A 144,179-nucleotide genomic window follows, 5' to 3' on the forward strand; every position below is an offset into this window, starting at 1 on the left:
TCCCCGCCTGCTCTTGTCTCTCTCTCAAAATAAACTTAAAAAAAATCTTTTTTTAATTAAATAAGAACAGGCCCACTAAAACCACGTTTTTGAGGGTTGTCACAATCTAGAATCATCTCAAGTACCAGTGTCCGTGCCACACATTAGGCAACGCTGTCCACACACATTCATTCATCTTCCAGTTGTTCTCATCAAGGCTTTAGATGGCATTTATCATGTGGGTGGAGAGTCAGTGGATTACATAGATGAAGCAGCATTTTCCTGATCTCCACTGAGCGATCAACTCCACGGGCAGGGGAGATGAGAACAGTGACCATGCTGTGTACGTGGAGGAGAACATTTCATCATGGTATGGCCCTCTTGTTCCAACGTACAAGCCAGTTCCCTCAGGAGACAGTGTGACGTGGAGAAAAGAACCAAGGATTATTCCAAACTATTCCAAATTCTAAGACAACTTGGCCCGTCACCCAGATTCTACCCCTGTGAAACCCTAGGCTTCTTTCTTAAGTTCTGTCAGGATGATTTCTCCTCTGTAAAGGGGACATACCATCTACCTCAGGGCGTGGGTGGGGGATTCAATTTGATGAGATGGCAGGTAGGGAATGGGAGCTCTCCTCAGATTATTGACATACAGGCCGCGGAGCATGTGCCCAGGTCTCTTCAGTGGTGTTAATGCTCTCTAGGGTCTACCTCAAAATCTACCTCATTGGGAAAGCAGCCGTTGGCCTACTAAACCAATTTAGTATTGGCCAGTATGCACTGCAGGCTTTCCAAGTTCAAGACACAACTCCAAAAGCTTTTGCGTGTATTCCTATCACAATGGTATATTGTATAGGATGAGGTCTGAAAAATCCTATTTTACATATAATGAAGCTGAAGCATGAAGCATATAATTATGCAGGTCACAAAGCTGATAAATGGAGGAGCAGATAACCACTAAAATTGTCGAGCTACTAGTTAACATAGGACGATAACTCATGCCCACAGAACTATAGGACCACATCATCTAGTTCAGTGATTCCGAGAGTGATTTTGTTCCCTAGGGGACATTTGGCAATGTTTGGCAACATTTTTCGTTGTCACAGCTGGGAGGTGGGGGCAAGGGATGCTGTCTACAATGCACAGGACAGGCCCACTCCCCAAAGAACTATCTGATCAAAACATCAGTAGTGCTGAGGTTTAGAAACCCAACGTAGGGGGCAGGCAGCTGGGTAGCCCTGTCAGTTGAGCAACTGACTCCGACTTAGGTCATGATCTCGCGGTTCATGGGTTCGAGCCCCACATTGGGCCATCTGCTGACAGCTCAGAGCCTGGAGCCTGCTTTTGGTTCTGTGTCTCCCTCTCTCTGTGCCCCTCCCCTGCTCATACTCTCTCTCTCTCTCAAAAATAAACATTAAAAAAATAAAGCCCAATATTTAGAACTGTAACTATTTAGAACTCAGTTAATAACTTAGAAAAGGCCATTGAATCTCTGAGATTCCAAAACTGGAAGGCCAAAGGTTGGGCGGCAAATCACAGACATTGTTACCAGAAATCCTTCCAGCAAGGACCTGGAGCCAATTGTCTAAGGCATAGTCATCTGGTGATGAAGATAAACTGATTAAAAGCCCTAAGTAAGATGCTGTGGATGAGTAGAAAGGAAGAGGGAGGAAGCGTAAGTGACAATAGTCAAAAAGATAGTCAAGGGCCTGCTATGCGAGGGAAGGAGCCTAGAAGACAAAGTCATGTGAATGGAGGCAGTTTCTGGGACAGGCAAGATGGCAGCCAGGAGACGTAGTGACTTCACGTCCCGGTCACCAATGACATTTGGTGCATCTCTTGTGATGGAACTTTTGTGATTGCTTTTTTAAAAAAAGGACTTGAGACTGCCACTTGAAGAAGACGACAAATTGGAAAACTTGTGACTTTTCCCACAATAACCGAGTGTGGTTAAATGGCTTAATCACGATGAACAGGATCAAAAGGTAGGAAGCTGACCTGAGTATTTTTGCTTTATTCCATCTAATAAACATTTTATTTATATAAAAGACAAACGATGCATAGAATGAAAATAAGTGCTTGAGACATTTGATATAAAGAGTATATAGCATTCACATTCCTATTTTAATACATGAGTACTGAAGTGTTCCATAAAAGAATAAAACTTTCCCTTTATGTATAGTAGTAAAAAAAAAAAAATCAGTATTTTTAGGAACTACAGAATGTTATTCCTTGGTCTTTTTCTTGACAAGGAAAAAAAAAAAAAGCCACAGTATCATCTGACACTACATTCCAGTTTATGCTGATGACCACCCAGAAGTGATAAAGCTCTTTTGAATCTTGGAAAATCCCATTAATGGACCAGTATTCTAGAAATTCACCACTAGAGGTCAATGAGCAACAGCTATTGGGACAGCATCTAAGCCCTAAGGTGCAAAGGAATTTCCGGGCACTTCCAAAGTACTGCAGACAGACTGTCCCGAGCTCTCTCAGCCCACCCCCACTGAGAAGGGTGCCTACAAGGTTCATCTAATCCCAAATCTCAGCCTATCTGCTAAAACTTCAATGAGAGGAGACCTTCCAAAATCCAGATGGAACTGATTTGCTCACTGCCAGTCCTAATATTCCTATTTGGCTGAAAATAGGTAGCTTCAACAACATTAAAAAAGAGATTATTTGCAGCATTAACATTTGTGGATTAACAAATTCCTATGGAGTATTAAAGCTCATTCTTTGTTCTTGCCCATTCGGACACAGACTTCCTAAATGCAAAAGGGACTGTGTCCCACATTCAAGTCCTTGCTAGCAAATCCTGCAAAGGGCGGGGAAGGCTGGTATGGTGGAGAGACTGATAACCCTGGCAAAAGCTTCTAGGTAAGAGCTCCCCTCCGTAATGCGCAGGGGAAAGCTCTTAACATATAGGCAAAATAGATTTGGCTTAACTGGGACCACTTGAGGGGGTCCCCTTCAGTCCAGAAAAACCCACCAACTTAAAATCTTAACACCAGACCAGGAAGAGAGAGGCAATCAAACTCATATGATCTAACCAGAGAATGGCTGACATAACGCACATTTCTTACAAGGGGCCTTGGTTACGGGCAGGTTGAATTCCTAGCCTGGGATGGGGTGGGCAGTGAAAAATGCCAACGTTTACAGCGAGAAGTAAAGCAGCTTTAAAAGTGTGTCCACACCTTTGTCTTGTGAATAATGTGGACTGGGGAGAACTGGAAACCATCTGCTATCTGTCTTCACTTGGGAGGATCCAGATTTTCTGTTTTGCAAAATCTCCAAATATTTAAAAAGTGGCTCAATTTTGTTCAACGCTGTGCTGGCCAAGCAAAACACATGTTCAGAGTGCCTGAGGAAACAGCTCTGACCATGGCAGTGTCATGCAGCTCGAATCCTTCTGACTAGGCCAACATGTACTGAAGCATCCAGGAGCCCAGAGAGATGGAAACTCTTGGCGTTTGCACAGAAAGCTGGAGACTCAAACCGAGCCTGATGAGAAAATGAACACAACGAACCCTCGACAGGAGACGTATTCCCTTTAAGGAAAGGGAATCTGGGTGGGAGGAGAGAAGAGTAACATAGATATGGCAGGGGGATTAACAAACAGAAAGAACGATCTGTCATTAGTAGAATATGCGGCCACTTCCTAAGTGGGGAAATCTGTTCTGATTTTTATGCCCGTGAAGCCTGGGAAGCTAAAAGCTCTTGGAGATGGGACAGGGTTTCTGTGCTGGTCGAGAAAGGTGACTCACAAACCGATCGTGGGCTTGAAGCTCAAGTGAGAAGTCCAGGAGACCCAGTCTCCCAGGATCTGGTCCCCAAACAGCGTGACTCTAATTAGCTCCATGGGCAGAAAAGGAGCTAATTCCACGTGCACGGAGTTATTAGTTTGCAAAAGCAAGTGCAGCGTGGCCACGGCTGGCTCGGAGCCTCGGAGCCCCTCTCCTGATGCAGAGCCCCCACCTTGTGTAGTCAGAGAACCAGCGCACGTGTGATTGTCAAATGCTAATGCTGTCACGGATCCCTTCCTTCTGTGCCTGGTTCCGGAGCGCTCCAAACAAACCAATTTCCTGGGATGTTTGATCTTTTTTCCTTGTCTCTTTCCAGAGTATGGCTGTATATATATATATAGATATAGACATATATAGATATATATAAAACATAGCTATTCCATATTTATATACAGGCATTAATAAAGTGCACGTTATTGGCTATTGTAAAAATCAATCTCATTTCCTGAGGAAGTGCTAACACAGCTTATCCTATGACAATGTCAAAGGCGTAGAATGCTTCATGATACCCCCTCCCTGCTGCTGGTGTTTCTGCTCACGCCCACAGCTCACGGGGAGGGGAGTGGCCCCCGGGGCCTCCAGGAAGCATTGGTTCAGGGTCAGGGGCAGCTTCCCGCTGCCTCTGTTCTTTGGTGACAAGGGCAGCCTCTTTAGATCAGCGCAGCCTGCCCCGAGAGAGCTATTTGGTAGTGTTCAACGAGCCATCTTCGGGAATCTTCTCCTCGGAGCAGCTCCTCCCCGAGAGCCTGTCCAGGTGCTGCAGTTCACTGAAGCGCTCTGCCACGCACTGGGCCGTGAGCCGGGCCTCCGGGTCATGGTCCCAGCACTCGGTCAGAGTCTCGCACACCATCTGGATGCCCTGCGGTGGGAGAGAAGTCACAGAAGTCACAGTCACGCGGAGCTGCTGGTCTGGGGGGGCTCCTGCTGACCTCGCCCCTGCGGTGCTGGCTGGGTGCCAGCCCCACGTCCCGATTGAGCACCCACGAGGCGGGGCCGGCCACTCGCCTGTGGAACAAAGGGGCGTGCGCTGTCCTGGAAGCCTGCTCTACCCATCCGCTCCTGCGCCATGGCATCACGACAGGTCGTGAGATGGAGAGCCAGCACGTCTGATCGCGACAAGGACTCTCCAGGAGGCCTCTGAGGTGCAGTAGCATCCCCGGTACCGGAAAATTCCCATGAAGTGGCCCCTGACACCCTGTCACGCCTTCCTATTTCTTTAGAGCAGTTTTTGGCCTTATTGTTCAGGGTGGTCTTAGGTTCATAGCAAAACTAAGTGGAAAGCACAGAGGGTTTCCGAACACCTCCTCCCCTGACACGTATAGCGTCCCCCACTACGGACATCTCACATCGTGTGGTACGTTTATTCCAGTCAAGGAACCAACACGGACACATCACTACCAAGCGAAGTCCGTGGTTTATAGCGGGGGACGTGCTGGGGGTTCTGCTGAATGTACAACGGCATGGAGGCACATGGTCATAGCCCACCGAGTAAGTTCCCTGCCCTAAAAGTCCTCTGGACCCCACCACCCCTCCTTCCTCTTTCCCTGAGCCCCTGGAGACCACTGATCTTCCTGCGTCTATGGTTTTGCCTTTTGAGAGCACCTTATAGTTGGAATCACAGACACCTTTCTATTTAAACAGGGTTAACTACCCCAGTCAGAGTGAAGTCCAAACCTTGGGCTGGTTTCCTCCTGTGAAGTCCCACGTTCTCTGGACAGCTTCCGGCAGCTGCCAAGGATGACCCCTCGTGCCCCGCTCCTGCCAGCGACATCAGGCTGCACCCTAGGAAGCAGCTGTCTTTTTAAGTCAGCCGTGCTAGACTCCAGGCTCTGTCAGGGGTTTCGTCCAGCCCCATAAACACGCCGTTCAAAAGGGCCATTTGGGGGCGCCTGGGTGGCTCAGCTGGCTAAGCGTCCGACTTGGGCTCAGATCATGATCTCACGGTCCGTGAGTTCAAGCCCCGCGTCGGGCTCTGTGCGGACAGCTCGGAGCCCGCTTCAGATTCGGTGTCTCCCTCTCTCTCTGTCCCCCCCCCCCCCACTCGCACTCTGTCTGTATCAAAAACTAAAAAAAGGAGGGGGTGGCATTCAGGAAATGCTGCCCAGTACGGTGGCAAGGGTCTTCTCTCACGGGTGTAATTTTTATTTTGCAGTGCAAACACGTTCATCATTTCAAGTCCTTTTTGGCAACCAAGCAGGCAGGGGTTAAACAGAGAGGCAGACGTAGAGGGTGCGTCCGACAGTTAGAGGCTCCCCATGGTCACTGGTGATCTTTGATACAAGTGGCCCGGGTGGGACGGATATACCCCAGCACCTGCCCCGAGAACCAGCACGTTGCTGTTGAGCATCTACCACAGGTAACTTTCCCAACACACCTAGGAGCCTCTCCTTCCCTTCCTGCCCTGTGAGTGAATTCATGATGTTGAATTAATTGTAAAATTCACCTAATTGACGGTATTGATTGATGACCTGTTAAGAGTGCAGTGGTACTGTTGGTACACAAGTAACATTTATTTTATTCTGGCCCTGTAATTACAGGCAGTAAATTAAATTAAATATTAAGCATGAACGTGAAATCAATAGGGCAACAAATCTCATTAAAAGAAAAAATGTATTATGCAAATTCTTTCCAGAATTTTATCATCGTGAATAATGGCTGCATTACAAGAACCATACAGCAGAGGAGGCAACGGGGTTTGAAAGAAATAACCCCAGTGCCTGCTGACTTCGGAAGGAACACAAAACGGCCTTGCATTTTCAGCCAAAGAGGGTTTGCCCGAAACCCCGGGGAAGCCCTGGGCTACCATGGCCTGGTTCAAGCTCTACCCCGACTTTATTAGGGACTGTCTGCTGAAGTGGCTCCGGGCCAGGATTGGCACCGACCAGGCTTCCGGCTCCATCTGTCTTCCTGATTGTGCGTGATTTGTTGTTTCTGTTGCTTATCTCAATTTGCCTTGCCCTTTGGAAAACCTACGACTTAGCCCAGCCTTCACTGGATAAGGGAATTCTTCCAAAGGAGGCCATCAGAGGGTCTACCCAGGAGAAAGATCAGCTCTGTCCGTGAGACAGGAGCACACGGCTCCCTCTCGTCCTTCCTTCACGCTCTCTCCCGAGTATGTCGCACAGCTCTCTTGCCCTGGCAACCTATCACTCACTTTCTTCTTCTTCTCTGATCTCCGCTCTCGTCAAAATGCCCCCAGAGAATTTGGATAGTTCACCCCAAAAGTCCAGAACCGCTGCCCTTCCACAGATGCCCTTGCCTACCATCTCTTGGAAAAAGAAAAGAAAAAGCAGCAGCCCTGAGGATGCTCCCCACAGACAGATTTCCTATTTGTTCACTTGGACCTTCCTACGTCTCCCGGCTTTCTTTTATTGCAGAGCTGGTGTCCTTCCAAACCCAGTGTGCGCGGCCTGCACACGGCCATGAGCACACGGCACCCGCCCCCCAGTCCCACTGGGGGACAGACTCTGCTTACTTCTCACTCTTAGAGCAGAAGATTCCCAGGAGACGATATTTGGAACCCAGAAGGGAACAAAACATAAACACGCTATGTAAAGGCTTGGGGGGTGAGGGGCAGAGGCTGCAAACAAAATATTTTAACGCCAGACCCAAGCGGGCTTGCGTAATGGGACGATGGCCTGCAAATGATTACTGGAGAGCCCTCTTTGAGTGGCGTGTCTGCCGTGTGAATCCACTTTGGTCACATTTTCTCTAGAAACAAAACCTAGCAGGATCGTGGAGCACCAAGCGACCCGCCCTCCGACTGAAGCCCAATATCCTAAAATTCTCTCCTCTACTAGAGGCTGCTTCAGACAAATCTGCTTCTCCCTTCAAAACAGCAACTCCTTACCTGGTGGTTGAGCCAGGAGCTGGGAATTTCTGGTCGTCCTCGGTCTCTCAGCACATTGTCCTTCATGCTCTCAACACAGGGATGCTCCCGCACCTTGGAACCAAATGGAGGCTCGTACTCTTTCACCTCTGTTAAAGAGAGCAGGTGAACAAGGCCGCTGAGAAGGGCGTGGGCAGCTTGGGGACAAGAACAAGGTGAGCGGCCTGGCTGAGTACCCTGAGCCACCGAGCATCAAAATATACCTGTGATTCCTCTGAGAGCAATGCTTGAAGAAGAGTGGATTAAAATAAGAAAGGAGGAGTAGTTGTGGAAAGAGCCAGAGAAATAATGGATAATTGTTGAGCTCTTGCTATGTGCCAGGGACTGTGCTAATGGCTGCGGACAGTGAAGAATGGGACCAACAAGGTCCCTCAGCTTACATTTTCAAGCAGGCATTCTCAGGGGGATGATGTTGCCCCAAGAAGGCAACGCTGGTTCTTGGAGGTGGAGAAATCTTACACATTACGATGGTTTGTAGCCCTACAAAGGTCCCTAGGACACACACAGGTTTAATAGGTGGTGGCAAACTTCATGGGGATACCCAGCCTAAAAATGAATGAAATTCTGACACAAGTTACAACCTGGATGAACCTCAAGCATATTATGTTAAGTGAAAGAAGGCAATCACAAAAGGAGAAATATCATCTGATTCCATTTACATGAGGCACCTAAAATGGACTAATTCATAGAGACAGAAGGTAGACTGGTGGTTGCTGGGGACTGGGAGGGTGCGTGTGTGTGGGAGAGAGATGGAGGGTTGTTGTTTAATGGGTACAGAGTTTCAGTTGGGGAAGATGAGAAAGTTCTGGAAATAGGTAAGGGGGATGGTTAAACATCACTGTGAATGTACTTAATGCTAGTGAATTCTACACTTAAAAATGATTGAGACAGTGAATTTTAGATTATGTATGTTCTTCCAGGAAGGAAAATCACTGATGCAGAGTAAGGATTAAGAAAAAAAAACTGTTGGGGCGCCTGGCTGGCCCAGTCGGTAAAGCATGCGACTCCTGATATGAGGGTCATAGTTCAAACCCCACCTTAAGTGTGGAGCCTACTTAAAATTAAAACACACACACACACACACACAAAAGAGAAGAAAAGAAAAAAAATGTTTATAAAGACTCCTAAGGCCAGCAATGATGACAAAAACATGGAGCAATGCTGTTTAGTGGGATCGCAGAGGAGAGAGATTGACAACACATCAACAAACAAAATTTAAAAAGGTAATTTTCCTTTAGTGGTACATGTGACAAAGATGATCAGAGAGGATGCTGTACTCCTTCCCTAGGGCTTCAGATTTCAACTAAAGTGAATCTCTTTATAGAAACTTCCTTGAATATCCTTCAAGACATTCCTGGCTAGATGTCCTGGGCAGAGCTCTATGTTAGCATGTATCATATTTTGCTGTAGTCAAATTTATTGGTCTCATCTAACAAGATTGTGTGCATCTGAGAGTAGGTTCAGACTCCCTTTGGTCATCCTTGTATTCCCAGCACCCCTGGTAGGGCCTCCTCTACAAGAGGCTCTCAATTAATACTTTGTTGAGGGATGGATGGATGGATGGATGGATGGATGAATCTTAGATCCCATCCAAAGTGGCAATGCCTAAACTCTAAGTGAATACTAAACGCAGTAAGTGGGTGGGGATCCCCTACATGTCAGTATGGCACAGGACAGCCTAAAAGACTGAAAACACTCCAGTACTAAAACATATCTGGGGGCACCTGGGTGGCTCAGTGGGTTAAGCATCTGACTTCAGCTCAGGTCATGATCTCGTGGCCTGTGAGTTCGAGCCCTGCGTTGGGCTCTTTGCTGACAGCTCGGAGCCTGGAGGAGCCTGCTTTTGGTTCTGTGTCTCCCCCTCTCTCTGCCCCTCCCCCACTCGTACTCTCTCTCAAAAAAATGAATAAATGTCAAAAAATAAAAATAAGTAAAACATGTCTGTGCTGGAAATGGAGGATGGGCTGGATCCAACATTTTCCCTACAGAAAGCATGACCTTGGGCTTTTAGCAAAATAATCTTGTTTAATGAGTAAAACTTTCAATAAGTTGCCCTTCCAGGCTAAGAACTGAAGAAGCTTTTGAGGCAAATGCCATTTTGAAAATGGATTGCCTGTTCTTATTTGTTTTCTCCCCTTTCCCAGAACACCACTTGCAGATTCACCTTCTGTGGCACCTCCTCTAGCCCCCAAATAGAAGATCTTTTTTCAGGAAATTTGTGATGAAGGCTTCCCATCACATTGAGGTGAGCACAGACCATCCTTTGGTGTGTCCACTTTTGCCCTTCCAGTGCCACAGCACTAAACCCTTACCCTTACTGCTCTCGAGGTGAGACCTGAATTTTGATCTGCATAATATTTCTTTCTTCCATTCCCTCATCTTCTTCTACAGACTGTACATTCCTAAGGCCTAAGGCAGAGGCTGAGTCTAGTGTCCTCTGATTCTCTGCTCAGTGCTAAAAATTGTGCCATATACATAGCAGGCATTCGACAGATAGGAGCTGGGTCGAATTCTAGAAGCCGAGGACTGGTAATCAGAGCGGGTTCTCAGTACAGTTTACTCTGATCTAAATATTGTCTTCTATAAAAGGAAGGGGCTGAAGTGGATGACCTCCCTGTCGCCCTCCGGATTATCTTGTAATCCAACCTAGTCAAATAATATGATGCTCTCTTACTTCCATGTCTTGAGGTATGCATATTCTAATACAATATAATGGGATAGGATTTGTATATGATATAAAGTATTCCTTAGAAAATGTATCAGTCCACACACTCTCCATTTCCAACTGTTTTGGCTGCCATAGCTGGCATTGTTGGCTCCCTGGCTCTATACCTTAACCAAGCCAAGAGCACCAGCCCCCAGCTGCCACAGGTGTTGAGTCCTAAGAGGCCACAACTTCACCCTCCTCTGGAGGATTGCCCATCGCTGATGAGAGCTGCCTGGCCTAGACTTTTCCAGAAAGCCTCACCCTGAGAGACAGCCGGCAGCCAATGATAAATTAACGTGGGAGTATTAATAGTCTAACCCTCTTGCCTCTGCAGGGAGATAACCATGGTACAGTTCATACTCTAGAGTTCCCCATGCGATGAGGCTGAGGCTAGACCTCTCCTGAAACTACAGGCTTACAGAGGTTCTCCCCTTCCCTTCCTCCCTTCTCCTGAGACCTCATCCTCAGTAAACCACTGCACAGAACTCTTTGTTTTAGATTAGTTCTAGGAAAGCCAGCCTAAGACAGCAGTCAAAGAACTGTTTTCTCTTCAGGTCAATCTCTCAGCTAAACTGCACCACCGGACCCTGGTTGCAAAGCCACCCTGAGGAAGCCTGGACAGGGCTTCTTCTTTAGAAAGTGAATGTACTAACCCATCAACAATTCCCACAGCACAGTGCTCAGAAAGGGGCGGGGGATGACTGCAGTCAGGGAAGGAAAATGGTGGGATCAGAATCAATCCCAGGTGTTGAGCTCATGGCTAAGATTCCTAGAGAACAAAGAAAAAAAATCTCCAGAGTTGAGGTCATTATAACCCAGGGCCAATTTATTTAATTTCCAGTTCTAATCTTCAAAGTTCCACAAACCACAGTGTCTAATTTTGTAAGTTCTGTGGGGACTAACGCAGGTTTCCATGGGGAATGGGGGCGAGCTGACGATGGCAGAGGGCATTAGGCACGGGCTTGTTTTCTGCTTAAAGAAAACGTAATGAATGCCCCTTTGGAAAAGAAGACAAAGGCGACAGTCCTTTCCCAGAGTGAAGAGAATTTTAACTGGATTACTTCCTACTTTTCCTAAAGCCTTGGGAAGCTGGGAGATTTGTCAGATTCCCTGGTATCCCTGAGGGGTAGGAGTCTGTGACTTGTGGGAGGTAACGTAGGCAGGTGAGGTCAAGGGCAGTCTGAAGATGGCTGGCCAAGGAATGGATTCTCTGAGCTGAACTGGGAGAGTGTGGATCTATGAGTCTCCTTTTCAGTTTAAATTAGACAAGTCTGGGGGCGCCTGGGTGGCTCAGTCGGTTGAGCGTCCGACTTCAGCTCAGGTCATGATCTCACAGTCCATGAATTTGAGCCCGCGTCGGACTCTGTGCTGACAGCTCAGAGCCTGGAGCCTGTTTCAGATTCTGTGTCTCTGTCTCTGTCTCTCTCTCTCCGTCTCTCCCCCACTCATGCTCTGTCTCTGTCTCAAAAATAAATAAAAACATTTTAGATAAATAAATAAATAAATAAATAAATAAATAAATAAATAAGACAAGTCTGGGGCACCTGGGTGGCTTAGTTAAGCGTCTGACTTAGCTCTGGTCATGATCTCACAGTTTGTGAGTTCGAGCCCCACACTAGGCTCGCTGCTGTCAGCGCAGAGTCGGCTTCGTGTCCTCTGTCCCCCTCTCTCTCTGCCCCTCCCCCACTTGCACGTTCTCTCTCAAAAATAAACACTAAAAAAAAAAAATTAGACAAGTCTGGGTGACCATGCTGTGACCCACACTGGCACACCCCCATCCCTTAATAACGAGGTAGTCTTTCCAGTGAGGAAACGGGATGGAGACTTCAAGTATATGCATGTTAAAAAAAAAACTAAAGTGTATGCATATTTTCAGCTGACTTTTCTTCAACTCCCGGTGAATGTCATATTTACATAACATATATTTTTCAAAACAGCTAAGTGGGCTTTTTGTCTTGAGGATTTTTGCAATTCCTCTTTCTTTGCTTTTCGCCCTCAGTTTAAACGTACGCACTCCCACCCAGTTTTTTAAATCATGCCCTATAACATGTAAAGATGACCTGTGCTTGGCAGCATGTGTCCCTCTGCTTCTCAGTCACCGGCTTGAATCTCTGATTGTGGAGACCACTGTCTGCCAACATTCTTTTCCTTTTTTTCCCTTCTGTGGCTGTGAAGGCAATGCCTTCTCAGGTCTCTAATCAGGTTGTGGAGGATGACCGCGGACAGACACTGTAAGAGAGGCTGTTTCTTTCTTCCTGGAGGCCAGGTGCTAACTGCTCCTCGGGTCTGCTCAGAGGCCCTCAGGATACCGTGCATATTTTCTTTGCTTCAGCAGGAGGAGGCGGCCACAGAGACCGAGGTGGAGGCCTAAGCCCTGGGGCAGGTGGTTGAGGGCAGGAAGCCTCTGTCAGCCAGTTGGGCACCGATGGTCCTTCCTGGGATGAAACCTCGAGCACCGAAACCCAAACGGTCCGGGGACTCGAGCAGACGTGGTGACTGGCCAAACCAGAGGTTGGTTTTCAGCTCCAACTTTCTCCCATGGTTTCAGGCAAGTAGGGGCTGAGATGCTTCATCCACTCTGGCAAAATTGCTCGGTCCAGGTTACATGTCTTTTATCCCCGTCTATTTATCTTTTGTCCTTATCTGTTTTTCGTGTTGGTGCTTAAAATGCTTTTATTTTAGAAAATGCATGTGTTTAAAACCCCAAAATTACTAAGTAGATAGATATAGGCAAAAGCAAATCTTTGTCCCACTCCTCATCCTTAGTCTCACAAAAGTGGCTTAGGTGCAATGCTGGGATTAAAAGTGATTAAGGGCATCTGGGTGGCTCCGTCGGTTAAGCATGTGACTCTCGATCTCGGCTCAGGTCATGACCTCACGGTGGGTGAGTTCAGGCCCTGAGTCTGGCTCCATGCTGACAGCACAGACCTGCTTGGGATTCTCTCTCTCCCTCTCTGCCCCTCCCTGCTCACGCAAATGCTCTCTCTCTCAAAAACAAACTTCCCAAAAAAGTGATTTAAATTTGCCCCTTACTGTTTATGATGAGTGCGTCTCAATCTATCTCTTTTTGATAAAAGACTAGATAGATGTTTTGCACCCCCCCCCCCCCCCAATTCACTGGGGACTGAAGCTTGGGTAAAACACTGTAGAAAATTACAGGAAGAAGGAATGCCATTTGGGTGTCCTGGGCAACCCCAGACTGCTATCAGAGTCACCGCACCCCCGCTCTGTCCTCATCATGTAGCAAATCTGAAACAACCCGTCCGGGGGCCAGCACCCTCTGCAGCCCATGCTCTCAGCAGGACTGTTGTACGTGTTTTGCAAGGAATGGGAGTCGCGTCTTGACACAGGAACTGAATGCAAGTTATTAAACATACTTTCAACATTTCAAATGAGTCAGAGAATGCTGAAGAAGAGTCTTGAGAGATGTGATCCAACAGTTCATTTTTCAGTTGCGAAAACCGAGGCCAGAGAGCACGCTGGATTCTGGGAAGAACCCTCAGAACCGTGGGCTGTATTACTGTTCCTCTGATGAACTGGCTTTGCCTTTTTAGGAAGCCTGCATGCTTTCTCCTCTCTACTAAGCGTTTCGGTGAGTTCTTTCTCCCCCCTGGCCAGAACAAGCCCAGCTGGGGCAGCCCCAGGTGGGAACATGCCTGTCACAAATGTGACAAACGTGTCCCTCCCTGCCTTGGCCGGCCCCTCCGCACCGCATGGCTCCAAGAAGGGGAACCTTCTGGAAATCTGTCGGTCGGTTACGGTGTGTAATTGCTAAACGAGTTACACAAAAAAACAAAAGAGCCAACGAGAAAACCCCTCACTGATGGCAACGAGCGGCCTTCTCCCTGCTTTTATTGACCAGCATGAAACCCAAACGCTGGTCCATTCTGGGTTTTGGCGAAACAGGTGGGCTGGTGGCGGTAGAGGTGGGGGAAGAGGACCCCATCACAACCTGTGCCGCGAGCACCAGATCAGGGCAGTGTTGGCCGCGGCGTTAATGCGTGATTTTCTGGAGGTGCCGTCTGTGCATCTGAACGAACGATGCCACGGCTCAGGCCTCCCTCCTGCGAGGAACTGTCATCACGCCAGTCAAGGGGGGACCGTTGCTCCATATACTCCCAGAAGGCCGCCGGCCACGCGGCTGTCCATGCCCGCTGGCCCAACACAGGGGGAACGCGCTGGGCAGGTTGTGTTCGCCCTTCCGACTCGCCCCGGGAGCGACCTCGAACCCACGATGGATGGGGTTTGGGAGGAAAACGGCCAGCTTGCCCGTGGGTCGGATGGCGTGCTCCCAGGGCGTGTGTGTGTGTGTGTGTGTGTGTCTGCTCCCGGCGTCCCCAGCAGGACTCTGTTCCAGCTGCCCGCAGCGATGGCCTGCTTGATGACCTGCCATTTCCCGGCTTCCTCCCCTTTCCTGACTCGCTTCTGCCTTCGCTTACTGGCATTTCCTGGGATCTCTTCCCAAATAAACCACTCAGGCTCAATTCCTGTTCCAGGCTCTGAGGCAACCAACCCCAGGCAGACGTCCGCACGACAGAACTATTCCCTCGGACCCAGTCTCTGTCCCACCCTCAGGCTGCTTCCCACGCCAGGCGCACCAGGGCCCGACACGACACCTCGGGATCTGCCCGCTGCCTCAAACAACATCTTGTCTGCGCAACTTCTTTATCGCGTACGGCTTGCTCTCCTTTCTGGCTCCCCTCTCCCAGGCTTTCCCCAGAGTCTTTCCACTGATGGAAGCCATCCCTCCCAGACCCTGGCAGCTTCCTTTCATGTCTCTCAGGAGGCTCTTAAGAGAAACCACCCTTGCCTCCCCCCCCCCCCCCCCCCCGGATTTTGCGCACGCAGAGGGCAAGTCTCTGGGACACGATGCTCTTCCTCTGGAAGTCGGCATCTGGAACACAGCTGTTGTTCTGATGCAGTTCCAACTTCACAGAGCAGGCTGACTGGTCCTCGAGGCAGCACCCCTGAGTTTTGTATCTGCTTCTAAATGATGCTCCCCTGAAACCCAGGAAAACTTCGAGCGCCTCGCCTCTTATCCTCTCTTCAGCCCTCCTCCCCCACCCCTCTTCCTCGTTGTTGTTGTTTTTCTCTTTTGCCTTTCTTTTTGACTCATGTGACTTTCTGTCTTCCAGGCCTGTGGCGGGCAGACAGGATGCTTAAGAGCTATGTCTCTTCCCTTGTTAAACGCCCGCTCCGCAGGCTGCCGTGTGTCAGTTTCTATTCAAAGACCTCAGTGGCCAGGGATTTATTTGGAAGTCGGTTTTCTGGTGGGTCCGTTTTGGCTGGGGGTGATGTGCATATTGTGTCTGCTGTGCTCGCCAGAAGGGGGCCCCGAAAGGGTCCCCGCCATCCTCCGCCTCCCACGCACCGCAAACGCTTGCATGAACACCAAATAAACCAAAAGCCGGACAGAGATTTCTTTGTAAAGCAGGGCCCGTCTCCGGGTCTGTCCTTGCTGAAGGACGATTTCACGACTTCCCTCCTTTCTAAGACAGTCACAGACCAATCACCTCCTGCGATCTGGCTCCTTCTTCAAACAACTCTGAAAGACCTGTTTTCCTGACTTCCGTGTTCTTTCAGGTGATCCTAGTGTCCGAGATGATGCGCTCTGTCATGATCTGTCCCTGACTCTTTATTTTGCTTTCTAAATTCATATCTGCCTACTCCCACCCCAGTGCTGTAATCACATATCTGTTTGTTCATTACCCCTCTTTCGACAATATTAGTTCTTCACAGACTCCTTGTCTCTGGAGGACAGAGACGGCATTTTTTCTGTTTTTTTTTTTTGCCCCCCACTGCTGTGTCCTTAGCATTTGAATAATGCCTGCCCTACAACTGGTACTCAATAAATATTTGTTAAGAGAAGGAATGAACGAATAAACGGATCTTCAGAGAAATAAGGATAAAGAAGTTATCTCAGACTTTAAGGCACTGAGTCTGTAACATGCTCAGAAATTAAGAGCTTTAGGAATCTGTTAATAGAGATGCACCCAGAGGAGACGGGAAAGTCCATCCCTGGAGACTTTCACGAGTGAGGCCATCACTGAGCGTTTCTCAAGTGTGACAGTCCTGCTGGCTACTTCCAGAAAGACACTGAATTAGAGGCCAGGATGCACAAGGTAGCACTGGCTGCCCAATCCGTGATGTCCTTTCTTTACGATGTCCTCCACTGGTCAGGCCAGCAGTGTCGTGGCCACACGGCTTTCCCACTTCCCGAAGCCTCAGTTTTCCCATCTGTAAAATGCAGCATTTAATACCAGTGCCTGAGAGTGCTCGGTAGGCTGGACGAGCTGACCCATGAAGCAGGTGCCCAGGGAATGGTGGCTACTACTTCTTCGTGGCTTTCTTCATGACCAGAGCTGCTTCCACCAGGACGCCTTTCCACTTGGACCACCCTCTTCAATGACTGCAGCCCACCTCTCGAGCTCCTCCGTGTGAAGGGGGCTGTACCAGTTGGCTTCGGAAGAGTGCTGTGATCAACTGTTGCCATTCTGTCATCTGATAAGAAAGACTTGACTGGTCCAGTGGGGTGGTAGTGCTTTTTCTCTGTTCCCCTCGAGCAGAGAGAGGCTGATAAAGAAGCAACTCAAGAGGACGGTCCTAAGTCTTACGCATCCTTCCAGAGCCCTCCCTGCCCGACCCTACTGTCTCGCTCCCCTCAGCTGACGTGGGCTTTTGGGGCCCCGTGTCCTTGCCTTACCTTCGTGCAGCACTGGTCACAACTGACCTGCACTTGCGTGTTTAGAAGTCTACTTCGGTCCCAGTCAATAGCACGGGACAAAGCCTACGGTTGAGACCTAAAAGGCATTCATAGAAGACGTGCCGTGTGGAATGACAGTGCTATGGGGAGATGAGGCTAGAAAGGCGAGCGAGGGCCAGGCTTAGCATTCACGTGAAGAGTCTGGGCTCAGCAGTAAGAACAGAATGGCAACCCTTAACGGCAGGACAGCTGGGGTTTCACATTCCCTACAAGACTGTCCCCTAATGGTTAGCATCCTCCCGCATACAGTTAGATGCCTGCTACTCAGAATAAAACTGGATGGAATGGAATATTAGTTGACCTATGTGGCAAAATACAATCTCAATCTCGAATTCGCCATACCAAGTTAAGCTTCAGATTCCACATTTCCTTTTTTGAAATCAGATGGTCAATAAAAGATACTAATTACACACATTGCATTTCACGTGAGAGAAGAGAAGGTTTAAGCTTAAGGAAAGCTTTTTCTACATCCCACCCTCTTTCTTAGACCTTCAAAATTAAAGCCTAACATCAACTGGGGGGAATTATAATTGATTTTATTTCTAAGGCAAGAAATTGATGAATTTGTAAATTTTTTTTAAAGTAAGGAAGAAAAAAAAAAGTCTGTCTCATCAGTCAAGCTTCCTGAGGGCAAGACCTGTCCTTCTCCCTGTGTCTCTACAACAGCTGGGAGGGAATGTGTCTATCTGCCGACCCTATGTTCTTCCCATGGGACTCCTGAAATACAGAAGAAAAGTCTCTGAGAAGCACCTGGGTGGCTCAGTCAGTTGAGCATCCGACTTTGGCTCAGGTCATCATGATCTCATGGTTTGTGAGTTCAAGCCCCGCATCGGGCTCTGTGCTGACATCACAGATCCCGCTTGAAATTCTCTCTCCCTCTCTCTGTGCCCCTCCCCTGCTCGTGCTCTCATGTTCCCTCTTTCTCTCTCTCAAAATAAGAAAACTTAAAAAATATTAAAAAAAGGAAAAGTCTCTGAGATTAAGATGAAGCGAAGAATCTGTCTTTAATGTTTTTAAGATACATTCCACCCCCTTCGAAAAAAACAAAAAACAAAAAACCTCTATAAACCAAAAAAAACCCAAAAAAATCCACAATGCTTTCCAAAAGAAGGTAAAGAAAAGGGCTTAATACGTGAGTTCACACACTAAATCAAGTGAAGGGCTTTCAGCTGGATCCAAGTGAGGAGAGATAAATAACTTGAGTTTCTGCAGCCTGAGCGGAGATGAGAGACGCAGGACTGTGGGCTTAAGATCAAACAAAATGAGAACCGGGATGGCCTCTTTCCGGTTCCCCAAAACCCATCCGTTCTTATCCTAAAGGTTATGAAAGGTTTTCTGAGACTAGCTGAGCAAATGAGATCCTGTTCCTTCCTTGGGAAAACTTGTTTATACTGTATCCATTTTTAGACCTCGTAAAAGTTGGTGAACTCAGTTCTTCCCCATTAGCCCGAATTCTTCCACACTCAGCAAATATCAACAGGAAAGCGCTTCAGTCATTGATAACCATGAAAGCAGAGAGTTCACATAGGGCCTTAATAAGCTGGCTGCGCTGACAGAGGGAAAGACAGAGACACAATCTCCAGCTCATGTTTATAGAATAACGGGTTTGAAAGGATAGAAAAGATACCGAAATCTAGGTAAATTTATTCTGACGGTGACAACAGCACCGTCTCTTATACAACTCATACTGGTCGAAGGATTCGTTTTGGAACTGTCAAAGCTTTCAAGCAGAAAATTATTCTCAGTGGCTGAAACTTGGTTAAACAAATTTCACCGTGCAAGGAAAAACCAAGTTAGTTTTGGATGTGCCACGGGGGGAAGGCAGGCAGGCAAGCAGCAGAAAATAACGGGGCCGGCCAGACAGGAAGTGCCGTCCCCACACAGGGACCCAGGCAAATAGGTGATGGGTTTAAAAACCTTCAAATATAAAAACAAACAAAAATCCGATATTTTTCCTAACAACATGATCTATTTGACAAACAGGAGGAATTCTTATAAATATTACTAGTGTTCATCTCTTGCCAGATATTTAAATATCCGTGGAGAGATGTGTCGAGAGAAAAGTAATTATACTGTAAAGAAGGGGATAGAAAGCCTTCTGCTCCAAACATGGTTTTCAGCTGAAAAATCTAGGCTTTTTAGCACAATTCTCAGTCATTCTGGAACGGCTGTGTACTAACCGATCTCAGCTAGCTCTCACTGTGGGGTTACCTCTGTCGTACCCCTGGAATCACGCTTGAAGCGAACAATGTGACATCATTTTGAAGACACGTCTACCCCCACAGTATGAGAGTGGTCCATACATACCTCCCACCGCATTACAGCGAGATGTCATTTCCCAGAGGACCAGAGCCATGGAGTAGACGTCCGTCTGCTTAAAGGACTCAACATTCTCCAAATTCATCCTGGACTCTAGGACTTCTGGAGCCATGTATCTTGCAGTTCCCACCTAAAGCAAAAATAGACATTGAGGCCCATCGTGTAATCCAGCTGCATTTTTATTCTAAAAATATAACTGATGTTTGTTCTCTACACATGAAGATGATCTTGGAAAAGCACACTGCTCTTTTAAATAATGAGACTGGTACAGAAAGGGACAGCCTCTGAAATTGTTTTTAAAAATAGTTTTTCTCTCCCTGAACACACTTTTAAAAATATAAACAAAGCACGCCAAAATAAGGAAATGTCAAACCCCAGGGCTGCTTTCTCTCACTTCATGATATATGTCATTGTATTATACAATAACATCCTCACAGATAACTGGGGAGACGACATCTGTGATATGTTAGAACTTTATTTTTGCTTTTGCAAATAACTATTTTCTCATTCCTGAAACACCGAGATTTATGGTGAAAGTAAGAATAATTGCCATTAGTTTCTGTCACTTAAGGACGGCCTCAATATCTTTTGTTTACTCCGTGGTACATTCTAGTGTGCCAAGAATGTAGTGTACCTTCATAAAATCTCTACTAAACTAAGCTGCGTGAAAGTATTTCTATAGTAGAAGGCCAAATCTAGATCACTGTAGAATTGTGATGAGCATGCTATGCAGTTTTCTTTGGACAATGGCTGATAATGCAAAAACAGTGGTATACACAGGAAAAAAGGAGAAAGATATTTCTAGGGAAGCAATCACTTAAATGTCTGATTTTGCAGTATCTATAGCTTAATTAAATAACAATGAAGTCCTTACCTTTTCAAGAATCTAGGGCAGGTCATGTGAATTGATATTACTATCCCAAGGAATGTTTCTTAATTGTATGTATCAGAGGGAATTCTTCTTTTCAATAGGTCATTGCATGACTCACTACCCTGCCATATTAATCTGTCCATGTTGCATTCCATATGTTTACCTCAACAATGCCTGTGCAGCTATGGACCCAAGAGGCCAGACCAAGGAGTAACTGAATGCTTCAGAAGCACATACCCCCACTTTCTTAGAGGAAACAACGGTGCTTTCCAGACTCTACTATAATCCACATCAAGCTTCCAGTGTGTGAAAACACGGAGCGCCGTCATTCGTGAAGGATGGCTTGGTAATTTCTAGTGACTTTCCAATACCTCCTTACCCAAAAAGGTTTCTATTTTCATCTATGAGATGCTTCAAAAAAACTGTAGAACTGTATATTCACTCAGTCTGTCAACTCACTCAATAAGTATCTATTGGTCACTTTCACCGTTCAAGGCTTTGTGCTAGATAGGACCAAATGGATGTGCATTTGGGCTTCAAGGAGGTTGCCTTCTAGAATGGTAAAAAGAAAACAACGTGGCCACCAACAGTACCGAGTAGGAAGTGCTCAGTAGAAGAGTGAGAGCGGGGGAAAAATAGAGGCAAAGCACTAATGGCGTTAGAAGCAATGAAATGTACTCTGCAAACGGGAGAAAAATGAAGACCGACTCAAGGAGAAGAATGTCTGTCTTGAATTGGAAGAGGTCTGCAGAAACAGGAGGAGAAATGCTGTCCATTAGTAACGACACCCTGGCAGAAGACAGTGGGGCATTCCCAGGGCCAACTCCCGACCTCGGCTACATTCCCTTGACAGGTGTGCAGAGCACAGGGCCGTTGGAGACAAAAGACACGGGAGATGGATGGAGAGGTAGGGCGGGGCCCCCTACAAGTAAGGGGATCCAGGTCTAACTTACCTGCCCGCTGTTGGCCAGGTCATCCACAGACAGGGTCGGGTCCAGACGCAGGGAAAGCCCAAAGTCACACAGGCAGCAGGTCAGATCATTCTTGACGAGGATATTGGAGCTCTTGAGGTCCCTGTGCACGATGGGCATCTTGGGCCTCCCGCACAGGGTGTGGTCGCTGTGCAGGTGGGCAATGCCCCGGGCGAGGGAGCTGCCCAGCGTGCGCAGGTCCTCCCAGCTGATGACGTGCCGCGTCAGGTACTCCTGCAGGTTGCCCTTGGCGTGGAAGGCCGTGATCAGCCAGTACTGCTTCCCCAGCTCCGTCTTGCGCTCCTCGGCTGTCAGGAACTGCAGTATGTTCTCGTGCTTCAGGTTGATGTCTGAGAAAATGTCCTTCTCCGTCTTCCAGGAGGCGTACTCCTCGTAAGGGAAGATCTTGACCGCCACGGTCTCGAACTGTTCAGAAGTGTTCTGCTTCAGCTTGGCCTTGTAGACCTCGGCGAAGCGGCCTTTCCCCACCAGGGTGTCCAGCTCAATGGGCAGCAGCTCTGTGTTGTGGTTGATGTTGTTGGCGCAGGTAGAGCTGATGTCAGAGCGGTCGTCTTCCAGAATGATGGCAAGGTGCTCGCTGAACTCCATGAGCTTTCGTGGCTTGCTGGTATCCCAGGATGGGCTCAGCTTCTGCTGCCGGTGAACACGGTAGCAGTAGAAGATGATGATGACGGCTATGGCGATCCCCAGGGGGGGCAGGAGGCTGACGCCTGTCACTTGGAATATGACTAACAACAGGTCAGGGTTGTTGGTGGCGTATTCTGATGTGGAAACAAAACAAGGGAGAGAAAAAGTTGGGTTCAGTGGGTATACACGGTCAGGGAGCGGGTCCACGCCTTAGGCATCTACAGGGTTGGACACCTGCATTATTTTTGTGGTTAATACATCGTGACTTTTTGTTCCAGGGATGGGTGCGCCTGCACAGTCTTCCCCGCCTCTGGCCACCTATTCAATGTCTCCCATTCATCCCTCAAACTTCAGCTTCGATGTCACTCTCTAAAGGAAATCTAGGAAAATGTGGGAAAACGTTTTGTTTTATATATTCTCATGACGCTCTACATTTTTCCTATGCGACAACTTAGCACAATTTGAATTAAATAGCTATAACTTTGGTTACTGGCTTCACATCTGCCTTTCTCTACTTCCCCCACCCTCAGCGGACTGAGAACTCCATGCCGGCAGGGGCCGTGTCTTTCTCCGGCACTATTGTAAACAGTGCCTAGCACACGTCAGGTCCTCGGCAAGTGCTCACTAAACGGACAAAGCATTTACTGAGGGTTAACTAAGCCCAAGGCTGAGCAGGAGGCTTCGGTAATATAGAAAGAATGACCTTTGTTCTTTTCTAAACTCTAGCTTGTCCTGTTCTGACCGACACCCAGGCCACCCTTAAACATAGGTGGTGGGGAGAGGAATCGATGCAGAGGGTCTTTTTGGAAGGCAGGTACCTTATACCCACCCAACATCCCTCTTTTGAACGTGCATGTGATGTGCAGTTTCCTAGAATAGGAATTCTTACTAGCAACAGTGGAAATAGTCTTTTTTAAAAAAAAAAAATTAATGTTTATTTTGAGAGAGAAAGAGAGAGCAGGGAAAGGGCAGAGAGGGAGGGAGAGAGAAGACCCCAAGCAGACTGGTGCTGTCATTACAGAGCCCGATGCGGGGCTCAAACTCACGGACTGTGAGATCACGACCTGAGCCAAAATCGAGAGTTGGACCCAGGCGCCCCACAACAGTGGAAATATTACTACAAAGCTGAGAAGAGTAAAAAGAAAGGCAGCCATTTTTCTAGCTTGGACCACTGAAGCATGCCTGGGGATTGATGGAGGGGAGTCCTTAGCACCAGCTATCTGACCACATACAATGTCTTGTATGTCAAACTCTGGGTCATGTGCTAGCCTGGCCTGGCTCTGGGAAGAAGAGCATGGATGGAAACAGTGGCAGAAGACAGAGAAAGGCAGTCATGGTTCAGCGAGACCTTTGTGTCAGCTTGTCTCCACTGGACGAGAATGCCAGAATTCTACTGGTTTTATACGTCGTTCATTTCCCCTCACAGGTACCTGTGAAGAAGCGGTCCTCATGATCAGAGACTAGATTCACTCATTGAACACAGCACTGTTGGATGCCACTGTGGGCATGGCATTGCCCTCAAAGAGGTTATAACCCAGGAGAGGATTAGGGCACGTGTACAAATGCATACAGATAATGCAGCAAGCAGGGATGGGGCTAAATGTGTGCTACAGTCTATGTGTTGGCAGAATATAGAAAACCTTGGAGAAACAGGGAACCGCGGTGGCAAGGACTACCTCTGAACTGGCCAACGAACAATGGGAAAAAGTGAGTGGTGACCAGAAGAAATGTTCTGTTAAAAAGTAAGAATATATGATTTGAGGAAGAGTAGTTTTCCCAAACCAATAGCTTCACACAAGGAAACAGAAAGAAAAAAGGTTGGGTAGGTGACATGGAACCGGAGAGCACGTCAGAGAGAGTACGTATCGTTGTTCAAATGGCAGTCTTCACCTACTATAGGCGTTTGATGAGAATACAGTGATGAGAGTACAGTCCAGGTACGAGGGAGAGAACCATTACCTTTCAAAGAGAATCTGTCACCTAAATCATGTCTGGTATCGTCAGTCAACAAAGCTCAGTGAGAAAGGAAGCTTGTAGCAAGCCAGTTTGGAGTGGTTAGGTTTCACATGATGTACCGCTGAGTCTTGAGGTCAGTTCTGAGTGGGAACACCAACTTCAACTGCCTGTATGTTCTAGATGAAAACTTTAGATCTTAAGGAGATGCCACAAAACGCTGGAAGAGCAACCCCCACACATCCGAATTTCAGCAACCAAGAGGGGAAAAAAAAAGTCACTCTTTTGGGGAAAGGTCTCTTGGTGCATTTAAAACAAAAATTTTTTTTAACATTTATTTATTTTTGAGACAATGCGACACAGTGCAAGCAGCGGAGGGGCAGACAGAGGGAGACAGAGAATCTGAAGCGGGCTCCAGGCTCTGAGCTATCAGCCCAGAGTCCGACGCGGGGCTCGAACTCATGAACTGTGAGATCATGACCTGAGCTGAAGTTGGACGCTTAACCGAGCGAGCCACGCAGGCGACCCTAGTGCATTTTTAAAAAAAGAATAGGAAAAGGGAAACAATATGGCAATTGACTCTTGCAAACCCAAATTCTTGCTCACACTGGAAGGCATGAATAGGACAAAGGACAGGTGAGACACCGTAAGTGACAATGGCACAAGGCAGTGGCAGAGAGGGCTGGAACTGCAAACGAAGAGAGTTCCTGTGGAGTAATTACAGACTGTCCCCATCTTTCAACAAAGTATGAGCCTGGAGAGCAAGGTTAAGGAGGGGGGGCAGATGAAGGAATAGAGCGGAAAACAACATTCCGTCCTGGTAACTCTGCCTCTATTATCTGAAGTATCCCATGAATGTGTCTGCTTCAAGCACCCACTTGTCTGTAACTACACGATGCCTTATGATCGTAGATCGGTTTGATCCCTGCATCGCTGGTTTCCCCCAAGAGAAAGTAAGCTCTTTATGGGTAAATCTATGTATCGATCATCGTCCTTATACCCAGTGCCAGGCTGAGGAAGGGGCACTTACACTACTCAGCAAGTGTTCGCTATAGAAGCTGGATGGATGACGACTTCACAGGACAACAGCCCTCACACGTTTTCCGTTCTGCAGCAGGGGCTGGCAAACCACAGCCCAAGGCTTATTTTTGTACAGCCCTGTGGGCTACAAACATTTGTTGCTTTATTTGTTTGTGAAAGAGTTGCTTAGAAAAAGAAAGAGACTAACAAGTACATGCAGCGGAGATGATATCTGGCCCAGAAAGCCTAAAATACTTCCTACCTCGCTCTATATAGAGCTCGAAGTTTGCAGGCCATCTTGTGTGGGTGGTTTTTTTTTTTTTTTAACAACCTGTAACACATTGGCAGAATTTGGGGAGAGTTCACTTTGGTCCAAGGTGAATATATTCTGTTTCACATATGGGGCAGCAATACAATTATAAAATATATAAATATAAACTAATATATAAATTATAAAATATATGATTATATATATAAATATATTAAAAATATAAATATAAAATTTTTAGAATATTTTAGAAAATATTTTAAAATATTTTATTTTATTAAATATTTTATTAAAATATTTTAGAAAATGTAAAATATTACAAAAACAATTTTTTTTAAATGTTTATTGTAGGAGAGAGATAGAGAGCAAGTGGGCACGAGCAGGGGAGGAGCAGAGAGAGAGGGAGACACAGAATCCGAAGCGGGTTCCAGGCTCTGAACTGTCAGCACACAGCCCAATGCAGGGCTCATGAACAGAGAGATCATGACCTGAGCTGAAGTCGGCGCTTAACTGACTGAGCCACCCAGGTGCCCCTAAGATACTTTTTATAAAATATAAAAATATAAATACTGCATATTTACTTGGCTGTGTCTTCAATTCATCAAAGTGTGCAAAACATTCAAATGAACTGTTTATCTACTGCTGATGATTTTTTAGAATTCCTGGCTATAGATGAAAAGGATCTTCCTTGCTAATTTCTATTCTTTTCCAGGCTAAGGGAAACACAAAAACAGAAATCCCCTGAAATTTATGTGTGAAGAAGATTCTAGAAATCCCCAACCGCGCCCCCCCCCCCGCCCCCCAGTTCAGTGTCAGAAACCAAAAGTTTTACTTTCCCCTCAAATTTCCTGTGATTTCTTTTTGAAAACCTACATGTAAAAATTTGATGGGGCGGGAATTACTGAATAACATCTGTCAATCTTGAAACTTCAAAGAGGTGGTGGAAAACCCTAACAATAGCAAACAGGGTTAAAAGGGAGCTCTGGGATGTGGTTTTATCTAAATAGGAGCCACCCACACCCTCTCGGTATTAACTCTTGGGCTGCTACAAAAGCAGATTCAGGTATAGGCACAAGCTGGCATTTCCTTTACTCAGAGACTACCAGGAGATGGTATTTCTTTTCACCAACCCTCAATTACACAAGAACTAAGATATTGAATACTTAGTATGAGCCTGGCTATGTGCTAACTTTTATTTATATATATATGTATATATATATAATGTATGTACATAATATATATGTATATATATAATAAAAATATATAATATAAAATATATTACATATATAATATATATGATTTATATATTATATATAAATTTTTTTTAATGTTTATTTTTTGAGAGACAGAGGGTGAATGGGGGAGGCGGAGAAAGAGAGACACAGAATCTGAGGCAGGCTCCAGGCTCTGAGCTGTCAGCACAGAGCCCAACGCGGGGCTCGAACCCACGAACCATGAGACCATGACCTGAGCCGAAGTCGGACGCTCAACCAACTGAGCTACCCAGGCGCCCCAATTTTATATCATATTTTTTTTAATCTACAGAAAAACCCTAGGAGGTAGATATTACTATTATTATAAGCCCCATTATACAGATAGGGAAGCTAAGGGTTATATGGATTAAATGATTTCCCAAGATCATAAATTGAGGCAGCAGCAAAGCTACTATGTGAAACGAACGGTCTGATTGGAGCCCCGCCATGTTGTCTGTACACTTCACATTGGTGAAAGCCAATGAAGAATGAATTTATAAAACCCCTTAGCTTGATAAACTGGTTGCCTTCATTGGGCACTAGGCGATTTTAGAAACATCTATTAAGTGATATTGGCAGTTCTTAGATAACACATCCCAAACGGCATGTTCTAGGTGTGCAGGTGATTCTCTTTGGTTTTTAACTAAGAACCACAGTTGAGTAGTGTCCCCATGAATATGTGTCTTTTCCCTGCCTGGGAAGAAAAGTCTCACATGAGGGAGAACCTAAAATCTCTTTTGTCAGAGTCTACCCCAGGGCCTTTGACAACATAGAGGACGCTCAAGATGTAACTGCCGAACCACTGGAATTTCTACATAATAAATTGTTGCCTGGATGTCAGGTAACTAGTGCCCAAGACCTGACAATCACATTACGCTCCCTTGTCACGTACCATCCAGTTAGACACAGGTGTTCTCTACTTCTTAAACGTTCCTGTTAAGTCACTGGCTTTTTACACAAGATCTACACTAGTACCTGTTTATGCTAACTGAAAGAAATCCAGAGAGCATTCTGACTTCTATGAAAGAAGGCAAAAAGAGAAAACGGCATCCAGTGTTTGTTTTGCAGTGAGCTGTTGTAGAGGAGGCACCCCCCCCCAACCCCCACCCCAGCAGCGAGACCAGCCCTGCCAAGCCCCTTCCCTGGGAACCACACTCAGCAGCTCAGCATCAGGCTGCCATAGCTTCGAACTCTGTGAACATCTGTGCTTTATCTCAATTTATTTTGTGCATCCGTTAGCAAGATGTGTCCCACAGTATCAGAAAAGCCTAAAAAGTGATTATTTGGGGGAATGTGGGAATGCTCAAAAATGTTTCCAAATAAATTAATGGTAATTGCTTCTTTGCTTTACGTCATTTTGGCTTACGAAAGGTTTCATTGGAATGCTCTGCTTTTGGGTGGTGGAGGAAACCATATACTTCTGGGAGGGGAGGAGTACAAATAAGAGAATTTCTTTAAGATTCATAAAAAATAAGTCTCTACACTCTAATAGAAAAGTTATCAGCCTGGGCTCCATGGATAGAATTCAGTAGATCTGCGAATTTAAATGGGCAGAAATCACATCTTTTTATTTTCTCCAACTATTGGCTAAAGTAACATTTCCTACAAGTAGCTGTAGCTATGACTTTGTTACCAATAGAAACCACAGGTATTTTCATGCCATGTTGCATTTATCACAAGATGTCTTTGTATATCATTTATACTCATCACTTAATATACTTCAGTGTCTTAGATCTGATGCTGGATCTTGTTAAAGCATTATTACAGAAGCACATATTACTGTATCCCAAATGTAGTTTTTAAAACATTTGATAATTATATTTCAATATCATTAATTTTCCTTGGAATCCTGCATATTATATTTTATGCATTTAAAAACATCCTTTTGAGAAGGGGTCCACTGGGTTCACCGGACTTCCAGGAAGTCTATGGACTTTTGTCCGTGGCACATGCACAAAAAAAGCGAGGAGCCCATGGCAGAGGGAAGTCACTGGAGCACCAGTATCTGCCAGGATTTCCTAGAGCAGTGATTCTGAGATTGGGCTGTTTCTCCAGGAAGTTACTAAGGGAGGAAGCTGGTGCCAGTGATAGATCCTAACTCTGAATTCCATCAGAGCTGCTGTCTCCCTTGCCCCGCATGAAGGGAGGTCTGCAATGGGTAATGGTGGGAAGCCCTCCACTGAAATCCCAACAATAATAAAGAAAATGATCATAAAATGTGCTTTATTGAACTAGGCACTGAGCAATTCACTTTATAAGCACCATTTCACTTTATTTCTCCAACAACCAAGTCAGGTTCCCTTAATAGCCCTGTTTTACAGACGAGGTTATTGAGCCTCGGTTGGTTCTACAACATTCTTTTAGCTTACCTAGAAAACTAAGTAAAAGTTGTCCCTAGTATCAAGTTTCCTGCCAATTTTCTCTGGCACAGCCAAAGCTGGAGTATAGTTATTAACGAGACACGTTTTTTGCTCACCATCATCACGCTCACAGCCAGACACAAAGATAAGGAGACAAGTCAAGTTTGTTGAGTGAATGAATGAATGTATCTGATGAATCAACCTGATGAGGAATACTTCTGCAAAGCTGACTGCCTCTTCTCCAGAGGCCAAATTCCATGAGTGAGCCAGACCTGACTCTGCTCACATACAGTCTCCCTGTAATTTGTGCATGGCATGTGGGGACTGTTAGCTTGAGTACCTGGAATGTGGTGTGAAAGGAGCACTAGATTAGAGATCAGGAGACTGAGATTATATTCCTGTATCTGTCATTAATCACCCATGAAATCCGAGGCAAGTCATTTCACCTCACAAGGACTCAGTTTCCTAGGAAAGCTATGGTTCTTGGTTCCCACTTGAGGAAAAAAGAAATGCCCCATCAAGGCTTCCAACAGAAGACATCTTGGCTTCTTGGCAAAATGGCCAATTCTAGGTCTGGGACTGGAAATAAGAAGTTTGGAATATTTTGTTATACCACATAACAAGGAGGTGATCAAAGACTACTCAGGTCATGACCAAAGGACCCAGAAGCCATCATGAAGAGACTCTCTGACCAAGACAGGATAATGAAGATTTTTAAAAAGCAACACACTTGGGACTCAATTAAGTACGTTTCAACTTATGATATAAGAATGATTGACAAATAAATTTATCAACTTCTGAGGGCAACAGAACGTCAACTCATTATACTGAAAACTAGAACAGGAAGAGAAACATCAAGCATGCATCTTGCCATTTCCATCAGACCACAGCACTGGATAACCAAAGAGTTGAATAAAGCATCTCCTTGTTAAATTATTCTAGCGAATAAGTGCAAATGAGTTGGAAGAAACAGATTATCCTTTTTTTAACCCTTTATAAATTAAATGGATCTAGGCAACAAGCATCCACGCCAACCAATGTAACAAAATCAGAGATGGTCGGACATCATCACCCCTGATGGAGTACCTATAGACTTGCCAAAGAGATCTAAGTGGGGTCTGATGAAACCTCCAGATCCAGCTGCCAATTTTCAAACAATACAGCGAATCGAGAAATGCCGTGGATTGCACCATGAATGCCACCAGCAAAATCCGGACTGTAAAATAGTACAGGTCAACGTGGTTCTTCAATAGATATGATGTAGGGGAAAAAGGAACTGGGGAGAGCAGATTTAAAAAAAAGAACCTGTAGGTATATCAAATTACCAAAATAATAGTAATAATAATAATAAGAATAAGAATAGGTAGGACTATGCTAGTGTTTGCCAGATGCAAACGTGGATGATAAAGCTATTTAAGAAAACGCAAGTAAGTGATAATTATAGAAGAAAAATAGCGGTTACTTTGGAGGGAAGGAGGGATCTATGATTGAGTTGAAGAACACATAGAACTCGTAGGATATCTGGCGAAATTATTCATTTTTGGCCTGGGCAGGGGTTATAAGAATGTTAGCCCCATTTGCTAAGCAGGACATTTGTTTTATGTGCTTTTCTGTGTTTGTATTTTATTTTATTTTATTTTATTTTGCAAGATTCTTTCTCTTTTCAAAAGAGAGAAATCAGAAGAATAATTGTGGATGCCACACCTTGCTCCTGGGCTAAGTAAATTATTTTGGATGCTATTAGGGGAAAAGAAAAGGGAAGATAAAATTCTTTTTTTTTTTTGAGCGCTTACTACGGTGCCAAAAATTTCAGATATGTAATCTCATTTGATATTCAGAACACCCCTTCAAGTATTCACCCCATCTTAGGGGTGAAGAAATTAAATTCCTTGTCCAAATATACCATAATATATTTATCCATTCTACCACTATTGGTCCTTTTGAGCTATGACCGATGTTGCCAGAAACATTCTTGTAATGTGGAGGGAGAGAGGGAAGGGAGGAAGGAAGGGAACTTGAGAGTTATGATGAATCACTCAAGGGCAAATAGGGGGGCTGTTTCTCTCAACTTTGAGTGACCCTAAAGCCTTTGTTCTTTCCATGCCACCAAACTGTCTCCCTAGAAATGAACCCAGAGGTCTCTTTAATAATTCTGAAAATTTCCAACCAAATGTGCCCCACATACAGAGCCCAGACTTAGTTGCAAATAAGGAACCATTTGTAAATGTCAGAGCCTTGATGATAAATATTTTTTAAAGACAAATGTCAAAGATAAATGTTAGTATGCCATAAAAAAATACAAACTGGCAGAAAACCTCAAGGGGAAATTTCATGGTATACATTCCTTTGGAGTGATTTAAAAGTAAACAAGTTGCCTAGTAACACACACACACACACACACACACCCAATGAAAACAGGTTGTCCCAGCCTCTTTCAAGTCCTTTGTTATGCCCCAATCGAACACTGGTTACTAAAAGGAACTTAAAAGTAAACTTCTATAATTCACAGTTTCAAAAGAAAAATCAAACCGTAACAGAGACAATAAATAAGACCAATATAGTAAAAAAGCCACAGGTGGGTCAGTTAATGTGTCTTGAGAAAAGCCAAATCACCATAGATGAATTTGAGAGATGGGCTCCTATTTTAATACTTTAAGTAGTTTTGGCAATTCCTCCACTTAATGAGGGAGTTTCAGGCACAACTTTACCAAGAAACTAATTTATCCAAGCAATACAAAGGGACAAGGATGATTGTTCCACACACTCCTTGTTGCATGGGCTTACGAATGAACACCGCAGGACAACCCTGAGATTCTTGAAGCTGGTGGTAGCAGTCTAACCGCTAAGCTTTCACAAGCCAATACCGTCTAAAGCAACAGGATATACATGCAACTGGCCCAGATCCAAAGAAGGAAACTGCTAGAGAGAGAGAGGCCTGTGGGGGGAGGGAGAACTTCCTGTCTTAAGTCATTCTGTTCACTATAATGGTGACAAGCCCAGCACTCGTTTACTAAGCTTCTACTTAATGCCAAACACTATGTTTTATACCACAAATTATGTTGAATCCTGCAGCCACACAGCTAGTTATGTATTATTTATTTCCATTTCGCAGAAGTGGGAACTGGGAAAATGTACAGGAAGTGAGCTGGGATCAAAGCAGAGGAGCTCTGATGGCAGGTAGTGGTGCACATGGAGGGGTGGGCTTCCCGAAGAGGGATGCTCCTGGCAGCTCTGGGGACCTTCAGCCAACACAGGGTTCAACACAGAGAAGAGGACACGAGCCCTAGGAAGAGCCTAGAAACAGCATGATGTTAGAGAACCGAAGGAAAGAATAGTGAACATAACGACTGAAATCGTGAAGCAGGAATAAAGACACAAGGGGCAGGGATCAACAACACCCTAAATTGGTTGTGGATACTGACTAATACAGTACGCAAGCCTCTGTGCAGCTGTTAAGGCAATAAGGCAAAGGCACAGAGGGGGTGTAATTACAAGCACAGCAAAGATTCAAAGGATCATGAGACCTTTTTGCTAATAAATTTAAACACTTAGACAACAATGGTCATAAGTCTTGAAAATAATATATGTGTAATTTACCAAAACCGACCCAAGAAAAACTATGAGACTTGGATAATCTCATAAATATTAAAGAAACTGAATGAGTAATTCAAAATTTTCCCAATTTCTGAATTTTTTTCTCTCTCTTCTTTTGTAGCCTTTTGCTATCAAATTAGCTTCTTGGTATTAACATGTCTGAATACACATCTCAGAATTCGATTTTTCCAGAACTGTCAACCCCCTCCCCACCCCAAACTTTCCTACAATAAAAACACCAGTAGAATCCTTACAGAAATGTTTGGTTTGAATCTAATCCATCTCAAGGAAATGAAACACTATCTCTAAGAGACAGATGCACCCCAGTGTTTACTGCAACATTATGTACATTATTTAATGTTCCAAGACGTGGAAACAACCGAAGTGTCCATCAGTGGATGAATTTATAAAGAAAACACGATATATCTATATAAATATATAAATACACACTCAGTAGGATACTATTAAGCCATAAAAAGAAGGACATCTTGCCATTTATGGCAACATGAATGGCCCCTAAGTGCATTGTGCTCGGTGAAAGAAGCCTGACAGAGAACAACTCGTACTTTATCGTTTCAGTTACATGTGGAATTAAAGAAACAAAACAAAACTAAACCCACAGATGCAGAGAACATACTGGTGGTTGCCAGAAGTGGGAGGTATGAGGTAGGATAAATGAGCCAAGGTGGTCAAGAGGTACAAAGTTGCAGTTGTAAAATATGTCTGGAGGATAAAATGTACACCCTAGCGACTCTACTTACAAATACTGACTGCATATCTGAAAGCTGCTAAGAGAGTAAATCTTAAAGCTCTCATCACAAGAAAAATATGCTTGTAACCACGTGCCGCCGTGAGGAATGTTAACTAGACTTACTGTCATGATCACTTTGCAATATATACATACAATGAATCATTATGTTGTACACCTGAAACTAATATAATGTCAAGTGTCAATTATATCTCGATCAGCAAAAAGAATCTCATTAAGCAGGAACCATCAGACAAATCCAGAATAAAACAAACGGGTTGGCCTGTCCCAAGTCAATGTCGTGAAAAACAAGAAACAGGTGGATGAGGTAAAACAACTACATACAATGTGTGGTCCTTGCCTGGATCCGGAATTTAAGCAACAGCAGCAACACCACAGCTTTGGGGAAACTTGAATATTGACTACGATATACCCATACGCACGCAAGCGCACACAGGCACACAGAAACGAGGAAGTAGTAAACTGTTAACACAGGGTAAATACTGAGGAAGGGACAGGGTATACAAGTGTACATTATGCCATCCTTTCAACTTTCCTACAAGTTTAAATTTTGTTTAAATAAGAGGTGGGGGGAAGGGTGCCTGGGTGACCCTGTCAGTTAAGCGTCTGACTTTGGCTCAGGTCATGATCTCACGGTTGGTGAGTTCGAAGCCCGCATCAGGCTGTCTGGTGGCAGCACAGAGCCCGTTTCAGATCCTCTGTCTCCCTCTCTGTCTGCCTCTCTCTCTCTCAAAAATAAATAAAACGGGGCGCCTGGGTGGCGCAGTTGGTTAAGCGTCCGACTTCAGCCAGGTCACGATCTCGCACTCCGTGAGTTCGAGCCCCGCGTCAGGCTCTGGGCTGATGGCTCAGAGCCTGGAGCCTGTTTCCGATTCTGTGTCTCCCTCTCTCTCTGCCCCTCCCCCGTTCATGCTCTGTCTCTCTCTGTCCCAAAAATAAATAAACGTTGGAAAAAAAAAATTAAAAAAAAAAAAATAAAATAAATAAATAAAACATTTTTTAAAAAAAGGAAAAATATGAAGTAGGGGAAAAAAGTAACCGAAAATATTTGAGCAACAGTGTTCCCCCCCCCCCAAAGCCCCAAACTCATACCAGTCCCAGCTGAACCAAACTTGTGAGGAACAAACCCATTCAATATCACATAAACGCTTGCAGAGAACAGAAAAGATTGTACCATGGTTCGATCATTCCATGAAAATAGAACAACGAAAAACAAACAAGGAGAGTATGAGAAAAGAGAATTACAGAACAATCTCACTCACGTACTATGATTTAAACAAGTAATTCTAACAGCAAGCCAAACCCATTAAAGGATATAAAAAGATAAGAGGGGCACCTGGGTGGCTAAGACAACTGAGCATCTGATTCTTGGTGTTGGTTCAGGTCATGATCCCAAGGTCATGGGATCGAGTCCCACGTTGGGCTTTGTAAGCTGCTTAAGATTCTCCCTCTCTCTCCCTCTGCCCCTCTCCCCTGCTTGGGCTTGCTCTCTCTCTCTCTAAACTGAAATAAAAATAAATAGAAAGATAAGACAGCAGGACCAGGTTGCCAGGCGAGCATGTTTTAGCAGGAGAAACAAACAAAACCACCTACTGTCATTTACCACATTAATCAATTACAGCAGAAAAACTACATGATCAATTCAGTGGACACAGAGGAAGTATATGATGACGCTGAACACCTCGATAAGGAAAACATACCAATGGTCTTCAGCAAACTTGATTCTAATGGGGAAATGGTAGATGCATTTCTTTTAAAAACAGGAACAGGATGCCAACCACAGCTCTCTCTACTGAGCATGAACTGGAGATCTGAACCAGCACAGTGAAACAAAATGGAGGAATCTGTGTTACAAGATAAAGAATTTTTATAAATCTACAGGCTCATCTAGCTCAGTCCTTTACACCTGGGCTCAGTGACTCTTGGTGTCCAGGTGTCCCCATGCTAGTTCAATCTGCTCTACAACCAGACACACGGACACGTGGCTTCTTTTCTCATGAAATAATATACACGCAAACAATGCTGTAGGTATCGGGAAGGACGAGCGGTTCATGGTATGAAAAGGACTCTTTCTTCCAGTCAAGAAACTATTATTTCCAAACAGACCCACACAAAGTACATTTTGTTGAAACAGCTTATTTGGGGATTTTTATCCCAAGTCTCCCAATGTAACCCAGAATCACCTTTCTTTGCCACGCCCTTTGCTGCCTGGGATTTAAGGTCCCTTTTCTTCCCTTAAAAAAAAATTTTTTTTTTCAACGTTTTTTATTTTATTTTTGGGACAGAGAGAGACAGAGCATGAACGGGGGAGGGGCAGAGAGAGAGGGAGACACAGAATCGGAAACAGGCTCCAGGCTCTGAGCCATCAGCCCAGAGCCCGACGCGGGGCTCGAACTCATGGACCGCGAGATCGTGACCTGGCTGAAGTCGGACGCTTAACCGACTGCGCCACCCAGGCGCCCCCCCTTTTCTTCCCTTAAACTATTTAGCAGTATCTCCTACAGCAGCCGCCACATGTAAAATCCTGAAGTCCCTGCTGCTTTGGGAAGGGGAGTTCTTGGAGTGTTCCAGGATGAAGCGATGGACTAGTAGCTTTAACGCTACTTTACCTTCTAGACATCACACTGACCTGGGATCCAGTGCCGTGACTTTTTGGATGCACATTGAAAAGCTGACTTTGTTTGCAATCTGCAGGGGGTGTGGGGGGTGGGGCGGAAACTAGCTCTAGATTCAAACTAGTAACACTTCACCGGGCAACAGAAAGCTCCCAAAACAAAGTAGATCCGGAGCCTGAAAAATTTACATGAAAAGCAGCATAACTGGGTTTTTAAAAACTCTGGAACCTGATTTTATGGCCAGCTTTGTTTCTTTCTGCCTCCTCACCTGCAGAATGAAGACAACCCAGAAATAACCCCACTAGGTTCTTTATAAGACTCACAAGAGATTTCTGGCAATCTCATAAGTATCTGTCAAGCTCTTTAAGTTAGGTAAAAAAAAAAAAAAAAAAAAAAAAAAAAAAAAAAAAAAATTCGATAAATATGTTTGTTATTATTTTGTGATAAACTCTAGCAGAAAAGTAATAGTTCTCATTAGTAACATATTTCATAGGTTTCCAACCAGAAAAAAAAAATCCCCATCTGGTAAAGAAGCATTAAAATTTCACTAGGTTTGTGGTTTGACTGCAGTTTTGCCTGGCTTCTTTTTGTATCATGTCCTATGATAATGCTGCTTTTAGAGAACCCATTTCCCCCACGACTATCTGAGCTGTAAGATTCTCTTTCTTGAGAAAGTGAAGCAATATACCCTTGTCAGAAATAAGTTTAAGAGAGTGTATGCTGACGAGTTTGAAGTGCAATAGCAAAAAGAAGGTGGAAGGCTTATTTAGGGAAGTCAGAAGATAGTCTGGCTGTACTGGGAAAAGGGAGGCATGTGCATTTTGGTTTGGATGTTGTCCTCCCAGGGACATAACTCGGTTGAACCATATGTCTAAGGAAGTTGGACCCGGTTACGATAAAGAAAAGGATGAAAGTGAACCAAAAATACGGATGTCTCCTCTTCATTCACTGAAAACGTTTCGTGCATGTTCATTCAATATGCAAAGGAAGCATTACTGAACCACAGCACTCTCCAGGCACAGACACGCCAGGGTCCCCAGAGAACAAGATAAGAGACTGCATAAGAAGCAAAACAGATATCATCTCTTTATTTGTTACATTGCATATCCGTACAGCTTTCCTCTGTTTTGCCCCATCACACACACCAAGCCACCATATTTTACACACACACACACACACACACACACACACACACACACACACACTTCCTAATTGAGGAGTTCTAATATCTTACCAGCATTTTCTGTATCAAAAAAAAAAAAAAATCTGGTGGCATGATACAGAAAGACTCTCTTGGCTCTCTGCTGCTCAAAGGGTGTTCCAGTTGTACACCTGAAACTAACATAACACTGTATGTCAACCATACTCAAATAAAACAATGACGACAACAAAGTGTGTCCCCCAGACTAGCAGCCAGGGCAGGCGTCACCTGGGGACGTATCTGAAATGCAGAATCTCAGGCCTGTCCTAAATTCCTGAATCAGAACCTGCATCTTACAAAGTTCCCTCCTGCTTCATTTACACAGTAGACTTTAAGAAGTGGGGCTTCAGCAAACATGGAATAAGTTCCTTGGTCCTCTGCCACAGAGAGGTTTCCCTCTCCCATAGCAAATTCGTAAAGGACCTGTTTGCAAAGCCCTCGTAGAACTGTATTCAGTGCTAGCCAGTGAGAAAAGGGTCTCTGAGAATTCACTAGTGAAATCAGCTGCTGCAGGAGATAGGATTCTTCATTCATTGTCTCAGTAAAAAGCAAACAACTAGATTCAGGCAAACAAAAAGAAATCATTCTAATTAAACAAAAGAAGGACAGTGAGCTCACTGGGCATAGACGATTGAATTTAACTTCTAGAATATTGACCGGACTGTTTGACATTCTGGACAGACTCTGAGGATAATTCTTCCTAAAATAATGGAAGATGCCTTCCCTCCAGGCCACGTGGTTGTTTTATTCCAATTACACAGATTTCAAAACTAAGCCATTCCCTAGCCCTTGCACCCCTTCTGTGGTCTCCCTTACATTGTTTCCTTCCACCTCTCTCCCCAACAAAAGGGCCTTATTGGTAGTCTAGTTGGGTATGACCACCTCTTCTGGAATATTCTCGAGAGGTAGAGATAAAACCTCTAGTCAAAATGTTACAACAGAGAGACCCCACTCTTCTGTAAATCATTCCATAATCTAATGCCAATAGACCCAGCTGTAGATCTATCAGGATAAAGTCTGAACACTGGGATAGTTTATTATTTATTCTTTATATTAAGCTTATTCTTTGTATTAAATCAAATGTGGCCATCTATTTACTGGTTTTCATGCTGTTCTCTAGAGTAAAAGACAACAGAATGGCTTCTTCTATGGGACAGATGACAGCTCTTAAACTCTTGGTAAGTATGTCACCCACTTCCCTAAATCATTTTTTTCAGGTTGAACATCTCTGCTTCCTTCAACTGCTCTTCAAAAGATCTATGTGTCAGACTCTAAAGTCGGCCTGCCGAACATATGGCAGGCACCCAAGAAATGCCAGGTCCTTTTTCTAAGTGTGAAGTGATGCATTCTCTGAAATCATTCTTGTTATTCATGATTCTCCATGTTTCTCTAGACCCAGCCACAATACTTGGAATGTTACCTGTGTCGCAAAGTTTAACTGGGACTCTCATGCCCCTTCCTATGAGCACAGTTGAAGACTCGTTGGTTAGTTGGTACTATGGTTTTGTTTTGATGCTCTCGGTCAGATCAGCCTGAATTTAATGTGACCTTAACTCACCTGTAAACCCTGGGGTCTTTATCACATGAACAGATGCCAAGCCAGCTTTTGGTAAGCTACTTTTCTGCAATCAATCACCTGGACCTATATGCCTGATTTTACATGGATCTGTTAAGTTTCATTATTACTGGCCATCCCAGGCAACTAAAACCCTGATTCTGTTTCTGCGACGGTAGAGAACACTGCTTCCACCATGCTCATCGTCCTTCACGTTCCTCCTTGGGATACAGATTCCTGCTACTTCTGTTGCTGTGGCTTTAGGAGGGCAACCAACATTAACAGAGAGCCTAAGTCATGCCAGGCTTTGCCCAAGAAATGATCACCTATCGTATGAATGCCTATTTCTCCCCGGGCAGAGCCTCAACCTGACCTATGTGGCCTATGGGGCCACATTTTTCTTCGTGTTAGTCTTGCGACCACTTTGGAAAAGCATGTTAATTATTCACGCTATCAATCCCCCTTCGGTCACTTGAAACACAACTTGCCTCTTTTTCTGGCTTTTTCCACGTGAACCACAGCTTGTTGCAGTTCCTCCCACCTGAGGGTCTCCACCTCCTCCAACTGTGCACACCTCCCCACCTCCCAACCCACCTTGTCTTTGCCGGGGCAGTGGTACCCCAGTTTTCCATCCTACCTTCCAGTCACACTTTGAGGTTTCAAATGAATGCTGTACAAGTTCACCAGTTCTAACACCTCGGATGCCTCCACCCAGTAACATGCTTGGCCTTGTTCGAGAGTAGCTGCTTGTAAGTTACAGAGAGCACGGTATTACCCTGTGTTAGAGAACCCTCCTGTTCCTCAGGGATGTGGTAAGACAGGTATTTTGTTTGGTTGTTTTCCTCCTCCTCTAACCTACAAGGCTGCATTTTAGCTACTTCCTGTGGTGGTTGCCATTGTCTAATTGTTGCCATTCTTTTCCAGGTTATACGAGGTACATGATGAAAAACAGAAAAATATTTGGCAGAACAAACTGTCTTGAGTTCAGTGGTTCCCAACACTGGCTGCATATTAGAATATCTTAGGGAGGTGTGTTTTTTTTTTTTTTTTTTTAATCCTGATACCAGGACTCAGACCAATTAAGTCTGAAACTACAGGGCTAAGACCCAGTTAATGAGTGGTTTTTAAAGCCTCTCAGGTGTTTCCAAAGTGCAGCCAAAGCAGAGAACGACTTCAGCTGGATGGGAGAAATAGGTATTCTGAATAGAATGGGACCTGGAAAAAGAAGGAATGGAAGGAGTTTTAATGCCTACATTTAGGATCAATTCGATTTTTTTAAACTATATTTTTTAAATTTATGTTGAGAGAGACAGAGAACAAGCAGGGGAGGGGCAGAGAGAGAGAGGGAGAGAAAGAATCCCAAGCAGGTTCAGTGCTGTCAGCATGGAGTCTGATGTGGGGCTTGAACTTACAAACCGTGAGATCATCATGTGAGCCAAAGTCAAGAGTTGAACCCTTAAGCAACCAAGCCACCCAGGTGCTCCGGATCAATCGTTCTTGACAATGGAACATGCTATATCCTAATGAGGCAATACAAGGTACATTTTTTTTTTTAAGTAAAAACATGAGTTATGTCCTTAAAATGATGAAATGTTACAATGGATGGACCCCACTCCTCTGTAAATCATTCCACAATCTAATCCCAATAGATCTAGCTGTAGATCTAGGATAAGGTCTAAACACTGGGATATTTAAAAATTTATTCCTTACATGAAGTCAAAGTGGACTTCCTGTACATCCACGTATTGGTTTTCATACCGTTCTCTAAAGCAAAAGATAAAAAAAAAAGGTTCCTTCTTAATGAATGTATAATGATTGCTGGTAAATTTGATATTTACATAATTAGCACCATGCAGGAGTGATTTCAGGATCAGAAAAGATTTTACAAAATCTTGTCAGCCAGATGTCCAACTGGTGGTAAATACAGCCTCTGGAGTTTAGTATGAGCGGAAATGAAAGTCAATTTCATGGTGGTTAGCTAGCTTCCTGGTGTTTTTCCACTGGTGGGGCGCTGAGACACTTGTAAAATAGCCAAAGGGTCTCTGTGGACCCTTTTCACAGTCACCCATCCATGTGTTGTTTGTACAGCACAAGGAGGTGGTCATGGGGGTGATGAGAGACTACAGATGTCCCACCTTATTGGACCAAATGTTTAACTGGTCACTCACATCCAAGTGGATGGGATTCGAGATTCCACTCTGCCATGATTCACAGTGGAATGAGGTTCCAGTGTAGACAGATTCACAACCAGCAACCACATCTAACCTCAGAGCATCTTTGTTTACTTTGCTGCTTAGGGAAAAAAAAAAAAAAAAAAAAAAAAATCTACAAAGGCGAGTTGCTTTGCCCGGAGACGCCACAAATACATTCTAAGCTGCACTTGACTGAGTCACAATGCCCTCTGGCATGTACGATCTTTATTATTTCCTTGGCCAGACATAGGCCGTATTCACAGATTCAGAGGATGCTTTCTAACCTAGCTCATTCATAACCAAAGGCTCCTTCAGCACTGAATCATCACCTCAAATAACTGACTCCTCTTCCCAGGAATGAAACCAGCAAGTTTAATCCATAATTTTCCTCCTCTTCTAACAACTCTTCACAACCATATTTCCACACTTAACTTTTTTCTCCTACATTGAGACCAAAAAGTAAATCTGGTTTGCTTCTCCTGCAACAAAAACGCACAGCTGGCGGGCCAGCTATTTTGAGTAGCGACTGCACAGTTCAAAGGCAGCACACCCAGAACTCACGGAGCTGCCAAAGCCCCTTTATTCTTCTCATTTCTTCCACGTGAGAACGAAGAGTTTCCCCAAGAAGCCAGCCCCGTGATTCTGGGACAGAACAAACACAAAGTGGGATTTAAGGGAAAGGGGGCGGTGCTCCCAGGTCCTCTCCAACTCAGAAACAGATACGAGTCAATAAAGTGCACGAGGCATGGGATCGATACACGGAGTGCGTGTGCTGGATGGCGCGAGGCCATGTTATTAAGGTCACAATAGGTCCGGGGGGAACCAGCTGGCTGAGATGTTCTGCTAGCAAGTTAAACACAGACAGGAAACCGCGTGTCTGATACTGTAAAAAAATCATTTGTCTTCCTGCCAGAGTTAGGCTTGCAAACCGAAGAGGCTGTTTTCATTTAAAAGAAATTCTACAATGAGAGAGGAAGGAATGGAACTCTGTGGCTACCGGGAGCCCTGGTCCCTCTTCTCTCAGCCTCTCAGGTTCAAGGGCATGCTAACTGCAAAAGTCTGCACGTAGCTGGCACTTCAGCAATGAGACAACACATTGGGTGGCAGCCTGTATCGGACGGTCTGTTTCTCTGTTTAACCACATCGGTTGAACTCTGAGTCAGAAGTGGTTTCTAGAGTCCTCGTTTCTAAGTTGATGACAAATAATTGATGTGTTTACTGATAGTCCCATCCTGTTTAACAACAACAACAACAACAAAAATCTCATGTCACCTACAGATAGAGACAGTAGGGAAAGAAGACAACAAAAGTAAAAGACGGGTTGTGGAATGAAGGTAAACAGAAGATAAATGTGGAATACAGGCAGGCAGGGGTGGTGTCAGTAGCCACATTACTTGCTAGATGCTCAAGTCAGTTGGTACTGAAGGGGGGTGTACGAAAAACACGCTCTCCATCAGGGGTTGAAGTCTGTTTCTGTAAATGAAGTGTTACTGGAACACAGCTGCATCCACTTGTTTACAGGCTGTCTCTAGCTGCTTCCACGGCAGGGCTGAGCAGCCGCAGGAGGCAGACTCTGTGGCCCAGAAAGCCAAAAACTATTTCCCAACTGGTCCTTTAGCAAAAAAGTTTGCTGACCTCTGTTCTATATGCTTCAAAGTGTCCATAAGATCAGACACAAACGGGGCCCCAGAGGGGAACGGTCTTTCTAAGGCAGAGAGCTGAGAGAAATTTCTCCCGGCTTCCTCCTGAAGATACCACCACCATGCAGGGAACAGTTTCCCCAACAGCATTCCTTACCGTGAACATACCACCCTGATTTCAGTGCACAAAGCTCCTTGATCATCTGGCTGAATCCAACGATAAGTAATAGTCAATATTTACAGACAACGTTTATTGAAGACTTGCTCTGATCCAATTACTATTCTCAGTCCCCTAAGTGAATGAAGTCATTTATCCTCACACTTATCCTGGTCATAGGAAACACTATTTCTATCCCTATTTTTCAGAGGGGAACGCCGAGGCGAAGTAGTCCACTCAAGGGACAGTTTATAAGTCGCTTAGTTGGGATGTAAACTCGGATCATCTTACTGGGGGGAACCATGAGCTTCTCAAGAGATGGGCATCCTGCTGGCCATTCTTTACGTGATAAACGTTTCTCACAAACCCATGAACAGTGGAAGCCTGAGGTTGTACTTCTTGCCAAGGACTTGCTGAATGGTGACTGTGTATTGCGGTTCAGTGACCAGTCATGTGCCCACAGAACAGGCAGCCCCTTATGTGAAGGGTGCAAACTTCCACGGGTGTAAGCCTGATTTAAAAAGCATACACGGCCCACCCCACCCCCAACCAGACCTGACTGTGGAAGGGTGAGGGCACTCCCTGAAGAAGAGACGAGATTCTCTGATTCTCTGTGGGTAAAAGCTGGAGAACCAACGGTGGGATCTTGGCAAATGCATGCTACTCTCTGGAGACCCATTTCTTTGGGAGTAGAATGAAAAGTGTAGATAAGCTTCTTTCATGGGACTCATTTCAGCCTAAAAAAAAATGTGACTCAAAAAAAATAGGAGAGGACAAGCACTGGCAAGGAAGGAGAGAAAAGGAAAATGTTGGGGCTGCTGGTGGGAAGGTAGCAGCCATTATGGAAAACAGTACGGTGGTTCCTCAAAAAATTAAAAATAGAAATACCATACTATCCAGCAACCTGACTTTGGGGTAAATAACCCAAGGAAATAAAAACAGGCTCTCAAAGACATACCTATACTCCCGTATTCACTGCAGGATAAATCCATAATGGCTGAGATATAGAAATAACCTGAGTGTTCATTAATGGGTGACTCAATAAAGAAGATGTGGAATATATCCATATACAGCCATAAGAAGAGAATTCTGCCATTCACAACAACATGGATGGACCTTGAAGGCATTAAGCTAAGTAAAAAAAAAAAAGAAAGAAAAGTCAGGCACAGAAAGACAAATAGCGCATGTTATCACTTCTTATGTGGACTCTTAAAAAAAAAAAAAGTCCAGGGGCGCCTGGGTGGCGCAGTCGGTTGGCGTCTGACTTCAGCCAGGTCACGATCTCGCGGTCCGTGAGTTCGAGCCCCGCGTCGGGCTCTGGGCTGATGGCTCAGAGCCTGGAGCCTGTTTCCGATTCTGTGTCTCCCTCTCTCTCTGCCCCTCCCCCGTTCATGCTCTGTCTCTCTCTGTCCCAAAAATAAATAAACGTTGGAAAAAAAAAAAAATTAAAAAAAAAGTCCAACTCATAAAGAGTAGAAAAGTGGTTGCCAGGGCCTGGAGGGTCAGAGAAATGGAGAGAGGTTGATAAAAGGGTGCACATTTTCAGCTACAAAGTGAGTAAGGTCAGAGGATCTAATGTAAAACACAGTGAGTAGAGTTGAAAATGCTGTCTTGAATAATCGGAACTTGCAAGCAGCGTTTAAATGTTCTCACATACACACAAATAGGTGGGGTGACGGATGTGTTTAACTAGATGAGAGGAATCTTTCCTAACGTATGTGTCTATTCTAAATGTCTTACAATTGTATTTGTCTATTATGCCTCAATAAAGCTGAAAGAAAATGATGGCAGGAAAAAAAAAATAGGACTCTGGGAAACAAGACAACATCCCTGCAAGTGGACAAGTTAGCCCACGTGGCCAACCGACAGTAGACTCTCAACCCGAGGCAGTGATCACGGCTGCTATTGTTCTAACTGTTCTATGAATTACCACGGACTGGGCCTCGGACAAGGCTTCAGCTTTCTGGCTCTTCAGTTAAGGAAGGCGTTGGGTCTCCGGCCTTAAAACCAAACTTTTCAAAGTTCACGACTTGAGTTTAATGCTAATTCCCTTTCCTGCAGAGCTCATTTCTAGAATGAGCAGCTCAGCTCCAAGTCAGGAGGAAAGGTGGGATGGCCAGGAGCCCAGTCACCTGAGAGCAAGAAGTTCCTATAAGTCACTTTCTTGTTTTTCACGTACCCAACTCTGGCAGATGACCATAACAAACAACTGAAGGACAAACTGATTCAGGCAAACTCTTTGTAAGGTTACTCTATTACTTGTCCAGGGCTCCCTACATCTCCTCTGTAGACCCAATTGAGAACAACGTCTTAAAAGCATTCCTAAATGTCTTCTTGCTTTGGGAAGTATTAGGGGACAAACCCCGCAGACAAATTAGCATAAACATGATCATGGAAACGAAAGAAATGTTACCTAAAACGGGCCTGATATCTACATGCAGACACTAGCACAAAGTCTGTGGAGTGAACAAGACATCAGGTGTATCAAGAAATGAACTTTACCATCACTGTTGACAAACACTCACATTTCCCTGGGGAGTTCCATTACGCGATTCATGAATGGACCGAGTACAGTATATTTAGCTCATTTCCAAAGAACCAGGTTTAAGACCAAATGCACTCCTCTTGGGCTGATCAGCTCAGCAAGTTGCCAGCATGAACTTAACGAGACCCATCTCTGGTGCCGTGCCTAGCTGGGTGAGTTCACACCAGTGCTTTTCACACTTCAGCGTGCAAACAAATCACCAAGGACACGGTTACAGGGCAGATGCTGATGCAATAGGTCCCGCAGGCTCTGTACATCTAGCAAGCTCCCTGGTAATGCTGGTGTGCCAAGACTCCGTGTATGAAAGGTTTCCACCATGCAGGAGAGCTGTGCTCCTTGGCACGGGGTTCTCCTTCCCCAGGGAGGAAGGAGGAAAACAGAAGGTACCTACTGTGCGCTGGCTACTGAGCTGGGCCCTCCCGGCACCACCTGTAACTCCCAGCCACCCCAGGCCACAGGCCCCCCACTATCAGCACTAGGCGGTCAACAGTGGCAGGCCATTCAGTGAGACGGGCACGTGGCCCCAAGCAAGCGTTCGGCTGGAAAAAAGAAGAGGGGGTGAATCCCTCTAGCAAGGACAGAGTGCGATTACCCTCCTCACTAATCTGAAAGGCACTTGTGAGTCTTCCTAGTTTTATTTAGCTGCCTCCTGCTGTGATTCTGAGTCAAAACAGGAACAACGTGCCTAATTTGTAATATTATCCTGCGATGTCAGGGCTGTGGTTAGCTTTGATTAGAAATCCTAGACCCAATACGCTCCCCTTCCTCTGTGAAGGCATGCGGACGATGAGGCTCAGAGTCCAGCAAAGCAAGCCCCTCCGTGTATGCGAGAGGGGTCTCAATGCTCTGCTGGCATGCCATGGTCAAAACCCGACCGCACGACCTCAGTGCCGGAGGAGACCTAGGCACCGCACAGTCCTGGCCCAGGTCTTAACCAAAAGTGCCAAACCTGTACAAAAAGCCCAACGAACTCCAGCAGCGAGGAGTGACTCCCCACGCTGTACTGGACACTGACATAAGGGCTCCGCACGCATGCATCTATTCAATTCTGACAACATCACAACACCGCCCCAGCCCCCAACCCTGCCCTTTAATTTCCATTTCATACCCAAGAGGACTGAAGCAGGGAGACATCAGGTAACTGGCCCAAGGTGGCAAAGCTCATAAGTAGTAGAACAGGCCATCGATGCAGGGAACCCACCTCGGGCTCCCACTCTTAACCAATTACACTACACCGTTTCTCTTTCCTAAAACAGCAAAAAAAATCATCTCCTTGCTCTGAGCGCTGCAAATTGAGTGTCTTCACTGCACTTGGAAACCGTTTATGGAATGAATAAAGCCGAGTGGTTGCATTTGATTCTTAAAGGTTCAGTGGGAGATCGATCCCCACATAATGTCTCTGCAAAGTGGATGTGTCATCTGCAAGTAAACAGGACAGCTGTTTGCTCAGGGTTCCCTCCTCCCACATTCTATGCTCGGTCCCGGAGCCTCACAGGTCTCCTCTGACTAGCAGCTGTCACGAGGCCATCAAGAAGGACTAACACAACCACCCGCTCTTCTAGCTGGAATCTTCAGTCTGGGGGAGTCCAGGGGCGGACTGGGACTTCTCAGAATTCTACACAACACCTTTTAGCAAGAGAGAATCTTTCAGAGACAGGATTCATTCTCGCTGAATGTCAGCTATCGTGGCTAATAGCCCTGGAAATAAGATCTACATTTAAAAGGAAAACCATGTGGCTTACCTTTTGCCCTTAAATACTTAAGAACAATGGAAGATGTAATTATCACTCACAGCGTTTGCAGATCAGAAATCTGGCAACAAGAACAGAGCACCGTACGAATAAAAATACAGCATAAAACACTTTATAGTGTTTGTGTTTGACATCTTATTTGACATGGAATGGAGAAATAAAAATTGCTTCAAGACATTTCATTCCTCAGCATAAGAAAGAGATGGTGGCAGTAAGAAGGGATGTGGATCCCCAAATGTTGCTAATTATGTGGCGTTTTACATGGAGGAATTATCCCACTGCAGAGAAGGGAGATGTCTAAAAGGCAAACACTCCCTGGAGCATTTTAAGAAACTTTGAAGTCATCCAGACAATCCAGTCATCAGCTGTGCTGGATTTCCTGCGTTGTAAATGAGAAACTGCCTTTATGCTCATTATCTTACCTCATAAGGAAAGAAATAGTCTGATAATGAATAAGAGGGAAAGTACAGACATGGGCCCATGATGATCACCTGAGTTGAAATATACTGCAAACGGAAGTCATTAATATCTTCTTCTTCTTTTTTTTTTTTTTTTTTTTAATTTTTTTTTCAACGTTTTTATTTTATTTTTGGGACAGAGAGAGACAGAGCATGAACGGGGAGGGGCAGAGAGAGAGGGAGACACAGAATCGGAAACAGGCTCCAGGCTCTGAGCCATCAGCCCAGAGCCTGACGCGGGGCTTGAACTCACGGACCGTGAGATCGTGACCTGGCTGAAGTCGGACACTTAACCGACTGCGCCACCCAGGCGCCCCTTCTTTTTTTTTTTTTTTAAGAATTTTGGCCCCTCTTTTTTTTAATGTTTATTTATTTTTGAGAGAGAGAGAGAGAGAGAGAGAGAGAGAGAGAGAGAATGAGAACACAGGCTGGGGTGGGGCAGAGACAGAGAGGGAGACAGAGGATCCAAAGCAGCCTCTGGGCTGTCAGTGCAGAGTCGGATGTGGGGCTCCAACCCATGAACTGTGAGATCATGACCTGGGCCAAAGTTAGACACCTAACTGACTGAGCCACCTAGGTGCCCCTGAAGTCATTAATACCTTAAAAGCTTATAGTAATACAACTATATATTCAACTTTGAGGCCATTTACTAACTTTTGTCCCTTCTGGACAGAATAAACTCTTCCACTGTGGATAAACCAGTTTGCAAAAGGAGAGAAAAGTTTCATCGATGGCAATAAACCTGTTTGGATAGTCTACTATTAGAGATTAATCCCTTAACCTTAGACTGGGAGTTCTTTGAAAAGGTGAACTACTTGGGGAAGGTTCATGTGTTAAGTCAGTATAGCAGGTGTTACCATGCTTTAGTGTGATTTAACACAGTTATATCTTCCCACCTAACTCAAATTACACAAGAAAAATGAGACAAATGGATCATGGGATGAGAAAATAGGAGGGAGGGGGGATTTTCGACAGTGTTGTGCTGACAAGATGAACGTGTCTGACTCTGTACAGAGAATCTGGAACAGGTAAGGGGTTAGACAAGAAGAGGGGAATGGGAGTTGGCGAAAGACACAGAGAGAGAAAAAGGTGGGTCAGCAGTGCTCATGAGCACCATACACAAAGCATGAGACCTCGTTTTCCATCGCTGCGATACACAGAGCAGCAGGGATGCTGCGTAAACCCAGAACTTGTGTTCTAAAAGGATTTTTTACTGAATCAGACCTCCTTGGGGCTGAAATCTCTCTTACAGAAATATTAGCACAAATGTACAAGACATTTTTGCAACGATATTCAATGTAGGATTAAGTGGAAAAATGGAGACAACTAAATAATCTACCAACAGGGAGTGGTTAAATCCCTGTTGGGATGGTTAATGTGGATTAACCATCCACATTATGGAACTTCTAGACAATAATTAAAAGGCAGGCAGTATATCCATATGTATTGTCTTATTTAAAAGGAGAAGTAAGGGGGCTGGGTGAAAAAATACTGTCAAACAATATTTATAGTATGATCAACTATTTGCACTGAAAGGTGAATGAGGGTATGGGATGGATAGATGGATGGATGGATGGATGGATGGATGGATGGACGGACGGACAGATGCATGGATTGAAGGAAGGAAGGAAGAGAGAGGGGGAGGAAATAGGGAAACAGAGGAGATAAGGAAGGATAATATGAATGGATGACAGAGACAAGTATGCATCCAACAAACTATTCATATTGATTATCTACTGGGTTGGGAGTGAGGAGAGGAAACTTACGTACTTCCATTTAAAATTTTTACAGGCTGTGGATTGTCTGAATTTTTGATAAGGAACGCATACTATTTTTGTGGTTAAAAATCACTGAACAGTGGTTTAAACTGAAGGAATAGTGTGTGCTCTCTTTTTAAGCTGAGTGAATGTTGAACTTCAAAGATGGAGGCAAGACTCTAATCTCATCTTTCCCTATAAATCCTGGGTCGTTATTTTCTGTCTGCATTTCAGCTCTCCTCAGAGACGGGGCATTAATAAGTACCCTTCAGACAAATCCTGAGAACAGGTACACAAAACTTCTTGACTTAATTCAAAGTTAAGTCTTCAAAGTAAGACAGCCTCCTCCAATCTCTAGACCAGTAGTTCTCATATTTCAGCGGCATCAGAATCACCTGGGGGGCTTATTCAAACACAGATTTCGGGGCCTGCACCCAGCGTTTCTACTTCCATAGTCTGGGGTGGGGACCCGGAATCTGCGTTGCTGACAAGTTTTCAGGTGATGCCGCCGCGGCTGCTCCAGGGACCGCACGGAGAGCCACTGCTGTCGGGGAAGAAACTGGTTGCAGGCCAAGAAGAACGTGGGCCCTATGAGCCAGATTGGCTCTGGGCCAGGACCAGCCCTGTTACTCCTTAAGCACCTCGTCCCGCCAGGTGCCTGGTTCCTAATCCACAGAGCGTAAGCTCCCTGTCTAGTCCCAGAAGGATGGAGCCTGAGACTCTGGACACAGAGGAAGCGGGGCTCCAGACACTTAGGGGAAGAAGACTCACCTTCTGAGAAGATGATGTAGTCATTGCATTCATCGGTGCTACAGGAACACATAAAGAAAGTCTCGCCCAACACCTTTTTTTCCTTCATAATACACTTGGGAGAAGCAGAGTCTTCAAGAGCAATTCCATGGTAGGTAACCTTGGGGTCATGGCAAAGCGTCTCTAGGGTTATGTTCTCATCGTTCTTTCTCCTAGGGTGCAAAGGAGAGAAAAAAGAGGACGGATAAATACGGTCTTCTGGGCAGAAAAGCAATCTGGCCTGTGTTGCCTTCACAAAGTTGTTCTAACAATGGCAGCTGGTCCCTGTTCTCCAGCATTAACAGGCTGTCCTCCAGTCCCCTGTGCTTTTTCTACTCATTTTGGTTTTTCCATTGCGTAGTCTCAAAACCCATTTATGTCCGTAAACACGAAGGCTTTCCTTGGAGGCTGTCCTGCTGGAGAATAGTACACATTATGTCTTAATTAAATCAGTAGAAAGGAAGGCACGGTAAACGGAAGATTGCTAGGGACTCAGGATTAAACCTTCCATCCTGAACGCACCACCGGGCTCATGCCGTATCCCCAGTTTATCTGGCAGGATGAGGGTCATGTCTAGCTTCTACAATGTTCTCACTGGGCCCCAGAGCACTATGAGCGAGGGCGTGTTCCGTGTCAGCTTATTGCTGGGCTGAGCAAACGGAACAAACTTCCCAGAGGAAGGACTGGCAGTTTCCAGACTCATAGAAAGGGAAAGAAGAGGAAAAAAAAAAAAAAAAAAGAAAACACACGGGAAAGAATTGCAAGGTGTTCTTCATGTACAGTTCGGTGAAATAGTTTATGCTGTCTTAAACAAATTACTTCTACATTTAGTATCCCTTCACATCACATATTTGAAGCCTAACTCAGCGAAGGGCTCAGAGAATCTCCCACGTGGCATTTTACTTAGGCCCTAGAAAATGCTCAGCTGGCTGTATGTGTACATTACATTTAAAAGTGACATGATTAGGGGCGCCTGGGTGGCTTGGTCGGTTGGGCGTCCGACTTCGGCTCAGGTCATGATCTCATGGTCCGTGAGTTCGAGCCCCGCGTCGGGCTCTGTGCTGACAGCTCAGAGCCTGGAGCCTGCTTCCGATTCTGTGTCTCCCTCTCTCTCTGTGCCTCCCCAGTTCATGCTCTGTCTCTCTCTGTCTCAAAAATAAATAAACGTTAAAAAAAATAAAAAAATAAAAATAAAAAAAAAATAAAAGTGACATGATTAATGTCCACTGTTATAATTGCAAAAGCCAAAATAAAACTCTGGCATCCTTGAAAATGTGCATCATTCTCTGCCTGTTTCAATCTGCTCCTCATAAAGTTGCCATCTTGGAGGACTGTGTCCAACACCAAGGTTGGTTTGACCTCTTTCCTCGCATCTCTGACCTCTTCAGATGCAAAATACGTGTGGTCTTGAAAGGTAGTCTCTATGTCTGGAGCGGGGGTTGTCTAGGGAAGGGTCAATAAGGCCTCAATGACCATCAATTTGCAAATATAATCTCCCGTGGGAAGGATTCTGAATGCGTGCAATTGAGTGCACATGCGTGCCCACATGCCCACACACACTCACCAGCTGCTCCCCTCCCGGCAACAAGCTAACTGCCTGCAGCAAGGCAAATGGGAGGCAGGTTGGAAGCAAGAAGCAGCTGAGGTACAGGCCTCACCTGGAAAACAGGTAGGTCATGTCCACAGGGGAAGAGCAACTTTAACAGTACCACCGCTAGGGTATTAAATTCCAGGACACTAATGGGCAATATGTCAACAAGGATAAGAAGAGCAGAAGTAAAGGGTACAGATAGAACGGTCCAACCAGGAATACAGACAGCATGTCTGGCATCCACGCAACCTAGGGTTGGCTCCCGCAAAGGCAAACGGGCCCTTGGCGAGAGAGCTCAAGGGTTCTGGAACTAACACTCCAGCAGGCACAAGGGAAGCACGCCCTTGCTGAGCAGGTCCCTCCTGGTAAAGGAAATGCCACAATCAGAATCCTTACTCTAGGGTGGCTAGCAGGGAACAAAGTGAAACCCAACTTGGCATGATCACACAATGAACCATGCCTATTTAAAAAACCCACTTATCGGGGCGCCTGGGTGGCGCAGTCGGTTAAGCGTCCCACTTCAGCCAGGTCACGATCTCGCGGTCCGTGAGTTCGAGCCCCGCGTCGGGCTCTGGGCTGATGGCTCAGAGCCTGGAGCCTGTTTCCGATTCTGTGTCTCCCTCTCTCTCTGCCCCTCGCCCATTCATGCTCTGTCTCTCTCTGTCCCAAAAATAAATAAACGTTGGAAAAAAAAAAAAATTAAAAAAAAAAAAAAAAAAAAAACAAAAAAAAAACCCACTTATCCTTCACCCCAAAGCTACTGAAAGTCTTGGCAAAAATGGCAGGCATGAAGCAAGAGCACCTCCCTCCCTGCCCCCACCGCGAGGGGGTGTGTGTGTCGTGTGCGTGCCCAGAGATGGTTGCTTTTTGGTTCGGGTAACAAACTGAAGGCTGAGTCTTCTGTGCCCCCCAAGTAAAAGTATGGTGTCTCTTCCTTGTGAAGCTTCTAGAGCCCAACGAATGGAAGGAGGAAGGAACCGTGGGCCGTGAAGGAAAGCTGCTGTATAATCCCTGGGCAGCTCCCGAGCCTCTTGCCTGCCATCTCCTCGCTGCTTAGAGAACTAAAATTGCAGAGAGGAAATTCAATTAGAATACTTGAGTCTGGGGAAAGTCCTGAACTGCTTTCTCCACTCACTCCTGTAACAGTGCTCCCTGGCAGGCAAAGCCAACTCTGAAAAACATCTTCAGATACAGTTGAGCACAGGAAGGGAGAATACGATGGAATAAATACAGACTTCTTTGTGCTGAAACATTTGCTCTGAGCCATTAAAGGGGTTTGTCAACATCCACTCAAAAACAGAAACACAATAATGAAATTAACTTTGGGTCCAAATTATTTTTATCCTTGGCAAGAACGTACGCGTCTGACACGGTATGGGGGCGCAGCTGACATCAGCTAAATGAACAAATGAGTCAATGAATGAATGAAAAGAACACCACGACGATAAAGGCACTGGCATGCAGGAGCAGGGGTCGAGCCTTTCCATTTCCGCATCTGGCTGTTAGCTGGGCTTCCCTGGAAACGGACCTTAAGGCGAGATTTCTGCGGCGAGTTTCTGGAGAGGCACCTGTAAGGGATGAAGGAAGGGGCACTTCCTACAGCAGGAGCCGAGCCACAATGCAGGTCACAGCAAATGACTCCCTGATCCCTCAGAAGATGTAAAGCTAAGATGGCCAGTCAGGGCGGTCCCAAAGGAGGCAACGTGGCCTGGCATTTTGGACCCTGGAGTCAATCAGTCACGGGAGGCTGGCTCCCCATGGGGAGGGGCAAATTTGAGCAGAGGCCACGTGAGGGCAGCAGCGCCAGTCAGTGGAGGGAGGGAAATTAGCTGGAGGGACTCGGGTGATCCCTCAGCGGCGACTGGTGCCAGCAGCTGAGGGGGTGAGGGCTTCAGTGCGGAGGAGGGTGGGCAAGATGTGCGACAGCACGCCTCACGTCCCTTTCTCTTTACCGACACTCCACCCCCACGGGAGGATTTGTCTTTGCTGAGACACGTAGAAAAACAACACTGGCTGTATTAACTCTTCATGGTGGGCACGCCAAGGAAACAGGGAGGTCTCCTCCCCGCTACATGCTCGCATCCTCTGAGACAGCGAGCAACGCCTCGTTCCAGAGATTGGAATTTCACAGCGACTCGATTCACGTGCCATCAGTGCGGCCTGGGCCACAGGTCAAAATATCTATCGGATGAGCCTGTCTGGGGTCGCAGAAGTAAACTCTCACGTCACGGTGGAGATTTAAGTAAAGGTGATCAGCAGAGACCAGACGCCAAGGAGGAAGCTTTGAGGCCATAACAATCTGGTGCCTCAATCTTTCCTGCATTCGACTCGATGGGTGCTCCCCCAGCCTCCCCTGCACTTTGACTCCTCAGACGAGGAAGCCTGTTCTGCTGGCAGGAAACCACAAGTGTGAAAATGTTCACACTTATACTGCAGGCCGATCCCTTGTTCATTTGACGGATCCTCTTTCTGCCCTTCAGAATGATGGAGAACGAGTTTATTATAGTTTCCCCTTGAGCGGCCATCCAACGTCTCTCAACAGAGCCCATGTCTTCTCTTTACTGGGCTCACCACGTCTGATTGTGAGGAACAGCTGACACATCACAAGCTTCCTAAGCCTGCAAGCGTACCGGCCCCTCTTCCTCTGAGCACGATCTTTGTCAAAACCCCTTTCGCAAAGACGGTGCTCAGAACTGGACCTGATGAGGTTGGCAGGTAGAGCAAGCCGTCACGACAGCTACTGGCTGTTAACATTCTTGGAGTTCTTAAGAAACTCGTTCATCCCCTGGTATGTATCGAAATTTGCAAGCTTTTCAGATCTATCATCAAGGCTAACTGTATGTGGTCTGGAGAAAGTCTCAAAAGACTTTTTCTCCAAAAGGCGGTGGGGTGGGTGGTGGGGGGCGGTGCAGGGAGACATTTGGGTTTATCTTCTCATTCGCCGGGGTGGCTCAGTCGGTTAAGCGGCCAGCTTCGGCTCAGGTCATGATCTCACACGGTCTGTGAGTGCGAGCCCCGCGTCGGGCTCTGTGCTGACGGCTCAGGGCCTGGAGCCTGCTTTGGATTCTGTGTCCCCCACTGCTCTCTGCCCCTCCCCCACTCGTGCTCTGTTTCGCTCTCTCAAAAATAAATAAATGTTAAAAAAAACTAAGAAAATAGATAGATAGATAGATAGATAGATAGATAGATAGATAGATAGATAAGATATTCTCATTTGCCAACTGGCTAGGAAACGCATAGGTTACTTAAGAAAAAATTGGCTGACAAATTTAAAACATCAGAGTAAGTCTGCAAATGCTGCATTTCATTAATGAATTTATACATTTTATAAAAGAGGACTCTTTTAATCTCGATTTTCCTTTTATCTCTGGCTCTTACTCCCAATCCCAAACTATGAATGAATCAAAGGATTTATGAGCACCGTGTGTGTGTGTGTGTGTGTGTGTGTGTGTGTGTGTGCATGTGTTGAAGGGGGAATGAGAGAGAGAGAAAGAGAGAGAGAGAGAGAATATGAAGGGAATGTGATCTAAGAAACAAGCAGTTCTGATCCCAGAGCAAGATGGAGTATGTAGCCCAGTGGTGCTGTGAGTAACATGGCCAGGACTTCTGACTAATGAATGGGCTGTTTTTCTGGTTCTCCTAAGAACTTCCCTGTTTTTGAGAAGGTCTTTCCTCTTTACACAGCCACCTTTCATCCCCTCTCCTCCCATAAAACAAGACTGACATTGCCTCAGAGAAACAAAGCTCCTGGTATCACTCTGGGGTACAGAGCGGGAGGTTGTCAGTTAAAACGACAAGTGGCAAATGTCTCTCCTTCATACAAGGAAGGGGTCCCAGACTTACTGTAAATATTTAAGGCCATCTTATACACTGTCACACCCACATGTAAACAGAGCCACAGGGGTGTGTGTGTATCTGAAAACATACAGAATATCTCCGGAAGAGAGGCTGCCTGAGGGAAAGGGACAAGTCAGGGGGCCAGGGGACACCCTGACTTTACGCACGGCAGCGCGCATCACTTAGAAAAGAGAGAAAAGGCAGATTTTTAGAGGCCACCTTACCAGACGGCCAGACAGACTTCGTGTGGCCTCTCGCAGATAGACGTGATGCTGCAGTTGCTCAGGCAGGATTTCTGGCTGTCACAGGTGGAAGATCTCACATCACAAAATTTGCACAATTGCGGAAACTTGATGATACCATTGTTGTCGGTGACCATCATGCCATTGTTAACTGGGGAGGGAAAAGCAGGACACATGAAGTGAGTATCTAACTGCTAGGCAGCAGCCTGCCAGCGAACCCCTGATGATGTGTTGCAATTTCGAACGAAATAAAATAATGCCTTTTTGTCAGATCAGAATTTCCTTCACACAGGCGATTCGTAATGAAAGCCACTTCAGGGTGGTGGTGGCCAGGGCGGGGGGACGTCTGAGTAACTTCTTGATTTTGTCAGTGGTAAGTTACCTAAGGCACTCTATCTACAAACAATCATGCCATCCAGAAACAGCGAACTGATCGGTCTACTGCATAGTTCTGGGTGCTGGAAGCACAGAGAACACTACCTTAAGGAAACCATCATTTAGCTGAGTAGACAGACAAGGAAACAAATGAGGGTAGGGTAACCCAAAATAGAAACACAGAAGATACAGGATCCTAACGAGGGCCACCACTTAGATGGGCAGAGAGAGGTCACAATGGAGCAGAGTTGTGCGGTACAAAAGCGTGTTGGCCAACTCAGAGGAGACACTGTAGGTGAGGCAGGACACTGCCGTCAGTCTCCTCACCTGCATGGGAAAAGCTACAAGGGCGTTCTTGGCCAGAGACTGGTTCTAACTTCTCCCCATTGCCTTGAAGGAAATCAGTTAATCAACCAACACTGACTGTCTCTGAGATAGAATCCCCCAAATTGGCAAGGCTCCAGGAGCCGGAGTCCCGCAGGTGAGTGAAAGGTGAGTTCTACCTCGAGAATCTACCACCTGCTACGTCTCTGACTTTATCCACTGCCACACCCCCACCAGCTCCTTCCGGCCTTCCCCGGAAGAAGCCAAGTTCCTTCCTCCCCAGAGCCTTTCACTTGCTATTCCCTTTGTCTGGCTTTTTGGCACCTTCCTGGTCTCCAGTTAATGTGACCTCTTCATCCTAAAGCAACCCACAAGTAACTACCACAGAATTCTGTTGTATCTCCTGCACAACTATCTCAGTCACTTACTTGCTTACAATCTATCCACCAAGATGCAAGCTCCGTGAGCTTTCATCTGCCCTGTTGACACACTGTATCTCTAGTGCCAAGAAGACGACCTGCTACAGAGAAGGTATCCAAAGTACTTGTCAGATGACTACGTGAAGAATGAATACACAAAGGACTAACTATAAGGAGTTCACGTTTGGCTCTTTGTATCAAGTGGGAAAGGATACATAACTTCTTCCTTCAGATTGGGGGGTGGCGGGTGTGATTATACATGCAATATTCATTCACAGTCATCAATAACATATTGAAGACAGACTGTTCTTTGCAAGACACATGCTGCATGTTAACAGGCATGCAGCATGTGTCTTGCAAAGAACACTACCTTCCCCTTATTTTTCCTGCATGAGATCCATTTCTACTGGCAAAAGTGGAAGTTCAATGGATGAGTTTGAGAGTCGAGAGAAGTAAAACAAGGCTACTGTGGGTTGCGGGGGGAGGGCGCCTGGGTGGCTCAGTCGGTTAAGCGTCTGACTTCAGCTCAGGTCATGATCTCACAGTTTGTGAGTTCGAGCCCCACATCCGGCTCTGTGCTGAGAGCCTGGAGCTTGGAGCCTGCTTCAGATTCTGTGTCTCCCTCTCTCTCTGCCCCTTCCCCACTTGTTCTCCCTCCCTCTTTCTCTCTGTCTCTCAAAAATAAATAACATGAAAAAAAAATAAAAAATAAAGACAAGGCTACTAGGCATTTGGTCAACAAACATGAACTCAGAGACACTTACCAACTGGACTAAGAAAGATTAGGTGCCTAGACCACCTGTAGCACCATAACAGTCACTGGCCATTAGGAAGCTGGGAGGTACGTTTCTCCCAGGAATCGCCCTTGGAAAAGCCTGAGGAGAGCGTCCCCATCTCCTCCCTGTGTCAAGCATGCTCCTGCCTAAAGCCAAAGGAACGACTTCATCACCCACCCCGTCTCTCCCTGTCCCGTGAATTTCAGATTTCTGTCATCCACACTTTGCCACGAAACCCTCTTCATCACTTGGGCATAGCACCTGTTTCCTGGGTCTCTAAAAATACAAACATACATAAATTTAAGATTTGCTTTCTTGTGGTAACATTAAATATAGAAGAAGAAGAAGAAGAAGAAGAAAAAAAAAACCAAACCCATTCATCCCTCTCAGGCCTCAAGTTCATTTCAGGAAGTATATTTTTAGGCAACAAACTATTTTGAAATTTGTCTCCCAGACCCAGAGCTCTATGCTAAGCTAAAAATACAGGCTAAAATGCTTTCTGAACCTTGTGTTCAATTTGGGACTAACACGACAATGAATATATATATATACATATATATATATATATATATATATATATATATATATATATATATATATATGTGTATATATATATATTTGCAATAGTTAGATTTGGATCTATTTATGAAATAACTAACTTAACCCTTTAGATTTCCCTATAAGATATTTGTAAAACAACAAAAAGCTGGAGCATGTTGTATTTATGTGAATTTTTTTTTTTTTTTTTTTGGTATAGAGTATGTTTCAGACAGACAAACATGCATTTGCCAGAAGCTTTGTTCTTTTTAAATATAAAATGAAGCCTCCATGAAATGGAATTAAGCCTTCTAGCATTTTAGGATTTTAGCCTGTATTAGCGGTTACCGACTTTGAGGGCATGTTAGAATCAATCGCCTACGGAGCTTTTAAAAGATAATGAGGCCCAGGTCCCACCTCCAGATACACTGATTTAATTATGCTGGAAGGCAGCCTGATTATCAGGATTTTAAGAAGCTGCCTGGATGATTCTAACGTGCACCCAAGGCAGAGAATCCTGACCTAGAATTAACTGAAAACAACATGACCGGCGCAAAACAAAACAAACAACCCTCCCACCACACACGCACACACACTTGCGCGCACACACACACACAACTTCTGTGACCGTAATGGAGCAGCCCCTCCATAAAGCCAGGAGTACCAGCCCCTAAAAGTAGTCCTTCTCAGGGATGGCTAGTGCTCTTCTAACACAAGCTAAGAAGTGTGAGAAAAGTCAGGAGAGGGGTGCAAACAGTGAGTCCACTGTTGGAAGCCACCAGGGCAGCCGCAGACCTGTTGACAAGTAGAAGGGCTTTAGATCTGATGCCTACAAAGCACAATCAACAGTGAAGACACCAAAGAGGGCCATCAAAGAAGAGAAAGGCTAGAGAAGGGCCGCCAAGCCACACCGCGCTGGGGGTGGCATTCCGACCGCAGTCTGTGCAAACGGGGCCCCTGGAGACATGCAGGTCTACAAAGCCGGCTGCCTACGGCAAGACCCAGAAAGGGAAGGCCTTTGCAATGAACCCTGGGAAAAAGGCAAACAGCCAACTTCACTCCCTACTTGGAGGTACAGGTGTGTGTGTGTCGGGGGGGAAGGGACAGTTTACAGTGGGGATTCATACACATCAAACACCTACTGTGCACCAAAGGATGTTATCACGTATCGTGTCGTAAGTACCCAGTGAAGAGGCCTCATCTTTCTCTTTATTATTGTAAAAGCGACCACTGCTAAGGTGAACAGACTTTTTAAGGTTGAGCAGCTGTTTTTTATGTTTTTGTTTTTCTGAAAAATTTGAAAGCCTTTACCGGGGCATATTCACTATCATTTCTTGCCCTCCCTTCTACAGCCAGCCACTCCCCATTCACTGACCTCAGGAGGCTCCCTACCTTGACAACTCCAGCCAGCCAGCAAACATCAGCCTCTGCTTTAAGCCAGTGTTCTCCCTTGTGAATACGTGTGTTGGTGGCATAGAGTGAAATGTAAGGGGCAAAGCTTCTCTTAAGCTTTGTTGGAGGTCATCTAGTTTTGCTAAAAACTTTATGAAGTCACTCTGAAGAGATGGGGGAGACATACTTAGGAAGTTTTGGCTATCATTTCAGAGGGCTGACTTACAGACTCCCTGAAGACCCACAAGCCCCCCACCGCCGAAGATTCCAAGGACTAGCTCAGAGTCCTCAAGAATCACCGATAGCACCCTAAGTAGCACACCGGTATTCAGAGTTGGGGGGGGGGTTGCTGGGGGGGGGGGGTGCAGGAAGGGCCCTAGTGGCTATTCACCGCGTGCATGATTCCATCTGTGCATTCCAATCAACAGAAGAAGTTACCATTGCAACCTCAGGTATCAAACATCTTAGGTTTGTGAATACGTGTTTGTGAAGCCAAAGTAATGAAAGGTGAGTGGATATATGTGAATCGCCAGGGACAAAGATATTACCCTAAACACCACAACAAAAGCCACCTAATTAACCCCACAGTAGACCCTAACCAACTTCCAAATTACTTCCAATTCGGGTTAAATTACCCTCCTGCATCTTTAGTTAATATGTTCTCATATTAGTGAACATTTTTAGTGTCTCTATGCCCTCTGTGCACAGCTGACCATCTTCAGGGAATTTTCTACCCATACCAGGCAAATCAGCTATTCATAATGTCCCCCAGAAAGAGGCTCCAATAAGAACATCTCTCACCTAGAAAGTCATTCGCTAAAGGAAGTGAGCCTGGGTAGCCTCCTTCAGCATATGATGGGGTCACATGGCACACCGCATTTCACTTCTCTTCAAACAAACCCATGAGTAATACCAAGACCTTCAGTCTAGGTCATACTGCCTTCCTCATTTTAGGGCACATTTTCCCCAAACTCATTGCCTGGAGACACAAGTTCCAGGTCTTGAGAATATGAATTGAGTAAAAGCTTAGCTGTGTCTATTTCTGGAACAACCCTGTTGTCTTTGGAGGTTAGTGATGAGCAGCCTAATAAGGCTTAGACTTATTCCAGATAAATATTAGATATGACTATCGGATAGGAATTCTTAGTCCGTTATCTTTGGAATGGTGGCAACTGTTAACTGAAGTACTAGGTGAAATCTCAAGATTCTACACATAATCTTAAACACTTCGCCAGAAATGCACTCCCGTGTGTTTGAATTCATGCATCTATCTCTTGTTGCCTAGTGATGCGTTTTGGGGGGCACCAAAGAATGAATTCGTTCTACAAACACCTGTGGAGGTCTTGTTTAGTGCTATTTATTTCAGAGCAGGACCACTAAAATTGATACAATTACCTGCAGCATCTCAAAGAATAATCCATGGCAACTGGTGAACAGAACTCCACATGCTTCTGAGAAGTGCTTCTCAGATGTTACGAGGGGCACAAAGATTTGGGGAATATGTTTAAACCCCCAGGTGTGGGCTACTGTATTGGCTCATGCAATTGTGGGGCTTGCAAGTCCAAAATTTAGAGGGCAGGCCAGGGCTTGGAAACCCAGGCAAGAATGAATGCTACAGCACTCAGACAGAATTTCTTCTCGGGGAAAGCTCTTCTGCTCCCAAGGCCTTCCAACTGGTTGGATGAGGCCCAATCACATTACCCCGGGTAATGTGACTTGACTTAGAGTCAACTGATTACAGTTGTTAATCACATCTGCAAAGTACCTCCACAGCAACACCCGGGTTAATGTTTGATTGAAGAGCTGGGCCCTGTAACCTAGCCAAGTACTCATTAAACTGAGCATTACAGGTAGAAACGGAGACCGTTCCCAGATTCTGCTGATGCCGCTGGTTCACATGTTGAGGAGGAAGGCTAGGGGGAACCCAGTTTTTGCCTGGCCATTATTTCCCCTTCTCCACTCACACTGGATCCAGCAAAATTAAATACCGTTCCTCACCTTTTTTACAGGCGTGTCTCATCTTACAGTTCTTTCCATCTGCTTTTCTCTTGAGTCTGGCCTCTTAAACGATCACAGGCCCAGAGGCTCTGATCACCATATGGGCCCAGAATTGAAAGACTTGTTCTCTGAAAGAAGGTTTTTAATTGCAGTTGGCATTTCGGAGTCAGACACTGAGGCGACCATCTGGCAGACAGCCGCCATGGTCTGTGATGCTGGCAACAAATGCCCCACGGCCCCCGAGACCAGGTGGGACAAGTGTATTGGCCCGTCACACACATCCTCCCTCCAGAACAAAGCAGCAAGTCAAGCAGCCTCAGAGCAGGCCCTTCATAACTCTTCACGGAAGAAAGACATTTCCAAGGGAATAAAATACTTCAGCCTATGACTATAAACAAACAAATAACACCTCGTGATTAAGTCGAAGATATTTTAGGAATATTTTTCTTCTCTACAGCATAGCTGGAAATCGTAACACAACACAATACCTTCTATTTTAGTTTTAAAAGTATTTTAACTGCCATTCCCTAAGTAATTGTAAATATCTGGAGAGCAGGGGAGGTGGGCTCTTCTTCAAGTGATAGTCCCGCACGGTCTCTGAAGGACCAGGATGAGTCCTAGAGAAACCATCACTTAGTTAACTTGGAGACCAGAGTATGGGCAGGAAAGAAACAGAGACAAGTGGCCTGAATACATCAATTCTTTTCGTGCAAATGTTCTATGATAATACTTTTAAAAAACCTTCCAAGGATGACCGAAACAACACTCAAAAATCTCTCTGAAATGGTGGAAAAATCATTCTAGTCAAAAACCTAATAAGAAAAGATGTATCCTTTCACATTGAAATTGCCTACCACATGGCCAACCTTTAAGGATCTGTCAAGCGTCTGTGATATTCTCCACGTCCCAAGAGATTTAAAACAAACATCTGCCCTCCTGGGGCTTACCTTCTAGTTGGAGAAGCAAAATTATCAAATGTAACTGACTTGTCTTTAAATGCAGGCATGAGGTCAAAAAAAGGAGAGAGACTGGCACAGGAATACCCAGTTTTATGGGGGGTGGGGGGTGGGGATCGGTCCCTGAAGAATGGGTGGCTTTGGCAAGGGAAGGACAAAAAGGCACTCTGTGGGGTGCCTGGGGGGCTCAGTCGGTTAAGCGTCTGACTTCGGCTCAGGTCATGATCTCATGGTCCGTGAGGTCGAGCCCTGTGTTGGGCTCTGTGCTGACAGCTCGGAGCCTGGAGCCTGCTTTGGATTCTGTGTCTCCCTCTTTCTCTCTCCTCCCCTGCTCATGCTCTGTCTCTCTCTTCTCAAAAATAAATAAACGTTAAAAAAAATTTTTAATTTAAATAAAGGCACTCTGGGCTGAGCAAACAGCTCAGACCAGGAGAGTCTGAGCAGAGATGAGATCTCTGAAGACAGAGAATCATTCATCAAATAGGCATCCTGCATTTGAGTGGCACATGCATGTTCTGGTGTGTATGCTATTCACAGGACTGGCTCGGTAAGTGAGATTTACAAAAGGCAAGGAGAGTTGGGAAGGCAGAGCAAAAGCCCCAGGAGCAGAAGCACAGGAGGCAAGAACTGAATCTCAGACATAGTCTGCCTCCTCTCATAGTAGAAATATTCTAATCTAGAAATGAACTGAAGAAACTCCAGGCCTGGTTTAAAAACTTAAAAGTCAGGGTCTGGCAAGTAAACTAATGAATCTGGACAGTTGTCAACCATCCTAATAAAACTCCAGCCTAAATTCACTAAAAAGTAGGTAACTGTGAATAAATCGGAGAGGAGGTGTGTGTGTGTGTGTGTGTGTGTGTGTGTGTGTGTGTGCACGCGCGCGCGCGTGCGTGCGTGTGTTCCCTCCCTTTTTGACTTGTTCAGTGGAGGAAGTTAGCTTTGAAGGTTTGGGTTTCTTTATTATTTTTTTTTTCTTTAGCCTTTTTGGCTAAAATGAGTCGAATTGTTCACTATGGATTGTTTCAAGGAAACTGCATAAACCAATGTAGGGACTTGTATTCACCAAACAAATAAATGAAGGGATTAAGCTATGTTTCAAAGGGATTAATCCAATAGGGCATTTTACATTGAAAACTTGACTGTACCTTTAAAGGAGGATTTTAAAATTCTGATTTACAGGGAGATTTTTTAAAGCCATATATAGACTAAAACAAGTTGCAGCTGAATGGAAAAGTAATTGGCATTTTCTAGTGACAAACATAAAATAACTGAGCTAGAGTTTGATTGCAAACTTCTCAACTGAACACTCCCCAACCCCTATAGTTCCAAATAGCTCCCAATATGCACACTCTGTTTTCTTGCTTAGCCCTGAATTTCTTGGATCACTGAGGATGAAGTGCAGCTTGAGTTCTCCGAAAACACTTGCTGCATTTGCTTTTGGGGGGGGGGGGGTGGCGGGTATATGTCCCAGAATCAGGCCACATATCAGGTGACAAAACCCACACATTTTAAATGACTCTTGCAGATGGAAATATCTATATTACTGCCAAAGGCAGTATTTCCGAATACTAGAATTTTTGCCACAAAGAGCTGAAAAACTCTTAGCTCTCTCAATCATCTTCTTTAATGTTTAACAGGGATCTAGTAGAAAAACAGCCCTCAGAAAGCTGGGCAGGGGTGAGCAGTTGGCAACAAATGCCCCTGTCCACACATGGCAATTTTAGTTTACCATTAAGAAAGCTGACTTTCACAGTGTGTTTATCTGGCAAAATCTTAACTCTAGAGACTTTGAAATGAGCCAACACCAGGAGAATGCAGGGGCTGGGGTTGAGGAAAAGAGGAAACCAGTTGAATAAATTAAGCCACAACAATGCAAATGGGATACTATACCAAGTGAAGGAGTACAATTTGACACTATTTCACATACTGTCAAAATAACTATTCTGCTGGGAAATGCTTTAAAGTTAGTTGGTGCTTTAAGTAAAGTAATAGTAACTGAGAAAACAATTCTCCCTCAGTTGATGTGACTTGGATGGTATACCGTGACAACAAGCAAAAGCACCCAGAGATTACTGCAAATAAATATGATTAACTCTCTTGGTGACAGTCAAAACAGCATTGGTAAATAGCCTGGCAGAGGCACCATAATGAGCACACGATTTATGGAGTGCTATAGCATTCCAACTCAACTCAAATAATTACCAGAAAAATTAGCCGACATAAGCAAACATGCATTACCTATCTGCTTTGTGAGCGGATATTAAAGCCTTATGGGGGTGCCTGGGTGGCTCAGTTGGTTAAGCGGCCGACTTCGGCTCAGGTCATGATCTCACGGTTTGTGAGTTCGAGCCCCGTGTCAGGCTCAGTGATGACAGCTCAGAGCCTGGAGCCTGCTTCAGATTCTGTGTCTCCCTCTCTCTGACCCTCCCCTGTTCATGCTCTGTCTCTCCCTGTCTCAAAAATAAATAAACATTAAAAAAAATTTTTAAAAAGAACTCTTATGGAAAGGGTGGACATTATGAGACATAACCCTTTCTTTTCAAGATGCTTACAGTCCTGTAGGGAACCAAAAAAAAACAAAAAAAAAACAAAAACAAACAAAAACAAACAGTACTTGTATGATTTTTATCAAAAAACTTTGGAAATGAGGGCGCCTGGGTGGCGCAGTCGGTTAAGCGTCCGACTTCAGCCAGGTCACGATCTCGCGGTCCGTGAGTTCGAGCCCCGCGTCAGGCTCTGGGCTGATGGCTCAGAGCCTGGAGCCTGTTTCCGATTCTGTGTCTCCCTCTCTCTCTCTGCCCCTCCCCTGTTCATGCTCTGTCTCTCTCTGTCCCAAAAATAAAATAAAACGTTGAAAAAAAGAAAAAAAAAAAACTTTGGATATGGAAAGGCTCTTCAGTTTTGTGAAGTATGTGAAAATACTGGTCAAAGCAGATGATTCAGAGGCTCATGCTCTGGAAAAGGGCTGGAAATATGATAGCACTCAGGTGAAGTACTTCTTTAAGGGGTGAGGTTCGAGATGCTTGGTTTCTGACACCCAAATAAGCTGGGAATAGACCAGACTGAGAGACGTTAAAGAAGGGATTGCATGAGCCACAGAGAGTCCACAGATGTGTTCTGTTTGGCCTAAACTATTTTCTTTTTAAAATGTGAACCAAGTGAGGCTCTTGGGTAGCTCAGTAGGTTAAGTGTCTGACTCTTGATTTCAGCTCAGGTTACAATCTCACGGTTCACGGGTTCAAGTCCATGCTGTGCTTGACAGCGTGGAGCCTGCCTGGGATTCTCTCTCTCCCTCTTTCTCTGTCCCTTCCTCACTCTCTGTCTCTCTCAAAAGAAACAAATAAATGTAAAAAAAATGTGAACCAAGTTTTCTTTTAAAAAAAAATTTTTTTAACGTTTATTTATTTTTGAGACAGAGAGAGACAGAGCATGAACGGGAGAGGGTCAGAGAGAGAGAGGGAGACACAGAATCTGAAACAGGCTCCAGGCTCTGAGCTGTCAGCACAGAGCCCGATGCGGGGCTCGAACCCATGGACCACGAGATCATGACCTGAGCCGAAGTCGGCCGCTTAACCGACTGAGCCACCCAGGTGCCCCCCAGGTTTTCAAATTAGGATATTTCACATCAAAAGCTGGATTTCCAACTCCAACTAAGACAATTAAAAGATGGCGTGCCTGGGTGGCTCAGCTGGTTGAACATCCTACTCTTGGTTTCAGCTCAGGTCATGATCCCAGGGTCATGGGATCGAGCCCCCACATCCAGCTCAGCGCTGAGCATGGAGGCTGCTTAAGATTCTCTCTCTCTCTCTCTCTCTCTCTCTCTCTCTCTCCACCTCTGCTCCTCTCCCTCACTTGTTCTCTCTCAAATAAATAAAATGAAAAAACAAAAAAGAAAATTAAAAAGATGTGGCAACAGTGGACCTACAGAGTTGCCATGACAACAGTCAGACGTTAGCTAGCGAGGGGTGGCAGGCCCTTGAGGTGGTTCGAGTACCCACTGGCTGGCTTGCCATTCACTGCTGCTCCCTCATGACTCCTACCCCCTGCCCGGCCCCTGCGGCCACCTGAAGCTTTACTATTAATGATTTTTTTAACATATCTGTTCAACTCTCTATTCCAACATTAGAGGTTTAACTGGAACGCCAAAAACTCACGTGTAACTCTCTAATATGGTCATTTTCCAATATGTATTTGATTCACTAACGTGGACACTCACATTTCAAGAAAAGGAAAATTTTGGGGCGCCTGGGTGGCGCAGTCGGTTAAGCATCCGACTTCAGCCAGGTCACGATCTCGCGCTCCGTGAGTTCGAGCCCCGCGTCGGGCTCTGGGCTGATGGCTCGGAACCTGGAGCCTGTTTCCGATTCTGTGTCTCCCTCTCTCTCTGCCCCTCCCCCGTTCATGCTCTGTCTCTCTCTGTCCCAAAAATAAATAAACGTTGAAAAAAAAAAAAAGAAAAGGAAAATTTTCTACTTTAGAAATCGGAACTGTATGGGAGAATAATAATAATACTGGTTATTTCTACACCATTTATTGAACGCAGACCAAATGCCTAGTCCAGTACCAAGAGTGAGGATTATTTAGTTTGCTCATCACAACCACCATGGCATTTTGTCATCACCATTTCACAGATGGGGAAATTAAGGGTCAAAGAGGTGAGATGACTATTCAAGGTCAATGAGACACAGCTAATGAGAAACAAAGCCACAAGTCACATGAAAACCCTCAGCCTCCCTGACACTAGCAGTGTGACAGATGTCCCCATTGTAAAGGTTCCTGAGAAGCACTTAACAGTCCCTCCAGCAGAAGGCAAAGATACTGAGTGTGGCCAGAAGTAGTAGAGGGGATCATGTAGGGCCAGGGGAGCAGCACGTTTCTTAGAAAAGAGCTTTGGTTCTTTGTAATTCCTTTGCTTATTTTAGGAGACATATAGAATCACAGTCAGCTTGTGAAGTCCAAGGATTTTAAGGTCAAAGACTTCAGAGTTCAGGATCTGCCACTATTAAGGCTGTAGGACCAAGGCAAGCCACTTCTTGAAACCCCCTTCTCTTGATCAATGAAATGGTACTCTCTAGGGTCAGGATGAAGTAAAAACATGCTTGAAGTACATGAGAAAATCATCTGGACAATAAAAAGTGCCACACAAGCACTCTGGTTAGAAAAGTAACACGGCATGCAAACACTCCCTCACAAATGAAAATTACAGGAAAGGCACAAGATAATTAAAAGTCTGGTAAATCTATGCCTCCTCATCACCAGAATGCAGCAGTCTGATGACCTCTACAAAATATTTCAGGAAATTTGAGCCAATAGACAAATTGAAATACGGTAACTTTTTGTTACCAGCGACCTGGAGCCAAAGCTTTCAAAGAGATCTAACGGAATCAATCACTGTTTGATAACAAAGCTCCCAAGAGTGCTTTGGATCTTTAAACACCCTTCTAGAGCCAAACCATCTGGTTTTAAAATACTGTTCAGAACCCGCTTAGGTCTGGCATCTAGGTAGTAACTGGAGGATCGAGTTCGATTTTCAAATCCTCTGCTGACCCTTGCACCACATTCAACATGAAGAGCTGATCTGCCTTGGCTTTGAGGCACTTCGTGTGTCATTTGGCAACATGCTAATAAAATTAGTGAATTTGACGGGCAGCCGTGGGGAGGCAACGAGGCGCCTTAAGATTATGGAATTCTAAAATGTTGAAATGAAGTTATGTTTGGCCTTCTTTCTCAAGGAAAAACCCAGCACAATGTGATTCACAGCTGATGAGGAACATGGAGAGGAATATAAGCAACAATTTTCCTAGATTTGTAAGTATCTATCTAGTTAAGAAGCGTTCTGTGCCATTCAGATACACGGAAAGCAATATTCCTTAATCTCTTTTCCTCGAAGCCGTCTCCTCATGTAAAAATTAATTATGTGACATTGCTATACAGTTTCCCCTCGAGGAGAATTCACGCTGGGAGTAGAAGCGGGTTGCAGCAGAGAAGACGCTGAACTAACTGTGTGCCTGGCTTTGCGTTCTTGGGCAACTACCTGACCACACTGTGCCCATCCTCTGACCGGTCAAATAGGTGGGCTGAACACGATGATCTTTAAGTCCCTTTCGTTTTGGAAAACACTCACAGTTCAACCCCCAAGAGTCAAGAAACCTGAGTAATTCAGACGTGCCTCAGCACTGACCTGGCAGTCCTGGTTAAGCAGAATGAGATGCTATGTTTCAGCTTATAAGAAAAAACGGCTTCAGGACTATCAAGCGGTGTGATTTCAGTTTTGCTGTCTCTGCTCCTTGAGAAACCACACTCTCTGCAACTTTGGGAGGTCCACATCCCCCATTAATACTCAGGCTTAACCCCGATCACTGAAGCTGATCCATCTTGCAGGAACAAACATTTGTGCATCCCGAGGTTAGAAGGAAGGAAAATTATGTCAGATGACAAAGGATCACTTTCCATTCAGCCCGTGTAGGCATTTCCTCTAATTTTATGGGGGATGTGGAGGAAATTCTGGCTTACAGCACAGACATTCACTCTAACCATTTAAAAAAAAACAACCTTCAGCATTAGAAACATCTCTGTTTACTCTGAATCCATTTCTGGGCTCAGCTTGAATGATAAGTAATAATAACATGTATAATTGTACAAAAACATCCCATTACTTGATCTATGCCTTGACTGTGTCTGGCAAGTGGCTATGAGAGATTAGATTATTGCTTCCATTTTACAGAAGAGGGAACTGTTTAAGTAGCTTGCTGAGGCTGGCAGGCAGCAGGATATCAGCATCATGAGGTCAGGGACTATCATCTGTCTTGTTCCAAGATGGACAGCCTCGGCCCAGGGTCTGTCACAGAACAGGGCTCAATAAATGTTGAAGTAAAAGCCAAAATTCCAAACCAAGCTCCTTCTACTAGGCCATCTATTTGAGGCTGAATTTTCCCTCAAATGAAAATTAAGGCAAAGAAATATCGTCGATTTTAAGAAAATGAAAGTAACAACCAGTTCTGGTATAGTTTCAGCATTATGTTTAAAACTGTGACCCACTTGTAAAAGATTCTGGGGAGGCTTTTCATTGACTAGCAGCTGCCAAACTACCTTCGACTAGTTGGCACGAGAAAACTAAAGGGTGCGTTCGGATTCACTTTGGTTTCTAAGATAACAACAAACACTTTGAAGCCTCCCTGCATATTTTTCAAGGAGAGGAAGTGAAATAAAAAAAAAAAAAAAGAAACACGTTTTAAGCACTGGGAAGCCTTCAAGGAGGGACATCACAGGGCAGGAAATTTGAAATGAATTCTGAGAATCTGTTCTTGAACCGAGCAACTCTGTCGCTTTCTCGCAATACAGTTGGATGAGAACGTGTGGGGAGGGTTTATGCCTTTCCTGGGTATTCCTCACCCTTGTCATTAATGCCATTCACAGTAAACAGCATAAAGGGCTCTCGTAAGGCAAGTAGCTGTGATCTGTATGATGCTGTCCTCCGATGGGTAAAAAGCCAACTGCCCTCCACGCCGTAACAAGCCCACTGCAGTTGGTAAGAAGAGAGAACAGCCATTTACCAGAGGATATTGTTTTCACTGTTGTCAACAGGCTGTGGCAGAGTCAAGATAGATCCCAGCAGTCATTTCAGTACAGAAAATGAGAACCACACCCACAGTCCTTGAGGGCTCTTCCCACTGAGTACTGGAATACAGAGGGCTCCTTCAATCTATGGGGACGGCCATATTTGCATACGGCAATAACATTTACTGCTAGGGCTAAGTGTGGAGTAAGTAACTTCAACTTTGAAATGTTCTGAATTGTCTTTGACTGGGAGATCAAATTACGACACCTTTTAGTTCTTTAGAAGACTTCTTGTGCCAACTCCCATAGGCAGCTAACTTCTGCACCTTGGATTTGCCCTCGCCCACCCCCCAACTCAAATAATCTTATTCATTAAACCTAACTAGTGCTGGAAACTACCTAATGCAGTGAGCGGCAAGATGTGTAAAATGCTGCATGGCCCCAGTGGTGACCGAGAAAGCACATTTTGACTACATTTCACCGACTCTCAACCATTTCAGTCTAATCTTTTTGCCAACACCAATGGGGTTGTGGACTGGCTTCATTTCTTGAGGAGCCCAATGTAAAAATGTGTGTCTATAAATGTAAAAAAAAAAGAGAGAGAGAGAGAGAGAGAGAGAGAAAGAGAGACCAGCAAAGATGAGAGACCACGGGGAAACCGAGAGGGTGTGAAGAGGTAACAAGCACGCTCTGGTTTTAGGGCATTTGGACATACTATTCCCTCCACCTAGAACATTCTGAAGATAGATGCCTTTTTCAGATAGGACTATGGTAGTAGCCCTTTTCTAAAATTACACTCAGCCATCAGCCTCTGCTCCTTACTCTGCACTTATTATCCCAACATAGTAGTAAAATCCTGTTTCTAGCTGGAACATAATGGTCTTTGTTTAGTTCACTGCTGTCCTCTAGAATCTTCAACGCTGCCTGGCACGTAGTAGCTGGCATGCAATAAACACTTGTTTCCACTTTTCCATTTCCCTCCATCCTGCAACACCAAGTTTCACATCCCTTCCTTAGGTTCCCGGAGAAAAGTTCTACTGTTTCTGACAAATTCCTCTTATTTGTTAAAAAGTAAATTAATGCATATTTGTAGCTGTTGGACAAGGAATAAAGATACACTCACAGAGGAAATAAGACAATAGAAAAAAAAAAAAAAATTGGGATGTTGAACCCAGAGCCCAGGTGTAGAGAGTGTGAATCGTCTGTGCCGTGTCTAAAACAATAAAAAATAAAAAGCTCAAGATTTCAATAATCAAAGTTAGCAGTATAAAGAAGTTAATTCAGAGGTCAAGAGCGTTTCCTTCCTGGGAAGAGCTCGTTCATGAAGGGAGAGGACCACGGGGCACCCAAGACAAGATGCTCTCGTCAAGGTACATTGTTCTGAAGTCAAGGGCTCAGTCTGGAGCTGCGCTGTGTAATATGGTGGCCAGAAGTCCGTGCGGCTTTCTAAATTTAAATTTAAATAACTGAACTAACACACGTAAATAACTGAAGTTAAATAAAATCATATATTCACTTTCAAGTGGCACTAGCCATCTTCAAGTGCTTCGTAGCCACATATTGCCAGGATAGATCCAGCACATTTTCATCACAGCATAAAGTTCTGTTGGACCAACACTGATCTGAAGAAATCCGAACAGACCTGGGCTCCTCAGCTTCCAGGGAGCTCTGAAATCAGAAGCTGCAAGAGACATGGAAGGACAAGTAGGAGCCAGAAAAGAAGTCCCATGGGGAAGAGACTGGCTTGGATGTCGTTTGTAATTAATGGTCCACCCTGGCTTCCTTTTTTTTTTTTTAAGCTTATTTTATTTATTTTGAGAGAGAGAGAGAGAGAGAGAACACACGGGAGAGGGAGAGAGAGAATCCCAAGCAGGCTCTGCTTTATCAGTGCAGAGCCCAATGCGGGGCTCAGAACTCACTAACTGTGAGATCATGACCTGAGTGGAAATAGGAGTCGGATGCTTAACCAATGGAGCTACCCAGGTGCCCCAACATTCCATCCCGACTTCTTAAGGGATGTGTTATATATGAAATGATTGGCTATCTGTAGTATTACTGCTGAGGTAGGGACAGGAGACAATTAGGGACAGGGACTAGATCTCCTCAGTAAACCCATAAGCCATGAGTGGCAGCAACAGAAGGTCCCAGAAGTGAGAAAAATGGACCAAACTAGGTTTGCAACAAGCTGAAACCTGTAGAGGCTCAAGTCAGCTGGCACGACCTCTCAAAATGCAAATCCCTGTGCCTAAGATAAAAGACTGTTTAAAAAAAAAAAAAAGTGAGGCTCATCTGACTCCTAAGGTATCAAGTAATTCTTATTAAGCCCCATTTCAATGACTGAAACATAATGCAGAGCCGAGGCGCACAGATTGAGTTTCCAGTCAAAGCCTACATAAGCCTAAAGCAAGGAAATTAACATTTTAGAAAAAATACTGGCTTCTTTTCCAAGGTTTTTTGGAGGGTTTAAGTCATGGCATGCCAAGTAAGGCTGCGTTTCTAGAAGAACGTAGCAGAGAGGTGACCAATGGTGGAGAGAATTTATTCACAAGGGAAAATCCCAATGCCCTCAGGGAAAGCCACCTTGCTAGACTCTTCTGATGGAAGCTAAATCTAATTAAAAGCATTCCTCCAGGGCAAGTTTTCTCCTTGGAGATTTCTACCTGCCTCTTTAACTTCTCTTTATCCAGTATTTCCAGGAGGAGTTTGAATGTTTCATAATCCCTACCGCTCCACAGGCATTGACGTTAAGCATATTTTTTTCTCCCACAAAATAATACTATTTTTCTAGCCCTTTTAAGATTAAAACTAAAAACACAGATGATAAGAGAGGCCCCGGCTGGATCCTCCTAGAACAAAGTATTATAATTAAAGCGTACTACACTAAAGAGTATTTTCGTAAACATTAGAATATCATATATCCAAGACAGAAACAGCCTACAATTCCAAAGTACAGGACTGGAAAGGTATAAATAATGTAATCTGCCTATGATTATAGGTGCTAAGAAATTATCTGATTGTGCTTCATCAGAGGACTTGAAGGGAATGAGGATTTTAAGGATATTCTATAACTGTTCTGTCCATGATGGAAGCCAATAGCCACAGGCGGTCATTTACATTTAAGTGTAACTGAGATAAAATAATATTTAAAACCCAGTTCCTTAGCTGCACCAGCCACATTTGAAGGCACAGGTGGCTAATGGTTAGCACAGTGGAGAGCACAGACATTAGATATTGTCACCACTGCAGAAAGTTCCAGCAAACAAGTGCTTGCTCTCTAAGAGGGCTATACAATTTGTCCCAATGTTGTCATGGTGATTATGAAGTAAAAAGCTCCCTAAATACCACATTTCTGAGCTATTGGCATCGTTCTCCACTCTAGTAAATTCCTTGCAGTGGTTTATATACGTTGTCCAATCAATCCAACCTCCCTAGTCTCAAGCCCATTAAAATGGCATTAGATATAATAAAAGTATTCCATTGAGGCTCTAGCCAACTGAAACTCTAAATTCTTCAGATTTCTAAAAGTATGAGGCATATGTTTGAGATACTTGGGGTGTGAACACGTCAGGAAAGCATCTATAAGTGAGGTCTGGCAAAAGAAAGTGCCCCCTTGGAATTAATGAATTTGTGCCCCTGTTTGGTTTGTTCATACCTCATTCCAGAAGAGTCGGCAGACTACTTTGTATGGAGCGAGATCAGCACAGAACCTAAAGATAAGGTGGAGACAGTCGAGGTTCTGCGATGTTTAAGAGCTTCCGCCTATATCTTCTGAGGTCCAACGAAAGAACTGTTCTTTTTTTAAAAAACCATTAAGTGCCAGTGATGACACCCTAACCCTGATGTGGGATCAGAATCCAGAAGGGTGCAGGTGCTGACCAGGTGCACAGGCAGGTTGGGATGGGTTCCGCTGCCCTCTGCTAGCTGCAGAGGCATCAGAGGAAAAGAGAAGAAAGGCATTCACAGCCTTCCCATCACAAACGTCTGGCCTGGGGATGGTTCGATTACGTCCCTGCTTACAATCTGCCAGTGACTCGGAGAATTAAGCCCAACTACATGGCCTGGCGTTTAAGGCCCCGATGATCTGAGCATCTTTCTGCTCAGAACGACGTCTTATCAGAACCCCTATGATATGTTCACCCTTTCTTCCTTCTCCACCCCCAGTGTGTCCGCCTCCGCATAACATCTACCATCCCCAACGTGGTCTGCCCAAGCCTCAGAGAGAGGGCAGTGCCTCTGCCAGCAGCTGGAAAGGAACTCAGAGAATGGCCTCTCCAAGGACACCTGGCATCTGACACCTTCCCCAAGGAGAGGCCCAACTCAGTGAGTGTGCCGACTGTCCGCTCTGGAGGGTGGAGTCGCTCCGGAGAACCGGAAGAGTCCTGGGTGTGGTTGCTGGGTATACACTGCAAGCAGGCATCCCCCCAGCTTCCCTTGGTTCCCTTGAAGCAGGTGCACGAATACAACCACTGAGGAGGGCCCAGCGCTCCGATTCCTTCGGCCTTGGTTTTTAACCACCTGTACTGTGAGACAGGCTTTTGGATGGGTGTGTGTTTAACCCCACTCTGCTGATGAGTTTCCAGAAGTAAAGGGATTTTGATTCTCCCCTCATTCTCCAACAAAGCCTTGCCCTTATTTGTTAATACTGGATTTAGAGTCAGGAGTCATAAATGGTACTACTTTGTTGCGGGACATTAAGTGAACCCCTCGACTTCTCTGTGCAAATTCTCCATTTGTAGAAATCAGTCTGTCTCAACCTGGGTTCCACAACAGAATCATCGGGGGATCTTTTAAAACAATTATCGATGCTCGGGCCCTCCACCAGGGCGAATGCATCAGAACTTCAGGCGTTTGGCTCAGGCACTGGGATTATTTTAAAAGCTCCCCAGGGGCGCCTGGGTGGCGCAGTCGGTTAAGCGTCCGACTTCAGCCAGGTCACGATCTCGCGGTCCGTGAGTTCGAGCCCCGCGTCGGGCTCTGGGCTGATGGCTCAGAGCCTGGAGCCTGTTTCGATTCTGTGTCTCCCTCTCTCTCTCTGCCCCTCCCCCGTTCATGCTCTGTCTCTCTCTGTCCCAAAAATAAATAAACGTTGAAAAAAAAAAAAAATTTAAAAGCTCCCCATATGATTCTAATGTGCAGCCGGAAGTAAAAAAAGTAAATACAGCTCAGGAAAGGATTTATTGTGTATGGAGTGAAGAGCTAAACAGGAACAAGCTCAGGGGTTAGAGATAGGGAGCAAGGCAGTCTGCGAGAGAGGAGGGCCTGCCTGCAAACCATGCCTCTCAACTTGGCCTGGCTGCGGGGAAAGTCGCGTACTGCATTATTAACAGAACATTTTTATCAACGTACACGGGTTGGGTCAAACTCAACCCAAGTGATTTTCTTACGTGACTCAAACTCCAGTAATGTTTTGGGATAGGGCAGGGATCGTAAACATAATCGGTCCCAAGGCATTTGGTTGCTGTTGTACAAATTCTCCCTTGGAAGGTCACTTTTATTTATTTTTTGTTTTTCTTTTTTTAATGTTTATTTATTTGTTTTGAGAGAGAGAGAGAGAGAGCATGAGCAGGGGAGAGGGGGAGAGAGGGAATTGTAAGCAGGCTCCACACTGTCAGCACAGAGCCCCACGCCCGGCTTAAACTCACAAACCGTGAGATTGTGATCTGAGCCAAAATCAAGAGTCAGACCCTCAATCAACTGAGTCATCCGAGCCAACTGAGCCAGGCACCCCTGGAAGGTCATTTTTAGGTTAATTTTTTAGTAGGGATTTTACATATTCCTATGTTTTTAAAGGGTGGAAATCCTTGGTCAATCACCAAGGGTATGAGTTTGAAGGGAGATCTGTTTGAAGACCTAAGGGGCAGGTTTCCTGAGAAAGCTGAATTTCTAAAGGGCTTTGACTCCACAAGGCAAAATGAATAATGACTTCAAAAAGTCCAACATAAGAAAGTGTCATCTCCTTTCAGATGCACTACCAAAGGAGTTAATAAGATAAATAGCTCCTAGATCAGAGTTCGTGGTTGTGGACAAGTTTTTCCTTCAGATAATCACAAAGCTAAACAGATAGAACACACAAAAAAATAAGTTTTAAGTCAATATAGTCCTACAGCTTAACTTCTCTTCCTTGTCTCTGTGGTATATTTTCTTTCTTATTCCATCTAACAGATATATACTGAGTATTATCTTACCAGATCTGAAGAAGGATCACCTCTGAGATGTTCACAATTTGAATGTTCTTCTAAATACAGTTACATCTGCCTTAACAGGAATCGGTATGCACAAATTACCATTTTTAAAAGGATTATATAATAGGTAGTATTCTAGAAGGTCTACTATGAAATCCCTTTTAAACACGAAGTACATGAAAAGTAACAGTGAAATCCATTCTAATTTGAAGAAGATCTGATTCTAATATAAATTCATGAACCCTTAAGTCATTACTTAAGGAAGATCATCTTTTCTAGGAAATTTTCCCAGAGATGGAAAGATCAGAATAATCCTTCGTCCCAAGTCCACTGGAAAAAAAAAAAAAAAAAGAATAGTAGAAAAGAAGAGAAAGAAGCCCATACTATAGTGTGGGAGCTGATTTGATTTGTTTCCTTAACCAAAATTAAGTAAAACGACATCATGACTCAACTTCTCTTTTTATGTTGTGGGGGAAATGACATTTCTAGAACAAACTGCAGGCAAGCAGGAGCGTCCGTTAGCTTTGTGTAGCTCGCAAGCTGAGTGCAGTTTCTGCCAATCAAGGTCATTCTTTACCATATCCTTTGAAAATGTCAGTCAAATAAGTCGGCTTTGCTACTCCTCAAGATAGAAGCTACTGTATACAAAAGCAATTTATTTTTTCCTTTTATTTATGTATTTATTTATTTAAATAGTTTATTGTCAAGTTGGCTCGCATACAGTGTATACAGTGTGCTCTTGGTTTTAGGGTACAAAAGTAATTTAGGATATCTAGTAATAGTGGATGCCTGTGTTTCTTGTGTTCTGCCAGTCAAAACAATCTTGTTCTTCTCCATATCTTTACTCAGACATTCATCTCTAAGAAGTTCTGGGAAAGGAAGCCAAGGACAATACTTGACCTCTATGCCTATATGGTGAAGACACACCCTTCCTGTGTGATTATGGGAAGCATCCCGAAACTCTGAAGACGAGCACAACTACAAGACTGTGGCAAAGCCATAGTCTTTTATAAATGGCGACATGTGCCTACTGGCAATGGTGATATAACCCTCGGGAAGGCAGACCGCATGGTGTTTAAGAGAAAAACTGCCCTACAAGAAAAGGAGAACAAGAAAAATAACTCATTATACAGCTTCAGCTCTAGGAAGACCGGTGACAAAGCCCTTAAAGAAGTGTATCTTGAAGGAGGCTTTTCGCCAGTCCCAAATATGGTTTCCAATTTTTGGAGCAAAAAACAAGGCTTCTGAAGTCAATCCTACGATCCCGTCTTCCTCAATTTGGCTACTGAAATATAAAAACATGACAGGACCATAGCGTTTGTCTCACATTTTCTTAGAAATTAAGCAGCCAGGGGTACGATGACTAGAAGATGGTAAAATGACAAAAACACACACTTGTGATGCTTTACAATGCCTTAGATGGTTTCATCTTTCTGGGCTTCCACTTCCATATTATTGGTAAAACAGGGTAATTATACCCACTCAGAGGGTCGTTTCCAAAATGAAATATGATATCCAGGTGAAACTCTTTTACAGATAATAAAGCACTCTATTAACATAAGGGATTATTTAAAAATTGTTATAACCAGACACGGTCAATATGTTTTCTTCAAAGTTATCAGACTAGACTCTTTTCCCCACTGGTACCCCTTCCCCCATAAGTCTCCGAACTCATAAAGTCATTCAAATCACTGCTCATTTCTGTTTTCCTGACGCTAGTTTTTTTATCTGCCTGGACAAGCTGGCAAATGACTATTTTTACGATGTCTGTTGTGCTTTTCATCCTCATTTAACAGCTATTTGAACAACAAAAGACATTTTACGTGTTCCCAAGAGATATGCACCAGGGAGGGCTGTGGGCAGAAATGTTCACTACAATCAGGACGTTCTACCGCAGCCCTGGTCACTGCTGATAAAGGGCACAAGAGTGGCTCTCAACCAGCACAATCATCAGCTGCTCACTCTGATCCCTTCATTTTCCCCTAACTTCAAAGACACTTCAATTCAGAGACCACGAGTGCCAAGGTGGGCTCTATGGTCACTTTGTGTAACAAGGGAAGTAGATTTAAGATCAGGGACACAGGATCAATCAGACATTCAGGGGCTCCCTCTAAATACTCCTCTATTATTATTATTATTATTATTATTATTATTATTATTAATTGACGTATACTCAACATACAATATTGTATTAGTTTCAGGTGTACAACACAGTGATTTGACAATTATATACATTATCAAATGCTCACCGTAACTCACTTTCACATACGTTTTATTAAAGTACTGATTGTAATCAAAACAGTACTTTGTATCAGAGCTCACGGTGAAGATTCCCTTCCCAGAACTTAAAGATGAATTACAGAACTCTCTATGAAAAGAGAGAGAGAAGAAGAAAATGGTTTTGATTAGCAGAAGATGACTAACAGAGGCATCTAACATTTAGTCAATTGCTTTTCAGAGCAGTTATACCCTGAGGAGTAACAAAGCCAGTGAGCTCCGAACAGAGTTAACTGTAGCTCCAACAGTTATCCAACAAGTAAATATGAAACTATTAGGAAACTAGATTCCTTCCTTGGCCCTGAAGATAAGTATTTCATTAATAAACTGGTAACAGGAGACACTCTGAGTTTGACAAAATGCTTTGCACAGTGCTGCATAACCGATTATATAATTGCCACAAACATCCTCACCAACTTCATCGTCAAAATCTTGAAAGATAAAAGGTTTTCAGCAGTTTTGAAAGCTAACCAACATCCATCAAATTAAAGCCATTTCCTGTAAGTGCGATGGAATATTAAGACATAAAATTCTGATTTCATCTCCCTTTCTCCCTAGATAGAACAGAAAGGGCATTGCTAGCCATGCCTAATGTTATGAACTCATGGGTAGCTCCAAAATTTCCCTGGAGGAGGGGGGTCTATGGGTGACAATCCAGCTGGAAGAGACCTAGGGGCCATGTCTACAGCCTTTCCAGAAGGTGCAGCCAGGAGTCATCTTTGCAATATGGGATGTCCTCCCTTGGGCAGGTGGAAGGGTGTTTTCAGACACTCTCCATTGCACTAAGACTCCTTCATTCAACTGTCCCTTCCCCAACTATCCCAATGGCAGGAGATAACCCACAATTCATAAAAATGAAAGGCAGGAGTGGCAAAAATAAATAAATAAATAAATAAAAACCTGTCCTGAGTCTGATGGTATTATGATTTCCTTTATGACTTTTTCTGGCTTCTATAGTCACAACACGTTGGGCCCTCTACAAAAGATTCACACACAAGAGGATAAATGAACCAAAGGCGGTCTGTGACGGACGGAAAAACAACAGGCTATAACACCCACAGACTACAGCTCCCCCAAGTTCACAGAAGCTAAAGACCGAAGACAGGGGATCCTCCACTGCAAAGAGCAACTTACACACATCAGATGGTTTAAAATTTCCCACAAGCCTAAGGTTCCCTCAAGGTGGCAATAAATGACAAGACCACTGATGACACGCTTGGTGGTGAAAGGGTAAACAGTCTAGAAAAAAATATTTAAATTTATATAAAAAAATATCTATAGTTAATACTATAGATATAGATCTATCCATCCCATCTTGGATTTATAAGCAGTTTCCCTGGTCTTTAAAAGTAATAAATTCTAAACAGCAACTACCTTTCAGTGAGAATACACGCTGAGTGCCAGGAAAAATCAGACAGAAGGTTCTCCCTCAAAGAATTTTCATTCTAATAAGGGGCACATAATACAGCCAAGAGTAGCTTGGCCACCAAAGCCACCTGAGTGTGGAAGCCAGGCCTGTTAGAGAGGCTGCAAAGAGGAGAAAGAAAGGAGATCTGACGGGATAATAAACTGAAAACCCAACAGAGGGAGTGGCATTTGGTCAGGCATTATTTCAGCATGGTGGAGGTGTTGTAGGACATGGGTAGAGAATGGAAAAACGTGGGGGAGCAGAACAGTCAAACACAGAAAATCTAAAAGCAAAAGGATGTGTGAGGAGACCCAGTCTGAATGGAACCAGGGTCCATAGCATGCTTGAGAGAAGAAGGGGAAATGGGGGAGAGGACTGGCCTCATTCACACACGCAATCATCAAACCCATCCTGTGAGTCTTAGGAGCTATCAGTGAGTCTTAGGAACCAAGGATACCGATGAAGCACCTGACCTCAAACAGAAAGCAAGGGCCATGTAATCAATCCCCGAGATCGACAAAGAAGATCCATGGAAGGCTTTCTAGCAGGGGTCACCTGTTCAAAATGAAGTCTGGGGAGAAGATTTAACTGATGGCCATGTATATTTATTAAAGAGAAAAGGGACAGAGGGTGTCCATGGGCAGAAACCACTGAGCTTCTTACAGACGGCAGAAGGTAAGAGTTCAGATTTTCATTATGGTAGCATGATTTAAGAGCAAATATGAAAGCAAATGGTTATGCATTTCATGTAATTAGGTTCCTGTTGTAAATAAACATCTGCTTAAGAGATTCGAGGTATTAAGATTTACAGTTATTCTGCTGAATAAGTTGACATTTGATATAAAAGGCAGCAACATGAGATACAAGTTTCAATGGAAAGTTTTTTCAGTTTTTTGCTTATTTTGGTTTTTGCCAAATACAGTTAAATTGTCAAGAAGAAGAAAAAAGTCAGAAGATAAAGTTATTTGAAAAAAATAAGATCAGGAAGAGGTATGAGAATTGGTTGTTGTAACTGCTAGTGACCCAAAATTCTTAAAGATGAAAGTAACCAAGGTGCAAAAAAACCTGCCTTATGGTAAATAAAATACAGACACCAATCACAGAAAAAGCCCATGGTGGTGCTTAGAACATCTAAAATAAATGTTGATGGATTCAAGAAAAATTTAGTGAGTTCTCACCCAGCATCAACCAAATAAGTTTCTCAAGGCAAAAGAATTTTTTTTTTTTAATGTTGAAGAGGAAAACCATGTCCCGAAAAACCGGGCATTTATTCATTACTTTACTGGGTACATACTTTATATACAGCACAGTGCCACCCACTTTCAGAAATGCCAAGGTATGATAGCTCTTAATTAAGGCCTACAAATGTCAAGGTAGTCTGTGATTAAAAGCCTAATGAGTAAACGTGATAAATGCCATGAGTTCAGCAGAGAAATGGATCCCTGGGATCTTGGTTGTTGGTCAATGGTAGAGCCATGGAAGACGCTTTGGGTAAACAGGGTGAAACGGACTCAGTAATTGACCTGAAGCGCTGTCAGAGCACTAGCGCCTGCTAGCCTCAGAGCATTAGTTACATACGGTTTAAAGGGGGCCTTGTAGCTAGGGAGGACTCAAAACACCCTCCGAAAACCAGGAGCTACTACTCCCCTGGAATCCTTCTCCTCCTCAGTGGCAGAAGCAAGTCTGATCTGATCTCCCAAAATCACTGTAGATCCTTTGACTCCTCTGTGCAAAATGCTTTAATGCTACTGGAGCAGGACTTCTCAAGTATGTACATGAATCACCCCGGGATCTTGTTAAAATGCAGATTCTGGACCACCCATTGAGTAGCCAGGTATTAGAACATCTTCAGTTGCTGTTATCAGGGGATGATGTAAAAGCAATGTTTTGGTGTCAGAATGCTTGAGCTCAAGATCTGAACCTCAACCTGTATTATAACACATGAAAAGTAGATGTTAAATGAGGTTCGTGAAGGGGTGAGCAACTAGGACAAGCAGGGCTTGCTGGAGGTGATGGAAAACAGAAAATAGCAAAAAAGGAAAAGACTGGTTGGCCTGTGGCTCCTTGCAGTAAATAAACAGGTGATAAGAGGCAATAAAAATTATATGATTAATTCTAATAGAAATGATAAGAATAAGAGAGTGCTCAGGATGGGCTGAGACTGTTAGAAAGTATTTTACAACAATAGGATTTAAGCGATTCCACGATGTGACCGTGGGTTTTTTTTTTTCCTTTTCACATATTTGAGGTCAAATTTTATCAACATTTTCCCCCAATCCTATGGGTTTTGGGGAACAACATATAAAAGTGAGATGTAGTAATAAGATAGTCATTCAAAGGAATAGTTAGAAGATTCCTCTTTTGTGCTAACTGGTGTCTGCAGACACTACAGAAATGCAATTACGGGGCTCATAGCTACTCTTCTGCCTAAAAAAAGCAGTCTGCAATCTGCCAATCTGTAGCAAATTCTGTCTTTTCTGAGACTATGTTAAGAAAAGTGGTAGAGAAATCTTTGAAAGGCAGGAGAAGACTAAATATATTCAGACTAGTTTCCTTTCTCTTCCCAAAAAACCCATAGAAGCTCCTTTAGGACATTCTTTTCCTAGACACAGCAAAGCATTTCATAATTCTCTTCCTCAGGAAAAGCCTTCCCAGACATTGTAACCAATTCAGGGGAAAAGGGGAATGAGAACGCCATAATTAACCAAAGAGAAATGGTATTACCACCAAAACCAAGTAAGCCTTTTCTTCAGCAAGGAAGAAGTGCTAGGTTCAAGTAAACATGCTATTTAGTCAGGGTGTATGCTCAGGCACCTGTACCAAGAAATTTTCAAAATAACTATGGTTTCTTTTTCTTTTTTCAAGAGTAGTCATCTCCAACAAACTCCAAGTGGATGTTTACCTGTCAGTTCTGACCTGTCATGACTTTTGAGTTTTCTGCTTAGATTAGTTAAGGATTATGTTTTCTAAGTCAGTTTCAATGATTTCCTCCACTAAGCTACAAAATGAACATTTCAGAACAGAAAAAAACTGGAAATATCATCTAGTCCAATTCTTGCCACTGTATGTAGAAAAAAATTAGACCTAGTGGGGCCGAGGGACTTAGGCAAGTCACCCAGACACCTTGGTTGTCATAACACACTTTAGTCCTTCTCAGCTGTCTCCCAGGCAGAATCTTCACTCAAACTAACGGTCAGATCTGGGTTTCATTCAAGATCAAGGTTCTGTGATAATTACATATTTACAATTTCTTTTCTACTTGGCATGGGGCCTCCAAACTAGGGAAATGATGAAGGGTTTAGCTAAGCGTGGAGTGGGGGGAAGTTTGGGTTTGGTGATGTAACAATGCAGACTTCAGTCTCTGTTTGTATGGGGGTGGGGGTGGGGAAGGAGGCACTTCTATTTACTTTTTAGGCCAAAAAGCAAATCCTACCATTAAGCATAGAGTTGGATCTTGTGAAGCTTTTAAATTTCAGGGCATTTTTAAAGGAAAAGAATACAAAAATTAAAAATAGAAATTTAGGTATGAAAGCAAATATTTAGGATTTAAAATGGCATCTTACAAGTTACAAATTTTAAAAAGCTACAAATACCACAAACGTGAAATTAAAAAAAAAAACAGTTTTTATTAACTGACATACCTTTGAAATATTTTTGCTACCTTTTTTGATTGCATATTCTTTGATCACCTCTTCCAATGATATTTTACAATATTCTCTATAGAGATAATAGAAAAATAATTCAGGGGTGCCTGGCTGGCTCAGTTGGTTAAGCATGACCTTTGGCTCAGGTCATGATCTCACGGTTCAGGAGTTTTAGCCCCGCCTCGGGCTCTGTGCTGACAGCTTAGAGGCTGGAGCCTGCTTCGGATTCTGTGCCTCCCACTCTCTCTACTCCTTCCCTGCTCATGCTTTGTCTCTTTCTCTCTCACACAAATAAACATTAAAAAGAAAGAAAGAAAGAACTCAATCTTTGCTCTAGAACTGTTGATCGGAATTTGTAATTTTTTAACAAATATTTAAACTTATTTATTTTGAGAGAGAGAGAGAGAGAGAGAGAGAAAGCAAAAGCAGGGGAGGGACAGAGAGAGAGAGAAAGAGAGAGAGAGAATTCCAAGCAGGCTCTGCACTGTCAGTGCGGAGGCTGACACAGGGCTTGAACTCATGAACCACAAGATCATGACCTGAGCCGAAACCAAGAGTTGGACACTTAACAGACTGAGCCACCCAGGCACCCCTGTAATTTATTGTTTAATAGCTTGGAAAAAGTTTATTTCAGCTTCGTAAGTCATTTTAAGTGACATCCTATAAATATCTGAATTGCCTCTAAATTTGGGAAAACCTCCATCAAGTTTCTTTTATACGTGAGCTGTGATATTTAGGGCACCGCAAGATTTCTTAAATATTCTTCAACTTGATGACACTCGCTAACCACATTGCCAGTCCCCCTTCCAGAGCCAGAGATGGGCCTATACCAAGGATAAGCCTTGCAAGTTACATCCCACCTTGGCATACCATATATATTCCCTACATACTTACACATCCTTGAATTCCCCCCAGTCCTTCCAAATAAAGGGCCGGTTTTGCTCCTTGATGACATAAATATTCCACAATGCATCAACGGATGTATATATTTCATTTTCCTACTGAGGTCACAAGACAGGCATGATGTCTGATTACTTGGCGTATGAATCAAGCACTATTTTATTTAGCTAAAGAGATTAAATGGGATAATAAATGAAAAAAACACTAAAGCGTCAGAAAAATGTTGGATATAATCATTATTTTTCTCAGCCTCTATGCCCCCCCCCCACCCCTGCTACAATAGAGAAACTACTTATGTCAATTTAGGCAGCCTCGCCTTCGTATAGTATGTAATGTAACAACTGGGAAGCCAGGTGTCTAAACCAAACCATCTTGGTTCCAATCCCAGCATAATCATTTGCTACCCAGGCAGACTTCGCTAAGTTTCCCAAACTCCGGAGGACTTACAATGAGCATTATAAAATCTACCTCATAGAGTTGTTTTGAAGGTTAACTAATAGAGGGGCGCCTGGGTGGCTCAGTCGGTTGAGCATCCCACTTTGGCTCAGGTCAGGACCTCACAGTTTGGGGGTTTGAGCCCCGCATTGGGCTCTGTGCTGACAGCTCAGAGTCTGGAGCTTCTTTCTTCATATTCTGTATCTCCTCTCTCTCTGCTCTTCCCCAACTCGTGCTCTGTCTCTCTCTTCCGCTCTCAAAAATAAATAAACATTAAAAATTTTTTTTGAAGGTTAACTAATAGAGATGTGATGCTCAGCATGATCCAGGAAGTAGCAAGATCTCAAGAAGCGAGCTACACACATTATTGGGAAACCTGTTCATGAAGGTTCCTGAATAAAGCTTCCTGGAGAGAGAGAACTTCCTCACTCACAGGAAGCATGAGGCCAATTCGATATCCCTGTGTAGAAAAGTTTCACAGAGTTTTCGGATGGCCAGTCGTATCAAACAGCCGAGTGAGTTTCCTCCCAAGTCAGTGAATTCTCTGTAATGATTTACAGCTTTCTCAGATAAGACCTAATGTGGCCTATGCTCTAAGTATGTACCAGACTTCATATTCTCCTTCGAAACGTTCCTGTTTGTTCTGCCAACTCCCCGGCTCCCCAACATGCATAGTTTGGGTAATCTATACCTTTGATAGGGTCAGAAGGGCTTCTTCCTTCTTAGCACTGTTCTACTGTTCTTGTTTTCCTTACAGAGGTTTGAGAGGGCCACGGATACTCATGTAAAAATATTTACAGTAGTGGAAGAAAACATCTAGATAAGTCTCACCCTGCCCTAGTGTTCCCAACACATGGAGGAAATGCAACTAGGCATCGGGAAATCTTAAAAAAAAAAAAAATGTAAGCATGAAATAGCACACAGAACAAGTCAAATGAATAGAACTAAAGTTTCCTTCAAGAAAATACTATGAGAAACTGAACTGCACAAAAAAAAAATACGTTATAATTACAAACAGAGTCTTAGCTTTTTCATGAATGACCAGTCTCTCCAGAGAAAATATAATACAATCCACAAAAACTAAGTTTGTACCCCACACCTCTGCAAAGGAATGTTCTTGAGGCCAGATGCATCCCCAGCACTGGAAGACTCAGGGCCAGGACAAATAGAGGCCCACACACCACAGGTCAAAATACTGGAAGTTCTAAATTAAGCTGAGAAACTATTCAGTAAAATAGGTTTTGTCCTACTTCCACTGACAAAATATATCTTCATAACACTTTGCAGGCCCAAGTATCATTTTAAAACTCTTGAACTACTCAAATCCCTCCCTAGAACTGGGTGTTTTGGGTAAACATTGTCCGGGGCCTGGCCAACAACATAGCTTCCTCTTTCCACTGCCCTTCCATCCTACATCAAGAGGGACCTTGTAAGATATGTACAGACACACAAAGCTGTAACACTCCCCTGAACACACCCCATACACACACAGCTGCCCCTTAGCCATCGCTCAGGTGCGCAGACTAGTGGCTATATGGGCCCTCACCAAAATGGACCAAAAGGTCTTTGTAGTCTGTCAAAGCTAACAGGGCCATCTGGACAGCGAATTGTGGTTCCCAGGTACCTGAAACGTGATCTAAAAGAGGGAGGAGTTTGGATTCAGAGGCCCAGAGTCTCCTCACCCCATGGACAAGGGGTCTGACTTGAGAAGAATAAAGGGGTCTGACTTGAGAGACTCCTCACCCCATGGACAAGGGGTCTGCCCAAGGGCAGAGGACCCTTTTGCACATACACTAGGCCTATATTTTAACTGAGCTGAAATAAACTGGGAGGGGGAGGAGATCTCATCACGAAGGAAGGAAGGAAGGAAGGAAGGAAGGAAGGAAGGAAGGAAGAGGAGGAGGTGAGGAGGCAAGGAGGGAAAGAAGTGGGGGGAGGAGGGGAGGAAGGAGGGAGGGAGGGTGTGAGTGAGCTGCATATTTTCAGAGCAGACAGTCTTTCCCACTCACAGCCTCACTAGTCATAGGCACTTAGTCTGCAGCTAAAGCCATCCTAAAGAGCTGTGCTTCAGCCCCATAAACAAAACAAAGATGCTAGGGAACCCATGAGAGCCTAAGCAAGCCATGCTGAGTTGACTACACGTAAGGAGGCAGTTGCTTCCTGCTGAGTGCCAAGACCTAAAAAGCTGATCATAGCAAGTAAAAGGCCGGAACTTATCACGAGAAGAATCTTAACCACCTGCAAGCCTTCAGATTGGGTGGACCTCAACAGTCGAATCTTCCCCGTTTGCTATGCCTGATGAAGTCTGTTCCTTCTGCTCTCACCAACAGTCATTTGCGGCCTGTACGCAGAGGCTGACCCTACGTGCCTGGAATTTGGGCAGAGGCCCCTTTTGCCCACACGCTAGGCCTGGATGGTGCTTGTCCAATCGCCGCCAACAGTCAAACCGTGGGTCACATGAAGGCCTCTGTGATCAGACTAGAAGAGTAGTTTCCTTGCAAAGAGACTGCCCTATCTTGATTTTCTGTAGTACAAAGAGAATCAGGAAGGAGGCAGATCACGTAAGCAGAGCAAATCATGAAATCAGAAGCACTGAACTGATCCTATCAGAGGGTCAGTTTCCCCTTGCTGAAACACGGGGACTCTTCACCCCCTCCCGAACTTCCATCTCAACTTCTGTACTCACAGATACGCCACGTAAAAGAGCCTAGCAGAGTGCCAGCCGGGCAAACTTTGAATACACACACACACAAACCTCGAGTGACCTTGAGCAGACTCCATCTTCCCCACTTATAAATAAAGATAGCAGGCTTCTTCTGAAGATTAAATTAGATCAGCCATGTCAAGCAGCCGGCTGCGAGCAGATTTTCAAATGCTGGTTTCCCTTCTCCCCACTTCTCCCTGAAATGAGCTAATGTGCCCGCTCGGCCTTCTAAACCCTCCTGATATGCCAGGCAAGGAAGGAGAATGATCGAGGTGCCCAGGTCAGAAGCAACAGTACACGGGGCGGGGCCGGCGGGACGGGACACAACATTACACAGAAAACAGGCAGCACAAAACACGTGGTGAGTGATCTTACTGCTAATGCTTCTCTGCTAAGTCACTTCCCCCGAGAATCATGCGTTAAATCGGCCAAAGCTGTGAGGACCCAGAGAGCGGAAGGTAACAAGGTAGCGGAGTTAAGCTTTTATGTGGAAATTGGCTAAATAATGCCATGCTCTAGCCAGGAAGTAGGTTTCCTCTGCACCCTATTTTAAACTGTTTTGGTGGTTTGCATCAGACCTAAATAACATCCACACAGCTCCGCAGCAGAGAGAGACTGCTCGAGGGCCACTCTGCCCTTAGACCAACTCTGCGTCACTGCTTATAAACCAAAACATAAAACCCTGATGAAAAAAGAAACTTAAAAGCTATATTTAGATTTCAGCACTTCATTTTTAATGAAAGTCTCCTTTCGACAACCTTCTAGAACAAAAAAAAAAGGAGAGAGAATTCAGGATTTACTGGAGAATTTCTTCGGTGGAAACCCTAATGTTTTGGAAGGGCTTAGAATGCCTAATGCTAATTCAAAATGCATAGCTGAAGGGACTGGATGAGAACTTTCCATCATGCCTTGTCAGAAGTTGAAGCCTCTTATTCCATATCTCACCAGAATAAGAAAACAAGGACATAGGATAAAAACAGCCATACTTAGATCAGAGCCAAAACGATTCCTTTCCTTTTTAAATGTTTATTTATTTTTGAGAGAGAGAGACCGAGAAAGCAGGGGAGGGGCAGAGAGAGGGGGGTATAGAGGATCTAAAGTGGGTTCTGTGTTGACAGCAGACAGCCCGATGTGGGGCTTGAACTCATGAACCAAACTCACAAACTCTGACCTCAGCCGACGTCAGAAGCTCAACCAACTGAGCCACCTAGGCACCCCGGAGCCAAAACTATTCTAACCAAGAGTAAGATCTTACCATTCAGACAAACTCCCAATACATAGTGATTGCCTGGTTGTTAAAACGCTTGGCCTGGATTGTACCAGCAGCTCAGCTCAACATTTCCTGGGTGCTAAGGTCTTAGCTCAACCTGGGGTTGAGGTTTCTTTAGGCAGCTGACATTTGAGCAAAGTGTTGTTGTTGTTGTTTTTAAGTTTATTTATTTTGAGGGGTGGGGGGAGAGCATGAGCAAGGGGCAGAGAGAAAGGGAGAGAGAATCTGAAGCAGACTCTGTGCCATCAGACAGAGCCCAACACGGGACTTGACCCCACGACCCTGGGATCAGGCCTTGAGCAGAAGTCAAGAGTCAGACAGACGCCTAACTGACTGAGCCGCCCAGGTACCTCTACACTTGAGTGCAGTCCTAAAGACAAGGGAAAGTTATTCAGGGAGCAGGAGGTGTGAGCAGAGAGCAGCTTGAACAAAGACACTAACTAAAAGGGCTAAACTATTCAGGGCGTGTGTATACAGGATGACAGGGGTACACTGGGAAAATGTGACACTTGGTGGGATGCAAAGTCTCAGAATCAAAGGACAACCAGATCATGGAGCATCTTGTGAGGCCTGATTGAGGACTTAATAATAATAATAATGAAAGCTGCTATTTATTGAGCATTTACTATGCTGTGGGCACTGTGTTAAGCACTTCAAAGCTTTATTTCATTTCATCTTTACCATGGCTCCATAATCCCCATTTTACAAATGAGGGAGGGCACTGAGGATGAGAGAGGAAGGTTTCTACATCAGGCAACACAGCCAGTAAGCAGGAGGTGGTTCTGGAACCCAGGAGGCCTCGATTCCAAAGCTTGTATCTCTAAGCCTGTCCTCAAAAGAAAGACTGGATGGGCACATTGGGTCTACCACAATGGCTACAGAGTGGGGAACCAGGGTGGCCCAAGTGGGGACCTACAACATGGCAGGTATAGAAAAGGACAGATCAATGGAAAGAAAAGATGTTCAGAGGGACGGAGAAAAAAACAAACAAACATTCAACAGGCACTCCTATAAGAGCATTCAACAAGCAAACGGGCTTTTGAAAGAGGGGTCTAGGAAATAAACCACCAGGGTTCATTAACGCCTCCAAGTGCACAGGGTTAAACTATGTGTCCTTGTTTATGGAGGCCTTTCAAAGTCCTTGCACGAGGCCTTTCACACCCTCCCAAATGTTAAACTCAATGAGAGCAAAGACCAAGTCTCATCTTATTCATTCAGGACAGTGTCCTCAGGTCTGAGCCTGGCACAAGAACATACTCCATAAATACTGAGAAGGCAGAATAAGTACTGGCCACTTTTTACAATGGCACCAATGAGGCATCACTCTTAATTGGAAAATTAGGGTTAAAAAAAATAAAGAAAAAATTTTAAAGTAGCATTGATAACAAAGGATTGGTAAATTAAAATGGAAACCATGTGCGGCACCTGGGTGGCTCAGTCAGTTAAGCGTCCGACTTCGGCCCAGGTCATGATCTCACAGTTCATGGGTTCGAACCCCGTGTTGGGCTCTGTGCGGATGGCTCAGATCCTGGAGCCTGCTTCGGATTCTGTGTCTCCCTCTCTCTCTCTCTGTCCCTTCCCCGCTCACACTCTGTCTCTCTGTCTCTCTCTCTCTCTCAAGAATAAAGAAACATTTAAACAAATAAAATGGAAACCTTGTAGCAGTTATGGTAGCTACACAAACTGTAATGAGGACTCATCACCATGGGGTGCTACCTTGATAAAAGGCAATAAATCCAAGCTATGATGAGTTTTTTGTATAAACCGTAACTGGTGAAAAGTAAGCTGTTATTAAAGGAAGTGGCCTAGGGGTATAAATGTGTTTTCTGAAAAGCAATAGGACCAAAGATCAAATTCCGGGCCTAGCAATCTCTAGTCTCTGACCTTGACCAAGTAAGTACATAACATGATTTTAGGAAAGAAGTTTATCTGTGTGACACTTTTACCAACACTGAGACTGCCACAGAAATCTCTTGTTAGGTATTTGAAAAGCACAAGTGGCATTTTTCAGATCTGAAGAGTTTTTTGACATGTAAGATTTTCCCCTAAAGAGTAATTACTTAATTTGGGGCATTCGGGAAGAGTGGGTCTACGAAACAAACAAACAAAAAAGGATTTAAGAACATTTCTTCGGGAAGTTTGTTCTTACACTGAAATCCTTTGCCCACTTATCAGTCTGCCAAACAGAAGATGGGACTTACTTAGGTGACCTAACAAGACACGGTAAACAATCTCATTTCCTCCCATCTTATCACACATTAAGATGCTCTGAAAAAGCCTGGACAGTTTACCAGTTATTTTAGAAAAATCCTGAAACCGTTTACTTACATGGAAAATTAAAATGCAAGTGGAAGGTAGGTTTCTTGTTTTCATTATAGCTACCTTCAACCTTCAACTATCCTTGAAAGTTTAATTTCAAATGAATCCAGATTCAAAGTGATTCCTTAGTTCAAATTCGGAAACTTTAATTCCATCAAAATATGAAACCTGTGGGTTTTGCAAAACTGTTCAAAAGCCCGAATGAAAAGCCACTAGGCTCTTAAGCTAATTGTTTAAAAATGTGTATACAGATGAAATGAAACGGACTCATGAAGTACTGAGTCTGGAATTTGAAAATTCATAAATCTTATCCTCGTAAACAAAACCTAACGAAATGAGGGCCTGCTGATTTCCTTCTTTCGTAATCTGAAACGAAGAGTTTTAATGACTTTTAACGTACTTGGAAAATGAAGGGTGCTGTTTCAAATCTTTACTAGCAAAATACAGTTCAGTTTTTAAGTGTCTGGAATATAATCAGACAGTTGAACATTGTGGTGCTGCAACGTAGGAAAACATCCAAGAATGAAATACTAGGATCTTATTAAACTCAAATGCGCGTTAGGACGTTATGTTTACAACAGTTCTTCTGCCTTATTCCACTGAAAACTCCCATCTCCATGCCACGTTCCGTATGAAGCATCATTTTAAAAAGTTCTCAGCCCACTTCAAATCCTCGGAAAGGTACCATGTAGAACCCGGTGCTTCTCTCTTCTGGACAAACATAAAGGTCAAGTCTGCCTGTGGCCCCTTGGGAAAAACAAGCAAGTACCTGAAGGTGACGTGGCCTGTGAGATCCTCTACACTTCGTCCCAAATCTACCTACACAAGGCATCTCCCAATCACCGAAGGGGAAAGGCAGCGACAAGCGCTACCAATGAAAGGGATGTAAAACTATCCCAATGTAACCATTTTACAGATGAAGGAACTGAGGCCTTGAAAGGTCCAAATACTCAGTTCACCTTGACCCCAGCTGCCGACACTCAGTTGTCGGAATCACAGCTGCAAAAACTTTAACTTTTAAGGTCCCGGGGGTTCCGCACTTTCCGCAGCAAGTCAGTAAGAACTCAATTCCTGCATTTTTCACCTTCAGAAACCTCTAGGAAGCTTACGGACGGTCAGGAATCGAACCTTTCCAGAACCCATCAACTCAGGGAAAGCAGGGCTGTCTTGCTCCAGGCCCCATCTCCAGCACCCAGCACCTAGCAGGCACTGAGTTCCTAATTCTCCGCCTTCCACCTGACCATCCCTGCTCCCCTCCCCGTCCACGCCCAGCCATCGGCGGGGCCAGAGAGCTTTCCTTGGGAAATTGTTTCTTTCCTTGAAACTTGCAGACAGTGACTGCGGGCCGAGAAGCCGGCCTGGGGCGACGTGCGGCGCCTCCCCCGAGCGAAGGCTGGACTCGCTGGCCACTGAGGGGGGTGGCTCGGCCAGACCCGGCTGGGCGCGCGGCTTCGGCCCGGGCCGCGGCGACCCCAGGTGCGCCAGCTGCTCTGGCTGCTCGGCGGCCTCGGCTCCGGGCCGCGCGGCTCCCCTGCCTCCTTCGGATGCCCAAGCAACTTCTCAAACTTCCCTTTCCGGGGGTGGGGGCGCGCCTCGGACGCGGCCGGCGCAACGCCTTTCCTGCCCGCACAAAGGGGGCCCGACGTGCCCCGCGCCCCCTTCCCCTCGAACTTTCCTCCTCTTCTGAAAGAGAAACGCACACCCCGGCGCCCCTCGGGGAGCCGGGCTGCGTGGGTGCCGCCGAGGGAACTTTCCCGTTTCCGCCCGAGCGCCGGGCGCCCGGGGCCGCCTGTCAAGCGCAGCGGGGACCCCCGGCGCCCCGCCGAGCCCGCCTGGGGCGGTGGGGTGGGGGCACTCACCGGACTTCAGAACGTGCGGCGGGATCGTGCTGGCGATGCGCGTCCACAGGACGATGTGCAGCGGCCACAGGCCCCGGAGCAGCCCCCGACCCATGGCAGCCCCCGCCGCTCGTCATAGACCGAGCCCGGAGCGCAGCGGACGGCGCCTCCCGGAGCCCCGGCTGCGCCCCCGCGCCGCGCCCTCTCGGGACCCTGCGCCGGCCGGCCGGGCAGATGCGCGGGCCAGATGCGGCGCCGCTCGCCAGCCGGGAGGGGGCCTGGAGGCCGGCGGGGCGCGGGGAGGCCCCCGGCGGCCGAGGGGAGCTGCGCAGGAGGCCGGCTCCTGCCCCCGGCGAGTGCGCGCGCGGGGGTGTCGTCGGTCGGTGCGCGCGAGTGACTCACTCAACTTCGCCCGGGCGCCGCGGGGGAAACAGGAAACTCCTCGCCAACAGCTGGGCAGGACCTCTCGCCGCCCGAGAGCCTTCTCCCTCCGCTCGGCTTTCAGCCCTCGCTCTCTCTGCTGCCTGCCAATCACGTCCCTGAGACCGGCCCCTCCGAGGGCTTTGGCAAACTTTCAGCTGCCCCCGCCGCCCTCAGGAGTTGCTGGCTCCGAGCATTTGCCTCCCCCCCCCGCGTGACTAAGGGCACGCGTCTCAGAAAGTAGCCGAACACAGCGAGTCTGCACGCTTTGCACGAGCTCCCGCACCAAGCATCCTCCCCCTCCGCACACCCCCCTTTGCATTGTTCCCGGGTGCCCCGGAATCGTGTGTTCAGCCCCCCAAGTGCGGCCCCCGCGAGCGGATGCCGAAATCTGAGGCGTGAGCGCAGTTTTGTTTCAAATAAAATAGCAAGCAGTGCCTCGAGAAACTTTTGTTTCGTTGTGAAATGTTTTCCTTACTGTAGGTCCAAGTCCGGAAGTTTTTTTTTTTTTCCTTCCCCCCCCCCCCTTTTTTTCCCTCAAGCTTTAATGTGCGTGTTAACCAAGTGAGTATCTTGCTAAAATGTAAAATTTCTGATCCAGGACCCCCAAGCTGCAGCGTTTCCGAGGAGCTCTGGGGTGCTGCCTCCCGTTTTGAACTGCCCCTTCCTGGGGGGTGGGGGTGGGGGCGCTTCAGTGAGTGTGAGGGAGCAGCCACCACAGAGGGATAGTGGTGGGACATTTCATGTGCAGAATGGATGGAGTATGGCAGTAAATGTTAATATCAAAGTGGCCCAGGAGTGAGAGAAGTGCCAGGGTTTGCACTCCAATACTGCCTGTGAAGGGAGAATCCTTAGCGCCTCTGCAAAAGGGAAAGCTGGGGCAACTTGGAACCCTCCCTTCTTGCTGGGGTGACCAGGTTTGCCCGAAAAGATCCATGTGCACACCTGTTTTGAAGTTCGATCATTCAAGGAGCCCCTTTTCCTTTCCCAAGCGTCTTGGTTGGGTAGGGAATTATATGCTCATCCCAGTTCCAACCGTGTACGGTTCTCTGGTCAGGAGACCTTCCAGCAGGTTACACAATGAACTTATTTTCTTTATCTGAGAGAACCATTTGCAGAGGCAGGTGGCCAGGTTCATTGGGAATAAAAGCAAATAGCTCTCCCAGGAAACCCAACGCCGGAAAACCTCCCTGTCAATCTAAGAGTTCATTTGCTTGATCCTGAAGCCGTCAGCCTTGTCACCATTGTTCCACCCAACACGGAAGCTGCCTCTGAATGTCTCTTAGGAAAAGGCCACTTCCCAGCTCTCTTGTGTTCCAGATGCTGGAAGTGCAGGGAAACCAGGAGGGGCTGGGCATCTTCTTGCTCAACCACAGCCTCGCCAAAGCTGGTGCCTCTTGAGGCACCAAGGAAAGTGGAGTTCAAAATCTGCTTCTTGGGCGGGAGTCTCCCAATCACCCATCCCCAGTCCTGGCCATTCTGGGCATCCACTTTCTCAAATCAGAGCTAACGTCCATTTTTCAAAGTGCACACCTAATTATCCCAGTCCTCTGATTAAATGCATTCAGTGGCTTCCCACGGCTCTTGAGAGAGGGTAGAAATTGGATCCTTCAATTCCCTTCCTCTCCTGCTGAGAGCCTTCTCCAAATTCCCTAGAGCATGTCCACTACTCCTCTTGTACAGAGCCACCCCTAGGGCCCCCTTCCTTCTCTCTGTTCTTCCTTTCTCCTTCACCCAGCCAATTCCTCGTCTTCTTGGTAAATCCCAACTTCCTTGATGGACACGATTTCCCTAACCTCTCTGAATAGACTTTTTATCATATGTTCTGTTGGCACCCTTATGCTTCTCATTTTTAACACTTACTACAGGTATCGTTGTGTCATGATCGGTGTCACTCTTTCACTTCTGTTCCTCTCCCCAGCTCAAGTCCAAATTTTTTGAGGACAGGGATTGTTTTTCCCTCTGCTCACCATTGTGAGCTTAGTTCCTAGCATGTAACAGGTGTTTAAGAAATAGCTGTTGGAGGGGCGCCTGGGTGGTGCAGTCGGTTAAGCGTCCGGCTTCAGCCAGGTCACGATCTCGCGGTCCGTGAGTTCGAGCCCCGCGTCGGGCTCTGGGCTGACGGCTCGGAGCCTGGAGCCTGTTTCCGTTTCTGTGTCTCCCTCTCTCTCTGCCCCTCCCCCGTTCATGCTCTGTCTCTCTCTGTCCCAAAAATAAATAAACGTTGAAAAAAAAAAAAAATAGCTGTTGGATAAACGAAAGAATGAGTTAATAAAGATTTAGAAGAAAATTGGACTTCAGTGCCCTACTTATTCCACAACTCTGGAGAAGGCAATTCTATTACCTAATAAATTGAGATGTAAACAGGCTAGTTTTTAGCTACAGGTGCTGTCACTATTACTTCCTTTTCTTTAAAAAGGAGAAGTGTGTGGGTATTTTCTTTCTTCTTTTTTTTCTAAATTTGCCCAAGTCCCTCTGGACAGCTTACATATACTTCCTTACTCCTCCAGACATACTGAGAAGCAAATAAATGCCCAGGTGATCCCAAAGACTTTTTTCCCCCTATATTTAATGCAAAGACGGATGTTTTACATTGTCAGAGGCCAGGTTTAAGATACTCAGTTCCGTGGCAGAGAATTTAACTGGAGGGCCTTTGCCATCATGTGTTAGTAATGTTGACTTTAATGTTGTTTGCCTTTAACATTTCTGATTTAATCCCCAATCTCCTGTGAAATTGAGAGTCTGAATTCAGCATTGCCAAATGCAAACTCATCCTTTAGAAACCATCAGCCCGATGAAATCAGAGGCCTGTAAACTCACACATACTGCAATTTGGCAATCTTAAAAATTTGTCAGTTTGACCTTCCTTTTGGGATTCTCGCCGTAAAAGAAGTCTGATACTCTCAGTTAAAACATTGCTTTCACACAGAGTTTTATATTTGACTCAATATAATTTTCAGTTAATAGACATATGCAAAACTTGGGGCCATTTGCAGATAGAAGCAAAAATTAAAACCCCAACTCCTCGGGACTTAAAAAACAAAGAGTAATTTTTAGGCCCTTACCAATTTGAAAAACAATAAAACCAAGTTGAACCAAAGTTAAACGGCTTGAGTGTCTTCACATTTCCAGTTTTACAACCTCTGAGCACGAGTGCGCACACACACACACACACACACACACACAATTGCACTGAATCAAAATGGTTAATTTAAGCCCTGCATTTTCCAGTTGTGATAAGCCAGAACTTTCCACTCCCCTCAACTTTTTGACACACAGCTGCTGAGGTTACTGGCAACCAAAGCAGTTGACAGAAGACTGCTCTTCATAGAAATCAATCATATTCTGCATTCTCAGCTCTTATCTCTTGACCAATTCTCCTTCTATTGTGAAACAGGCCAATGAACATTGAGACAATACTGAATGTGTGAGAACCACCCACCCCTTTCAGAATCTTATGTGATGTTAACTCCTCCAGCAAATATTTTGTGATTCCTCCAGCTTCAAATGATCTCTCCTCTCCCAGAGGGAACCCAAGGAGCATTTCGTTTATTTGACCTATTTTGTAATGTTTATCCCATTCTGACACGGAGTGTGTTATAATTATTCATTATTTTTTTTGGAATTCTACCCCCCCACACACATACTTGTAAAACCCTTGGAAACATAGATTATTCATTTTTCAAATTTGAACCACACTTTGCGCCCTACAGTACTCCATGTATGTTTCCTGTCTTCGATAAATGGAAAACAATGAGAATATCTGTTTTTCTCATCCATCCCCTTGTTTGCAGTTCTCTACAGATATTAATAAAACCTGCTATTATACCACATGTTTAGAGAAAGCAGGAATTGTTTCTTTTGGAGAAAACATGGTTGTGTTTTAAATTGCAAAAATAATGTATATTCACTTTAGGTGGAAAAAAACCTAAAATAGAGATAAGCCAAAGGCAGAAATCAATAAAAAGATCCTTCACTCTATCACCCAAATATAATCACTTGTTAACATTTGGGAGCACGTCCTTGCAGTACCGATCTGAGTTTCACTTTACGGGTGAAGAAACTGAGGATTATAGAGATTAGAGAGTTGGCAAAGTTCACGTAGCTAGTAAGGGACAGAGCCCAGGTTTACACTGATGCCTGTCTAGCTCCAGAGTCTACACTCTAGAATAAGTTGATCAAGTGGTCGATCCTAACCACCTGACCAGCCTGATCATCACACTATTTTGGGTGACTATGGGCTGGTGAGAGCCCACCCTCTCCTATCACTACTTCCTCCCTCACTCATTGGTCAGCCCATGGCAGTCACCTCTCCGTTGGAAAGTACTTTTGCTTAGCTCACATCTTGTCTTTAACTTGTGCCATGGATGGGCGTATTCCAATCAGGGGCTTACCTGCCTTCTTGCTCTATTACCTTAGATAGTAGGAGCCTGCTCACCTCTCTCCCTTGGCATTCTCTCTCCTTTGACTTCAGTGTTGCTCTTCCATTCCTATGTTATGGACTAAATAATATCCTCCCCAATTCATACGTTGAAACCCTAACCTACAATATGACTAAATTTGATGATAGGAGCTTTGAAGAGATAATTAACATTGAAAGAGCTCATGAGGTTAGGGTCCTAACCCCATGCGATCGATATCGTCATAAAAAGAGTTGCCAGGGAGGCAGAAGTGCACACACAGAGAAAACGCCAGTGAAGACACCGTGGAAGGCAGTCAGTCACCTGCAAGCCCAGAACAGAGGTCTCAGGAGAAACCGAACCACCAACGCCTTGACCTTGGACTTCCAGCCTCTGGAAGTGTGAGAAGTAGATTTCTGCTGTTTAAGCCGCCCAGTCTATGGTATTGTGTGATGGGAGTGCTAGCAGATGAGTGTGCCCAATTTCCTGCTGTTCCTTCTCAATATCTTGACAGGTTTGTTTTCCTCCGCTCATTGGTCCCATGCTAGTGCTTACCAACTCTGTTCTCTGCCCCTCTCTCACTCCTCCCGGGAACACATGCATTTGTATGGCTTCACTAATACATGATGATTTCTAAATCTAATCATCAAGCTCTAATTTCACCTAAGCTAACATTATTCCATTTGCCTACTCGACTCTTCACGGATGTTCCACTGGCATCGCATACACTCATAATTTTAAAATTGGACTCCAAAGTGCATGTCCCCTTGGTACATTCCCCATATGGAGAAAAGGCTCTATCTTTAAAAAAAATTTTTTTATAAATGTTAAAAAGGGTGCCTGGGTGGCTCAGTTGGCTGAGCATCCAACTCTTGATTTTGGCTCAGGTCACGATCTCAGGGTCAGGGGACTGAGCCTCCATGATCAGTGCAGAGCCTGCTTGGGATTCTCCCCCTCTCTCTCTGACCCTTCCCTCCTCCTTTACCTCTTTCTAAAGTTGAAATTGAGAGAAAATTGTATAAAGGCTCCAACTCCAATGGATAGCCCAAGCTAGAAACATTAAAAATCAGCTAAGAGTTTACTTCTATTTTACCCTCTTGAACTAAGTGGGCATTAGGGTCTATCTATTTACTTTCTGCATATCTCTTGAGTCTGTTCTGTTCTCATCCCCCATTTGCATGTTTTAGTTCTGCCTCTTGTTACGAGGATTACTTTAGATTCTTCACCGGCTTTCCTCCCTAGTTTCACCACATCCCACTACATCTTCCCCTGTGACCAAATATTCTTCTCCAAAGATACCAGAGTAGCAATCACATTTAAAATTGTTCAATGGCTTCCCATTGCCTTCAGGACAGAATTTCAACCTGGTGTCCATCCATTTATGCATCTCGCCAGCATTCGATCCTGTACTATGACCCAAATACTGTGTTAAGCACTGAAAGCATGAGGACTCAGAAAATGTAATCCCAGCCTTAACTGAAGGGCAGGAGGCTGTCCTTATCATCCGATGTGAAACAGAGATAAGTAGAAAAATAATATGAATAGCCCTGATAATATAATTGTCACAACGGTGGTAAGCTCAGGCTACGACAGAAGCAGGCACTAGGGTCCAAGAACCAGCCTGAGAGGGAGAGAAGACCGCAGGGAAGGAGTGCCTTTTGAGCTGAATCCTGAAGCATGGTCAGGCCATGAGGGCCTGAGGAAGCATGTTGCAGATACACAGATCAGCCATGAGAAGACAAGGGGAAGTACAAGCACAGACTGGGCCGGGGAATACAAGGAGTTTAAAATGCCCAGAGTACAGATTTGAAGGGATTTGGGGTTGTATTTTTTGGCCCCAGTTCTGCCCCCCTCCCTGAATTCATGTTCTTTGCCTTTTGAGTGTGGAGTTCCTCCCACTAGAGGCAAAGGGTTCTCACAGGCAAAAACCATCATGGGGTCCATCATGGGGCTGGAGGTGAGGAGGGCAAGGCAGCTTTAATTTAGATTCTTGGCATCAGCTACACATTTGATTATTTAGGAAGTTATAGAATACAGCCAACACCATGGCTGGCTTGCGCAAAATTTATTCTTCCCCTTCCTGCTTTGTTATCAGAGTCTAATTTTGTTTAGGATATGGATTTAACTGTGTCTTAGGGCAAGAGCCTGTCCTGGTTTGTCTGGGCAAAGAAATATAAAAAGGAATACTACTGGGGCTTGTGAGAAAGTTTTCTTTCCAAGGAAAGCCACTCTTCCCGCTCCTGTTTCTTACCTTTAAACATAATTAGGGGAGGCTGAGGCAGTTACAGGGATACAGTCACCTTTCAACAATGACAGAAGGCCAAAAGTATCCCGAAGTAGAACTATTGAACCAATATAAGTAACCACCTCAACTTAGACATTATCTGCGTATGGTAGGTAGTCTTCGCAGATGGCTATGACCCTTTCCTTTCCTCACTGGCTTCCGGTTGCTCCTCAAGAGGTGGGATGGATCCTATTTTCTCTTTTCCCTCTCCTTGAATCCAGGCTAGCTTTATAACTTACTTTCGCCTATAGAACATGGTAGAAATGATACAGTGCCCGTTCTAGGGCTGGCCTCAAAGAGAGACTTCTCTCAGAAACCAGTTAGCAGGTAAGAAGTCTGAATACCCTGCAGCCATATGCTGTGAGGAGGCCCAAGTGAACCCCATAAGAGGCCACATGGAGAAAGATACCCAACCAGCCACCAGCTATTCCAGTCCTCCTGGTAGAGGCATCAAACACATGAGTGAAGAAGCCATCTTGGACTTCCCAGCCCCAGCAAATGCCAGAGGGGTTAGAAATCAGCAAGGTGATCCCAGTCCAGATTGCAGAATCACAAGACATCTTAACTGATATCATGTCAACTGTCAGTTCCAGTCAAAATTCTAACTAATACAGAGAAGTCCACTAATGAAATGGAAAGAAGGAGATGTTCCAGTCACCACATGGCTGTCAATCTGTGTACCAAATACAGAATCACATCACTTATGCCTTAAGTGTATGATTTCTCCAATTATCTTGGAAATCACACAATTACATTTTTTATGTATTTGCATTCATAAAGAAATGCATATTTACGTGTATATGTTTGCTTATACGTAGCAAACGTGTAAGTGAACCAAAATTTTGTTATTTCATTTTAGTAGTTATCTAGTTGTGGACATTAACAGGGAATCTCAAAACCCAATAGTGGCCCAGAGTAGCTTGGGCTTGGAGAAGCCCTTTTTTTTTTTTTTTTTTTTTTTTTATGTCAAGCTAAAGAGTTTATATTTCCTATGTCAGGTGATGAAAACATTGAAGGAAATTTTGATCAAGGGAGGGAGATGATCAGAACTAATCAGATAAGATTTTCAAAATAGTGATTAAAAGTCTGAAGGATGCATCTGAAGGTGTAAGACTATGTCGGGAAAACAACTGTGAAATAACAAGTCTGAGCCAAAGGAGCATGGGAATGGAGGGAAATCAATGGATAAGAAATATATAAAGAGCTCAGTTTGGCAGAAACTGGTGTCTGAATTGACATGGGACGAAGCAGAGGGATAGTCTTGCAGAAGATGGTTTCCAAAACATGCTGCTTAATAATTGTAACCAACATTGGTCGCCCAGCACATTTTATGTTGCACACTGTTCTGAGTTTTTAATATAAATAAATGCCCATAGCCCTCACTGCAATCCTATGAGGTACATGGTATTATCATACCCACTTTACAGGTTGGGATACTAAACCACACAGAGGTTAAGTAACAACAGAGCCAGAATTCCAGCCCAGTAGAGACCAGCTGCATATCCCAGGCTCTAAGCCACTTTGTCATCTACTGTCCTTACAGTGGCCACCCCTTAGATTTCCCCATAGACTGTGGCAGTCTTGAGGCAGGAACTGTGTTTTTCACATCTTTAGCTTCCTGTGCGTGATTTATGTTTGTTGCTCAATAAATACCCGTGAATGATAAGATGATGCAATGAATAGACTCCATAATCTGTAATATTAAAAAACTGAGACTCTACAGATTGTGAATCTGGGAGATAAAATCCATAACACCCTCAATGCCTGACTACCAAATGAGGCTAGAAATACCTGCCATGGAATTTAAACACCAGCATAAACTTCCTCTTAAGTTGTTGAAAAATGCTTCCCATAAGTGAAAATGGTACAAATAAATGAAAATAGATTTTATCTCCCAAGAGAACGTTTATATTTTTGATAGTTACATTGATCAATTTCACCCTGGTAAATGTTCATCTCTGATTTTTAAGTTTAAAAAAAAAAAGAAAACTACAACAAAAGAGGTTTCATTTTTTATTTTTATTTTTAAAATTTTATTATGATTATCATTCAGTTGAATAAGTAGTTATTAACCAAATGATATTATAAGACTTGAAAGTTAGACACTTAGTCAAGCTTAAGTTATTGCTTTAAATTACAACAAACTGTTTTAGTTGTTCATTTCGCAGAAATACAAAATTACTTAGTAGTACTGGTTCATCGGCTTACAAAATTATACCTTAACGTGAGTTTATTTAGTTGGTCTCAGAAAAATAATGATATAACCATATGAAGAGCTACATTTAATTTATACTTTGATTTCATGGTATTACACATCTCAGTGCATGTGTGCTAATTAGACTCGATGAATATTTGAGATCTTCTGATAAAACTTTTGTACCCTAGTCAAAGGGAAATATTTTGTGAGTAACGGTAGCATCTAGAAAGCTCTTATCGAGACTGCACCCCTAAGCAGTTTTTGCCATATTTATCTTAGATCAACTCCAGACGGTTTGCTAAGTGTCATGTGCAAGTCAGAAATGAATTTTTGTTGGTGAAATGACTGTTGCTCAAGACATATAAATTGGCTTAAAGAGGGAGCCCCAGGCCTAACCCAGTATCCTGTGTTTGGCTTCTGTTGGAAGGTTCTGACCCTTGATCTCAGATTAACTGAATCCTACTGCTAGAAAACGGTCACATTTTCCTGGAGTGACTATTTCCTGCAAAATACTTTCAGAGTGTGTGAAAGGACAGAGAGCAGAGACTTCACTTTTCCACAGAGGAGGTGGACATTGGTTTACTTAATAAATATACATATGTGTAGCAGAATTCAGTTTGAGACTTGCTTCCAGTGTTAAGTGTTACCTGGTGGCAAGGATATGGGGAGACCTTGGGGTCTCAACCCATTTCTAATTTCCCCCATCCACCAAACATATGCAAATGTTTGGCAATGACAAAATGCCTTGAGTCAGTTCACAGCAGTTCTATAAAAGCAGAAGCTTTAGTTTAACAGCTAAGAACAATTGCAAAGAATATTTGGTAACAAAACACTTATGCTTCAGCGTATCAGAGGTGAAGAATTCACAGTGTGAAATGCGCTCTTGCATAATCATTTGCAAAAGTCTCAAGAGGTGATTAATTATTAACCCACTGAATCATTGGAAAAGCATGTGCTACATGTGCCTTCGGGCATTTCAAAGGGGTGCCTCCTTCCTGAAGTTGACAATAGACCCATTGGTTCTTGTTTAGAATTGCCATGGTGAATGCTTATCGCGGAGTCATAACAACATCAAACCATCTGCTTCTTGCAGTCATTCCTCACCTACAGGCGATCAGAATGATACTTGTTCTTTAGAATTCCAGAGGAAGTAGTTCAGAGAGGCTGCCTTTGAAATTTATCATTATCTTTTGCCTCCACACACAAAATCAACGCCCGAAAGACGATTAAAACATTGGGCTATTTTCCCAACACTTCATGTTTTATTTGACTGATTTTATAGACACCTTTTGTTATGCTCTACTTTTCCTTCATCTCAACCATCTGCTCCCATGAAACGTACTGTTTCTTTCATGGGGAACACCCATATTCCCCAGGACATTTTTCTCTAAGTAAAGAAAACTCGATCTTGGTTTTACCATAGACCTTTTATAGGTTTTCAAATCAGGGCTTTTACATGAATATCTTTTACAGAAAAATAACGATTCTGTAGATAAAATTCTACTTCTGGGTGAAGTGTACAATCTCCAGCCAGACCTAAAAATAATGCTGGTGTAGTATTTTCCAATTCACAAAGAGTCCCCACACACCAGATCTTATTTTTGCCTCACGAAAACCACATGATGTTGACAGGGCGAGAATTATGAACTCCATTTTGCAGACGATGAAAGCGAGATTCCAAGACATTAGTGACTTGCCTGAGGCTACACAGCTAGTAAGAGCCAGAACACCAATTGGTTACCTGACTTTTCTTTCTTCTGTTCCTCAGGGACTTCTTCAACTCTCTTTTTTGCTGACTTACATGTCCCTACACTGGGCTCTCACGTCTGCTCCTGGCTCAGGGTATACGGATATGCTTAAGTCCACACCAAAATTTCAAGTACTGTCACTTGCTCCCTATCCAGAAGGGGCCAGGGTGCTCTGGAGCCAGAATGCCCTGGGAGCATTTCTACAGCCCATGCATCATGGTGATTGACAATTAGTGGACAGTGTCTTCACACACAGAGGAGCCCAGTGGAACTGCCTGTCCAGGAGAGTCATCCCTGGAGACTCCTGGGATGGGAGATGCGGTGGGGGTAGACAGTAGAGCGCTGGTAAGGTAGGGGGATACCATCCAGTTTAACCCCCTACTCTTGGCACTCCCATGATGCCCCCATGGTTGCCCTCTCCTTGCTGCATGGCCTCACAGCCGTCTGATCCTGAGGTCAGTTCTTGGACCAGTGAATGACCATTTAGGATGTGATTCTTTGCTGCTGCTTCATAAGTGTGGCCTCTCTCTTCCCTACATGCAAGCCTATAGCATACTTTTCTCCAAAACAGGAGATCTTAATCTGGAATTCATGGAATTTACCACGATGTGCAACAATTTGTATGAATTCATGTACACGTGTTTGTCAAAAGAGGGGATCATAGCTTCCATCAGATTTTCAAAGGGGTTTTTGATTAAAAAAAAAAAGTTTACTAATAATATTTAGAGTGAATGATAGATCTGGGAACCAGACCCAATCCATCTCACGTCAGAGTCCTTATTCTTGACCCTTTTTTCCTATCTTCCACCTTCCAGGTTGGAGACCCTGAGCAATTTATCCAACATTTCTGAGCCTGATTGATTTTAAGTTTAAAGTCAAGTTGATAATCACATCAGACTTCCACTTCAAAGATGGCTTAGAGCTACTTTTCCCTATACCTCCTGATTAGCACAAGTAAAAACCTTGGACTCTGTATGTAGGAAAACATAGGAAGACTATGGAAGGTGGAAAGAAGTAAAATCAACTAGGGACCTCGAACCTGAGGAACCACATGGTGGTGAGTTTCTCAGTCCTCCCCTCTGCCCCTCCCCAAAAGCTCATACTCGGAGCTAAAGAAGCCAACAACCAGGAAACATCAACAGGTAAGGCTAAAAAACAAAAACAAAACCCCAGCCAAAAGACTAGAAAGGAGGCAATCCAGCAAAACAGAAAAATTTTAGACGGTAACTGCTATACTCCATCAAAATACCACGTAAGATATTGTGGTTCCACCCATACTAGCAAAGACCAAAAGGGGAGCATAGATTTCCATGCTTGTGTAGTTTTTCTTTTTTTTGTTTTCTTTTTTCAACGTTTGTTTATTTTTGGGACAGAGAGAGACAGCGCATGAACGGGGGAGGGGCAGAGAGAGAGGGAGACACAGAATCGGAAACAGGCTCCAGGCTCTGAGCCATCAGCCCAGAGCCCGACGCGGGGCTCGAACTCCCGGACCGCGAGATCGTGACCTGGCTGAAGTCGGACGCTCAACCGACTGCGCCACCCAGGCGCCCCCATGCTTGTGTAGTTTTAATGAGGGATCCCAACCCCCCCTACTAAGGTGGGGTCAGAGAAGGCCAAGTAGAAAGACAGGACTTTCATCGCCACTGGCCAGTAGAGCGCCCCATTCTGCCCCTTCCTGCTTCTGTGCTGTGAGTGGAGACCATGCAGGAAGCCTGGATTTCTACCCCTATCCTGCAGTGATAAAGTGTCTCTACCATTTCCCGTTGGGGTGCTATCAGACAAGAGCTCATGGAGAATCGGGACTTTTACTATTGCCCAGGAGTAAGAAGGCCACCTCTACTTTCCCGTCAGTGGATACCACATGGGAGCTGGAACTCCTAACTGCACCCAGCAATGAGAGTCTCCCCACACCACAGCCAGGTGTCAGTGGAGGTCAAATGGGCAGCCTGGACTTTGACTTCTACCTGTCAGTAACAGTGTGGTGCCCCTCAACCTATTGGAGCAGTATTGAAAGCCAAGCAGACACAAACACACACACACACACACACACACACACACACACACACACACACCAAACAAACAAAACCCTTAAACAGAAGATTTAAACAAGATCCAGAGTTTCACAACATAATTTAAAAAGCCCAGGTTTCTCTAGAATATCACTCATATCAAACACCAGGAAGATCTCAAACTGAATGGGAAAAGATAACAAACGCCAACACCAAGAAAATGGTGCTATTACAATTATCTACCAAAGATTTTAAAGCATCCATGATAAAAATGCTTCAATAAGAAATTAGAAATATACCTAAAAATAAATGAAAAATAAAAACAGGAAAACTCAGCAAAGAACGAGAAATATAAAGAAGAATTAAATGGAAATTTAAAACTGAAAAATATAATAACTGAAATAAAAAGCTCATTTGATGGGTTCCACAGATTAGAAATGATGGAAGAATGAATCAGTGAATTAGAATAGAACAATAGAAATTACTGTCCCTATTTTCAGATGACATGATTGCTTATGTAGAAAATCCCATCTACAAAAACTTTCCTGGAAATAATGTGAGTTCAGCAAGGTCACAAGATATAAGATAAACACATAAATATCAATTATATTTCTATGCAGTAGCAATGGACATGTAGACACTGAAATGAAAACTACAATGCCAGTTACATAGCTCAAAAATGAAACACATAGGTATAAATTTAACAAAGCACGTACGGAACTTGTATGCTGAAAACTACACAACATTGATGAAAGAAATTAGGAGAGGCCCAAATACAGGGAGAGACACACAAGATCCACTGATTGGAATACTTGAAGTAGTGAAGACACCAATTCTCTTTAAATTGATATACACTTTTAAATCAATTCCTGTCAAAATACTAGCATGATCTTTTGTTAGCATGGAAAAATGTCCTGAAAGAAAAACCTGTTCTAAAATGTACACGGAAAGGCAAAGGAACCTAAATACCTAAGCCAATTTTGAAAAAGAATAATAAAATGAGAGGCCTCAGTCTATCTGATTTCAAGCTACAGTAATCAAGACTGCATGGTAATGGCAGAAAGAGGAAGACACATAGATCAGTGAATCAGAACCCAGAAATAGACCCGTATAAACGCGCCCAAGTGATGTGTTGCAAACATACAAAAGCAATTGAACAGAGAGAAGATAGCCTTTTCAACAAATCATGCTAGAGCATGTGGACTTCCTTATGTAAAAGCCAAAACCGAAAGAAAACAAGCAAAACTTGGACCTAACCCCCCCCATCTTATATAAAAACTGAGTCAGAATGGATCACAGACTTAAATGTAGAGGGTAAAGCTATACGAAGTTTGGAAAAGTAAGCATAGGAGGAGAAATCTTTGCAATGTAGCTCTAGCCCAGTATTGTTAGTCTTGAGAACAAAAGGATAAGAGAAAAGAGTTGATAAATTAGACTTCATCAAAATGAAAATGTCTGCTCTATGAAAGACCCTTTGAAAAAATGAATAGATAAGCTACAGGTGAGTAAAAATATTTACGATTCACATAGCTGATAAAGAACAACTATCTAGAACATATAAAGAATTCTCAAAATTATTTGAGAATGTATAACACTACAAAGCAGTAAGGACATGGGCAAACAAAACCAGAAGACATTTGACCAAGGACGACCCACAGATGACAAATAAGCACATAAAAAGATGCTCAACAACAATAGCCATTAGGGAATTGCAGATTAAAGCCGCAATGAGATATCACTACATACCTGTGAGCATAGCTAAAATAAAAAATAGGGGCAACACCAAATGTTGGTGAGGACATGGAGAAATTGGATCACTCAAACATTATTGGTGGGAATGTAAAATGGTATGGCCACTTTGGAAAACAATGTGGCAGTTTCTTAAATAACTAAATCTACAACTGCGGCATAACTGAGCAATTCCACTTCTCGGCATCTATCCCATATGAATGAAGATATTCGTTCACAAAGAAAAAGGGGCAAGAACATTTGTAGTAGCCCCAAAGTGGAAATAACACAGATACCTTTCAACAGGTGAGTGATTGAATACATTGTGATACATCTATACCATGGACTAGTACTATTGGCTGCATCAACGTCAATATCATGGTTGAAATATTGTAATAGCTTTGCAATGTTACCATTGATCGATAACTGGATTTAGAGTACTTGGAATCTCTTTGTATTATGTCTTATAGCCATGTGAATCTACAATTATCTTAAAATGTAAGTTTAGTTAAAGGGTTATGTCTTGGCATGCCTGGGTGGCTCGGTTGGTTAAGCGTTTTGACTTTGGCTGGGGTCATGATCTTGTGGCTTGTGAGTTCATGCCCCACATCAGGCTCTCTGCTGTCAGCACAGAGCCCACTTAGCATCCTCTTTCTCTCTCCTCTCTCTCTCTCTCTCAAAAATAAATACATTAAAAAAGGGGGGGGTTATGTCTCACTCTCTTTTCTTGTGAATCAAGCATGATAATGTCTATGAAAACTCTTTATAACTTATAAAGCTCTGACAGATGTTAACTTTATATATATAATAAATATACAGAAAATAAATTATATAGATGTGTGTGTGTGTATATATATATATATATATATATATATATATATATATATAATTTATTATCAAAATAGCACCAACATTAAGCTTTTTTTTTGCATGTATTTGGATGTGATATGTTATCAGTCTATTTCACTCAATGCATTTTCATGCACTTAATTTTCAGGTTCTTTAGCGTATATAAATGAGACAAAGTTAATGAGTTTGCAGGTCTGATTCTAATGATAACAAGAGAAAACCTCACTCCTGAGTTAACATAAACAATGTGGCTTTTGTGTTTGAGGATGCTGCTGCCAACAATGTAATTAACTATCAGTGATGCGCCAGTGAATGGATTCCAAATTGGCTTCAAAAGCAATGGTTGGAAATCACTGGGCAACTATCTTGTAGCAGGGTTTGGAAGATTACATAACATGGGGCGCCTGGGTGGCTCAGTCAGTTAAAGTCCAACTCTTGGTTTTGTCTCAGGTCATGATCTCATGGTTTGTGGGTTCAAGCCCCACATCAGGCTCTGCACTGACAGCTCAGAGCTTGCTTTGGATTCTCTCTCTCTCTCTCTCTCTCTCTCTCTCTGCCCCTCCCCTGCTTGCTCTCTGTCTCTCTCTCTCTCTCTCTCTCTCAAAAATAAATAAATAAATAAATAATTTTAAGAAGATTACACAACAATGCTTGTAATGGATTGAGCTCAGACCCAAGGGCACAGTAGGTATACAGTAAATATTTGTTGAATGAATGAATGACATACTACTAAATAAACAGTAGCAGATTGTACTACAATTAAGTCTGTACTGGAATGTTCTGAAGACACCTTAAACTCATAATTCCCATCCCTGAACTTGGCATCTCTACCCTGCAATCTAACCAGACACTTCCCTTTTATTCTCGTCCTAGCAAATGACACATCTATCCACAGATACTGTTGTGTCATACCAGAAAGTTCAATCTTTCTAGACTTCCTGATCCAATTGGAAACTAAGTCCTTAGCAACTACTTAATTATCTACTATCTCCAGCCCCATAGCCTCTGGCCCCCTTCCTTCCCTTGTCATTTGTCATCTAGGAAAGTTCACAACGCTTCTGTTTTCAACACTCAGACTGGTGCATCCTCTAGTGTGATTTTTTTCCACATCACACGAATCTTCTATAGATAGCAGCATTAGTAACTATTTATTGAGCCCTTGCACATACTGCACACTAACTGTGGGATAAGCTCCTTTCATATACTAATTGTGAGTTTGGTTCAGTGGGCATTTGGGTAGATTTTCCCAAATCTGTCTGGCCCATGCTTGTCTCCACCTCCAACTCTACATAACTTTTCCTTCCTGAATTTTGGTTAAAAGTTTTGTTTATCCGCATGTTCTGGGATAAAGTCCTTTCTCTGCGTATTTCAAGAGGATGAACCTTGATGAGTCTGGGCCAAGGATACCATTCTACTACCTCTAGCAGACAGAAGTTAAGATGTGGACATATGGTACAATTCTGGCCAAACAAGATGTTTGCTGATGGCAAGGTGACAAATGGCTTCTGCCCAAGAGTTTTGTTGCTCTCCACAGAGATGCATGACTTCCTTTTTGGTCTTATGGGTGTGGCTACATGAGGAGCTGGTCATCTAGCAAACACAAAAGGCTAATACTGAAGGAAAATACCAACATACACAAGGAATTTTGGTCCTTAATGAGGCCATCAAGTGACCGAATTATCAATTCTGGTCTTCTGTAACGTGAGGTAATTGTTCTTATGGTGAAAGAATTTGAATTTTGTTTCGTGTTACTTGCAGCTGAACTCACCACGAATAATAAGATCTTATTCCCATTTTGTTGCCGAGGAAATGTGTCGAAGGCATCCACAACTCAGATCCAAGCTTCTGAAGCCCCAGATAATTCCAAGACTGTGTTTCTATTGCTCACGGTACTTACCACACAATAGTACATTTATTGGTCACTTCACCATCTCCTCCCCAGACTGCGATTCCTTATTGGGTAAGTTTTACACCATCAAATCTGTGAGTTTTTCCCGTGCTGGGACCTTACATTGTCATGGTTTTATGACTGGACATGACATTAAGGCAAGTAAATACTGCACTTTAGAAATATATATCTTTTTAATCTTCTTTGGTAATGAATATTCTGGTGGCCTCTCAAAAATTTGTTTCATTCCCTTTCCCCTGAATAGCAGACATAAGGTTTATGTGAGATTAACCAGGCCTCTAGGTCTAGAGGTCAGAATTGGCCCAGGTCAATCAAGATTATTCTAACTTCCTGTGACATTTATAGTTTTAGAGATGCTAAAACACTGAAGGATGATACAATGTGAAGCTTAACACTCTTAACTCATGGTTTGGGGAAAAACAGTATCCCTCACCTGGAAGTGAAGACTGCAGTATGGAGTTCTGGAAAACACTGGCAGCCATCTTCCTACCATGAGGCAAGCCAGCCTAAGGATGAAATGAAAGCACAAAGGAGGGAGAAGCTGAAAGAACTGAAGGAAAATGAGGCTTGATGATATTGTGAGTCTTTGGGTCAAACAAAACCCAAAGCTTGCCTTAATTCTGAACTTTCCAATTTTGTGAGTCAATACAGTCTTTCATTACATTTGAGTTGGGCTTCCTATGGTGTACAATATAAAGAGTCCTTACTGATATAATCTTAATTACATTTTAAATTAAAACCTATTCCAAATAAAAGATCACATTGCAAATAGTGTAAATATAGACCCTCGTCTGCATTATCCAGCTACAATAATAGGATTTATTACTTGTGCTCCTTTTCAGTTACATTCCTGAAGTATTATAATTTTATATCTAATTTTGTATTTCTTGGCTATAAACCATTTAAGAATTTTAGGAAGCAATGTGTGAATATTAACCTTAAAGAAGAAAAATGAAATTTTATCTGCGTACAATTAATTCTCCTTTGCGTATCTGTCAAGTCAGGATTCGGGCATAAATACAAATCCTTCATAAGAAAGACAAACAAGGTCAGTATTTAATTGCAGCTAAAGCTGGGATTCTGAACACATGACCCTCTTATTCATTGTGGAAACTTAAATCCAATAACCGGTGGAGCTCTGTTCCTTTTCTTAGAAATGAAATGTTTCTAAGGGAGCCTTTTCTTTTACCTCTAAGCATTTATATGCATACACACACAACCATATACACACACGTGCATGTATACTTATGAGGTTCATTTATGTTTTCCTGACGAAGGCAGAAGTTTGCAGTTTGGAGATCTTGATACTATATCTGCGGAAGGGATTACTGAAACCTGACAAAGATTTCTGGTTCAGATTTTATAAAGAGTTCAAGCAGCCTTAAATTCAGTTTATTTGGGGGATCTGCCTTTGGAAAAATTGAGGGATTTGTTTGGCGACGATATGGAGATGCTTCTTGACTGTTCTGGTTCAAAAACTGAAATCCATATGTAAAGCTCACAGGCAAGGAATTGATATTTAAGAGGGGAAAAAAATCCATTCTTTGACTGTTGTGTTGAAAGTGAGTTCAATAGCGATGAGGCTGCTATTGAAGCTGGCAGCACAACGCTGTGAAATAAATGGACTCTTTCTATTGGCTCTACTGTTAAAAGAGTTTTATAACCTTTCACAATCAAAATTTAACCATAGGGCAGTGATAGGACTTCTCGGTCTTGCTCGCAAGCGGGTAGCTAAATGGCTTTAATGCTGCCTATCTACTTTTATCTGCTTTTATCTCTCTGATTCTTCCACTTGACTTTGCTCTTGATAAAGAATTAATGTTTGAGCGAGTCTTCAAAAGGAATGGCAGACCAAAAGAAAGAGTGATTGGCAGGTAATGAGACCAGAGAGGTAGCCAGGCCTGATCATGGAGGACTTTTATTTTATCTTTATCAAGATACCTCTAGCGTGCCTCCAAGGAACTGAAACAAGAAAGAGCCCCTTGGTGTGGTCAGGTTTGATTATTCCCTTAATGGAGGTTGGTGCGGTTCTAAAAGAGAGTCCTCCTTCTCCCCAAACCCCCTCCTATCCTCCTGTGGTCTGTTTTACTTTCCCTTTTCTGTTCATTCCCCAATTCCAATCCTGGACACTCTATCTTCTTCCAGAGGCCAGGGATTTCCAAAAAATTTTAATTACCTTTATCAGTTAAAAAAAAAAAAAAGTGAAAACACACTAATTTTATCGCACACAGAAAAAGCCCTGAGACTCACCTTCGAGACTGTCATAAGCTTTTTCTCTTTCTGCTCCCATATCCTTTCTGTGGTTTCCATCCTCAAAGCAACAAGATGGCTACTGTGGCTCTAGCCATCACGTCTGGGCCCAAGAAGGAATAAAAGGAAGAGCAAGATCAAAAGGGCTGTATTTCTAGCTTTCTGTTCTCTCTTTCAAGGAAGCCTCCCAGAAGTTCCATCTAATGTCTTCATCTAAGTGTCCAGAATGTGGTCACTTGACTGTACATAGTTGCAAAGGAGGCTGGGGACTGTAGTACCTTACTGGGACACACTACCACAGCCAACAAATATCACTGAAGAAAAGAAAGGTTTCCTGCCAGTTTGCTTTGGAATCTATTTTTTTCCAGTCAAAACAGCCACGGCTCCTCTCCAAAACATTTTAAGCAATGCATCATCTCTTGTAATAGTTTCCCAAAATGTATTTCTTCATGGATCTCTGTGTCACAAAGGGATTTAGTAAATAGTGTAAACAGAGACAAGTATTTTTATTCAACTGCACAGCACCTTCCCACGTTGTATCATTGGTTGTAACGGTTGTCTCTTTCACGTCTCTTTCACATCCTCTCCATCCTGTGCTCTGTGCATTTTCCTGTAAGTTTGTTGGCAAACGCCTTTTAGTCTGTTGCCACGTTGCACCTTAATGTCGTTTCAGCCATTTTTATTTTGGAAATAAAAAATAAGCAGTTATAATTGTTGAGCGGCATTTTGTAAAACACTAGATTGAGCATGCGGTGACTTAAACTTCCCTGGATATCCTGGATATTTAGTTTTTAGCTGTCTGGTTAGTCATGTTTTCATACTAATATTAGCTCTAAATCCAAACTCCTGCACCTTAATGAATTTTTGGCATGAGCTTCCAAGTCTGGCTCCTATGTTATTAGTATGACACAGCCCTATGCCTTCAACTGCTCAGATAAGTACTAACAGCGATTTAATAGAAGCCATGTTTGTATTTTAATATTTCTAGGAGCCACATTAGTAAGTATAAAAATAAACATGTCAGATTAATTGTAATAACCTAGTAGATCTAAAATATTATAATTTCAAAGGATAATTTAATAAAAATTGTTAATGAGATAGTTCATATAAGTATTTTATTTTCATTGTGTATTTCAGGTTTTATCACACATGCAAGTTTAAACTACATTTTAATGCTCAATAGCCACACGTGACAAATGGCCAGTGTACTGGTCAGCACAGGCCTGTAACATGGGGGATAAACACCTAGCTATATCCTGGGGATGGGGACATGGGTCCTGTAACCTCCTAATCTCAAGGTCAGTTCAAGAATACCTTTCTCAGGTAATTCCCTTTAGGATTAAGCTGTTTCTCTATTGTAATGTAAGACGGTGGTGAAGATATTTGGACATTGGACCCAACTCCTCCCCTTCCCCCCTCATGTGTCTCAATGGTCATACAATTTTGTCAGTAGATACAAATCTCACTCACCTGGCTTAACTTCCTAGCATATGCAAATAAGATCTCTCATATTCAACATACCCTCAGAAATTATTATCCCAGGAATACCCTTGTTCTTTCCTGAGTCCAAGATCACTTTGCTCTAGGTCTTATAGCAGCCATGAAAACCTGCAGCTCATGCTGTGTGTGTTTTCTGACCCAGATTTCCCAGTAAAATCCATTAGCCTCCATGTCCTAACTCAGGAAGTTTCAGCTACAAGTAGTAGAAAAATCTTAACCATACTGTATTCAAACACAAGAGCTCATACTGGTTCACACAACTGGAAGAACAGAGAGGGCGGGTGTCAGGCACGGTTTAATCATGCTCTCAGGCACTGTCTTCCGTTGGGTTCCCAAGAAAGACAATGTGAAACAGGGGTTTGAGTCCAAATGGTTTGTGGAGGAAGAACCCTCAGGAGAAAGGGAGTGAATAAATCAAGAGGCAGAAAGAGGAGCTAAGCAGAGACATGATATCCTCTGTAGCATGAATGGTACCACAAAGCCAGTCTTAACTGTGAGTTAGGAAGGTAGCCTCTTGTACTCCTGTGCTAGTCAGTCATTTGCTGTCCGTTATTTTAGGGATGGAAGGGTGCATACCTTTTGGGAGGGGGCAGTCGGGCATCTCATCCGCAGACAGCAATTCTCAGGAGAAAATGGCAGCTGTCAGCTCTCTGCAGCCAACACTCCCAGCAGTGGCATGTGTCAGTGTGGGGTCAGGGCAGGGTACCCACAGCATCTCCTACAGCTGCATTCGTCTGTGCTTCTCTCCTTAGACTCTCCTCTGTGTATGGATTTTGCCGTTAGCATTTCTTGTCTCCTGGCTTCACGATGGCTGCAGCAACCCCTGGGGAAACCTGCTTTTCAATTCTTATTCCTGGGGCGGGGAGGGCAGAGTATTGGAATCCCTATGAGTCTCCCAAATGAGTTAGGAAAACTCCCAGAAGCCCCCACCAATTTTCTCCTATGGTTTATTGGCCAAAATCTAGCTACATGATCATTCCTGAACATTTCCTTAGCAAGAAGAGTGAGATTACATTGAAACCAGTCAGGTTCACACCTGATCCGAGGTCACTCCCCACTGAAGGCAGTGGAATAGATAATGGGACACTAGCCTCCAGGCACACAACTCACTCTGAGAGAGCCTGAGAAATCAATTTCTGTCGAAATGTAAGTAACTGTTAATGGTTTCTAGGAAGGTGGTCTTTTCAGGGACTTTTCTCTCTTATCACACAAAAAGGGGAGGATTCAGCCTAAAAATATATTCATGGAACTTAGCATCATATAGTACAAATGTGACCTGGTGACATAGTACAAATTGCAACTTAATGTTTCGTTTTTAAAAAAAAAAATTTAACGTTTATTTATTTTTTGAGAGACAGAGACAGAGCATGAATGGGGGAGGGACAGAGAGAGAGGGAGACACAGAATCTGAAGCAGGCTCCAGGCTCTGAGCTGTCAGCACAGAGCCCAACATGGGGCTCGAACTCATGAACTGCCAGATCATGATCTGAGCTGACGTCAGATGCCTAACTGACTGAGCCACCCAGGTGCCCCACAACCTTATGTTTCTAACAAGTTAGTAAAAGAAATAGATAAAAAGGAAAACTTACATAATATATATAATAATAATTATTATTACATTAATATATTATTATTATGTATATATGTGCATGTGTATACACACACACACACACACACACACACACACATGCAAGTTTTAAGAGTTGATGAACTGAAATGGTCAATGATTACCCGATCTCCATAATGTAAAAAATTGTATAACCGTATGCTTATATATTTGACTACATTCATACCCATTCACTCTACAAAGTAAAACAGATTGCATCATGAATGTACATCTTGGGTTTTGTTCCCAACTATACTATTTAGTAGTTGTATAATCCTGGGGAACCGATTTAACTTGTCTGAATTTCCTTTTCTTTATTTCCATCGCAATACATACATACATACATATGTTTCCTACTTTTTTTCAGGTAGCATCTTCTTTCGTTCTTTTTTTCCAAATTTTTATTTTATTTAAAATCTAGTTAACATACTAGTTAACATAATATTGGTTTCAGGAGTAGAACTTAGTGATTCATCACGTACATACAATATTCATTACCCATCACAACAAGTACCTTCCTTAATGCCCGTCATCCATTTAAGTCACCCCCCCACCCATCTTCCTCCGTCAACCCTCAGTTTGTTCTCTATAGTTCAGTGTCCCCTATAGTTGGCCTCCCTCTATTTTTCCCCTTTCCTCTATGTTCACCTGTTTTGTTTCTTAAATTCCACATATGAGTGAAATCATTGTGTCCCTCTGACTGACTTGTTTCACTTAGCATAATACACTGTAGCTCTATCCACAACGTTGCAAATGGAAAGATTTCATTCTTCTTTTTACCAATGTTTATTTACTTATTTTGAGAGAATGAGAGAGACAGAGACAGAGCAGGTGCACACAAGCAAGAGAGGGAGAAAGAGAATCCCAAGCAGGCTCTGCACTGACAGTGCAGAGCCCAATGAGGGGATTGATCCTATGAACCATGAGATCATTACCTGAGCCAAAATCAAGAGTCAGATGCTTAACTGGCTGAGCCACCCAGGTGCCCAGATTTTGTTCTTTTTGAAGGCCGAGTAATACTGCATTGAATATATGTATATATATACATATATCTATATAAATTTATTTCCATAGTTTGGCTATTGTTGATAATGCTGCTATAAACATTGGGGTACATGTGCCCCTTTGAATCTGTATTTGTGTATCCTCTGGGTAAATACCTAGTAGTGTAACTGCTGAATCATAAGGTGGTCCTATTTTTAACTTTTTGAGGAAACTCCATACTGTTTTCTAGTGCACCTGTTTGCATTTCCACCAACAGTGTAAGAGGGTTCCCCTTTCCCCACATGCTCACAAACATCTGTTGCTTCCTGTGGTGTTAATTTTAGCCATTCTGACAGTTGTGGGTGGTATCTCATCATGGTTTTGATTTGTATTTCCCTCGTGATGAGTGATATTGAGCATCCTTTTCAAGTGCCTGTTAGCCATTTGGTTGTCTCCTTTGGAAAAAAATGTCTATTCGTGTCTTCTTCTCGTTTCTTAACTGGATTGTTTGTTTTTTGGGTGTTGAGTTTGAAAAGTTCTTTGGAGATTTTGGTTACTAACCCTTTATCAGATATGTCATTTGCAAATATCTTCTCCTATTCCATAGGATGCTTTTTAGTTTTGCTGCGTGTTTCCTTCACTGTACATACTCTTTTTATCTTGATAAAGTCCCAAGAGTTCATGTTTGCTTTTGTTTCCCTTGCCTCCATCAATGTGTCTAGTAAGCAGTTGTTACGGCTTAAGTCAGAGGTGGCTGCCTGTGTTCTCCTCTAGGATTTTGAAGATTTCCCGTCTCACCTTTAGGTTTTTCATGCATTTGGAATTTATTTTTGTGTATGGTGTAAAAAAGTGGTCCAGTTTAATTCTTCTGCATGTTACCATCCAATTTTCCCAACACCGTTTGTTGAAGAGACTGTCTTTTTTCTGCCAGGTGTTCTTTCCTGCTCTGTTGAAGATTAGTTGAATATATAGTTTCGGGTCCATTTCTGGGTTTTCTGTTTTCATCTGTTGATCTATGTGTCTGTTTTTGTTCCAGTACCATACTGTCTTGATGACTATAGCTTTATATATATATATATTTCTCCTACTTTGATAGGGATAATGTGACATAATGAACTAATGAATATAAAAGTCTTATGAAAGATATACTTAATATATTTTAGGATATCTTTATTAGAGTACTATTACAATAGGAAATTGATTTGGAGGCATTCTCTTCTAAAATACCTCTACATCTCCACTAATGTTCCAGGTATTGGGCCTGATATGTTTAAATGTAGCAACTTTTAATTTTTTTTTTTTTTTCAACATTTATTTATTTTTGGGACAGAGAGAGACAGAGCATGAACGGGGGAGGGGCAGAGAGAGAGGGAGACACAGAATTGGAAACAGGCTCCAGGCTCTGAGCCATCAGCCCAGAGCCCGACGCGGGGCTCGAACTCACAGAGCGCGAGATCGTGACCTGGCTGAAGTCGGACGCTTAACCGACTGCGCCACCCAGGCGCCCCAATGTAGCAACTTTTAAATATAGCAATAAATATGATATCTATTTGTGCTAGGCCATAAAAGGCCACTTAGCTTCCCCCAGGTTTGCTGTAACATTTGCTGTCAGAATTCTGGGATACCTTGTAGGAAATCTGATCACTCTGTGGTCACCACGATGGTGAAGCCTTGAGGAGAAATCACAGGTAGAGGCCCTGAGTGCAGCCATTTGACTCATCCAGGCTCAGGCACCAGACATGTAAGTGAAGAATTCTTTAGATAATTCCAGCCCATCCATTCAAGTCAACCCCAGCCAGGTGAACCTTCCCCAGCCAAGGTTCTAGACGGTGCGGCACAGACAAGCCATATCGGCTATACCCTATTTGTGTTCCTGACCCATACAATTCATAAGCAAAATAACACAGTCATGGATACATCATTACATTCTGGAGTGGTGAGTGATGCAGTAAAAAATAATCAGAAGGGTTTCTCAGTTGGCTCCACAAACCCCTGCACAATCCCATTTTTTATAGGTGGCAATTAAGAGAGAACTTCAGTAACTTTTGGTCCTACCATCGATAGTGTCAGATCTAGGATTCGAACTCAGATCTGCCTTAAGGCAGAATCTTTGTTCTTCTCACCACCACATCTGTCTCAAGCTGACCTCTGAGGAGGGCACATGTGTGGCCAGCCTGCTGAGTCCACAGGACGAAGGGGTAGAAAGAGAAACATGTCCTCTTGCTTCAGGGCTTGTTTGTTTCCAGGCTGTCTGCAGGATGATCATTTGGAGAGCTGAATCCCTCACATTTGTTATTATCTGCCTCAGACATCTTAATTAAATGCTTTGGAAGCCTGTACCATACAATCAAAACTCTAAGCACTTTTCTCTCCTTGGGAAAAAAAACCGTAAACTAAAATTCCTGTCCACGGTTCAAATTCCAGCTATTGATTTCTGCTCTTGATTTTAACCTACTGTCTCTCTGAGAGTGCAAGTCCCTCAACAAGATGCGAATAAATAAAAGCAAGTGGGTGCCACCTGGGTGAAAAAGGGAGGGGGGATTGGAACACCCTGATAAGGGCCTGGGTTGATGGTTCAATAGGAGAGGGGTTAAGGGACCTTAAGTTAAAACTTGTTTGAACTTGAAAAATTCTTTCTTGAAACCCCAGTACAAGGTCTTTATACTTTCTCAGTGCACTTCGCTCTGTGTAGGCTCTCATAGTAAGAATAAGAACAGTTACGAGAGAGAACAAGAAAGCAGAGGGATAGTGTGTGTGTGAAATAGTGAGCATTTTACCAACTGATGTTTGAGATGGAAGAAGAATTTACTCTCTCAATTTTATTAGATAAAGAGACGAAGGCCCGGAGAGCCTATGTGGTATTTCTGAGGTAGCAGGCAGCCAATGGCAGCAGTGCCTGCAGAATTCTCCATTTGTACTCTTGCTCCCTGAGAATTGATTGTCCAGCTTTATCTACACATTTTTTCCTATTTACTTGTATTCAGTGTGACTGTTATGGCTGATGCTTGCTTTATATAAAATTGGGCCACTTTGGTTCAGTGGGGCCATATTTAGGATAAGAATGGTTGGGGCACCTGGGTGGCTTTGTCACTTAAGCATCTGACTCTTGGTCTCAGCTCAGGTCATGATCTCACAGTTTGTGAGTTCGAGCCCTGTGTCAGGCTTTGTGCTGACAGCTGGATCCTGCTTGGGATTCTGTCTCTCCTCTCTGCCCCTCCCCTGCTTGTGCTCTGTGTCTCTCTCTCTCTCTCTCTCTTTCTCTCAAAATAAATAAATAAACTTAAAAAAAAAAAAGAGTAAGAGTGGTCAACACGTTTTCAGAGAGAGTGGGAAAAGGCAAAAAGAAGACTGTTTAAAAGGTGAAATGTCAATGCCATTTTAGCAGATACCACCGAGCATTTCAATCATGTATGGAAGGCTCTGATTAGGTGCTTTGCATATGTTATGTCATTTAATCTTCACAGTTCCCGGAGGTCGCTGTCCATATCTCTATATTTACATAAAAAATTGGCTTTTAAAGAGGTTAAGTTACCTGGGAAATGGCAAAGCTCTGACTTGAATGCAGATTCATCTTCTCTGAAAGTCTATGTTCGTTCCACTGTGCCAGTGTTTCCCATGGTATTTACAAGGTTATTTTAGATGGTTCTAGGATGGACATAATATAGTGCAATAGTTATTTGTTGATTTCAGTGTGCACTAAGAAAGTAACATAACAGACACATAAAGCTCAGATATTTACCTGCTGCTATTTCTTATTTCTTTCTTAAGATATTTATTGACGTTAAAAAGGGGCATGTGGTTAAAATATTCACAAAATCATGGCAAAATTATATAAAATAGCTTAGGCAAAAATATGAAGTGGTATGCCATGAAGCTGAAGTTTTAGAAACTGTACTATACTAGGTTGTCATGATATCATTGACTGGCTATTGGTCATTGAAGGGTTTCCAAAGAATTCATTCAGATTTCCTGACACTTAACACAAGTGAGGTGTGGTTTTAAAGTCTATCAATTATATTAGGATTAAAGTATGCTCTTCAAGGAAATGTACAGTTCCTTTAAAATTTATATGTTTAATTTAGTAGAAATGTGCATCTCATGTATTCACAAAGCATTGTTCTTAGATGAGAGCACCATCTATCCATCCATCCATCCATCCATCCATCCAATGGTGTTTGTAGGCACCTGAAATGTAGTAGGAATAGTATAATTAATGCACGTTCCCTATGTTATAACAGAGCTCTTGCCTACTTGGAGGAGACAGTCAGGCAAACATTTATTTATGACATGTTTTTTTGTGGGCAAAGTACGATGGCATCAACTGAAGAGTGAATAACTCCCTGACTCTTCAGGAGTGGGGCCTCTAGGAAAATATCATAGTGCAGAGAATTCTATGATAGATAATAAACCGCCACTAAACTCCACCCAGATGGTGGCCAGGTGAAAACCTGCTGCCCACATCTGATAAGTCACAGGAATCTAGTTTGGGGTAAAGGTGAAGCATGGTAATTCACAAGGTGAAAGGCCTAGCATAATTGTCACCTGGAGCTTATCCTTTTTTAACACCACCACTCTTCATTAGATAAAATTATTTTTAGTGTTATTCTGAAGTAAAAGGATTCATAATAATAATGGCTTCAAAGAAGCGCAGAGTAATAGATTATTGCTTTTTAAGTGCATTAATGCAATCTTCAAAGAGGAGAATGTATACCATAATAGGGTTCACCCAGAGTAATGAATAACAACATCACAGTTCGTTTTTGAGGCTTCGTTTCTTGCGATTTGTTGATGGCCTCACCAAAATTAATCTTCTTCACATATTCCTGGAAAAAAAAAGAGTATACCTAGAGTTTTCAATCTATTTTATTTGCAGTTGATGAGAAAACATACTTTATTAATTTTAATTTCCAAGAGTTGTTTTTATGTTAAGCAACATATGTGGAAATAATTCTGAAATACTTTAAATGTAAGGATCAATTTGGCAGAGACCTTAAAAACTCCACTTTATAATAAATCCTCCAAAATGGATCTATCCATAGATTTGTGTCTTCAAGATAGTGTGATTGATTCTAGGGGCTTTAAGCAAATGCCTCTGTAGCTGAAAAATTATAAACAGACATTAAAACACGATGCAATGAATTCGTCACTCAAGTTCTGTTTCTCGTCTTTGCAATCATCGTGCCATCATTATTCATTTCCAAGTCACCCTTTAAATACAGGAATGCATAGTACAGGAACTTAGCCTGAAAGTAACAGCTCAAAGGATTTCAAACCGTTACTCATTTACTCTCAAAGGGAATTCATATATAGCCAGGTCTAGGTGTTGTGGGTCAGGCTGTCTCACTGAGAATTCTCTGAGTGTCACGTAGCTATACTGAAATATGTTAATTTTCTGCTTACATATATATTTTCAAGCTTCAATGATAACCACAGTGATTGTTTAGCAGTTAAACAACAACGTAGTTTTTTAGGGAGGAACAGCTCTATGTAACCGACATGGTTCAGATTTGCAAGTGCATGGTATTAATAAAATGTAGGCTGACTTTTAGTCAATTTTATTATTTTTTTTAGCATTGTCTACAGGCAGTGCCTAGAGTCTCTTGACCGCAGTGGGGGCCAGCCACTCCCAGACCTACCCTTAGCACGATCTTGTGCTCTTGTGCAATCTTTGTTAGATGGGAGAGCTATCGCATGTCTAATCAGGCCCTGGGAATTGGGCCTGGCCTTTCCGGTAAGAACAAGCATGTAGTTCATAACAGTAACAGTAAGCCTCTAATCTCTGGTATGTGACTCCCAGTTTACTGGGAGACAGCAGAAGCATATCCAGGTAAGGAAATCTGCCCACACATCCTGACCTCTGGGATTTTCTCTCTGGGATTCTTGTGTCTGGAATGATACCACATCTCCATCTCAGCGCAGGGGAGTCTGACCCTCGGAGTTCTGTTCATCATTACCCCACTGAGGGGTAAGCTGACTTCCGCCGTTCTTACGACTGTGTCTGCTCATCTGAAAGAGTGCAGGTATTGGACTGCATCAGGGGACACACACTCAGACGGCCACAGAGGCCGGGAAGTCAACAATGTGAGCGAAGAGGGCCAGGCACAAGCAAGAGAGAGAAGTGGAGGCTGGAAATCAGAGCTCCCACATTCCGTCCAAAGGGGGTAGCGCCTCCCTCGTTCTTGCCAGTCACCGCCACATGCAGGTACAGTGTTGCCAGATATTTATGCTTCTCCCCAAAAGTTTGGTTATCTTGCTTTTCTATGTTAAATCATTTTTAAACACTGGAAATGCATTAAAAATATTTAAAACCCAAACAACATATATCTGAAGGCCAGTTTATGGTCTCCAAACTTTGTGAGTGTTCTGATCCTTGGATTCTTTAATGATTCTACCTTGCTGGCAAAGAAGAGGTTTGGCTGTCCTTCCTGAGTAGGGCATCCAAAAAATGGTTTCTGGTCTGATGCCAAGCTCACAGCTGGGACTTTCATAAATCAATGACTACATTGTTGGTTTGGTCCAAATCTATTTAATCCATCCAGATCTCATCCACCAGGCTGGGAGAAAAGGGAATTACCTTTTATCAATGGTCTCCATTCTGCATCATGGCTTTGAGGTCCGCTTGGGATCAGGTTGACTTTTTCTATTAAGATACAAATACAAACTGAAATGGAAATGAAACAAATGAAAACTCCCACACTAGACAAAATGAAGGTACAGAATCTTTTCATGCTAAGAAGCCTCTTTATTTTAGTGGTGAATGATGAGGTCATGTGCTTTTCGAAAGGATAAATTGAGTAAGATCTATTTTTCCAGTACGCTTTTTTTTTTGTACTCTTCGTGTGCGCGTGTGTGTGCGCGTGCTAACATTTCCAGCTTAAATCGTTTGAACACTTAGTTATTAGGGACACTTTTTTTTTTCCTTGCAATTTACTGCGGTTCATTGCCGGTTTCAGTTCTTCTTCTCTTATTGCTTTGGTATTTTTCTAAAATACACAAAATGTTATTTTAAAGAAATCCTACAAAGGACCCTAAAAGATGAACGAGAGATGAGAAGTCACTGAAATGAAGGAGAAAGAAAGGGAAGCAGGGGGACCAGGAGAGAGCAAAGGCAGGGGAAATAAAACCTGAACAGAACTATTACTCACTAGAGTCATTAATCAAAACTATTGCTCTTTATTATCATGTTGGGTCCTGGTGGGCTTACCTCTGGGACAGAAACCCGTGCTCTCATTCTTTTGTTCAATGTTTCCATTGTAATGGGAGAGGGCCCTTATTCAAATATAATACCATTTCCGGAGAATTTATAAAAACATATTGAAAGCTAATGTGTGAGAATTCTCTTATCCCCAGTTTTCCATGCCATAAAAGACATTTTCATTTGCATTGTTTGTTGTGAACAATTAAAGTAGAGGAGAGAGCATACTCCATTACAAATTAAACCTTTTCAGAAGAGGATTAAAAATGATCTTATAAACAGGCTTTTCAGTGCAAGAGCATAAGCTTTAACTCTGAATTGAAAAACCAAAGCCACGTAGAAACAGAAGCAAGAGCATTTAATTAATCTACAGTTTATCCTTTCCTATTGTGATACACACAAAAAAACCGTAATTTTCTTAGGGCCTTTCTGTTTAATTCTTAGGAACAATTGCATTAACTGAAAGGGTAATTATTACTGCGAAGGAATGCTTGAGGATGCTTTGCAATCACAGGAATAGCACTGAAATGAAAGTCTCCGGGCTTGAAATTTAATCTCACCCTGCGTGATCTAATACCAGAGTACCTGAATTTCTACCATTTGCAAGGTACTTCTTGCATGTGTCTGTCCTTGCCTGTTTTTATTTAACTCCTGGAAAAAAAAAAAAAGCTTACATCAGTCATTTGAAACAATTATTCTAAAATATTGCCCAATTGATGAAAGGAACAAAGCATTCCCGGCAGGGACCAAGAAGTGATTTATATATAACACTTCCAATGAATATCTCACTTTTTACTTCGCCTATGTAGACACAAGCCAAGAGAAACCAGAAATGTAATTTCAGAATCTGTATGAGCATTTCAAGGCTGAATGTCAAACAAGAATTTAGAAAAGAAAAAAAAATCACCATTAAAGACAAGCAGGGATAATCATCCTTGTAACTTAATCTTTGCTCACATCTTTAATTATTGAAATAGGTGACTTTTTAGGGCGGTTTTGGGTCTAGGGGATCCTGGTGGCTTTCCAGTTTTAGATCTTGCTTCAGATCCAGACACTTGGGCCCTACCCCAAATCAATGAATCAGAATATCTAATTTATGGGTCTGGAATAAGATCTAGGAAAATGAAATTTAGACAAGCATGCCTAGGGGATTCTGATCCAGATCACTTTTTGGGAAACCCTACACTACAGCTGCCACAAATTACCCTTGTTTATCAGACATTTTGCGAGCAGCTAACCGCTTTTTAAACTCAGTACAGAAACAGAACAAACACAGAGCCGCTCTGACAAAGGCAGGTGGTCATTTGAGGGACCTGTGGCCTTGACCTACCCTCCAACCTGAAGAGGAACCCCTGAAAGTCTCCCTATGGACTGCTGACTACCAGCACACCTCTCTCCTCAAAGCCCGATTAAACAAAAGCTCTTGTGTTTCCTTCCTGGGAAGAACTACAAAGTTGACATGAACATTCTTGTGAGAATTTCACCAATGTTTTTGGGGATTTGTATGTAATCAAGACTAATATGTAAACGGCAGCCCTTGCTACGGTCTAACCAGCTGTTCAAGGCCATCCTCTCTTCTGATTGGCTGTTGTGCAGGCCATCAACATTATTAAATATTTTCTATCCCCAGTGTTTTTTTTTTATTATTGAATTTTCGTGGCAGACAGCAATACTTGTCTGCTTCAAGACTGTTCCCATCCCCACTTTTGCTTTTCTGCTTTCTACTATAAAGGATAAAAACTCAATGTTGCCTTTCCCAGCTTCCCCTGCAGCCAAGAACGGCCCTGTCACATAGTTTTGAACAGGGTGATGTAAGGGTAGTCTTCTGGAGTCCTTCTAAGAAGGATTTTTCCTCCGTGATGAAAGCAGAAGAGTGTCTACGGAGAGCTTGCTTACCACCCTGCCTGGCCTCTGTGTCCTGCCTTTGGAAGCAGTCAGGCGAAGGAGCCCTGGAGGAAGTGGCAACAACCGCCTTGCCATCCAGGGTGGAGTCCAAGAGAATGTGTGGCAGACCCCAGTCATCCATACTGTAATGGCAGAGCTAATGAAGGAACCCTGAAAGGGGCTGCCTCCAGACTTCTTTTGTTTTCAATATGTGTATTTTAATTTTTTTTTTTTCAACGTTTATTTATTTTTGGGACAGAGAGAGACAGAGCATGAACGGGGGAGGAGCAGAGGGAGAGGGAGACACAGAATCGGAAACAGGCTCCAGGCTCTGAGCCATCAGCCCAGAGCCTGACGCGGGGCTCGAACTCCCGGACCGCGAGATCGTGACCTGGCTGAAGTCGGACGCTTAACCGACTGCGCCACCCAGGCGCCCCATGTATTTTAATTTTTAATGTTAATTTATTTTTGAGAGAGAGACAGAGACAGAATGTGAGCAGGGGAGGGGCAGAGAGAGAGAGAGGGAGACACAGAATCTGAAGCAGGCTCCAGGCTCTGAGGTTGTCCGCACAGGGCTGGACGCGGGGCTCGAACTCATGGACTGCGAGATCATGACCTGAGCTGAAGTCGGACGCTCAACCGACTGAACCACCCAGGCACCCCTAGACTTCTTGTTAAATAAAAATTGCTGTGCTTAAATTGTGTATCTCCTTGTAGTTTAGTATTTTTGTTTCTTTTACCTGAGAGCATTCTCACTGATGCCGTCTTCAACAAATCTCTTTCTTCTTCTCTGGCCCGTCTTCTCTTAGTGGAATATTTTCCCAGGAACTTTCTTTTAGTAATATTCTAGAATTTCCAGTGGGGTGACCAGTGGTATAATTTGCATATACACCCATACTTCAGAGTCAAGATCAGGATACGCAGAGTTAAATTCTGCTGCACAAGACCTCAAAACTATCTTCGTACACATGATTTTATTAATTGATTGATAGCTTGTCTTACTCGAAAATGTGTTTAGGGGCGCCTGGGTGGCTCAGTCGTTTAAGCGTTCAACTCTTGATTTTGGCTCCGGTCATCATATTGCAGTTCGTGAGATCGAGCCCCGTGTCGGGCTCTGTGTTGACAGCACTGAGCCTGCTTGGGATTCTTTCTCTCCCTCTCTCTCTGTTCCTCCCCTGCTCTCTCTCTCTCTCTCTCTCTCTCTCAAAATGAGTAAATAACCTTTTAAAAATAAAATAAAATAAAACGTGCTTAGAAAAACATACAAGTATTCACAAATTACGGGCACATTAACGTAAGGAATTAGCACAGAATCTAGGGAGCAAAGGTTAGAGCACAAAATAACCCCTGGGTGGAGGAAGATAGAAAAATGCATAACCTGAGGTCCTCGGTAGTAGGGCCATATATTTGTTTTTAAACCAAATAGTAGTTATTCAAAGCGAACCAATTGTTCAGAACAATTGTAACTATTCCTGACCGTAATGTCAGGAAAGATTTTTTTTTTTCCTGGGGATCCTTATAAATAGAGCATTGTGTAATGTGATCAGGTTCTGTGGTGTGGCATTCCTTAACATTCACCCGTGGCATCACACCAGGCTGAGTGGTCCTTCGTGCAGCTTGTCCGTACTGCCCAAAGTGAAGCAAAGAACAAATAGCCTGCCTAAATAGACCACCTAACAAGGATCGATGGAGCACACTAGGACAGTTTGCTTGGTTTGAATAAAAGGAATCTAATTTTTTAAAGAGAGTGTTGTGATTTTAGTGCTCCAGGAGCACAGACTCTGAAGTCAGGTTGCCTGACGTTGAATCCTAGCTTTGCCGCCTTCCTAGCTGAGTGTCCATGGACAAGTTATGTAATTTTTCTGTGGGATGATAATAATAACACTTAGTTCATAGATTTTTTGCAAGAAGTGTGTGTGTTACCGTGCCTGGCAACAGTAATTACAATGCAAATGTTTGCTCTGATCCTACATAGGGCCTTGAACTAGAGCACGTAAAATGCTCCACACTCAATTCCAAAGTGGACAGTGGGGTTTTCTCCCACGGAGCAGTTCTCGGGCACCAGCTGGGTGTCTCACAATTCAACTCCACATTGACACTATCTACCTGGAGATAATGTCAGATCCCACAGGTTAAGGACTCAGTCCTTTAAGACTGACGCTCTTTCCCCCACAATAACAACGAGTCCAGGTTGTTCCTTTTGCTCTGACTGACCACTAGCTATAATCGAGCCCTCTCCTTGGGTTCAATTAAATTGGTGGAGCAGCTCACAGAACTCAGAGAAATATTTTACTTACTGAATTACCAGTTCGTTTTAAAAAGATAGAACTCAGGAGTAGCCAGACGTCATTAGATATCTTAAGACGTAACCCTAGAAGTTTCAGAATATAAATTCTCTGCATTCTGTTATGCAAACAAACATAGAGTTCCATATAGATTCAAGGGAAAGGGCTCAGACTCCACATCCTTGCTGTCAACTTTAATCTATCACATCAAGTATACACCCTCCTGGTCCAACCTGGGATATGTGCCACTACATCATTGCAGGTGACCACTTGCTTCTTTAGTCTCACAAGTGCTGTTCAATGAAACGATATTTCAAACACTTTTAGGAAAATATTTGTATTTGGGGACTTTTGACCATAGAAACCATTGAGTATTCATCACCTAATATTTACTTAGTATCAATACAACCGATTTTGTCCCATAAAACATACACAGGAGTTCCCGATTTTAAGATTGGCCATCTCTACTTTCTCCTCTGTGGATTGGGCCACAAGAGAATGCAAGCTCTCAGAACTTGGCAACTATGCGCTTAGACATCTGTTACCTACATGAAGCTATCTGATGCCACCAGAGATCAATGCTTGGTGTCTAAAATGCAATACTAATCAGCGTGCCAGTTTACAGGCTTTGCAGGTCAGGTGAAAAGTGGATCACCTGTGTTAGAGACTGAGATAAAATATTATAGTTGAACCCATTGTAAAAATGCCTTCAAGTGGAAGACACCATAGCAAAGACAGAAACTTGGACTTTAGCCATGTAATAAAGGAAAAGTGCAGAGTTGTGAAAGAATACAACCAGTCTTAGGTTGGTCTTCTATTTGCTAGAAGTCTCATGGTGGAAGATCCCATACTGGATTTGTCCTCCACGCTGTCCAGCAAGCATAACGTTGTGTTTGTTCATGTTTTCTTTGTTTTTTTATGGGTGTGTGTGAGTGTGTGTGAATTTGAATGTGTTTGGGTAGTATATTCATGTTACCCTTAGGCACAGTTCTCACCACCCCTTACTGTCACACACTGATCTGTTTCACTTACAGATGCTGCTCGTTTACCGCCTGCAACTTGAGGTCTTACTAGCTCTGTACACGTCTCTGGCTGTTAACACCTTTTGGGTTCTGAAACTCGCCTCTAACATGAAAGGAAATGAGTACACAAAAGATGTATCACCCAGTCTTAGCTATTGAGAGTATGTCCTAGAACTGGGGCCCAAAGCAGCCAAGGAGAGAGTGGAATGAAGCTTGCCTCACTCGTCTTGGGGGAGCTGGTGCACAATGCTGGCATCACCCATCCTCTGCTTACCTTGCTGGCTGCCTTATAGTGTGACTACTACGATGGCAATGCAGTATGGACCAGACTGGTCCTTACCTACTCTGGTGTCTTGTATCATCCACTGTAACCATCATCAAGCCAATAACTACCTCAAAACTTGTGGAAAAGGCATCATTTTGAAAGGATGTGCTCAGGAGGGTGAAATGCTTTCCCTGTAGCTATCTTATTACTTGGGATAATGGTTGGGCTCATTTTGCCCAGGGTCTGAGCAACCTCTTGCTAATTTTACTAAAGGAGATGGCGGAGATGGCAGCAGACTGCTCAATGGCTAATACCTGTGGGGAGGACAACTCTTATACAAGACGTTAGAATGTCATGAGATTGCCTTTTTTATAATCACAAATCAACCATGTCAGATCAAGGTTGCCCTTGTTTTGACAGAGCAAATTCAGAGTTGAATTAATAAATGATTCTCTTTTATTATATATATTTGTACTTTCTGGGACATATATTTTTTCCACTATGAATGTGCATATTCTGTACATGTTTCTTCGTATTCATCTATCCTCATTATTGGCACTTTAAGAAAGTTCATGCTAGACAACAAGAAGGAATGTTCCACAGGTGCCATAGTAAGCAAATTGCTGGATTTTATTCCAGAAATTCTGGAATTGAACTGCAGATCATGGTTGGCTCTCTACTTAAGAGGTCACCCTTACTCTCAGCACCCCTGTCCAAACAGGATGCAATCTGAGACCCTCTGAGTTTTTCATTCTCCTATACGTATTGCCTTTTGGTCCCATGTCAAGGAATTATTCTCATTAGAACAATAACAACAAAAACCCTTTGTTCTTTCATTGGTCTCTTGGGTGGTTTTAGTGGTATTGAACTCAGGCATACATTTGCTGTTTCTTGAAACCATGAATTCCACATCTCAATGGGATCATTACAGACCTCTAGCATGAGATAAATCAAATTGTATGGCATTTGTTTGAGAGATTTCTAAAGAACAAAAGGAGTGTACGTGTTGGGAGGAAGGATGGGGGTGGATGGAATCTATTCATATCTCCAAGATCATGGAAAACACCTCTCCTTAAAATAGCTGCCCTTTGTGGCAGGTACTGCTTGTTGCCTACCCCAAATCCATTTCCCTTCTTCCTTCCTAGCAGGATCCCTCATTTTGTTGAAGGCTGCAATGGATGTAGTTAAAAAGGCCCATGTCTTGGAGTTCTTTTGTGTTATGGAACTGCTCTGTGTCTTGATTGTGACTATAGTTATATGGATCTGAGATAAAATGTCACAGAACCACATACACAGACAGATAAAAAATGAAAACCAAGTTCATGAAAAAAAAGCTGGTGAAATCTTAATGGAGTCAAACTTTAGTCAAATGTCATCTGTCAGTGATTTTGATAATGTGCTACAGTTAAGGAAGATGTGACCACTGAGGAGGCAGTGTTATGGCTAACTGGGACCTCTCAGTATTTGTGCAACTTCTTGTGACTCTATAATTATTTCCAGATAAAAACTTAAAAATAAAGATCCCGATGCAAACTTCTTTACAAATAAGGATGACCCTGTGACCCAACTTTGACCAATGGGAAAAAGCAGAATTGCATAGATAGTGGTCCTGGGTAGGCTATTTTGTCATATTTAAAGGGGGCAGACTACTGCCTATGTTTTCACCTTTGTTTTTTTATCCTTCTTCCTGCATGGAACACACACATGGGTCCAGATATATACATATAAAGTAGAAAGTTTGCATATGCAGGTGAAGTAGAAAATTAGAAGGAACTTGGGTTCTTTACTCTGTTCTCCCAGGAAAACTACTTTGGGGTTTGGTATCATGTGAGAAAAAGAAACCCCATTGTGTTTAAGACTGGGTAGTAGAGTTTATGTTTTTTGATGTTGCACGTAATGCTAAATGATACCTTCTTCTTTGTTCCAAATGCAACCATGGCCACCAAAAGTATGAGTGCCAGTGGACTTTTATGTCATCATCCTCCGAAGAACTTTGGAAAATGCCCTGAGAGTTCTGTGTTCTTATAACCGTTTATTCATGAGCTATCAGTATGCCTTTGGACAAGAAGTCCATTCTCTCTAAGATGAGAGAGTTGGACTTAAGAACACCGAATGCTCTTGTTTGTATAACTAAAGAAAAACCTTGAACCAGGAAATGCATAATGATGGAATCTAGGGACATGTTAAATCAGTACCTAGTAATCAAAGAGTATTGGTGGAGTAAATAATGTAAGAAATAAATGGATATTGGAAGGAAGGAGGCAGATTAAATCGTTTTCCACTACTTAGACTCTTTTTCTTTGTGAAAGAATAATCAATCCTGCTTATTCTCATACATCTGGTTGGGCTTCCTGGAAGAAGAGTAAACATGTTGTTTCATTGACTTTAGGCTTGGCCATATGACATGCTTTGGCCAGCGGAATGTGAGAGGATGTGATGTATATCACGTTCACACAAACTTTTGGAGGCAACGCAGATTTTCTTCAGAGTTCTTGCTCTTCTGTGCTATGAACACAGCCTTGGCTCACATAGTAACTCTCTTCCTTTCTACATTACTGGATGAAAAAAAAACTATGGAACACACATACAGCCTAGCGGCAGTCTATCCACAGCTGAGCAAGGACTAAACCTTTGTTTTTGGAAGCCACTCAGATCACAGTCTTTGTTGCTACAGCCAAGTGGACTAATACGGAGAGGAACCTAAAAGTCTTTAACAAGAAGCAGTCCATGGATGTAGCTGCAAAAGAGCAAAAGCTATAATCTAAGGAGGAGATTGTGATTAGAAGCCCGGAAATAGAGTCAGGCACCGAGGAATGGGAACTTGGGCTTCGTTTGGTAACTTCTCTAAATTCTGCCAAACATTCTATTTTCTACTATATGATACACTGGTTACAAGCAGGAGATCTGAAGCCAGGTATGTGCATTCTAATCGCAGTTTTTCCATTTGCAAATTGTGTGTCCTTGGTTAGGTGACATAGTGTCATCTCTAAAACAGGGTAACAAACAGGATTTAACTCATTGGCTGGTATACAAGGAGGATTAAATGTACTCATACACAGCACTTCAAACAAGCGTTTTGTCTATATTATATACTCAATTGTTAGCTACTATTCGTATAAGAGGGTTTCTTCCCTCCATTATGCCACATTACTCTACTTTTGGCTAAGATAATAAGAAAACTACCAGAACTGTGAACATAAACACTGACCAATGGATAGAGATCTAGAAGGAATTAGGGCAAGACAAATGAAAATCAGAAAAATAAATCCAATGAGAAATGCTTTATCTATCCATCATCTATCTATTCTTCCTTTCTATTTCTCTGTGAATTGGTCTCTAAAGAAAAAAATAGATACATTTACCAAAGACAAAGGCAGATTTTAAAATGGTTTTGCATTTTTACCTGATGTGTCATTTTATTAAGTTAGAAAATTGTAAGCCTACACATAACTGGAGAGAAACGTACAGAACTCCCACGTATCTATCACTTAAGTATAACATTTATCTACAATGACCATTCTTTTTTTTTTTTTTTAATTTTTTTTTTCAACGTTTATTTATTTTTGGGACAGAGAGAGACAGAGCATGAACGGGGGAGGGGCAGAGAGAGAGGGAGACACAGAATCAGAAACAGGCTCCAGGCTCTGAGCCATCAGCCCAGAGCCCGACGCGGGGCTCGAACTCACAGACCGCGAGATCGTGACCTGGCTGAAGTCGGACGCTTAACCGACTGCGCCACCCAGGCGCCCCTACAATGACCATTCTTATTACAATGCCCTCTCTTCCCCTGCCCCGCTAGATTGTGAAGAAAATCCCAGATGTCATAGCATTCGGTTGAATAACTTTGAAAAATCACTTACAATTATCTTTTTCTAATAAAAGATAGCATGTTTGGACTCTTAGAGTATTCTCATTAGGAGTTACGTAGCATCAGAAAATTAGAGTATGATAATTAACCGGTGGGTGGTGTCGCAGCTTGTTAAGATATAAAGTGTAGGCTGTGATCATGGTCTAGACCCAAGACACTGCCACACATGCTTCCCACATGGCTTCAGGGCTCTTCTTGGGAGTGCAGTGGCATGAGAGAGATTTTTGAGAGTGGCACTTTAGAAAACCTTAAGAACAAATCAACGCAAAATATCAATTCACTTTATTTCAATATATATTTAAAGACCACCAAGTATACAATACGCTTTCATATTTAGGAAAATAGGTGAGTTCAAGATGGGCCCTACCTTTAGTGAGGATTAGTCACATCTATAATGAATTATAACCCAAGGCAGTTCGAAGTTTTGTAGTGTAGCATTCCAAACCAAAGGCTCTACTGTCACAGATGGAGTGCAAATAATCTGAATTCGGGGAGATGAGGCAAAGAGAGACAGTTTCATAGAGGAAGCAATTTTTGAATTTAGCTTTTAAAAAATGAGTGGCATTTTGACAGGTGAGCTAGGACGTGGGTGGGTAAAAGCCTAAAAAAATAAAAAAAATAGAAAAGAAAGAAAGAAAGAAAGAAAGAAAGGGAAAAAGCAAGCAAGCAAGCAATTTTAAAAGTGTGAAAATTTGTATGGAAACCAACTTGGCAATAAACTTCATATACTGAAAAAAAATAAAAAAATAAAATTACCAACTTAAAAAATGAAAATAAAAGAAAATAAAAGAAAAAGTGTGAAAATATACATATCTTTAACCCAGAAATCAGTGATGTTTTGGGTCCCAATTCTGGAACCTTCTGTCCAATGTTATATAAGTCCAATCAGTGTCCTCGAAACCTGTTTTTTAATAGATGCCATTTGCTGACGTAACACATTCTCTGCGTACTGATGAAATTTAATAGGCAAATCAAATGACGTAACATTTATATTCATTTTAAACATTCCCATAAAACTAGACTCAGCAAACTATAACCCTTGGGCCAAATCTGACCCATGCCTGTTTTTGTAGATAAAGTTTCATTGGAACATAGTGATACCCATTTGTTCAGTATTCTCTATAGCGTATGGTGTTACAATTGTAGACTTGGGTGCTTCCAAAGGACCGTCTGACCTGCCAACCCTAACAGATTTACTGAGTATCAGGCGAGGGTGAGCTGAGTAAGGTATTTATAGTGCAAAACTTAAGTAGACACTCATGCTCAGGAGTGCCCGCATGACCCCGAGAGTGACAGCTTCTTTACATTTTATGCCTTAGATGCCTCACTTGCCTTACCCTAATCCTGGCTCTGTATTTACTACCTGGCTCTCTCTAGAAATGTTCTTCTAAACCTTGCTATAAAATAAAAGGATTTATAGCAGATTATATTCATAAGTTATTTAGCAGTGTTCCTGGGATGGATGAAGTCTGTTCATTCTCCAATGGATGAGAAGGGTGGGAAGTGATGGATTTAACGTTCATTAATTATCATTCTTTATTATCCATTATTTATAGCAATGTGTCACTGAAGGGTACCAGAATATGCCACCCGAAATTAGGCCACTTTGGCATAAGAGTATTTTGAGCTAAAGGCAATTAAGAGCCAACAGACACAGGGAAAGCTCTTCACATCCCACTAACTGCCTAAAAATAAAGTATAAATTTCCCCTTTATGAGGAAATTTACATTTCTAAAGGAAATTTCCATTTGTGTAGATGTGTCTGTATCAGGAAGAGAGACAACTTTTGTCTTCTCAGAGACTCTAATCTGCATAGCAAGACAACCCTTATTTATCATACATTTCTTCCCCCTCATCTTCCCAGAACTTGCCTCCCCTGCCCAGAAGCCCTTTGTTTAGCCTAAGATGGTATATAAGCCTAAGTCTTCTAGCTGCCTCCTAGAGCCACATTTTCTCCTTTGTGAAGTCTGGGGTGTATGTACGTAATTATGACTGTTTTTTCTCTTGCTCGTCTGTCTTTTATCAGTTTGATTTGCAGGCCCCATCCACAGAATCTAGGAAGGTAGAGGTGAGAGGGTTCAGGGCAAGTCTCCCCAAAATGTGCCACTTTGGCAGGTGGACTATTTTGAGCTAAAGGCAATTGAGGCCCATGTGGACTCAAGAGAAACCTTGTGTCTCCTTTAACTACCTAGAAGAATCTAAATGGAAGAGTCTTTCCCAGAATTAGAATTATTACCAGAGATCAAGTGTATCTGAGTGACCCATCTGTGTGGGAGAGCCAACATCTAATTACCAAACATCTGCTTTTCTTATTGCCCTGTGAACAGCCCTCCTCCGTTTGAAACCCCAAGCCCCTAGCTCATTCCTTTCACTTAGGGTGGCATATATACTTCGTGTTCTTTTCTGTCTTTGAACTTCTTGTGTATATGGGGTTCCCATACATAGAAAATTAAATTCAATTTTCGGTTAATGTATCTCATGTCAACTTAATTCTTAGACCAGCCAGAAGAATCTTTGAAAGGTAGAGGAACATTTTTCCTCCCCAATAGAAGAAAAAAGATTTTTCTTCCCCTACGTCATTAAATAGAAATGCTAGTTCACCATTTCTGCAAAGTATCCTGGGGCCAGGACTGGTGATTCTAGCATGAATGATCCAGTCAAATAGGATTTATTTGTTGGTCTTTTCCCTTTCCTGTTTATGTTACATATGGTTTTCTTTTCCAGATATTTCCCCGATGCTCGTGTTGTTTTAAACTTCAGGTTAGATATACAGCTTTGAATTGTATACATTTTAAATCAGTGTGTGCATGGAGTTTAATAAAATTACTCTCATAAAATGGAAGTAATAAATTTTTTTTTGTTTTTACAAATTAATAGAACCAAGCAACAGAAGATTGGTCAGAATAAGTGAAAGCTGAAATAGAATAAGAATGCCTCTTACCCCTTCATCCTCTGCTGATTTTTCTCCACTCCTGCAAGCTGCTCTAAATAGCATTGTGAATATGCTCAAATTACCAGGTTTCCAGGGCTTCTAGTGGAGCATTTTCTTATGTGAACCCTATTGCCACATCAGTGAGGGCATTCCTTTCAGAGAAAATTGCTTTGGATTTTCACGTAAATTTTTTTATGCATCTTCTTGTAGCTCTTGACCATGTAAACGATTTCAAGTTGTGTAGCTTGAGAGCATCATATCACTAATGCCACCAACGATGGACAGAACCAGGGACCCAGCTATAATGAGGATAAGTTGTAAGGTTTTAAATTTCTTTCTATAAGAATACAGAGCTACTTAGTTAAGAAATGAATATTGTTGGATAGATATAAAATATTATATAATGAAAGAAGTCACTGAGTCAACATTACAGTCTAACCAAAACGATTGCAAGTGGTGGGAAATGCCAAGTTGCATTTAGGGCTTTCAAAGCATTCCAGAGTGAAAAACAGGATTTTTTTTTTTTTTCTTTAAACAGCTGTGCAGAAAAGTAAATATCAAAGCAGAGGTAAACAGAACAAATGTCTTGATTCTCCCGGTAAACTTAGAGATCATAAATTTTTAATAAGTTTAATCAATATGGACTACTAGAAATTAGTATTCCACATGCAAGCGTGGAAAATTGAATACGTAACGTTTACCCGAGGTCAAAATAAAAAGCTTAGGAAAGGTGGTAGTGTGCTCTGCTTAAAGGACAGAGAAGGCAAGGCACAGAAAAACCAAAGGGTGGTTGAAACTAGGAAAAATATACATCGTCCGTTGTCACCATTCATAGCAGACTTTTTGCAGCTCAGAAATCCCGCTGAGCAAAGTCCCTAGAAATTCAAATCGGGGACAAATGATTGGATATTGTTTATACATCCCACAAGCCTCAGGAAGAAAACCACCCTTCCCATCCTCTCCAAAGGGCCCCCGCTCCATACTCCATCAAGTGGTACACAATAGGGTGCTTATGTGGTGTTTAGTCCTTCCTCAAAAGAACCTGGCATCAATCTCAGTGGGAGACAGGATATCAGAATAAATAGGTCATTGTTCCGTTCCATCAGGGCGATTCTGGTGTTCCTGTTGCTTGACAAAGACACCAGTGCTGGGAAGTGCGGCTGATTGTTTCATGGAACTCACATTTTAACGTTCTCCTCACTTGCTTCTTTGGAGTAGTTCCTCTGCTACAGGCCCATCTGGGGAAAAGGTCTTGATAGCCAAGCCACTGGGAGGTAGCTCTTTCTTTTGTGCCACTTCTCCTGTTCACCATCTGTTACTAATTACTTAGTAGTTCCATTTGCTGGGCGTTTTAGAAATGGAAAAGGGCGCAGGCAGCTTCAGGTCTGGGTTGGGGAAGGTCTTGTGTTTAAAGGTGGAACGAGAAAGCCTTGTGATCAGTCCCAGGAGACCTGTAGAAGTCGGATCCTGGCTTGATGCTATTTCTTCTTTTCATGGTAATGAGAACGCATTGTAGCCGCTCTCCGCTGTGTGATTTGATAGGAACCAACTGGATTTAGGAATTTTGGAAACGTGCCTCTGTTAGTTTGCTAGGGCAGCCATAAGAAAGTACCGCAGACTGGGGGTGGGGGCTTAGGCAGCAGAAATGTATTTTCTCACAGTTCTGGAGGCTGGAAGTCTAAGGTCAAGGCATCAGCAGGTTTGGTTTCCTCTGAGGCCCCTTTCCATGGCTTCTTGGTGGCCATCTTCCCCTGTGTCATCACATAATCTTTCTTCTGTGTGTCTGTGTCCTAATCTCCTCTTCTAAGAACACCAGTCATATTGGAATAGGACCCACCCTCATGACCTCACTGAACTGTAATCATCTTTTTAAAGACCCTGTCTCTAAACAGTCACATTCTGACGCACTGGGGGATAGGGCTTCATCATATAAATTTGGGGGGGGTCCTACATCGCTCAGCCTATAACAATGCCTTTTGCACTCCTTACTAGCATCAAATCTTCTTTTGGCTTAGGATTGGATAAGAAAGTATCGGGTTTATAAACCTCACCTCGGCTGCCGAGGGCCCACCTCATACAAGAGAAATGTCTTTTGACTACTCAGATTAGGACAGCAGCAGGCTCTCTCCTCCTGGCTCTAACATGGAGTTTTCCTAAGTTTCCTCAGAATGGAGTGAGGGCTGAAGGGTAGATCTCTCTGTCAAATGCTGATGAGAAGAAATAAGTTTAACTGAAAAAGTAGAAAAACTTGGCACATGATTTACTGTATTATGTGTACCTTACTTTTTTGTAAGGGGAGGAGCAGGAGAGAGGGGGAGAGAGAGAGAGAGAGAGAGAATCCTACGTAGGTTAAATGCTGATGCGGACTTGATCCCATGACCCCAGGGACCCCATGACCCCAATGCAGGACTTGATCCCATGACCCCAGGATCATGACCTGAGCTGAAATCAACAGGTGGCAGCTAAAACCAATTGAGCCATCCAGGCGCCCCTGGACTTGACTTTTTTGACATAATTATTTTCTATTTCTCCCCCCCATGTAAGTTTTCCTTTTCATCTTTCTTTTGATGGCAATTTAGAAATATTTTATTGCACCTCTATCTTTTATTACGTCATCTAAATCTAATCAAGGCAGCAACTTTTATCTAAATTTGTTTCTCTATTACTACTGTTTATCAAAACCTGCCTTTATTTAAATTTTTCTTAATGTTTATTTTTTTGAGAGGGAGAGAGAGAGAGAGAGAGAGAGAGAGAGAGAGCACAAGCAGGAGGGGGCAGAGAAGGAGGGAGACATAGAATCCGAAGCAGGCTTCAGGCTCTGAGCTGTGAGCACAGAGCCCAATGCGGGGCTCAAACCCAAGAACCATGAGATCATGACCTGACCCGAAGTCGGATGCTTAACCGACTGAGCCACCCAGGCACCCCAAAAGCTGCCTTCATTTTAATGATCACTATTAGTATCCCTTGAATACTAAAAATATTTAAAATAACCCTTTCATGTGTATATATATCAAGTGTTAATCTAATTTTCCGTTAATCTAAATAATTTTATTTAAAAATTTTAAGTCCATAAATCTGAAACAAACTTAGAATATCAACAACTAGAAGTATAACACGACAGCAAACAAGTAGCAGTAAGGTATCTGAGCTAAAACTATTGTTGGTGATTAATCCTGATCTGGTAGAAGCCAGATAGAATAAATTGCCATTCTCTTACAAAGGCACACAGCTTTCTCTCTCTCGATGCTGCACTTGGTGGCTGGAGAAGTCACCTTCCACTGTCAGACTGAGATGGCTCTGTAAGAGCCACCTGGAGGAGAAACAAGATGTGGCCAAGACAGAAGTTGAGGAATTTAGGTCATTTCTTTCCAATGACTTGAGGAACGATGGCAATCTCTCTAAAACATAAATATGATAACTGGATACAAATCAGTGCCATGTGGTGGACAGCACGTCCCAGTCTTTAAGACTCTGTTAAAGATACAATCATCTTTTCCTCTCACAATAGCCTTGTGACAGCGGGCAGTGTGTCCCCTGAGTTCTAAGTCACAGGGAGGTCACGAGGTGTCTAATCTTCATTTGAGATGAGGAAACTGAAACTCTGAGAAAAAAAAAAAGACAATGATTTCCTCATCTGTTAGTCAGAAAGCTCATTGGGAAGTTTATGTATTGGTGGCAGCTTTGTGGGATATACTTATAGTCTCGGATGGAGTTACACGCTTTTTTATCGCAGGGCCACAATAGACAGACACAAGCCTTTCCTTGAGAAAAGTAAGTAAATCCAGGGTTACATAAATCTTTCCACTTTACAGATTTTTTAAAAATTTCTTTTATCAGAGTCTGTTGTATCTACTTTTATAAAGTTGTAATACTTTCATGGTGTCCAATAACTTGGACACCTGAGGATTATACACATATGTAAACAAAATTGGAATCAGGCTAAATATATTTGTTCTTACAAATAGAATGTTGTAAGGACTTCTCACAATTTCTAAATGGATTGTACAATCTTTTTTTTTTAATTTTTTTAACGTGTATTTATTTTTGAGACAGAGAGAGACAGAGCATGAACAGGGGAGGGTCAGAGAGAGGGAGACACAGAATCTGAAACAGGCTCCAGGCTCTGAGCTGTCAGCACAGAGCCCGACACGGGGCTTGAACTCATGGACCGCGAGATCATGACCTGAGCCGAAGTCGGCCGCTTAACCAACTGAGCCACCCAGGTGCCCCTGGAGTGTCCAATCTTAATGTGCATGCTTTACATTTTTTTAAACCTTGTGATACTAGTTAGACAAAGACAAATGCCGTATGATTTCATTCATATGTGGAATTTAAGACACAAAACAAATGAGGAAAGGAGAGAGAGAGAGAGAGAAACCAAGAAACAGAGTGTTAACTCTAGAGAACTGGTGGTTACCAGAGGGAGGGTGGGGGGATGGGTGAAATAGGTGATGGGAATTAAAGAGCACGTGTATCATGATGAGCACTGAGTAAGGGATAGAACTGATGAATCACTATATCGTACGCCTGAAATGAATACGACACTGTATGTTAACTGGAATTAAAATAAAACACTTAATAAAAAAAAAAAAGCATGCTATTTATCCTTGAACCAAACTGACTAAAAAAGTCTTTGGAGGGAAGGCACTATTTCTTGACACTTTCTACTCTTTTATTGGCTACTTTTTACTGAGTTAATCAGATAAGTGAGTGGAAGAAAAGCATTTTAGAAATGGGACACGGGATAAATAGATTTTGAAGGATGGGAGGTAGTGAGAAGTACAGAATCTAGTGGGTCGAATGTAGTGGGTCTTCTGTATAGTTAGGAGACATCTACAGCAATAATCAATCAGTGTTTTTTATGGAAAAAATCTGTAGCATTCGTTGCTCTAACAATAATCTGAAGCCTATTGGGCTTAGACCCTGTGATGGCCAAGTCTACCAGGCAATGTAGTGCAGGTGTGGACAATTTTCATCACACAGCACTGGCATGTGGGGAAAGGAAAGAACTTCAAGAGGAGGCAAACAAGTACCAAAGAGCAAGCATGGAAAACATCCTAGGGGTGACTGGGTGGCTCAGTCGGTTAAGCGTCTGACTTCGGCTCAGGTCAGGATCTTGCAGTTCATGAGTTCCGGCCCTGTGTCGGGCTCTGTGCTGACCGCTCACAGCCTGGAGCCTGCTTCAGATTCTGCGTCTCCCTCTCTCTCTGCCCCTCCCCTGCTCACAGTCTGTCTTGCTCTGTCTCTCAATAATAAATAAACATTAAAAAATTAAAAAAAAAAAAAAAGAAAGAAACCATCCTATGACTGCTTCTGACTTGACCATGGCCAAGCCCTGAGACTTTATGAGACATGAACTTCTCTGCTCCTTTAAGATGCTAGGGACTGAACGCAACACAACCACATCTCCCCAAACTAGTCATTTGCTTTTCCATCACTCTCTGACCTCAACACCAAAGCCTCCTTACAATGGGACTGTGTTATCGGTACTTTTCATTTAACAAGTCACTCTATGATATTTCTTCATGAGGTGTCAACTTAGCCTAAGTTTACCTATTCTCAAATTATATCCTACCACCGATTCCCACTAAATTCAATCAAATATAATAAATACGCATATTTCCCATATATTCCAGAAGAAATTTTTTTCCCACCAAACTCCAAACATCATTTGGGTAAACACTTAGTGTACCACCATGTCATAGCATTTCAGTTTTAAGGCTGAAATCTTTTAATCATGTGCTTAAAGTAAATGGAAAATGGGTCATAGGATCCATTAATCTCATTTTATTTTGTTTTGCTCTTCTAGCACATTCTAAATTTTCATATGTGACAGCCATTAATATTCCATTTTAATTGAATCTCACTTTTACTTCCCTTTTTATACTCAGTATTAGTGATTTAAAAAAAAAATCATTTGAATTCATTTGTCCTGGCATCCAAAAGTAGGACATTTCAGCTCTCGTAATAATTGCATACAGAAGAGATGAAATCATCTGTTGGTTTTAAATGCTTTTAAGTTGAAAATAATTTCCATATGGCTGAATTAGGCATGATCTCCACACTCATAAAGATCCATATGGCTGAAATTATGTATATATGCTTTTAGATAAAGTGGAGAGATATGAAAATTTTTACCACCAACAGCATATAAATTAGCAAGGATGGATCACTTTTCCAGAGCATCTAAAATCGAAATGCCAGTAACGAAGACATTAGCGATCAAGATTTGGTTTTAAAAGTAAAACTAAAAACATCTATAATTATCAGCACTTACTATGTGCTCAATACTGTATTAAGTGCTTTATACAGATCATCAAATCAGGGGTTGGCAAACGTCCACTGTGGGGAGCCTTTTAGGCTGTGGGAGCCATATAGTCTTTGTCATAACTACTCAGCTCTGTCATTAGAGCACTGATGCAGCCAGAGAGGGTCCTGAACACACGGTAGTGGTAGTGGCTTTGTTTCGATGAGGCTTCATTTACAAAGACAGACAGGGAGCCTAATTTGGCCCGTTGGGCTCTTGTTTGCCAACCTTTGATCTAAATGAATTCTCATAAGTAACGGATGGCTACCTACTGAGGGCATGCCTCTAAGCCATTGAAGCTTGCTGACAACGCAATGGAGAAAATTAGAAAATTTCTCCTCCAGCACCTGGATAGGCAGGATCCACGTCTGCAAATAGTCTCCAGGTCCACATCTTTGGGAGTGTCAGAATTTCTCCGCATCCTGGCTCCCCTTGGGGCACTGAGCATAGGCTTAAGACTGTGGTCCAGGACCACAGTCTGTGGGGTTATCAGGCATCTGTCACTACTTGGATTTAGGACCCTGGTTTACCTATACAAAAAAACCATATGTCTAGCAAATCACTTGCGGAAACGCTTTTCCTAGTGAATTAGCAGTGTCTAGACTCAAGGATAGGGAATCATACCATGACACTTATGTCTCCATCGTCAGGCATGCATGATAAGGTCAGCTCTCCTCTCATCTGCTTCCACAAGGATGCTTCCTTTGTACTCACCTGACCTCCTCCTCAGGCTTTCTGTCGTAACCTATGGAACCTCATTCCATTTTAAATAAACTCTCCTTCATCCACAGAGTCTCCATAGAATCCCTTTTCTATATGTTCCGTCTTCACTAGGCTTCCTATTTCCATCTGGCCCTTGTCAACTTGTGTGAGGCTATAGAGTTATCCCTACCTTCAGCCCTTGGGCCACATGGGGACCGTCACAGCCTGTGTCTCTGGGATATTGCCTTTACCACATTCTCTTACTCAACTAAGCCATACCATACCAAAAACGGACAGAAAAAAAAAAGTAGAACTGACACTATTTCATTCACTCCTTTATCTTTAACCAGTTACTGTATAGACAACCCTCAAGCCTGTATCACTAGCTGGAATCTTCTGAGCTCCTGAAATTTAAATATAACTGTGTAAAATACATTTTCCATTTGGTTGTTCCACAAGTAGCTCAAGCTTACTATACTCAAAGATGAGTTCATGACCTTCCGTACAAACGAGTTTTTCCTTAGATTGGTGAATGAAACCACCATCTAGTCTCTTATCGAAATCAGAAACCTGGGGGAGACCTTGACTCTTCCCTTGACATGAAGCTGGTCCTGTAAGATCTAGTTCTCTGACCTCTCCTGTAGCTATTTCTAAGTGGTTCCCAATATTTGTCCCCCAAAATCTTCCTTTTTCCTACTTAATAATCAGATATTGATAATTAAAATGTTTACTTGGAATAAAGGCTACTTTTCCCCAGACTCATCTGCAGCTAGAGGTAACTATGTTACTAAGCTCAGATAAGGAGAGGGAAGCAGAAGTCTCATGTGTGACCGCCAGGAAGGATTCTTTTTTTTTTTTTTTTTTTTTTAATTTTTTTTTTTCAACGTTTATTTATTTTTGGGACAGAGACAGAGCATGAACGGGGGAGGGGCAGAGAGAGAGGGAGACACAGAATCGGAAACAGGCTCCAGGCTCTGAGCCATCAGCCCAGAGCCCGACGCGGGGCTCGAACTCACGGACCGCGAGATCG

The 144,179-nt window shown here is 43.4% G+C and overlaps 1 protein-coding gene across 1 annotated transcript; it reads right to left on the reverse strand.

The window, feature by feature from the left end:
• Nucleotides 1–1,973: 1,973 nt before the first annotated feature.
• On the reverse strand, nucleotides 1,974–93,521 carry TGFBR2 (transforming growth factor beta receptor 2). The gene is made up of 7 exons (XM_086720583.1): nucleotides 92,827–93,521; nucleotides 55,477–55,645; nucleotides 49,807–49,997; nucleotides 21,282–22,081; nucleotides 19,446–19,587; nucleotides 7,630–7,757; nucleotides 1,974–4,638 (listed from the first exon to the last, which is right to left on the reverse strand). Exons 1-7 carry the CDS (start codon nucleotides 92,918–92,920, stop codon nucleotides 4,459–4,461), a joined length of 1,704 nt encoding a protein of 567 aa, XP_086576709.1. The 5' UTR covers nucleotides 92,921–93,521; the 3' UTR covers nucleotides 1,974–4,458.
• Between the last annotated feature and the right edge of the window lie 50,658 nt (nucleotides 93,522–144,179).

The sequence above is a fragment of the Puma concolor genome, chromosome C2 (assembly GCF_028749965.1).
Source record: "Puma concolor isolate L17-30 chromosome C2, mPumCon1.1.hap2, whole genome shotgun sequence".
Lineage (NCBI taxonomy): Eukaryota > Metazoa > Chordata > Mammalia > Carnivora > Felidae > Puma > Puma concolor.

What these genes read in the sequence shown, in the direction of transcription:
- TGFBR2 (XM_086720583.1), bottom strand. Translation starts at nt 92,920, where the DNA reads ATGGGTCGGGGGCTGCTCCGGGGCCTGTGGCCGCTGCACATCGTCCTG. An exon ending in GAAGTCTGTCTGGCCGTCTG is followed by an intron (nt 49,998 to 55,476) that starts GTAAGGTGGCCT and finishes TTTGCACCCTAG; the next exon opens with GAGAAAGAACGATGAGAACA. An exon ending in GCTCCTGGCTCAACCACCAG is followed by an intron (nt 4,639 to 7,629) that starts GTAAGGAGTTGC and finishes CTCCCACCGCAG; the next exon opens with GGCATCCAGATGGTGTGCGA.